The following is a 144,179-nucleotide window of genomic DNA, read 5'->3' on the forward strand; positions in this document are numbered from 1 at the left end:
AGCCAGGGTTCACAACACTGACCGACGGACAGCAGGACACCTCCCATCTCAAGGTCTCCTAGTACCTCATGCACATTCCTGAAGCGTGCTGACCCAAGGGCTACAGGAGAGTGTTCCCAGCCCCACTGATGGAAATAGAGGCTTTGGCAGGAGAAGCCGCTGCCTCAGGGTTGTACTGAGAGTCGGGGATAGAGCTGGAGATGTAGCCAGGAGTCCTTTGTCCAGGCTCCTGCACTAACCACTAGAAGAACACTCCCTTCCAGAGCTGGGAAGGGTCAGCGGGACTCTATGCCCAGTCTCCCTGGCTCCAAGTGTGACCTGTTGTAGTGACTGACAGATTTGCTACTTGTCCCCCATCCAAAGCCAACACCACATGTATGTTGGCAATCATGAGTTAGACCTTCTCAGCACCCCTCTGTCTCCCGCAGCCATTAGGTGTTCCTTGGATTACGGAGGCTTGGACAGTAACAGGAAGAAAGAAATGGGAGAAACAGGGCAGCTTGGTGTTATAATTTTGCTTTCATCAATAAAGTAAACCAATAAATAATTAGGAAATACAAAGTCAAGGTTTTAAAAAGGATTAAAAGCTTTCAACATTTTGCATGCTCATGTTAGCAAGTGTCCAAAGATGTGTTGCCCTGGTACCCTTAATTCAGTCCTCTTGTGCATTTTTATGAAGCAGACGTTAATTACATAATCCCAGGAAGAAGATCACCAGAAAGAAATGGAAGAGAAAAGAGAAGACGAGACAAGAGGGAAGGAGGAAGAGGGAAGCAAAAAGGGACAGATTTCCAACGCCCCCAGCGAGTCAGATTCATAAATTCCAAGCCCAGAAGGCACCACTCTTGTCTGACTTTGTTTAACATTGGCCATGGATTTTCCCTCAAAATAATTCCCGTAGGAATTAAAGTGGATTTTTTAGAAAACTGCCCACTCTTGACTTTTTAAAAAAAGGCAAGCTGTGGAGGATCCAGCACAACCCTCAGTGAATTGCTCCAAACCCTGACATTAGAAATGCTCACTTTATTTCTAGAGTGAATTGGTCTAGGCTTCAGCTTGCAGCCATTGTCGGCTCATACCCTATATCTGCTAAAGTGAAGAGCCCATTAGTAAATATTTGTTCCCTTAGGCTCACCGCTTAACCTTCTCTTTGATTGTGCTCCTGTAGTCGGTCAGCATAATGGATATTTTCTAATGCTTTCATTATTCATGTGGCTCTTCTGCGAACCCTGTTCAATTTTTCAGCATCTGTCTGAAACTATGGACACCAGAAGTGGATACAATTTTCCAGGAGTGGTTACACCAGTGCCCAGTACACAAATATGGAACCTCTCTTTCTACCTGAAATTCTGCTACGTACGGCTCCAAGGGTCACATTTGCCCCTTTGGCCATAGCATCCCACTGGGAGCTCATGGTCAGCTCATTATCCCCCATGACTCAAAGTATTTTTAGGGGTCACTGCTTCCCAGGATAGAGTCCCCCCATCTTCTACATGGAGCCTATATTTTCTTACCTTCTACACAGATGAATTCTTTTGACAAAATCCACACAGAAGTGAAAAAAACTCAAAGAATCTCCTCCCCACCAATCCTCTTAGTCCTCACAGAGAGACACTGAGATGGAGACTTGCTGCAGCAAGGCTACAGGGGTCTCCGAGGTTCCCTCTGCTACGCATCCCTGCCCTGCCTGGCTGTTGTCAAGGGAGCTCTGTGAGGTCACAGCCGCTTCATTGTCTTTGCCCAATAGGCTGAGTTCCTGCCAAAAGCCTTTGTAAAGTCACTGCCACACTCACCTTTCCCTTGCAGACCTGATGTCTGTCCCTGGCCAGCCCAGCTGGATGTTTGAGCTGCACCCCCAGATCTCCCCACTTGCTCATTATTGATTCTAGGGAGCAAGCAGGCTATCCAGTAAAACAGCAGAGTCTGTTCCTCACATCACACTGAGTTTTTCATAGAGGCTTCGGTTGTGAAACAATACGATTGCCTAATCTGGCCTCTATTTCACCGGCCATGAAATTTCACACACTTAGCACCATATTAAGCCCAATTGCTTGTAGTTCACTAAAAAGCACCTTCCAGAATGAAAACCAATTCTGATGTGAGGAGACCAGGAAACAGAATAAGACAGTGGTTACAATACCATGAAATGTCAGATGTTTCCGTCTGACATGGTGACATTGGTCAATTTCAAGGCCAGAGGGTTTTAAAATTAGTCAAAGTGAGCCCTGAATTTGGTAGGGACCTGGCTATTGTGGAGGCCCTAGGAGGTCTGCATTCCTAGTTCCCCTGAAAGGCCATAGAGAATTCAGGCTGCCTGAGAAACTTCCCAGAATAAGCTACCAGGATTGGGGGGTGGGGGAGCCAAAGGAAATCAAACAAAGCCTGAGCTAGGATGGAGAGCATTGATCCAAGTGGTGTTTGAACCCTTCCATTCCCAGCTGCCTGCCTGCGGTGAAATGGACAGAGGGGCACTGATTTCTATTTGTGAACTTGCTAAAGACCATGGGCTTCTGCACAAGCTGTACAGCCCATACTCTGAACTCTTGGATAAAAAGCAAAGTTGGCTTTTCAGAAAACTTTTCCCCCAGTCCTCTGCATCCACTTTGGATTGTGCCCAGCAGAGGTTTTGGAATCTATGACTAAATTATGTTTTCATTAAGGGATATCTTAAGAGATAAAACGAGTCTGCACAAGACATCAGATTTATTTGTGTGGTACCCATTGCTTCTATCCCCTTCCCTCCTCTGCCTCTTTGGCACAAAGTGCAGTGACAGGAGAAATGGCTCTAGGGAACTGCATCACAGTGACTGGCTTCACTTTCCAGGGAATAACAGACAGTTGAAAGCTGAAAAACATCCTCTTTGTATCCTTCTTTGCCATTCACTTCTGCACTCTGGTAGGGAATGTTGGGATGATTGCGCTGATTAGGGTTGACTCCCAACTCCACAGCTCCATGTACTTTTTCCTCAGCATCTTGTTACTCTTAGATGTTGTATGCTCCTCCGTGATTGCTAGGGAACTGACTATCACCTTGGGGGCAAAGAGTAAAGACGTTTCTTTCCCTGGGTGTGTAGTTCAGTTCTTCCTCTTCTCCTTATGTGCCAACAATGAGCTTTGCCTCCTGGCTGTGATGGTATACAATTGCTTCGTGGCCATCTGCAACCCATTGCTTTATTATGTCATCATGTCCAAGAGAGTCTGCTTCCAGCTGGTGGCTGGCTCTTACCTATGCATCTGTGTCAATGCCACTGCACATACATTACTGTATTCAGTCTGTCCTTCGGCCACTCAAATGTCCTTGATCATTTATTCTGCTATATTAACCCACTCCAAGGAATCTTCTGCTCTTACTGTCACATCAATAAGCTAGGGCATTTCATCTTTGCATCCATAGAAACAATAGGCACCGTTTTCACCATCCTCATTTCCTACATTTACATCATCTTTGCCATCCTGAGGATCTGCTTCACAGCAGGAAGACACAAAGCCGTTTCCACCTGCGCCTCCCACCTGACTGTCGTTTCCATCTTATGAGACCTTGATCTTTACATATTCATGATCTTCGTCTGGCAGCTCAGTGGACTAGGAGAAAATGGTGGCCGTGTTCAATACCCTTGTGATCCCCATGCTGAACCCCCTGATCTACAGCCTGAGGAACAAGGTGGTGAAGGATGCTCTGAGGACGATAATACACCAGAAAATTATTCCTCACTGTATGTAAATATGAGGACTGGTTTTTCTGATCAGTACCGAAGTGCAGATATGAACTAGTTCTCACTCATTATGTCAATGTGCAGAAATTTCTATGATGTGGATTTACAGGAGACAACAATATGGAAATGGAACTTGAGCCAGATAATGAAGGAAGGTGCCATTTCCCTTGAAAAACAGTGTCCAGTAACTGTGTTACAGCTTCTCCTTTATGCACTGATATGTGATTGCTGCAATATAGACATCTCCCCCTGCTTGTTCCACTGCCTTTTGAACTATATCGGTTAAGTTGCAGACAATATACAGAGATACTCAGACTCTCATTATTTCCATTTGCTACTGCTATTCTCAGTTCCCAAAGCCCCCACCTAAAATCACTGTACAATTAAATAAAAGGTGTACATGGAGAGGTGTTTTTATAGATAGACAGACTGTTCTGTTCGGGAAGAGACAGGTAAACGCTAGACAGACGGATGTTGTTCTATGGGGATAGACAGGGCCAGCTCCAAGCCCTAGCACGCCAAGCGCGTGCATGGGGTGGCATGCCGTGGGAGGGTGCTCTGCCGCTTGCCGGGAGGGCAGCAGGCAGCTCCGGTGGACCTCCCGCAGGCGTGCCTGCGGCGGGTCCGCTGGTCCCGTGACTCCGGTGGAGCATCCGCAGGCATGCCTGAGGGAGGTCCACCGGAGTCCGCGGGACTAGCGGACCCTCCGCAGCCATGTCTGCCAGAGACCCACTGGAGCCACGGGACCGGCGAGCGGCAGAGCACCGCACACGGTGTGCTCCCATGCTTGGGGCGGTGAAATGGCTAGAGCCGGCCCTGGGGATAGACAGACAGACATTGTTATGTCTGGGGTTAGCCGACAGAAACATCATTAGACACAGGAGAAAGGAAGGATGGTCCAGAGGTTATCGCACTCGCCTAAGACTTGAGGGGTCTGAGTTTATATTCCGCCTTCACTGCGGACTCCCTATGTGACCTTGAGCAAATCACTTATGGCCAGATTTTTTAAAGGGATTTCAGTTCCTAATTCTCATTGAAATAATGGGATTTATGTGGCCTTAATACCTTTACAAAGCCTGGGTTTAGTCTCCCTTTCCCTCTGTTTGTCATTTGTAATATGGATGTAAGAGAAGGAGTGTTCTGTAAGCAAGACAAGTAGTAATTCTTCTGCCCTACTCTGCACTAATTAGGCCTCAACTGGAGTATTGTGTCCAGTTCTGGGCACCACTTTCAGGAAAGATGTGGACAAATTGCAGAGAGTCCAGATAAGAGTGACAAAAATGTGAGTGCCATGTCTCTGTGTGGCTCCCAGAAACAGCAGCACATCCCAATCTGGCTTCTATGCCTAGGGAGACTCCACACGCTGCCTATGCCCCAAGCACTGTCCCTGCAGCTCCCATTGGCTGGGAACACAGCCATTCAGAGCTTCAGGGGCAGTGCCTGCAGACAGGGCAGTTTGCCCACGCCTGGTCTAAGGCCATAGAATGTTTGCAGTTACATGGCCCCTCCATCACTTCTTTGTTAAATCTTCAGACAAGCCCCTTCATGCTTTCTCCCATTCTGACCCCAAACTTGGGAGGAGCTCCCTGGAAACATCAGCAAAACAACCTCCTCGTCCCAGGGACTGTTTGACACTTTAATTATTCCCTGTCCAGCAGGCTTGCCATCTCCTTATGGACTTGCTGCTGTATTGTACCAGTTCTGTGGTATGCTTTGCTGGATGCAGGTTGTGATCCCACAGTGTTAATCTTTAGCAACTTTTATGAGCCTAGCCTGACCTGCTTGGTAATACCTGCCAGTGAATTTGCAGCACAGCCATGACCTCTGTCTTTTCAGTTATGGTGACCTCTTCACACACCTCAATGCTCTCGAGTGGGATATCCCTACGGCATTCAGGCCTCAGGTCAATAACAGGGGCTGTCTTACAATCCTCTGCACAGAATATCATCTTGACAACAGCTTTATGATTGTGAAGTATTTTTAACCTGTTTATATGCACAGTCCGAGGTGCATTCTGTTGAGATTAATAGAAGGAGGAGGCAAATGTCAGAGCCTTAGGGGGGCTCATGTTAGGCCCCTAGTGGGACTCTGGGTGATTGCTACTTCCAACCACCCAACAAAGATGTAATGAGGTTGAGTAGTGTCCGCAAAAGAGAAACTAAATTAATTTCTCAAGAAAGGTTTTTAATGACTTACAGGGCTGGTGCAAGGAAGTTTTGTGCCCTAGGCGAAACTTCCACCTTGCACTCCCTACTCAGCTAACCCTGCCCTCCTCAAGGCAGCTAACTCAGCCCCCCACCCGGGGAGCCCCCCCTGCAGCAGATACCCCCCACAGCGACAGCTAACTCCTCTCCCCCCACAGCAACTAACCTCGCCCAGGGAGACTCCCCCTGTCCCCCCCACGGCAGCTAACCCTGCCTTGGGAGACTTCCCCCTTCTCCCCCCACCACCACAGCAGCTAATCCTGTCTGGGGAGACCTCCCCCCGCAGAAGCTAACCCTGCCTGGGGAGACCACCCCAGCTCACCCCAGCTCTGCCTCCTCCACTGAGCACGCCGGCGCTGCTTGAATTCTCCTCCCCGCCCAGGCTTGCCGCACTGAATGGAGGAGACTTAGAGCAGGGCTGTGTGCTCAGCGGAGGAGGCAGAGTGGAGGTAAACTGGGGCAGGGAGCTGTTCCCCTGTGGGCCCCCCACATTAATGCGGGTAGCCCTCCCCACGAGCCCCCCTCCCCAGCTCACCTGCACTCCACCTCCTCACCTGAGGGGACTTTTAGGTGCCCTAATCACTAGGTGCCCTAGGCGGCCGCCTAATTTGCCTAAATGGTTGCACCGGCCCTGATGACTATAAAGGCAACACAGACAGAATGACTTTACATGTACTGTAACCATCCCCAACCAATGCAAAATTATAACACCAAGAGCAGATCACCTGCATCAAATGATCGCTCACAAGGAGAGCAGAACCCCATTTATCCCATCAAACTGGGACCAGGGCCAGATTGGTTAACCAAAACGTCAGATAAACAGATGAATGGAAAAGTGTGAGGCTGCAGCACCATCAAGTGACCGTAGGAGAGATTGCCCACTTCCGTACCTGTGTGCACTAGTTTCTGGGTTAATACAGAGAACTGGATAATAGAGGGTTAGATAAATAGGATTCTACTATATTGTGATCATCCCATTCTTTCTGAGCTGCTTGGCTTCTCATGAGGCTTTGCTTCACTATTCCAATCATGGATTTAGGGAAACCTAATTTAGGTTCCTCCCTCTGAAAGGGAAAGGAAAAGTGAAGTGCTTCAGTAAGATCAACGTTATCAGAATGAAATGGTTCCATTTTTTGTTTGAAAAGGACATTTGAAATCATAAATTTTTTGAGATTGTGCCTTTTACATTTTGTGGTACACAAAAAATCCACTCTAATTCCTACAGGAATTTTGAGGGAAATTCCATGGCCGATGTTAAACAGAAAGTCAGACCAGAGTGGTTCCTTCTGGGTTTGAAATTTATCAATCTGTGACTCGCTGGAGGCGTTGGAAATCTGTCCCTTTTTGCTTCCCTCTTGTCTTATCTCTTTCATTTCTTTCTGCTGATCTTCCTGGGATTATGTAATTAACATCTGCATCATAAAAATGCACAAGACGACTGAATTAAGGGTACCGGGGCAACACATCTTTGGACACTTGCTAACATGAGCATGCAAAGTTTTGTAAGCTTTTAATAGACTCAGACTCTAGGACTGGAAGGAACCTTGGGAGGTCATTGAGTCCAGTCCCCTGCCCTCATGGCAGGACCAAATACTGTCTAGACCATCCCTAATAGACATTTATCTAACCTACTCTTAAATATCTCCAGAGATGGAGATTCCACAACTTCCCTACGCAATCTATTCCAGTGTTTAACTATCCTGACAGTTAGGAACTTTTTCCTAATGTCCAACCTAAATCTCCCTTGCTGCAGTTTAAGCCCATTGCTTCTTGTTCTATCATTGGAGGCTAAGGTGAACAAGTTTTCTCCCTCCTCCTGATGACACCGTTTTAGATACCTGAAAACTGCTATCATGTCCCCTCTCAGTCTTCTCTTTCCCAAACTAAACAAACCCAATTCCTTCAGCCTTCCTTCATAGGTCATGTTCTCAAGACCTTTAATCATTCTCGTTGCTCTTTTCTGGACCTTCTCCAGTTTCTCCACATCTTTCTTGAAATGCAGTGCCCAGAACTGGACACAATACTCCAGTTGAGGCCTAACCAGCGCAGAGTAAAGCGGAAGAATGACTTCTCGTGTCTTGTTTACAACACATCTGTTAATGCATCCCAGAATCATATTTGCTTTTTTATGCAACAGTATCACACTGTTGACTCATATTAAGCTTGTGGTCCACTATGACCCCGAGATCTTTTTCTGCCATACTCCTTCCTAGACAGTCTCCTCCCATTCTGTATGTGTGAAACTGATTGTTCCTTCCTAAGTGGAGCACTTTGCATTTATCTTTATTGAACTTCATCCTGTTTACCTCAGACCATTTCTCCAATTTGTCCAGATCGTTTTGAATTTTGACCCTGTCCACCAAAGCAGTTGCAATCCCTCCCAGTTTGGTATCGTCCGCAAACTTAATAAGCGTACTTTCTATGCCAACATCTAAAACAGACCCCTGCGGAACCCCACTTGTTATACCTTTCCAGCAGGATTGGGAGCCATTAATAACTACTCTGAGTATGGTTATCCAGCCAGTTATGCACCCACCTTATAGTAGCCCCATCTAAATGGTACTTTCCTAGTTTATCTATAAGAATATCATGTGAGATGTATCAAATGCCTTACTAAAGTCTAGGTATATCACATCCACCGCTTCTCCCTTATCCACAAGGCTCGTTATCCTATCAAAGAATGCTATCAGATTAGTTTGACACGATTTGTTCTTTACAAATCCATGCTGGCTATTCCCTATCACCTTACCACCTTCCAAGGGTTTGCAGATGATTTCTTTAATTACCTGCTCCATTATCTTCCCTGGCACAGAAGTTAAACTAACTGGTCTGTAGTTTCCTGGGTTGTTTTTATTTCCCTTTTCATAGATGGGCACTATATTTGTCCCCTTCCAGTCTTCTGGAATCTCCCCCGTCTCCCATGATTTCCCAAAGATAATAGCTAGAGGCTCAGATACCTCCTCTATTAACTCCTTGAGTATTGTAGGATGCATTTCATCAGGCCCTGGTGACTTGCAGGCATCTAACTTTTCTAAGTGATTTTTTACTTGCTCTTTTTTTATTTTATCTTCTAAACCTACCCTCTTCCCGTAAGCATTCACTATATTAGACATTCCTTCAGACTTCTCAGTGAAGACCGAAACAAAGAAGTCATTAAGCATCTCTGCCATTTCCAAGTCTCCCGTTACTGTTTCCCCCTCCTCACTGAGCAGTGGGCCTACCCTGTCCTTGGTCTTCCTATTGCTTCTAATGTATTGATAAAAAGTCTTCTTGTTTCCCTTTATTCCCATAGCTAGTTTGAGCTCATTTTGTGCCTTTGCTTTTCTAATCTTGCCTCTGCATTCCTGTGTTATTTGCCTATATTCGTCCTTTGTAATCTGACCTAGTTTCCATTTTTTATATGACGCCTTTTTATTTGTAGGTCACGCAAGATCTCGTGATTAAACCAAGGTGGTCTTTTGCCACATTTTCTATCTTTCCCACCATCGGAATAGCTTGCTTTTGGGCCCTTAATAGCGTCCCTTTGAAAAACTGCCAACTCTCCTCAGTTGTTTTTCCCCTCAGGCTTGATTCCCATGGGACCTTACCTATCAACTCTCTGAGCTTACCAAAATCTGCCTTCCTGAAATCCATTATCTCTATTTTGCTGTACTCCCTTCTACCTTTCCTTAGAATTGCAAACTAATTTTTCATGATCACTTTCACCCAAGCTTCCTTCTACTTTCAAATTCTCAACGAGTTCTTCCCTATTTGTTAAAATCAAGTCTAGAACAGCTTCCCCCTAGTAGCGTTTTCAACTTTCTGAAATAAAAAGTTGTCTGCAATGCAGTCCAGGAACTTATTGGATAGTCTGTGCCTCGCGGTGTTATATTCCCAACATATATCTGGATAGTTGAAGTCCCCCACCACCACCAAATCTTGGGCTTTGGATGATTCTGTTAGTTGTTTGAAAAAAGCCTCATCCACCTCTTCAGTTGGCCTGTAGTAGACTCCCAGCATGACATCACCCGTGTTTTTTACCCCTTTTAGCCTAAGCCAGAGACTCAACACTCCCATCTCCTATGTCCATCTCTACCTCAGTCCAAGTGTGTACATTTTTAATATATAAGGCAACACCTCCTCCCTTTTCCCCCTGTCTATCCTTCCTGAGCAAACTATACCCATCCACACCAACATTCCAGTCGTGTGTATTATCCCACCAAGTTTCAGTAATGCCAACAATGTCATAGTTGTATTTATTTATTAGCACTTCCAGTTCTTCCTGCTTATTACCCATACTTCTTGCATTTGTATATAGGCATCTAAGATACTGGTTTGATCTTGCCTCCCAGGTTTGCCCTGACCCTCCTTTCTCTCTGCCATTATAGCCCATGCTCCCTCCTGTTTCCAACCCATCTCCCAGGTCTTGTTCCCCACTTACCTGTGGGCTTTGCTCACCTGTCCCCGTCGAACCTAGTTTAAAGCCCTCCTTACTAGATTAGCCAGTCTGTGCGCAAATAAGGCCTTTCAAGTCCTTTAAAATCTTGACTGTGTATTTCCTAATTTTATGGTTTACTTTATTGATCAAAGCAAACTTAAGTAACATTAAATGAAGTGTTTTTGTTCATTAATTTCCTTAGTTTTTTTAATATAATAGTTTTTCTTCCTATGTGCTATTTAAACAAGGAAGCTCTTACTCATCTGTTGTTTTCAGTATATATTTTATTGCCAGTCTTATCTTTGTGAAGGTCCCTTTTTCACCACTCAATGCTGTGTTTCAGAGTATTGAAAGTAAATTAAACTGTATTAAAACAAAACTCATTTTATGCCACTTCAGTTTCAGTGAAAGTTTAAGTTATAACCCTGAATATGCAAGAAGCAGATAAAAAATTGCAGCTTATGTTCTTGGATATTGTTTCTTATTTTCACCTAGTCCTTACTTACTAAGGAAAGTAGCAAACAATTGCCCTTTGAAAAGAAACACTGCACCGTACCACAATACAAATCCAAATGAGCACAGCAGGAGGCTATCCTGGTTAACCAAATCTGCCCGTTTCATTACAAACTTCCTTTCTGTGATGATGTTCTGGTAATAAGGGGGCAATCAGTTGTCAAAGGTAGTTGTTGCCATTGCAGCCAGGTTGCTAGTCTTTCTCCCCAAATATGGAAATGAACTGGAGGGAGGGAATGCTGAGTGGTGGATTATTTCTGATGTCACAATGCTACTGCTCAGCCAGCACCAGGTGGCAGCAAATGTACAGTGTGTATGAAGGGAGGCGGGGAACAGGCTTTCCCAGTGTTCCTGTTTTCACAAATTTCCTAAAGAAGCCAACAACATAACTACACAGAATATACATTAACGATGATTCCACACACCTAATAATTAGTCGCTGATTTGATTCAAGTCCTGCATGGCATGTTTAGAAACAAAGGTTCCAAAAAAGGAGAGACCTTGTAAAACAGAAATTTTTGATGCTCTGGTGTATTTGTGGTTGTGTTAAAATTGAATACTGTGACTTTACATTTTGGGCAGGGTTCCTGGACGTGCTTGCATGCTAGGGAACTCAGTAGGGCAGCACACAATCTGGGGTTAGCAGCAGTCAGCCGGCAGGTACCCAGTGAGTCTTGCCTCTGTTATAGGCAGTAGCCTACGTTCTCTCCCTCTGATTTTGTGGTTCTTACGTATTATTGTTCTGGTTTTAATAAGCAAATTAAGAGGATATTGCGAACTTCCATCAAGAGTATTTTTATGTTCTCTAACTTGTCTGCTGGTGCTGAGGTCAGATGAGGAGTTCATGATGCAGTAGGGGGCTCAGTGCTGGGGATGAGGGGGTTGGAGCATTGAAAAGGCTCAGAGCTAAGGTGGAAGGACAGGGTAAGAGTAGCCTGTCCTGCCATAAGCAGATGGGTGGCACTAGAACCCTAGGGCAGCACACAGCGGTTGCTGCCTGGAGCAGGGCTCTGCACAGGAATGTGCTACACCTGCAGCACAAGCAGGCAGAGGAGAGGCATGCACTGCTTTCTTCCAAGCAGGGATGTGGCAGGGCCGGGCCAAGACCCACAGGGGCCAGGGGAGAGATTCAGCTCCAAATATTGGTGGAGCAGAGCCCCCAGCCCTGAATATTGCTGGAGCTCAGGCACCAGCAAAGAATATAACCTGCCGCCTATGCCAGACATTTCTAAACTGACAGGAAGGCTAAATGAGAGTTTGGGAGGAAGGTCAGGTCAGTCCCCCAACCCTTAGTGTTGGCAGTTGTATTTTTAAACACATACTTATTGTGGAGAAAGCAGCTTGGTGTCTGTTTTCTGAGAACTGTCTCTTTAAGTGTAAGAAAATGCAGGAGAGGGAGGCTTCTGAGACCTTACACAGAAGGAACACAATGCCTGAGTGCTGCAGAGCTAGGTTCCACAAGAGCTTCCCCAGCATGCAGGTGAGGCAGAGGTGGCACAGGCTGAAGGAAGCCTTGTGGCAGCTGTGGGTTCTCCAGAGATTTCTCTTAGACAGGAGAAATCTCATCTGACCAGTTCTGTCAAGTTTCTGGCCTGTTTGTGCTGATGGAGCAGTGTAAAGGGGCATGTAGGCGTGTGTGGCCCTCTCTGGCGATCAGTCTCAGAGAGAGGACACACCTCTTTGCTGTCACTCCTCCTTGAAGGGCATTCTAAGACAGTGGTGGGCAACCTGAGGGCCACACACAGTCAGTCCATCAGGGTAACCAGACAGTTTGTTTACACTTGCATAGCTGCTCACAGCTCCCAGTGGCCACAGTTCACCATTCCCAGCCAATGGGAGCTGCAGGTTGCCCACCATTGGTCTAAGATAATGGGGGAGTTACCAGTCTCAGTGTTTAATCCCACCAGCAAGACAGAAGAGGTTCAGGGGCCAAAGCCCTCAGGCAGGGCAGGGCATCAAACAGTCTAAAGCCCAACCCTCAGGCAGAGCATAGACAGGACCTAGCCCCTCAGACAAGGCAGGGTACCAAACACAGTCTAGCACCACCACCCCCCAGCCAGGGATTAGGCTCCCACCAAAGAGTCTAGCCCACCAAACAGAGTTCAGCCCACCAAACAGAGTTCAGCCCACCAAACAGAGTTCAGGCACCCAGGTACAATCTCTTTTCCTGGCTCTGGTGGGAGCCAGACAAGCACAGGCCTCTTGGCCTGAAGAGGGGGAGTACTACCACCGCAATGGTGGGTCAGTAGGCAGGGGCAGCACACAAGCTTGCCCAGCTTCACTGTGTCCCAACCCAGGGCCCTAACAGGGGCAGAGACATCTGCCACTGGTCAGCAGGGAATCCCCCTGCAACACACTGACCACATTTCAGATACTCCTGCAGCCAAACTGCAGTTGGCTATTGCTGGGCTCCTTCCGCCTCTCCCCTCAGGGTGTACCTGAACCCCAGGCGCATCCTCCATCTCCTGAGGGCATATGGCCAGCAGCAATCCCAGCAGCTCTTCAGCATCAGTTAGGTCTAGCAGCTTGAGCAAGTCCTCAAAGTAACTGAAGTTTTCTGCATCAGGAGTGGGAGAACACATCCACCTCTTCTAGCAGCTGCCTCCTGACTACCCTACAGCACCCACCTTTTATACTTCCTGCTCCTGTCCCGCCCCTCTGCTTCCCTGTTCCGCCCACCAGGGGCTGTCTGGCCCTCCCTCACTGTCAGTCTCTGAAAGAGGCCATGCCTCTTTCCTACAGGGCCCCATAGAGCAGTACTGCCCAGTAGAAGAACATAATGTTCTAGCCCACCTATTTCCTGATTTACAAAACAAGTTAGAAACTTTGTGTCCCTCCACATATGAGGTTATTCCAGTTCCTCTGAGTAATAATAGCACTTCACATGTACCACATCTTCCTTCTGAAGAAGTTAAAGACCTTTTCATCCCTGGATTAATATTATCATCATCTCCATTTTACAGAAGGGAACACTAACACTTAGACCAGGTCTACACTAGAACCTTTTGCAGGTATAAAAATGTTGATAAGGGGTATGATTTTTTACAACACTTCTATACTGGCAAAAGCCCTAGTATAGACGCAGTTATACCAGTATAAAAGTCCTTATTTTGTTTGGGGAACTGGTATAATCACGTTTTTGCTTGTAGATGCTGAATGTGCACTAGAAGGGTTTAATATAGCTATACTTGTATAGCTATACCATCAAACCTTTTCTGCTGTAGAATAGACCCTGAAAAAGGTAGCCAGTGTGACAAATGGAGTGTTATTGGCGGATCCCTAGAATTTCCTGGCACAAGGTAAAGGCTGTTGAAACATATTTTGTCAGTCTCGTGATTCACGGCCCCATTTTATTTAGCCGGTTTCTTGGACCCTTCTACCCCCTTTGCAGGATGTAACTTGCTTTCTGCATGAGGATGATGATTTTATCCAGGGGAATTCTCTCAGAGTTAGCATGCTCTGTTTTAACCTAAAAAGACATACACTTCCTCAAGGTCTAATTGCTCTGGAATACTATGGTCATCATTAACAATGCTTTCTATGGTGGTAAGACAGATTCCATAGTTCAGTGTTCTTACTCCACTCAAAGTCTACCTGAAAATTAAGGCATATAAGATCATTTATATCTGTGTTGTGTATGATTAATTCCTGTTATGTCTTATTAATCTCTTCAACCAGTACGGCCATTCTTATGTTGTTATGTTCATTATAGGGCCCACAACTAAGCATTGCTTATTCCATCCAACTATGCCCTGCAGTGCACACATACACTAGACTGTCGAGTACAATGTTAGTGGTGTTTTACAATAAGGATGATTCACGTTTGCTCCCTGCACCACTTTAACCACCTTGTTGTTATAGGAATGAATACAAACCACAACATGCATATGACCATTGAATAATTTACATGGCAGTAACCACATTGCAACAGCCATTGTAAGTACGCTGGGTTCTCTCCAGGCTAGGGTGGCCATCTGTCACATTTTGGCTGGGATAGTCCCTTTTTTAAGCCCTGTCCTGGCTGTCCTGACTTTTTTTGGCAAAAGTGGGCATTTGTCCCATTTGCTCTTTTAAGTGTGGTGCAGGGGGGAGGGGCGATGGTAGCCCTGCACAGGGGGACAGGTAAGTGCTCAGGTAGGGGGCAGGCAGGGCACCAGTGAGCGGCAACAGCCTCGCACGGGGGGCAGGAAGGACTCAAGCAAGCAGCGACAGCCTCATGCAGGGGGCAGGCAGAGCTTGATTTAGCAGTGGCCCCTGTCCTTCATGGGGAGAGTGGCTTGGGCAAGCAGCTTGAGCCATCCCCTTGCATTGTCCTGTTTTCCCTTTGGGAAATATGGTCATCCTACTCCAGCCACACCCCTGTGGCACCTGAGTCCCCTGAAGCACTTCTTCCTGCTGAGACACCTTTTGCCTGTTCCTGATAGCGGGACCTCTCCCCAAATGTGATTTGTATTCAATGGCCCCCAGTTAACAGGGTCCAATAATTTGTACTATGGTCCTAGTCAAACGCCTAGAATATTAGATCCCTCACCCTGCATGGAACTTACTGTGCTTCATGGCAACACCCTTTCTGTCTCTAGGTGTTTATAGAGCACCCAGCACCATAGAAACCAGGCATTGTATTAAGAGGCCTCCTCTCATGGCCAGGGGGCTCTTCGCTATCCTCTCTCTCCAAATGTAATTAAATAATCACAATGGAACAGGTACGTCAGAAAGGTCTTCACAGGCTATTTGTGCTTTGAAGAAGAACATTTCCTCATTTGTGGTGCAGACTGATCCAGTCTCTCCAGTTTCAGTTATGCCAGGAAGAGCAATAGCTCCAGCATGACCATTGTTGATGGCAAGATGTCCTCAGGCTTTATCCCTCTCAGATCACCCCTGCGAAAGTTAAAGGATGGGAGTGACGCGAATAAACAACCCTGGGGCAGAGTGGGGTACAGACTGTTATACTCTGGACTGGGTAAAAGGAGAGGACCAGGCCAGCCAAGCAGTGTTCTGAACCATGTGGGCATTCAGTAGAGCCCACCTGGCTCAGGACACATTGCCATCCCCTTCATTCCATACAACCAGTAACCCACTTATTGAAACAATCATTATACCCAAGCTGTGTGTGGATTTCCTGTCAAACTGCTGCAGACTAGCTTAGACTTGTGTGTGTGTTTCCTTCTACTCTTCCCAGTGAAGGTCGTGGTGGAGCATGTCATCACATGGCCATTTCTGCACGATCTGGGACACCTCTTACATTTAATGCTTGTTAATAATGGAGCCTCTTTAACATTTCCTTCTTTAAAGCTTCAGGATGATCGTGTGATGATGCAGGTGGAAACCAGCAACAACTGTGTCCTCTTCTACACGGAGAACATAAATTCAAAGAGAGATTTCCCCCTGGTGTTATATATGTCTACAAGCTTTAAACCATTGCCTTGTGAAAATTTTTGGCAAGGTGGGAGCCTCATATATTTGGAACCTACCTCAATAGGTCTTTGCTTGAGAGAAATTGATATTAAAAGAAAACATCTAATTCCCTTCATGAATGGAAAATCACAGCCAAGCTTGGCTGTAAAACACTGGAAGTATTTTGTGTGAACTTTTGATCTATATGATGTGACAAGTTAAGTTTAGGCTCTAGAATGCATATTATGATATTTTATATGTACCATTTTGTTTCCAATATTTCTACTTCCTATCACTTGAATCTCTGTTCTTCATTAAATAAACTTATACATAAGAATGAACATACTAGGCCAGACCACTGGTTCATGTAACTCAGTACAGGATAGGGTACAAAGTGACCTAGACAAATTGGGGGTTGGGCCAAAAGAAATCTGATGATGTTCAACAGAACAAGTGCAGAGTCCTGCACTTGGGACAGAAGAATCCCATGCACCACTACAGGATGGAGATTGACTGGTTAAGCAGCAGTTCTGCAGAAAAGAAACTGGGGATTATAGTGGATGAGAAGCTAGATATGAGTCAACAGGGTGCCCTTATTACCAAAATGGTTAATGGCATATTGAGTTGCATTAGTAGGAGCATTGTCAGCAGATCGAGGGAAGTGATTATTCCCCTCTAATCGGCACTGGTGAGGCCACATCAGGAGTATTGTGTTCAATTTTGGTCCCTCCACTACAGAAAGGATGTGAACAAATTGGAGACAGTCCAGCAGAGTGCAACAAAAATGATTGGGAAGCTGAGGCAAATGACTTATGAGGAGAGGCTGAGGGGACTGGGTTTATTTAGTCTGCAGAAGAGAAGAGTGAGGGGGGATTTGATAGCAGCCTTTAACTACCTGAAGGGACTTCCAAAGAGGATGGAGCTTGGCTTTTCTCAATGGTAGTAGATGACATAACAAGGAGCAATGGTCTCAAGTTGCTGTGGGGGAAGTCCAGGTTAGATATAAGGAAAAACTCTTTCGCTAGGAGGGTGGTGACGCACTGGAATGGGTTACCTAGGGAGGTGGCGGAATCTCTATCCTGAGAGGTTTTTAAAGCCTGGCTTGACAAAGCCCTGGCTGGGATGATTAATTCAGGTGGGTCCTGCTTTGAGCAGGGGGTTGGACTAGATGACCTCTTGAGGTCTCTTCCAACCCTAATCTTCTATGATTCCATCCATGACCATCTTGACTAATAGCCATTGATGGACCTAACCTCCAGGAACTTATGGACCTAAACTCCAGGAATGTATCTTATTCTTTTTTGAACCCCATTATAATTTTGGCCTTCACAACACCCCCGGCAACATTTTCCACAGGTTGATTTTGAATAGGGTGAAGAAGTACTTCCTTTTGGTTTTAAACCTGCTACCTATTAATTAGTGTGTGAAATTAAAAAAATCAAATATTTGAAAATAAAAATTAAAAAGCCATCATGTTTCTTTTTGAAATTGTTTCACGAAAAGGAAATTTCTTTGAAATTTGCTGTCTTCAAAACAGCAATTATAATGATTTTTTTTATTTTAAAACTATTCAATCAGCTCTCCCTTGCTTTGCTTGCCTCTTGCAGGAGTTAGTATATTTCTTCCTAGCAGAGGAAGCTTTTGTAACAGATTCTTTGATGCATACAGGAAAGTGCACATACATGCACTTGCAAACACTCACCCTGATCGAGAAAGATTTGTCTCAGGTATGTGTTGAAAAAAAGGGTCCCAACCTGGGACAGCTCTATGTATTTTGCCGCCCCAAGCACGGCAGTCAGGCCACCTTTGGTGGGATGCCTGCAGGAGATCTGCTGGTCCCGTGCCTTCGGTGTTCCTGCCGCTGAATTGCTGCTGAAGCTGCAGAACTGGTGAACCTCCTGCAGGCATGCCACCGAGGCAGCCTGACTGCCGCCCTCACAGCGACTGGTAGGCTGCTCCCTGCGGCTTTCCGCCCCAGGCACATGCTTCCTGCACTGACACCTGGAGCCGCCCCTGGTCCCAACATTCTCTTATGTGAGATACAGAGATTAATCCTTGTAAAACTCAGACTGAACTACAGAACCTCATCTACACAAATCTCATATTCTCTCAGGGCCTGAAGGAGGAAGAAAGTGGTTTCTCTTCCACCACTCATTTCTCTTCAGGCAATGTCGCTCCTTCCTCCCCTCTGTGTAAACTCTGCTATTAGCTCCATCTCTTACATAAACATTCTTATAAGAAATGATAGCAGCTGAAAATCACACCTGTGCACTCATAAAAACATACAACTGTAAATAGAACTGTGAAACCCCAGTAATTTGGCTCTAGGGCTGTGTTCTATCTCTAACAGCTTCAAAGTGAGAAAAATTCACACCAGCACACTCTTCGGTAGTGCAGGAGATCTGAATTCAAATACTTTCTCCACATCACACATGGTGGGGGCTAGAACCTGAGCCTCATGTCTGTGAGGTGAGTTCCCGGACCTCCATCTCTGAACACTGCATGGGGCTGAGAGCTCGGTCTGTCAGCCATGGGGCAAGGAGGGGGCCCCAGCTGTGAACCCCACAAGGGATGACAACTAGAGCTGGAGGTGAAATGTGAAATAATAGCTGCCATGGAACTGACAAGAAAGTCAGTTTAACTGCTGGTAGGCTCCCTGCTGTGAAATTGAACCTTGTGCTTGGCTCACAGCTTGGGCTGTCAGCCTAATGACAGTGAGGGGGAGGGAGGACAACCTGTGAGCTCTATGTGGCTGTCAATACCCCACACTGCGGTTGTCAATGCACCACAATGCTCCACTTCACTCAGTGCAAGTGCTTCAGGTGAGGACACACATCACTGGCAAAAGGAGGGTAGCATAGACACCAACAGCCAATTTAATTACTAGAGTGGCTGTAGATCGACCTAACTTAAGTTGATCTAATTTTGTACTGTAGACAACAAAGTTGTGAATTCAGATATTATGAAAGGAGCACAGACCAACAGCCTTCTCAGCCCCAGCATGGCAGCCATGATGGGCCTAGTGAGATAGGTGGAAGAACTTAATGAAATATTTGTTGATATTGGATTTTTGAAAGGAGATCCAGTACAAATAAACTTAGAAAACAATACTGAACATGTATAAGTCTATATATACCTTGTAGGATTCATATCCACTTACTTCATAAAGTCAAAAGTGAGTTAAAGAGAATGGAATCGATTGACATAACCAAGAAGATCTCCCAGCCAACAGCATGGCATTCCCTGACGGTACCAGTTAGAAAGACAAAATGGGTAAATATGAATCTGTGTGATGTTAAAAAATATAATGAAGCAGTTGTGAGAGAATAATATATCCTCAGAGCATTTTATGACTTCCTCCTCAGAGGGAACAACAAAGCCCTCAGTGAAGTCCAAAGCCTAATCACTCAGTCTCGACTGAAGCTAAACAAAGAAAAATGCATTTTCTGCCTACCCCAAATCAAGTTTTAGGGAGAGACACTAAACAAAGATGGAATCAGTCCTAGCCCTGAGACAGTAAAAGCAATTTGAGAACTGAATGCACCAACATATGTAACCGAACTGAGATGTACTGGGGATGGTAAATTATCTTGGTGGATACCTACAAGACCTTTCTACAACGACAAAACCACTGAATTACCACTGTTGAAGTCCAACACATCTTGCTTATGGGGGCCAAACCAAGAAATTGCCTTGAAAAGGATAAAATAAATTATCTCAATGGATGCAGTTCTCAAGTACTGTGATGTGAACAGACCCATACTGGTCCAGACAGATGCAAGCAGCTCTGGCCTGGGTGGTGTATTGATGCAACAACATAGCTCTCATTGGAAGCTAGTTGCATTTTGCTCTTAAGCCCTCATAGATGCAGAAAAACAACATGCATAGATTGAAGAGGAGTGCCTGGGAAATGTATGGGCAGATGAGAACTTTTAGAGATATCAGTGTTGACTGGATACATTTACACTGATAACAGACCATAAGATACTTGTAATCCTCATCAATGGGAAAGACCTGGATCAAGTACCGCTGAGATGCTAATGTCTTTTGACAAGGCTAATGCAATTTAACCCAACTGATAAATATGCTTCTGGGAAAATCTGGTAGTAGCAGACACACTGTCACAGACCCTGGAATCACTTCAGTTACCTTTGAGCTCAAAGATGACATAAATGTGCACATGGATGCTGTGGACACATACAGACTAGTGTTAAATAAAAGACAACACCAGCTACAAACAACAATCTGGACAGACACACAACTTCAGGAAATTCTAAATTACATTGGGGCTTCAGGCCCAAGTATCTAAAGGACACTATGGAAATGGCAAGAGACTAATTCACTGACCACGGACAATATAGAGAGTCAAATGAACTCATGGTTAAAGGCAATTGTATCATAATTCCAAATGAAATGAGAGGAGAAATCCTAAACCTCATCGATGAAGGATATTAAGGATTAGCTAAATGCCGCAAACATGCCAACCGGTCAGTGTGGACAGAAAGAATAAAGACTAAATTATCTGCATGTGAACACTGCAGAACTAACAGATCAACCCAACAGAAAGATCCTTTAATAACAACATTCTACCTGAGAGACATTGGAAAACAGTAGCTGCAGTTTTATGCAAATTCAGAGGACATCACAGGCATTATGAACTATTTTTCCAGCTATATAGAAAGAATGTACAGTACTTGAAAGATATAACATGCCACAGTATTGCTGAGCAATTGAAGTGCACTTTTGCTCACTTTGGTATTTCAAAAGATCTAGTGATAGACAACAGATCACAGTTCACTGCAGCAGAATTTAAGTTGTTCTGAATGAAATATGGTTTTGATCATATTATTAGTGGCCCACATTACCCACAAGAAAAGAGAGGCTGAGAAAGTTGTACCGGTTGCCAAGAAAATCCTACAGCAGGAAGATCTATTCCTTGCTCTTCTGAGTTACAGATCAATACCAATACCAATAGCAGCCACTGGTCTAGGTCAGCACAACTCCTGATGGGAAGAGAACGCAGAACTCCTGTTCCAACTTTGAACAAGAATCTGTCTCCAAAGTGGCCAGTTATGAAGAAGGGAGCCAAACTAGATAAAAAGGCTAAGAGCTCATAAACATTTATACAGCAGATGTAATTCAGTCTGAGTACAGCCATGTCTAGAATCTGGTGACCCTGTTCATGTCAAATTGAATGGAGATAAAAGATGGACAACTCCTTGGGAAGGGATCTCTGGGGCTTAACATGAAACTAGGGTACTGCTGTGCCTCTTTAACTCTCTAGCCTGGGCTGTCTCTCACAGTGCTCTGCTAGTGACAAGCAGCAAACCCCTCAGGCACTGTTCTCACTCAGCACGACAGCAGGTAAAGCGCCCCCTCCAATCCCCAATCAAATTGCATGAATGCTCCCTGAGTTGCTCAAAATTACAAAGAGAAAGGCACAAGCAAATCTCCCAAACCCCCAGCCTTTCATCTCTGGAATATACAGTCTTGCTCTGGTCAGAAGCCTGACCACTGTAAGTTTATTACTCCCTCTGCCCCTCCCTTGATGTGGAGAGGATACACACAAGTCTTTGTAAACTGAGCTGAGATTTCCCAAGCACTTCAACAAAAACACACTGTTTTAGGTAAAAATATAAAACAGGTTTAGTAACTGCAGAAAGAGAGATTTTAAGGAATTATAAGTGCTAAGCACAAAAGGTCAGAGAAAGTTAACCAAGAAAAAAAAAAGGTAAGTGCAAAAGTCTAACTCTCAAACCTTATTAGACCAGGCAGTGTTTGGATCAAGTAGTTTTTTCACTCCACTAGATGTTGCAGGTAGGTTACCGTTTTTATTACACAGGTTTCCCCTTTAAGCTTGGGACTAGTCTCCTCAGTTCACGCCTTTTTCTTCCCAGCATTCTTGCTGCTTCCAGCATAGATGGGGGAGGAGAAAGGTAAAAGCATGATGCCATTGTCCTCTATTTTATATCCTCAGTCCATGTGCCTGCAAAACACAAGCCCAGACATGTCCTGGGGGTCTTTTCTGAGCCACAGAATTGTGCAGTCTCCAACTGTGTGATGCTCATACAGCCTCTTACAACATTGTAAATCCCTTGTTTACCACTCCCCTGCTGATTAATGGTCATTTAGCATCCTTCTGGGAGTGGATCACTTCCTTTGTTGTCACTGGTAAATAGCAGTGGAGAATCTCATAATTTCATACACATTAATTTTATATGCATGTTGACAGAACAATGGGTTTCAGCAGATCATAACGTTTCATATGATATCTTACATGCATTGTGTGAAATTATATGAAATTGCTGAGCTAGCATAGAGATCTGTAATTTATCCCTAGGGGTCTTGAACAGAACCATGTATTGTGTTTAGGTTAATCGTGCGATTTAGGTTCTGAACTATATACATAATGCTCAGGTTCCTGTGATGCACATATTTTGTAAAGGCTTTTTTGATTTCATAACTTTCACAAGCAGAGTTCATCAGATCATCTACTATAATCATATTTACTTTATTGGTATGAAACAAACAGTCATAGTCAAAAACATCGGGCAGCACCTCCACAAAATTGATGAAAGGATATTTACAGAGCAGTTTTTTATACAGCGGTTGCCAATAACTCTAACATCACACAATATTCTCAGGCATAACATAATGTTTGTTCGACATTATCCAACACATTTTTATAAAGTAACTTTTCCTGCAATTGCTCCGCCGTGAGGGAATTGCAGAAAAGGGGTGGTTCCACCTTGTCTCCATTTTCAGAAGCAGTAGAGCCAGGTCTTAAACCCTTCTCCTAGGACCCTCTCATTGTAAATGACTTTCTGCATTTTCTTAAGGGTTTTGTCTTTATTTGCCACTGATGTTTGTTCCTTAAGATAAAGGGCTGCTGTACTACTATTTTTTACTGAGGTGTTTTCTCGGAGGCCCGTGCAATAGTCCGGGACTAGATCTTTCAAACTGTCAAAGTTGATCTTTTCACTGTTTTCTATATTCAGGGTAATCTCTTTGACTTTCATACAAGCCATTCCTCATGACAGCTTATATCTTTATATTCCTCGTGACAGTTTATATGTTTTCGGGCATACCGACATAAACTCGGTGATGTGTTGAGCTGGTGGGATCTCACTCATGAGGTCCTCTAAATAATTCCCCAGAGGGGGATTCCAGTCACCCTCCCTTTTCACAGATATCACCGAGTCAGTGTCGTGGCATACACACTGCTCTTGCAGCCTGTCTAGAAGGTTGTATAGTTCTAAGCAGGTGTTAAGAGGCTATGAAGATATTGGTATTGCCAGAGACTGAATATCAGTCTTTTGTGTGCTTCCAAGCACACATGCTATTTCATTGTTGATAGTCTTGCAGGATGAAACCTCGTAATTGGGGAAAAGCAGGTACTGAAAGAGGTCACTAGGGTCTCTCATGATGCTGGTACTGGGTAAGTTTGTTCTTTGGCCGAATTTACCCCACAGAGAATTTAAAAACAGTTTAGCGATTTGGCATTTAGTGGGGTTCAACCTAGAACTTTTTGGCAGCCATCTCTTTATCCCCCAAGCGCTTTCCTCCCTTTTGTTTACACCTTAGCTGATGTGTACCCTTGAGGGTGCCCCTTTTACCCAGGCCGCTTTTCAAGAATAGTCTCGCCTGCTCAGGGCCACCCTTTGGAAAAATTGAAGTAGTTTTCAAAAAGTTACCCACAAAAGCCTTTGCATTTTTATGCAGTTTCCAGCCCTCCTTTCTTTTAGAACCTCCAAAGATACAGCATCCATCAGTATTCTGAACGAAGCGTCATATTTTCCCCAAATGTTTTTGGAATACCCTTCTTTTAGAACCCCCAAGGATACAACTGTCATAACATATTCCCAGATTTGGACCTTAGCATCCAAAATATGGGTGTTAGCATGAAAACCTCCAAGCTTAGTTACCAGCGTGGACCTGGTAAAGCTGCCACCACCCAAAAAATTAGAGTGTTTTGGGGCACTCTGGTCCCCCCAAAAACCTTCTCTGGGGACCCCGAGACCCAAATTCCTTGAGTCTCACAACAAGGGGGAATAAACTATTTCCCTTCCCCCTCCTCCTTCCCAGGTGTTCCCTCCCTGGGTTGCTGGAGAGATACACAGAAGCAAGCTCCGTGAGTCTAAACAGAGGGACTCCACCCTCTCCGTTTCCAGTCCTGGAAAACACTAGTACTGAGATATCTAATCTCTCTTCCCCCTTACCCAGAGGGCATGCAAAGTCAGGCTAGTAAATCTAACACACAGAGATTTCCCCTGACTTCTTCCTCCCACCAATTCCCTGGTGAGCTACAGGCTCAATTCCCTGGAATTCCCACTAAAGAAAACTCCAACAGGTCTTAAAAAGAAAGCTTTATATAAAAAGAAAGAAAAAATACATAAAAATGGTCTCTCTGTATTAAGGTGACAAATACAGGGTCAATTGCTTAAAAGAAATAGAATAAACAGCCTTATTCAAAAAGAATACAATTCAAAACACTCCAGCAACTACACACATGTAAATACAAAAAAAAAAAAACCAGTATAACCCACTGTCTTATCTCTTTGTACTCACAACTTGGAAACAGAAGATTAGAAAGCAGGAGACAGAAAAATCCTCTCATAGCCGAGAGAGTACAGGCACAAGACAAAGAACAAAGGACTCACACACAAACTTCCCTCCACCCAGATTTTAAAAAGTCTTGTTTCCTGATTGATCCTCTGGTCAGATGTTTCCGGTTACTCCTTTCCAGGTGAAAGAGACATTAACCCTTAGCTATCTGTTTATGACAACAGCGTCCATCAGTTTTCTGACTGAAGCGTCGTACTTTTCCCAAATAATAGAGTATTGGGAAGATGTGATGAGCTTATGGTGTTGGGAGAATGGATTCTCAGTCTTTGATTTTTCATTCACAACCCCTAGATCGCATGCTCTGGGTTTGTGCATGTGGGCGTTTTCGCTCATAGATTTCTCAGGGCTTGGTGTGGTGGTGGCTGCTGAGAAACTGGAGTTGTGTTTACGTGGTTGATTTTTACCATAGTCTTTTGTTTTATCCTTGGGTTTGATGTATGTGAGGTTTGGACTGCCTTGATGCTTCATCTGCACTCTTGTGCTATTTTGCATTGGCGTTGTTAAACGTCTCAACGCAGATTCCTGGTTCTTCAGCGGCTCTGGTGGAGGTGTCCCTGTAGCTTTGACTACAGCATTGTCAGGACAACTGCACATGCCTGATTAAGCGGAAAAAAACATTTTACAAAACTTAACTTTACCATCTTTCTCACCTACAACTAGTATTTACCTAAAATACACAACTTCATAAATCAACCAAACCAATAAGCAAAATATATTTACTGGGCTTCAATCATCCATCCATCAGTGACTGATGCCGGTGAATTTTCCTTTTCAGCTGCCTTTTTCCTTTTTCTTTTGAGCTTGTTTGCTCTCTGGTCTAAGGATCTCTCATGTTTTGACTGTACTGTGGAGCAGACAATATGTCTTGTCAACATGTGTTGCAAATTAAAAATAAAATAAAATACTAATTAGTGTATTTTTCTATTTAAAAAGTCATAGCTTTAAAACAAAACAATCCATTTCTGGCTGTACAAAAAACATAGATTTTGAATTTATTTCTACCACTTTAAAAACAAAACAAAACAACAACAGCAACAACCCACAAACATTATTAAAATCACATCTCTTTTTGCAGAATAAAACTAAACTGCTTTAAAAACCAACTTTTAAAATCCATTTTAAAACACAGTTTTGCACAGAAACCCCTATTAGTTTGAAACATACCAAACCAATAGTGTGCAGCCATATACTTTTTAAAACAAAAAAAACCACCCTATGTTTTGCACAAACACACACACACACCCCAGCAGTTTAAAACACCAAACCAACAATTTGCAACAAAATACTTTTTAAAACACCCACATTTATCTCTAGCTTAGGCCCCTGAATCACTAACAATTTAAACATTAAAGCCAACTCTTTTAAGAGGACAAACAACCCGTTTAAAAAAAATCTATTTTTTCTTGCAGAATGAAAACCAAATTGCTTTTAAAAATCATTTAAAAACCATTTTGCACAGAAAAACACTGTTAGTTTGAAACACACCATACCATCAGTTTGCAGCCATAAAACTCCAGCAGTGTAAAACCAGCAGTTTGCAACAAAATATTTTTCAATAAACCCACATTCATTTAAAAGCCAATTGCAGAAAGTTACCTGCTACCACAGAATATAGGGTTGCCGGCACATGGTTGTTCTGTTTCTCCCCATGTGTGTTTGGGCCTTTGGGTTAAAGAACAAGCAAAAAAAAAAATAGTTAGCATTATTCCCTAAATTGATCAAACCCCTGTACAATCTGTGTGATATCTGACTTTTTTCTATTTTAACAGTATTAAACACAGATATAGTTAAAAATGGGTTTTGGTTTTTACCTTGGCCTGGTGGTGAAATGCAGCTTAAAGATACTGGTTCCATGCTAAATAGAACACACTGCAAGGAAGAGAGGTACCATTATTTAGTAAAGACAGCATGGTCAAAGAGTGACATTACATAATACGTATTTTCAGAGTTAAAAACAGGGAGCATATCTTCTCCAGCAGCAATTCAATTCAAGATAGTTTCTCTTGAAAGAGGATTGTGTCCAAAAAACTGAGGTTTTTATACCATCCTAACTCTTTGTTTCAAGCAGACTTTAAAAGGCGCTGTAACTTTGGAAGTATAGATGTAACCTCAGTTTCAAACAGACTTCAAAAGTCTGTAGTTAGCAGGTTGATTCAATCACCACAACTCTGAATTAATAGATACTTAAGGACTTTAGGCACCTATCCCCTAACATCGCCTTTTGTGAGCTGGGATGGGGGAATTAAATTGTCTGCACAACTGGGCTGCTTTTGGCTAATATTTTTCTTTTAGTTAAAATACAGATTTTTGTTTCAATGAAAAAACAGTAAATACACATATACAACAATACAACAATACTTAATATTACTATACTCCTATTCCCAAGTGGGGGCCCTTGCAGATATCAGTGAATGTCTTGGGGCATGTTTGTTTGTTTGTTAAACATGTTTCTTTCATGCTTAAAGTTTGGGGATTGTTTCTGAAATAAAATGTGTGTTGTGATAGAGTAAGCACTCCACAAATACCCAGAGCTTTTAAATTTTTGATTCTCTTTGGAGCAAATGCTCTTTCTAAAGTATGGCAGAGGTTTGTAAACCCTTGAAACATTTCAGTTTTGGGTTAAACCCTTGCATATTTTTGTAAATATATTATTGTAATGACTTTGAGTTGCTAGAAAGAATGACCCATAATGTTCAACCAACTCCTGGGTTATATTTAAACTATCCAACAGCATCCAACTAACTCCTGGGTTACATTTAAATTGTCCAAGAGAGTTCTACCAACTCCTGTGGTTGTATTTGAACCGTTCAATAGCATCTGTGAACTCATAGATTCATAGATTCTAGGACTGGAAGAGACCTCGAGAGGTAATTGAGTCCCCATCCCCTGCCCTCATGGCAGGACCAAATACTGTCTAGACCATTCCTGATAGACATTTATCTAACCTATTCTTAAATATCTCCAGAGATGGAGATTACACAACCTCCCTAGGCCATTAATTCCAGTGTTTAACCACCCTGACAGTTAGTAACTTTTTCCTAATGTCCAACCTAAACCGCCCTTGCTGCAGTTTAAGCCCATTGCTTCTTGTTCTATCCTTAGAGGCTAGGGTGAACAAGTTTTCTCCCTCCTCCTGATGACACCCTCTTAGATACCTGAAAACTGCTATCATGTCCCCTCTCAGTCTTCTCTTTTCCAAACTAAACAAACCCAATTCTTTCAGCCTTCATTCATAGGTCATGTTCTCAAGACCTTTAATCATTCTTGTTGCTCTTCTCTGGACCTTTTCCTATTTCTCCACATCTTTCTTGAAATGCAGTGCCCAGAACTGGACACAATACTCCAGTTGAGGCCTAACCAAAGCATAGTAGAGAGGAAGAATGACTTATCGTGTCTTGCTCACAACACACCTGTTAATGCATCCCAGAATCACGTTTGCTTTTTTTTGCAACAGCATCACACTGTTGACTCATATTTAGCTTGTGGTCCACTATAACCCCTAGATCCCTGTCTGCTGTACTCCTTCCTAGACAGTCTCTTCCCATTTTGTATGTGTGGAACTGATTTTTCCTTCTTTAATGGAGCACTTTGCATTTGTCTTTGTTAAACTTCATCCTGTTTACCTCAGACCATTTCTCCAATTTGTCCAGATCATTTTGAATTATGAACCTGTTCTCCAAATCAGTTGCAATCCCTCCCAGTTTGGTATCATCTGCAAACATAATAAGCGTATTTTCTATGCCAACATCTAAGTCATTGATGAAGATATTGAACAGAGCTGGCCCCAAAACAGACCCCTGCGGAACCCCACTTGTTATACCTTTCCAGCAGGATTGAGAACCATTAATAACTACTCTCTGAGTATGGTTACCCAGCCAGTTATGCACCCACCTTATAGTAGCCCCATCTAAATTGTATTTGTCTAGTTTATCAATAAGATATCAAATGCCTTACTAAAGTCTAGGTATACCACATCCACCACTTCTCCCTTATCCTCAAGACTTGTTATCCGATCAAAGAAAGCTATCAGATTGGTATGACATGATTTGTTCTTTACAAATCCGTGCTGGCTATTCCTTATCACCTTACCACATTCCAAATGTTTGCAGATGATTTCCTTAATTACTTGCTCCATTATCTTTCCTGGCACAGAAGTTAAACTAACTGGTCTGTAGTTTCCTGGGTTGTTTTTATTTCCCTTTTTATAGATGGGCACTATATTTGCCCCCTTCCAGTCTTCTGGAATCTCTCCTGTCTCCCACGATTTTCCAAAGATAATAGCTAGAGGCTCAGATATCTACTCTATTAGCTCCTTGAGTATTCTAGGATGCATTTCATCAGGCCGTGGTGACTTGCAGGCATCTAGCTTTTCTAAGTGATTTTTAATTTGTTCTTTTTTTTTATTTTATCTTCTAAACTTACTCCATTCATATTAGCATTCACTATGTTAGGCATTCCTTCAGACTTCTCAGTGAAGACCGAAACAAAGAAGTTATTAAGCATCTCTGCCATTTCCAAGTTTCCAGTTACTGTTTCTCCCTCCTCACGGAGCAGTGGGCCTCCCTTGTCCTTGGTCTTCCTCTTGCTTCTAATGGAGTGATAAAAAGTCTTTTTGTTTCCCTTTATTCTCATGGCTAGTTTGAGCTCATTTTGTGCCTTTGCCTTTCTAATCTTGCCCCTGCATTTCTGTGTTGTTTGCCTATATTCATCCTTTCTAATCTGTCCTAGTTTCCACTTTTTTTTTTTACTCCTTTTTATTTTTTAGATCATGGAAGATCTTGTGGTTAAGCCAAGGTGGTCTTTTGCCACATTTTCTATCTTTCCTATCCAGTGGAATAGCTTGCTTTTGGGCCCTTAATAGTGTCCCTTTGAAAAACTGCCAACTCTCCTCAGTTGGTTTTCTTCTCAGTCTTGATTCCAAGGGACGTTATGTATCAGCTCTCTGAGGTTACCAGAATCCGTCTTCCTGAAATCTATTGTCTCTATTTGCTGTACTCCCTTCTACCCTTCCTTAGAATTGCAAACTCTATGATTTCATGATCACTTTCACCCAAGCTGCCTTCTACTTTCAAATTCTCAACGAGTTCCTCCCTATTTGTTAAAATCAAGTCTAGAACAGCTTTCCCCCAGTAGTTTTTTCAACCTTCTGAAATAAAAAGTTAACTGCAATGCAGTCCAGGAACTTATTGGATAGTCTGTGCCCCGCGGTGTTATTTTGCCAACATCACCACCAAATCTTGGGCTTTGGATGATTTTGTTAGTTGTTTTAAAAAGCCTCATCCACCTCTTCCACCTGGTTAGGTGGCCTATAGTAGACTCCTAGGATGACATCACCTTTGTTTTTTACCCCTTTTAGCCTAACCCAGAGACTCTCAACACTTTCGTCTCCTTCTCCATCTCCACCTCAGTCCAGGTGTGTACATTTTTAATATATAAGGCAACACCTCCTTTCTTTTTCCCTTGTCTATCCTTCCTGAGCAGGCTGTACCCATCCACACCAACACTCCAATCATGTGTATTATCTCACTAAGTTTCAGTGATGCCAACAACGTCGTAGTCGCATTTGTATATAGGCATTCTCTTCGATTCTTCCTGTTGAAGGTAGAGGCCCGGGCAGAGACAGATGCATTGTGGAGGTGAATGCCTGGCTGCGAAGATGGTGTCACCAGGAGGGCTTTGGCTTCCTCGACCACGGGATGCTATTCGAGGAAGGACTGCTAGGCACAGATGGCGTTCACCTTTCGAAGAGGGGAAAGGCCTTATTTGCGCACAGACTGGCTAACCTAGTAAGGAGGGCTTTAAACTAGGTTTGACGGGGACAGGTGAGCAAAGCCCACAGGTAAGTGGGGAACAAGACCTGGGAGATGGGTAGGAAACAGGAGAGAGCACGGGCTATAATGGCAGTGAGGAAGGAGGGTCAGGGAAAACCTGGGAGGCAAGATCAAACCAGTATCTTAGATGCCTATATAGAAATGCAAGAAGTATGGGTAATAAGCAGGAAGAACTGGAAGTGCTAATAAATAAATATACCTATGACATTGTTGGCATTACTGAAACTTGGTGGGATAATACACATGACTGGAATGTTGGTGTGGATGGCTATAGTTTGCTCAGGAAGGATAGACAGAGGAAAAAGGGAGGAGGTGTTGCCTTATATTTTAAAAAGGTACACACTTGGACTGAGGTGGAGATGGACAAAGGAGACGGAAGTGTTGAGAGTCTCTGGGTTAGGCTAAAAGGGGTAAAGAACACGGGTGATGTCGTGCTGGGAGTCTACTACAGGCCACCTAATCAGGTGGAAGAGGTGGATGAGGCTTTTTTCAAACAACTAACAAAATCATCCAAAGCCCAAGATTTGGTGGTGATGGGGGACTTCAACTATCCAGATATATGTTGGGAAAATAACACTGCGGGGCACAGACTCTCCAATAACTTCCTGGACTGCATTGCAGACAACTTTTTATTTCAGAAAGTTGAAAAAGCTACTGGGGGGAAGCTGTTCTAGACTTGATTTTAACAAATAGGGAGGAACTTGTTGAGAATTTGAAAGTAGAAGGAAGCTTCGGTGAAAGTGATCATGAAATCATAGAGTTTGCAATTCTAAGGAAGGGTAGAAGGGAGTCCAGCAGAATAGAGACAATGGATTTCAGGAAGGCAGATTTTGATAAGCTCAGAGTGCTGATAGGTAAGGTCCCATGGGAATCAAGACTGAGGGGAAAAACAACTGAGGAGAGTTGGCAGTTTTTCAAAGGAACACTATTAAGGGCCCAAAAGCAAGCTATTCCGATGGTTAGGAAAGATAGAAAATGTGGCAAAAGACCACCTTGGCTTAACCACGAGATCTTGCGTGACCTGCAAAATAAAAAGGCGTCATATAAAAAATGGAAACTGGGTCAGATTACAAAGGATGAATATAGGCAAATAACACAGGAATGCAGAGGCAAGATTAGAAAGGCAAAGGCACAAAATGAGTTCAAACTAGCTATGGGAATAAAGGGAAACAAGAAGACTTTTTATCAATTCATTAGAAGCAAGAGGAAGATCAAGGACAGGATAGGCCCACTGCTCAGTGAGGAGAGGGAAACAGTAACAGGAGACTTGGAAATGGCAGAGATGCTGAATGACTTCTTTGTTTCGGTCTTCACTGAGAAGTCTGAAGGCATGTCTAATATAGTGAATGCTTACGGGAAGAGGGTAGGTTTAGAAGATAAAATAAAAAAAAGAGCAAGTAAAAAATCACTTAGAAAAGTTAGATGCCTGCAAGTCACCAGGGCCTGATGAAATGCATCCTAGAATACTCAAGGAGTTAATAGAAGAGGTATCTGAGCCTCTAGCTATTATCTTTGGGAAATCATGGGAGACGGGGGAGATTCCAGAAGATTGGAAGGGGGCAAATATAGTGTCCATCTATGAAAAGGGAAATAAAAACAACCCAGGAAACTACTGACCAGTTGGTTTAACATCTGTGCCAGGGAAGATAATGGAGCAGGTAATTAAAGAAATCATCTGCAAACACTTGGAAGGTGGTAAGGTGATAGGGAATAGCCAGCATGGATTTGTAAAGAACAAATCGTGTCAAACTAATCTGATAGCGTTCTTTGATAGGATAACAAGCCTTGTGGATAAAGGAGAAGCAGTGGATGTGATATACCTAGACTTTAGCAAGGCATTTGATACGGTCTTGCATGATATTCTTATAGATAAACTAGAAAAGTACAATTTAGATGGGGCTACTATAAGGTGGGTGCATAACTGGCTGGATAACCGTACTCAGAGAGTAGTTGTTAATGGCTCCCAATCCTGCTGGAAAGGTATAACAAGTGGGGTTCCGCAGGGGTCTGTTTTGGGACCGGTTCTGTTCAATATCTTCATCAACGATTTAGATGTTGGCATAGAAAGTACGCTTATTAAGTTTGCGGATGATACCAAACTGGGAGGGATTGCAACTGCTTTGGAGGACAGGGTCAAAATTCAAAATGATCTGGACAAATTGGAGAAATGGTCTGAGGTAAACAGGATGAAGTTCAATAAAGATAAATGCAAAGTGCTCCACTTAGGGAGGAACAATCAGTTTCACACATACAGAATGGGAAAAGACTGTCTAGGAAGGAGTATGGCAGAAAGAGATCTAGGGGTCATAGTAGACCACAAGCTTAATATGAGTCAACAGTGTGATACTGTTGCAAAAAAAAAGCAAACGTGATTCTGGGATGCATTAACAGGTGTGTTGTAAACAAGACATGAGAAGTCACTCTTTCGCTTTACTCTGCACTGGTTAGGCCTCAGCTAGAGTATTGTGTCCAGTTCTGGGCACCGCATTTCAAGAAACTTGTGGAGAAATTGGAGAGGGTCCAGAGAAAAGCAACGAGAATGATTAAAGGTCTTGAGAACATGACCTATGAAGGAAGGCTGAAGGAATTGGGTTTATTTAGTTTGGAAAAGAGAAGACTGAGAGGGGACATGATAGCAGTTTTCAGGTATCTAAAAGGGTATCATCAGGAGGAGGGAGAAAACTTGTTCACCTTAGCCTCCAATGATAGAACAAGAAGCAATGGGCTTAAACTGCAGCAAGGGAGATTCAGGTTGGACATTAGGAAAAAGTTTCTAACTGTCAGTGTAGTTAAACACTGGAATAGATTGCCTAGGGAAGTTGTGGAATCTCCATCTCTGGAGATATTTAAGAGTAGGTTAGAGAAATGTCTATTAGGGATGGTCTAGACAGTATTTGGTCCTGCCATGAGGGCAGGGGACTGGACTCGATGACCTCTCGAGGTCCCTTCCAGTCCTAGAGTCTATGAATCTATGAATCTAAGATACTGGTTTGATCTTGCCTCCCAGTTTTGCCCTGATCCTCCTTTCTCTCTGCCATTATAGACCACGCTCCCTCTTCTTTCCTATCCATCTTCCAGGTCTCCATGTTCCCCACTTACCTGTGGGCTTTGCTCATCTGTTCTGAGGTTTTATTTCATTTCATATTAATCAGAGCACAACATTCTCACCCACCCACCTCTCTTACTATGGGTGTACACACGTCAAATATAATTACTAATCACGGATACGATTAACCCCAATGGCAACAAGGGTGGGTAATCTCAGTCACCCTGGCTATTCAGTGGGGGTGTGGTTAAAACTATTCAGTTCAACACGGTAGGTCAGCTCTAATGTACTCAAACACATGTCTGAACCATCCCTGTTTATTTTTTTAATTGTAAACACATTTTTAGAGTTTCCCCCCGACCCAAGATTCTACAAGATACATTTCAGCTTTTTGCTGTAAATGGGTTTTTTTTACCCAGAGACACAAGAGCGAAGTTCTCACGAACTATTTTTTTTTCATTTAAAAGACATACAGCTCCTTGAAAACACACCAAGAAGCTCCATTAAAACTTTTAGCTCATTTAAGGGACACAGAAACCTTCTAACAGAAACACAGACAGTCATAAAGTCCTTTTCAATAGTTTTTGCTTTAATTATTTACAGCTACCAAGTTTTATATCATGTTTGTCCCCTCACTATTCTCTAACTTTATCCTAATAGATTTCTTACAAATAGTCTTTTTCTTAAGCAGAGTTCTGTAACTTTTTTGTGGACCAGATGGTCAATATAATGCCGTAAGCAGCATCTTCTGGTTTGGTCATTTTCTTTAAAACACAGTCAGAATCTCCACAGCATTTATCAAGGTCATCCCTTGGGCTAAATGTTCTTGAGTTAAGCACAGAGATTGCATAGCATCACTAATGGCAATAACAGTGTTTAATAAACTTTCCAAATACAGCTCAACACACAGGCCCTGGAGCTTGCAGTTTATACCCATTGAAGTCCAGGTTACACAGCCATCATGTTACACAGTTACATGGTGCATCTATGACACAGCCCTCACAATCTTCGAAAAGCTTTCCCTAGGAGAGTGATTAAGGACAGCATAAACAGCAATAAGCCATAGTCCACAAGATTTTTTTACACTCACAACGTGGCACTGGCTCAGTTAGTTCCATGCCAAGCCTTCTCCTAAACTCCTCATAGCTGTCATCCTCATCATCAACAATTTGTACTGGCATTGAGCAAAAACAAGGTGACCCAGTTTGTCTTCGCTGTTTGATGCAACATTGTCCAGGGCTTCTGGGTCCTCTAGAAAGACATCAGCGAACTGCCGAGAGATTTTCAGAAAAGAAACAAATGTAAATTCCAACAGCTTGTTTTTAGATTTACATAACCCCAGTTCCTCACCCCCTTTTACACACACACACACACACACACACACACACACACACACACACACACACACACATCCCCTCTAACATTACTTCTAAATTGTTCTTTTACCTGAGCAACATCTTTTCTGTTCATCTTGTCCACCAGTGACTTCCCTGAGCTGCGTTTGCCTTCCTCCTCCAAGGAGCAGGCCATCACAATCATTGGGGTGTCTCACAAGCAGTTGGGTTTTGGGGTTGGGCATACCCATCAATGGCTGGGCCAAAGGACTCCCCTCGGCCGCTCCATCCTCCTCCTTAGAACTGTTGATGACGTAGCACTTTCTCCGGGGATGGTCGAAGGCCCCTCCTGATTGGTAGAGGATGGTTGGAGGAGTTCTAAGAGGGGTCACATGACTCATTTCTGGACAGGTCACGCTGCCCCAGAATTCCCCGTCATTGGTCAAATTGCCTCTCAGGGTGGTCCTAAGGGGGCAAAACCTATCCTGATTGGTACAGGGAGGTGGGAGGAGTTCTCAGAGGGGTCACATGACACACCTTGCTTCAAGTGATGTGTCTGGCTTGACCCCGGAAATAATACCCCATGGGCAGTACTTCCTGTGACAGGTGGACAGGGATCAAGGGGTGGGGTTAACGTTTGATTGACAGTAGGGCCCTTACTCTATTTTGGTGCAATTTCCTGTTTTGTCATTACTATTTGTTCAAGTAGTGGCAGGGCAGAATGAGGGGAATGGCAGGACTGGGGTGAGGAGTTTGGCAAAAATAAAGAGAGGGAAGAAAGGGGAAGAGGCACAGCCACACTAGTCACTCACTGTGAAGTGTTTTTCCGGAATCACAACAGAGCAGAGTCTCAAGGAGGGATTCAAAGGAGGATCAGGTGTTGGTTGCATAGATTTTCTCAGGGATTTTTCTCCATACAGAAAAGACAGCATGGGAGAAAATGCAAAGGTAAAGACATTCCCCTTAATCCAAGTACTTGTAACAGTTCTCTTGAGGAAGAGCAGGAGCTAGGTATGGTGCCAGCCAGACATTGTTCTGTGCTATATGCCCCATGCCTTGTGCCTGTTCCTTGAATTGTCTGTGTCCCATGAGTCAAGTAAACTTGTTTCCAAGGAGCCCTCCTCCTGCTGACAGCACTGATGGGCATAGTGTGTGCAGGACATCCTGCTACTGCAAGAGAGGGTCATGGCCTACTCAGGAAGCCCTAAGCTCTGCCTCTACCACTAAGAATCATAGTCTAGGCAGGAAACCCCAAGGCCAGGATGAAATTAACATTAAGCTCTTACTGGTATAGAGTCTGGATTCGAGCCCCAGAAGGACTGGGACCCTGAGTGGCAGGGGTAGGGCTGGAGGTCAGCCTCCCCCAGACAGGCCATCAGCACTGCCTGGCCTGTGCCGCCCGGGGCTCCTATGGTGATTTAAATTTTAAATTGCCAGCCCCGGGGCAGATGCCCCTCCCCCCCCCAATGTTGGCAGCCTGTGGGGGTAGAGGGAAAGGGGCAATGATGTTAAAGCGCTGCCGTGGCTGCATACAGTCTGGTACCAGTAGCCACTTTTTAAGAGTACGTTGTACTGGCCCACTTTCACCCGTGACCCAAATTCTATTAGTAGAAGAACTGTCAGTATTTCAGAAGCTGCTGAGTAATTCTTCTTCTATAAAGCTGATCTGAATGACAGAACCTGGTTCTAGTGAGTTGTCCTTGTCTACAGTTGGGCATGTCCAATACTGGGAGTTTGTCTTGTAACGATCACCTTTGGCACAAGGAATTTCTTTCCTAGTTTATAAAATAACCTGCCTCTAATGTCTCCCAATTCATGTTCAATATGATATAGAATCTATTGGGGCGAGAAACAGCACAAATACAGTTTGTACAGAACTTTTCTCCCAGCTCCAGAGATTGGGGGTTACCCGATGATCTGAGGCTGTGGTAAACCTGACGTCAGGAGGGGGCTCATCACTCATATATGGTGATGTTTGTTGCTTTTGAGTTTTATTGGATGTTTTAGCTGCATAAAGTCACAGATAAAACCACTGATAATAACTAAAAAGGCAGGTGGGTTTGCTATTGGTTCCTTCATGCAGCTGATGCCAGCTTCTGACTCTATATATTTCCCTTCCACTGCTTTGTTATCACTTGTCAGATATAGAGGAGCCCTGGCAGGTGCTTAGGTGCAGCCAGTGCAGTGAGAGGAGGGGACAGCAAGTCAGGCTGGCAATGAAGGGACATCTCTCCACTTTGGTGCTGTGGCTTCTTCTTCTCGCAGTTCAGGATGTAGCAGGTAAATCTCCTCTGTGTTTCACCAGGGGAGCTGGGTTAACTGGAACTAGGGAGGTAACTTTTAAAGTCAACTTTTTAATACCAGTGTCTGGCTAAGAGGTTGTGACTTTTCCTTTCGGGATTCGACCTTGCCACTGTTATTGAGGCTTTTGTTACCTGGAGATTGGACTATTCATATGACCCTAATGTGGGGCTGCACCTTAGAACCATTCAGAGTACGAAGCTGGTGCAACTGGCAGTGACTCACTGATCAGTATATCTCGCTGGGAGCATGTTACAGCCGCGCTCCAGGATTTGCACTGGCTGCCCAGCTCTGGGTTGAGATTAAGGTGTTGGTTAGGATTTATAAAGTCCTTAATGGCCTTGAACCGGCCTCCCTGAGGGATCACCTTTCTCCCCGTGTTGTACTGCCACCACTATGGTTAGCAGGGGCACCTGACCTGGTTCCCCTTCTTATAAAGAAGAGGGGTGGTTGACAGGATGTTCTCTGTGAGGCCTCCAGGACTCTGAAACTTGCTCAAATTTGGTGACCTTTTGGGCACACAGCAAAAGACACTTGTTTGGGGGTAGGAAGGACCCAGGCTGTGCGTCAAATAATGAGAAATGGGTGGAAAGGAGTTTCTATAGGTGCCTGGCTGGCTGAGTTCCTGTTGAAATGGTCACTTCATGCTGCAGGGATTTAAGTATGTTATCAGTGCCATCCGGGTGCCAACAGTCTTGGTTAGGCATCGCTTTAGTATTTTAAATCCCAATAAATACATCAATAATTTGGGATCCAACAGAAATGTCTGTTTGGCCCTGAATCCAACAGCCAAGTCTTGGCTCCTTACTCCCCTGTTCACTCACTGAAGCCAGTAAAAGTTTCATCATTTTGAAGTGAGCAGTATTTATCCAAATAAACCCAGAATGGATTCTTCCCAGATAAGGGGTGTGTGCATGTGTTGGGGTGCAGTTTGCAATGCCTTGTGCCCATAGGGGTACTGGAAGCTCTGCCAGCAAGAAGATTTACCCTGCAGGAGCCCTGCCTCCCTCCCCCAGGGTTTCTGCTGGAGCAGAGAAGCTTTGAATCCTAGATGGAGACTAGAGAAGCCTGACCAGCACAAGCTGCGTGACAGAGGTTCTGTATCAGGGCCTTTCAGGGACACATTGGTTCCATTCCCTCAAGGCCGCCCGTGCCCAGTCTCAGGGCTGCTCTCATTCCTCCAGCACAGAGGAGGCTGCAGGCCCCTTGCCATGCAGTGTCCAAGCTCAAGGCAGACTCAACAGCAATGGGGTGGGGTGGGGGAGACTGACCATTGAGTACATCAGAATGTGCTGGTGCATTTTAGGACATGAATCTGGCCCAGAGACTCCAAAACTTATTAGCAGTAGGATTAAAATCGAATGTGGGACCCAGATATGATTAAAATAATACAGTGACTGGAACCTGTTGGGCTGGTGTTAACAGCATGAGAGTGATCCATGTGACTGGCAGGGCAGTGAACTGCTGAGCTGTAACTGGCTCATGGGACCCCAATGTGCTGCTGCGCTAGCCTGATGTTGGCAATCAGAAATGTCAGTCTAAATTACTGTTTTAGAGGAAAACCTGCCCTAATGTTTATTTCACAGACAGCTCAGTAACTGTGTGGTGATTAGGGGCCTGATTCCCAAAAATCCTGAGCAAACCAAACAGTCTAGCAGGTTACTTGGAGTTTATATTTCAGATTCCCAAGTAGTTCAGATATAATGTGCTGGGATTAGAGCCCATGACACAGCTGTACATGACCGAAAAGCAGAGGATTCTATGGTGGCTTCTGGTGCTCAGACTGACATTGCAGGGGATGGACAATTATTACCATGTGAGCGATAAATTACTGCATGATTGTGGGATGATGTCATATGGTGATGTCAAGCACATGTTCAGTTCAGTGCATTTTTGTTGGATTTATGAGCAAATGTTTATATCCCCTGAATATTTCTTATTTTCTATGGGAAATTTGCCTGCTTCACATGATGCAGACCCAGTGACATGGGGGAGCATAAAATACTCTCCAGTTACTTGTGGGAGAGCGTCATATAGTTATGCCAAGCACATGCTCAGCTCAATGTATTTTTGTTGAGTTGATGAGGAAATGTGCATCATCCCTTTGATAGTTTTTTATTTTCTATGGGAAATTTGAGTTTGCTTCACATGACACAGACACAATGCCACGGGGGAGTTTACAATATAGGGGATATCACCCCATGTAGTATGATACCCCAGTATATGATAGGTGCAGTATGTAAATGTGATTGATAGCTGAAAGGTGCTGATGGCTGCTATTGGGGAGTCTTTGATCCTAAGACAATCACAGATCTCATGAAAGCCAATGGCAGGGCGAGAACTCTCTTTTAGGCTCAACAGATGGAGCAATCAAGATCCTTTATGGAGTAAAAACAGATGCAGATAGTAGGGGCTACTGCCAAAGGCACTGGGCACATGGGCAGGGCAGAGCTAAACCAGAAGTTTCCCTTGTTGCTAATGCAGGGGCCAGGATATTGGCATCGGACTGTGTCTGTTGGAGGGAGAAGCCAGTAGAAGGAGTTGTGACCAGGATCCTGGAAGCAGAAAAGAAACAAAGCCAGTTGGAGCTCGCTGGAGGGGCAGGCTGGGGGATTTCTGAGCAAGGAAACTGCCGGCTGTTCTTAGTTTCTACTGTGTGCAGGGAAACAGAACTGTGTGTGCACTTAGCTAGAGCAAAAAGAACAGGAGTACTTGTGGCACCTTAGAGACTAACAAATTTATCTGAGCATAAGCTTTCGTGGGCTACAGACCACTTCATTGGATGCATAGACTGGAACACACAGAAAGAAGATATTTATACATACAGAGAACATGAAAAGGTCGAAATACGGATACCAACTGTAAGAGGCCAGTCGAGATGAGCTATCATCAGCAGGAGAAAAAAAAACCCTTTGAAGTGATAATCGAGATGACCCGTAGAAAGTGTGAGGATACTTAACATGGGGAAATATATTCAATTAGTGTAATGACCCAACCATTCCTAGTCTCTGTTTAGACTTAAGTTAATTGTATCTAATTTGCATATTAATTCAAATTCAGCAGTCTCTCTTTGGAGTCTGTTTTTGAAGTTTTTTTGTTGCAAATTGCCACCTTCAAGTGGTTAGAGAGGTTGAAGTGCTCCCACTGGTTTTTGAATGTTAGAATTCCTGATGTCAGATTTGTGTCCATTTATCCTTTTGCATAGAGACTGTCTGGTTTGGCCAATGTATATGGCAGAGGGGCATTGCTGGCACATGATGGCATATATCACATTGTAGATGTGCAGGTGAATGAGCCTCTGATACTGTGGCTCATGTGATTAGGTCCTATGATGGTATCACTTGAATCGATTCATAGATTCATAGACTCTAGGACTGGAAGGGACCTCGAGAGGTCATCGAGTCCAGTCCCCTGCCCTCATGGCAGGACCAAATATTGTCTAGACCATCCCTAATAGACATTTATCTAACCTACTCTTAAATATCTCCAGAGATGGAGATTCCACAACTTCCCTAGGCAATCTATTCCAGTGTTTAACTACCCTGACAGTTAGAAACTTTTTCCTAATGTCCAACCTGAATCTCCCTTGCTGCAGTTTAAGCCCATTGCTTCTTGTTCTATCATTGGAGGCTAAGGTGAACAAGTTTTCTCCCTCCTCCTGATGACACCCTCTTAGATACCTGAAAACTGCTATCATGTCCCCTCTCAGTCTTCTCTTTCCCAAACTAAACAAACCCAATTCCTTCAGCCTTCCTTCATAGGTCATGTTCTCAAGATCTTTAATCATTCTTGTTGCTCTTCTCTGGACCCTCTCCAATTTCTCCACAAGTTTCTTGAAATGCGGTGCCCAGAACTGGACACAATACTCCAGCTGAGGCCTGACCAGCGCAGAGTAAAATGGAAGAATGACTTCTCATGTCTTGTTTACAACACACCTGTTAATGCATCCCAGAATCACGTTTGCTTTTTTTGCAACAATATCACACTGTTGACTCATATTAAGCTTGTGGTCTACTATGACCCCTAGATCTCTTTCTGCCATACTCCTTCCTAGACAGTCTCTTCCCATTCTGTATGTGTGAAACTGATTGTTCCTTCCTAAGTGGAGCACTTTGCATTTATCTTTATTGAACTTCATCCTGTTTACCTCAGACCATTTCTTCAATTTGTCCAGATCATTTTGAATTTTGACCCTGTCCTCCAAAGCAGTTGCAATCCCTCCCAGTTTGGTATCGTCCGCAAACTTAATAAGTGTACTTTCTATGCCAACATCTAAATCATTGATGAAGATATTGAACAGAACCGGTCCCAAAACAGACTCCTGCGGAACCCCACTTGTTATACCTTTCCAGCAGGATTGGGAACCATTAACAACTACTCTCTGAGTACGGTTATCCAGCCAGTTATGCACCCACCTTATAGTAGCCCCATCTAAATTGTACTTTCCTAGTTTATCTATAAGAATATCATGCGAGACTGTATCAAATGCCTTACTAAAGTCTAGGTATATCACATCCACTGCTTCTCCCTTATTCACAAGGCTCGTTATCCTATCAAAGAACGCTATCAGATTAGTTTGACACGATTTGTTCTTTACAAATCCATGCTGGCTATTCCCTATCACCTTACCACCTTCCAAGGGTTTGCAATGATTTCTTTAATTACCTGCTCCATTATCTTCCCTGGCACAGAAGTTAAACTAACTGGTCTGTAGTTTCCTGGGTTGTTTTTATTTCCCTTTTTATAGATGGGCACTATATTTGCCCCCTTCCAGTCTTCTGGAATCTCCCCCGTCTCAAATGATTTCCCAAAGATAATAGCTAGAGGCTCAGATACCTCTTCTATTGACTCCTTGAGTATTCTAGGATGCATTTCATCAGGCCCTGGTGACTTGCAGGCATCTAACTTTTCTAAGTGATTTTTTACTTGCTTTTTCTTTATTTTATCTTCTAAACCTATCCTCTTCCCGTAAGCATTCACTATATTAGACATGCCTTCAGACTTCTCAGTGAAGACCGAAACAAAGAAGTCATTCAGCATCTCTGCCATTTCCAAGTCTCCCATTACTGTTTCTCCCTCCTCACTGAGCAGTGGGCCTACCCTGTCCTTGGTCTTCCTCTTGCTTCTAATGTATTGATAAAAAGTCTTCTTGTTTCCCTTTATTCCCACAGCTAGTTTGAGTTCATTTTGTGCCTTTGCCTTTCTAATCTTGCCTCTGCATTCCTGTGTTATTTGCCTATATTCATCCTTTGTAATCTGACCTAGTTTCCATTTTTTATATGTTGCCTTTTTATTTTGTAGGTCACGCAAGATCTCGTGGTTAAGCCAAGGTGGTCTTTTGCCACATTTTCTATCTTTCCTGACCATCGGAATAGCTTGCTTTTGGGCCCGTAATAGTGTTCCTTTGAAAAACTCGCAACTCTCCTCAGTTGTTTTTCCCCTCAGTCTTGATTCCCATGGGACCTTACCTATCTGCTCTCTGAGCTTACCAAAATTTGCCTTCCTGAAATCCATTGTCTCTATTCTGCTGTACTCCCTTCTACCCTTCCTTAGAATTGCAAACTCTATGATTTCATGATCACTTTCACCCAAGCTTCCTTCTACTTTCAAATTCTCAACAAGTTCCTCCCTATTTGTTAAAATCAAGTCTAAAACAGCTTCCCGCCAGTAGCTTTTTCAACTTTCTGAAATAAAAAGTTGTCTGCAATGCAGTCCAGGAAGTTATTGGAGAGTCTGTGCCCCGCAGTGTTATTTTCCCAACGTATATCTGGATAGTTGAAGTCCCCCATCACCACCAAATCTTGGGCTTTGGATGATTTTGTTAGTTGTTTGAAAAAAGCCTCCTCCACCTCTTCCACCTGATTAGGTGGCCTGTAGTAGACTCCCAGCATGACATCACCCGTGTTCTTTACCCTTTTTAGCCTAACCCAGAGACTCTCAACACTTCTGTCTCCTATGTCCACCTCCACCTCAGTCCAAGTGTGTACCTTTTTAATATATAAGGCAACACCTCCTCCCTTTTTCCTCTGTCTATGCTTCCTGAGCAAACTATACCCATCCACACCAACATTCCAGTCGTGTGTATTATCCCACCAAGTTTCAGTAATGCCAACAATGTCATAGTTGTATTTATTTATTAGCACTTCCAGTTCTTCCTGCTTATTACCCATACTTCTTGCATTTCTATATAGGCATCTAAGATACTGGTTTGATCTTGCCTCCCAGGTTTTCCCTGACCCTCCTTCCTCACTGCCATTATAGCCCGTGCTCCCTCCTGTTTCCAACCCATCTCCCAGGTCTTGTTCCCCACTTACCTGTGGGGTTTGCTCAGCTGTCCCCGTCGAACCTAGTTTAAAGCCCTCCTTACTAGGTTAGCCAGTCTGTGCGCAAATAAGGCCTTTCCCCTCTTCGAAAGGTGAACGCCATCTGTGCCTAGCAGTCCTTCCTCGAATAGCATCCCGTGGTCGAGGAAGCCAAAGCCCTCCTGGTGACACCATCTTCGCAGCCAGGCATTCACCTCCACAATGCATCTGTCTCTGGCCGGGCCCCTACTTTCAACAGGAAGAATCGAAGAGAATACCACCTGCGCTCCAAACTCCTTAACCCGTACTCCTAGAGCCCTGTAGTCACTCTTGATCTGCTCAGTGTCACACCTTGCAGTGTCATTTTTGCCCACATGGATGAGCAGCATGGGGTAGTAGTCAGAAGGCCGGATAATCCTCGACAATGCCTCTGTAACATCTTGGATACAGGCCCCTGGCAGGCAGCATACCTCCCGGGATGAACGGTCAGGGCGACAGATGGGTGTCTCCGTCCCCCTCAGCAGAGAGTCTCCAACCACCACTACCCTACGTTTCTTATCAGTGGTGGCAGCAGACCTCCCAGCCTTAGGGGTACGAGGCTTCCCCTCCTTAAATGTTGGGGGTGATTCCTTCTCTCCTGTATCAAGAAGAGCATAACAGTTATCATTTACCACAGCAGGAGGGTTTGCAGCAGGGGTGTAGCACTGCCTGCTGCTAGAAGTAACCAGCTGGCTGTGTCCACCCTGAGCCTTCTCCTCCACTGGTGTGTCCGATACACTCTGAGGCATCTCCTCCACTGGTGTGTCAGTAGTCCTGTCAACTGGGACAGCTACGTCAGCTGTCTCCACATAGATACTGTCCAAGAATTGCTCATGGATATGGATGTTCCTCAGCCTAGCCACCTCCTCCTGTAGCTCTCCCACCTGCTGCCTGAGATATTCCACCAGTAGGCACCTTTCACATTGGATGCCACCCCCAGCCTGGATATCAGGAAGTGGAAATTGCATATTACAGTCTTCGCAAGCCCACACCAGAATCTGGGTAAAAGCATCCATGCTTTGGTGCTCTGTCTGGCTACAGACGCAGGTGGAGGAGACAGAAGCAGTGGTGGCACAGGTGTTGCGGGTCCTCCTCACCATTGTAAGCCTCCCTCTGTCAAATTCTCTCAAATTCCCGTCTGCAGCTCCCTGTCTGCTCTGCTGTAAGCAGAAAGGTTTTGGATGCGGCTCAGTTTCTAGGTTCAGGGAACCAATGGGTCACCAATGAGACCGAAAAGGGACCCCCGCTCCCTTCTTATTCCCCTTCCAAACTCCCTTGCAAAACTCCCTGTTAGCAGCTCCTGTTCGCTAAGCTCCCTGGTCGTTTGTGCACAGCTTTATACAGCCCTGGCCTGAGTGAATGCCCCGCCCACTGGTTAAGGCTCAGCCAATTACCAGAGGCTTCTAGCTTTCAAACCTTCCTGGTAGCTCCACCTCCAACTGCCAGCTACAGCACACGGTCCTTCAAACAACCAAACCAAACAGACTGACAAACACAAGCTCAGCACACAGCAAGTAATCCCCAAACACAAACACAAACACAAACTCTGCAGACAGTCACTTACCCCACAGATGCTGTATGTGCTCCTCCTTCACCTGGAGAACTCCCTTGCAAAACTCCCTGTTAGCAGCTCCTGTTCGCTATATGGACAGAGTTGGCATCGGGCTTTGTTACAAGGATAGGATTCTAGGTTAGTGTTTATGTTGTATGTTGTGCGGTTGCTGGCGAGCATTTTCATCAGGTTGGGGGGCTGTCTGTAAGCGAGGACTGGTCTGTCTCACAAGATTTGTGAGAGTGATGGATTGTCCTTCAGGCGAAGTTGTAGATGATGCGCTGGAGAGGTTTTACATGGGGGCTGAAGATGACGGCTAGCGGCATTCTGTTATTTTCTTTGTTGGGCCTGTCCTGTAGTAGGTGACTTCTGGGTACTCTTCTTAGTTAGAGCAGTGTTACAGCCTTGGGTGCTGCCACAAGTAAACATCACTGAGTCAACTCCATTGAAAAAAAGCCCCTTTTTTCCTTTAGTGCAGACTGGGACCTATAGGTTGCCTGTGGGACAGCACTGAACTGAGCTGTACCTGAATAAATGTCCCTGTAGATTGCAGCAAAGTGAGCATTTTGTGTTTGCTTGGCATTAAAGGAGCAGATTCACATGTACTAGTGTGAACTGCGCTGTTCTCTGACCTCCATGGGGGCTCCATAAACATGCTGTCCCTGACTCAGCCATTCACAGATGCAACCAGCCTGTTCCAGGGGTCACATTGGAATAGGATGACCAGATGTCCTGATTATATAGGGACAGTCCTGATATTTGGGGCTTTTTTGTATAAGGGCTCCTATTACCCCCCCATCCCCTGTCCCAATTTTTCACACTTGCTGTCTAGTCACCCCACAGTGGAACTCTCTATGGAGCCGTAACTCATGGGTATTCTAATGATGCCCGTACTTGCTCCCAGTCACAGGGAAAGTCCTGGCTCTTCACACCCTGTCCTGGGGGCCAGTTCTCCCAGCCAATCTCCTAGGACTGTGTGACACGCAGTGGCCCCTCCTCACATTCCCTGTGAACCGCCTCTCTCTTTGTCTCTCCACATCCCCCAGAAATGCAAAAGCACTTGAGACAACTGGGGGCAGGGAGTGGAACTCAGAGCTACTGGGAGAAAAGCCAATGGCAGGGAGTGGGGACAGAGTCTGCTGCTCGTCTGGGGAAGGAGCAGCCTGTGTATGCAAGGCAGAGAGGCCAGGTAGAAAGGGGAGAAGAGGAGGGGGCAGAGCCCAAGAGAGGAGGGTAGGAAGAGACCAGTGGAAGTGGGAAATGTGTGGAGCAGGTGGGGAGAAGAAGCTCCGGTAGGGAGCATGAGGCTTAATGCCAAGCTCCAAAGAACAAAAATTACGAGGTTATAAAAACCATCTAGTGATGTTACTCAGTCTGTCTATGGACTTGAGAAACCGCCTCTCTACTCCTCTGCTATAGTGGGGGTGAGAATCGTAGGCTGAAAAGTCACCATTTAATGCACCTAAACTGTATGATTTCCCCTGGCTGCTCAGCTGGAGACTGCACTTACCCTCCCCTCACCCCTGAGATGGGGAACTGCCGTCCATTGCCCAGCACTGCCTTCGCTCTTCCCTCCTGGGTCAGTTCCTCTGACAGACGAAGGGGTGGCGGGGAAATAGTTGACAGCCACTGAGCTAATTGATGCAGCATGGTTCCTACTCACACACAGAACTTCTGTCACTGGTCAGGGGTGAGTTACAGACAGAGACACTGGAGACCTTCACTCTGACCTGACATTAACCATTCACAGAAATTATGTCACTGTAACATGACAGGATTGGTTTAGCCTTTTGCAAACAGTAACACTTCCCTGGCTTCCTTCACCCCCCACAATGTCTCTGTCTGAGACTGGGAAGCACTGCCCCTGTTCTAGAGCCCCCTCCTTCTCCTCTCCATCTCTCCTTCACTCCTGCCCCTCCCACTCCTGATCCCATCTCCTGCCTACTTCAGACTCCATTCCCCACTCCAATACTCCCTCCTATCCCCCTGCTCCAGAACTTCCCTACCTCCTGTCCAATGGCACCAGACCACCCCCCCCCACTCCATCCTGACTTCACCATCCTCCCCAATACTCCCTCATGTACCCCTGTTCCAGGCTACTTCCCCTCCCTCCTGTCCTCTGCTCCACACCACCTCGCCTCCTCACCCTCTTGCTGCCCTGCTTCAGGCCCCCTCACTCCTCCCCTTACACATGATCACCCTTCCCCACCCCTACCTCCTCCTGCCCTTTTAGACCCCACTCTTCTCCCCATGCCTCTTTCTGCCCCCCTCTGCTCTCTCCCTTCCTTCTCACCCTTCTGCCCAATTCCTCACCCATCTCACTTCTCATTGTCCCCCACTCCAGACCCCCTCCTCTCTCCACCTCACCATGCAGACCCTCTTCTCCTCCCCTCCCTCCTGGCCACTGCTCAATAACCCCCTCCAGCCCCATGCTCCCTGCACTCCCTCCAGTCCACCCTGTGCTCTGTCTCCACTCTCCCTCCTGCCCCAATTTCAGATCCCTGTCCCCTCCCCTCCCTTCTGACCATCTCTCCTGCCTCTCTGTTACCCCAGTGCAGACCCTTTCCCTGCCATCTCGCTGGCTTCAGCCCCAGTGACAGTAACAGGAGATGGCGCCATTTGGAATAAGGAAAACTCGGTGAGTTGGTGCCTTTCATCATGTTCTCATGAGACTGATAAAAACACCCCAAACCACCAGAATGGGGATAAAATGGCGAGAGCTGGAGCACTGACAGCCCCAAGTGTGAGGCCCTGAGATAGGATCAGGTGGAGCCATGAGGCAGCTCTGGGCATGTCCCATTCTCCTGGCTCTGGGTGCAGATCCCCTGCTGCCAGGTGCCGACTCTGCTGTGATAATGCTGGGGAGGGGGCTCCCTGCTCGCTCTGACCCTGCTCTATGTCTCTTTTTGAAGGTGTGAATGATCTGAGACTGGCGGATGGAGGCAGCCCCTGTGCTGGGAGAGTGGAGGTTAAACACCAGGATCAGTGGGGGACGGTGTGTAGTGATGACTGGGACATGGCAGATGCTGGAGTTGTTTGTAAGCAGTTGGGATGTGGATCTGCTATCAGTGCCCATGACAAAGCTCATTTTGGAGCAGGATCTGGACCAATTTGGCTGGATGAAGTTGCCTGTGATGGTACCGAGTCTGTTCTCTGGCACTGCAGGAACGAGGGATGGGGTCAGAGTAACTGCAATCATGGACAGGATGCTGGAGTGACCTGTTCAGGTAAGAATCAGCCAGCTTGGTCCTGAAAGGCAAATCCCCTGAGACAAAAGGGCTTGAACCCAGAGGACATCGTGTGCCTGTGACCCTAATGAGAAACGACCAAAAACAGAGCAAATTCTGTAATATTTATTATTACTAAGCTGTAGTTATTCCTGTTCATGTCTCTGGTCACTAAGGAGCCCCCTGTGTGACTGTGAAGTGTTTTCATTATCTCATTTCCAGTTGTTTCAGTGCCATGTCTTTCCTTTCCCTTTCCCTCTGAATGGGTCTAAAAATGCAGACAGGAGAGAAAATGGAAAAGGAAAATGTCACTTAGGCTCCTAAGTCGCTGAGGCACTTTTGAAAATGTTACACTCATGCCAAAATCCAGACCCAGACACCCAACCGCAGAGATACAGAGGGTGAGGTATTTACGTGTCCCTTTTGCCACCCTCATAAAGTGACCAAGGAATGGGGGGATTCTCTCAGCTTGGCCAGAAACTCCCCTGTCTGCTCTGTTACTTCTCACATTTTGGACCAACTAGTAATAGAAAATTTCAAAACCTCTGATACACAGTGGATCCGGCATAGCATAGAGAGCTCAGCCAAAAATATACCTCATCCCTACACAGCACAGGAATATCATATTATGGAGACGTTTGTTGTGACTCAGTAGTTAACATTACAGCTACAGACTCATTATAAGTTTTTTTTTAACTTCTCTTTTCTTAACATTTAGTAGGAATAATATCTTCCTCTGAATATAGCACAAGGAAGAGAAAATATTTTACCATAGTTCCAAAAGTTTTAGCAGCTCCCCCTGGCAATGGGAGCTCAGGGCAGTGTTTCATCTCAACCCTTTCCTGGATTTTGAGTGTTTCAATGACAAACATCAATACACTCTTCACATGGGGAGGAGGGATTATATGCAATTTCTTAGTATTTTTAAAAAATAAAATATCTGGTGTGGGTGGGAACTTTACAAAGATTCATTGTCAGGACTTTGAAACACTCAAGAAAAGAGATTGATCGTCACCATTGTAAATTCCCTAACCTGATAATAACAACTGCAATGCCTTGTGCTGCACACCTAGCAAGTGCACAGCAGGGAATCCCTCTCCTCTGAGCCTCAGCAGAAGGAAGGAGCTGCTCACAAACAAAGGGGTATCAGCAAAAGTCCCTTCTGTGCACCTTTCTGTAAAACTGCGTCTGCATCTCAGCTGGAGCTGCACATTTGCAGTGGGGAAAAAAGTTCAGGTTTGTAACAGGGCGCTTAAAGGGGCAGGCGACATCCAGGTTAAGTTGCCTCAGTATTTTAGGCAGTGGGGAAGGGAAACCCAGGTCTTCCCTCTCCACCAACTCACAGGCCAGGGTCCTGCATGCATCTACCCTTGAATAGGGGAGGTCTCCCAGCAGAGATCTAAATCCCCTGCCCCAGGCTACTTCCTACCCCTGTCCCTTTTGTTTGGGGCATGACCCCTTTAGTCCCATTCGCTGGCAGCTTTTATCCCATAACTCCCTCTCGTATATCTTGGGTGGCCTCCTGCTGCGGTCCCAGGCTCCTTGATGTGAGGCAGCTGCAAGTTTGTTGAGACTGAACCCCACAATGTCTCTGAGCTTCAGGGACCCAGTTACTTCAGTTGTTGGAGGCTCCTAGGTCTCTTCCACAGTCCCCCTTGGCTCGGGAGACAGCGCTTAGTCCCTGGTGACTGCCTTGGCTGGCAGGCTAATGACTCTTCTCCTCAGGTAGTGAGGCGGATAGCTCCTGCCTCTTTCTGTGTGTTCCATTCTATGCATCCGATGAAGTGGGCTGTAGCCACGAAAGCTCATGCTCAAATAAATTTGTTAGTCTCTAAGGTGCCACAAGTACTCCTGTTCTTTATATAGGAGCTGTGATGTTTCTGCATCAAGCAATTTTTGAGAGATGCTGTCCTGACACAATAGTAGAAAACTTTCCAAAAAGTGACAGTCGTCTTCTTATATGCAGTGTTGTTGTAACTGTGTTAGTCCCAGGATATTAGAGAGACAGGGTGAGTGAAGTAATATCTTTTATTGGACCCATTTCTGTTGGAGAGAGACAAACTTTTGATCCTACAGAGACAAGCTGTATGTAAGCTCAGAAGCTCTTCTCTCTCACCAACAAGTTGCTTCAATTAAAGATATTACCTCAGCCACCTTGTCTCTCTCAACCTCTTCTCGTTCAGCTTTCAGATTTCATTTCTGATTGGATTAATACCAGACTTCACCAAAACATTCTTCTTTGCTAAGGTCCCTGTCTCAATCTGTGCACAGGCTGGATGGTGGCCAGGGAGTGAATCAGGGATGCACAGTGAAAGAGGCTGCTGTCTGTAGGCCCACAGCTTCATTGGTTGCAGCAGTATCATCGCCACCATCAGCGATCCCTCCATTCGAGGATGATCTCTAGCACAGATTTACATACGGGTCCTGAGACAACTCATGAGTCCGAGCCTGGAACCGTAGATTTTCCCGCAGTAGGTACAAACGTTTCCTGACAGGTCAGTTGCCTGCTGGGAGAAACTTCTTTTTCTTTCTTTCCTTCCCTCTCTCTTTTCAACTTTGAGGTCAAGGCACTTCTTCTTGAAGTGGGCCACTGCCTGATGGAGGATGAAGCGTTGTTGAGATTCGTTGGTTGTTTGGTCCTCCCAGCTTGGGCTGTCTACATGACTTTTCTTGAGATACACTTTCAGTGTGTCTTTGTAGGGTTTCCTCTGACTACCACAGGATCTTTGACCATGAGTGAGCTGAGAGTAGAGGGTTTGTTTTGGGCGGCAAGAGTCTGGCATCTGCACACAATGTCCAGTCCAGCAGAGTTGGTGAGTGATCATTGTGTCAATGCTGGTGACATTGGCTTCAATGAGGATATTGGTGCTAGTGTAGTGATCTTCCCACTTGATGCAAAGGATCTTCCAGCGACATCATTGGTGGTACCTCTCCAAGCTCTTGAGGTGCTGTCGATAGGTCACCCAGGTTTTGAATCTATAAAGGAGAGTAGGAATAACAATTCTCTTATAGACCTGGATCTTGGTGTCCTGCTGTAGGTCATGGTCTGTGAAAAGGTGCCAGAGCAGTTTCCCAAAGGAAGCACTTGCACAATGGATCCTGTGCTGGATCTCACTGTCAATGTTTGCATTTTGAGAAAGTTGGCTACTGAGGTAACAGAAGTTCTCAAGTCTCTCCAAAGTCTGCCCCTCGATGGTGATTTGTGGCGGCTCATGTGGAAGACCTGAAGCAGGCTGATGGAGCACATTAGTTTTTTTGATACTGAGTGAGAGTCCTAGGCTTCGGTAAACTTGTGCAAAAAATTTCAGCATGGACTGAAGGTCATTCTCAGCGTGTGCAAGGATGACTCAGTCATCAGAGTACTGGAGGTCAGTAATGGACGCTCTGAGGAGTCTAGACTTTCAGTGCAAACATCAAAAATTAATAAGCCGTCCATCCATTCTGTATTGAATGTCAACTTCAGTGGGGATGCGGTCTTTAACGAGCACCAAAATGACAGCTAAATACATGGAGAACAGGGTTGTGGCAATAACACATCCTTGCTTAACCCCAGTTTTGATGCCAAAAAGATCCATCTCCAGGCCATTACAGAGAACAGTGGTAGTCATCTCATCATGAAGAAACCTTAGGCCCTTAATAAATTTTGGAAGGCAGCCAAATCTGGCCAGTACCTTCCACAGGGCTTCACGATTGACAGTGTTGAAGGCCTTTGTCAAATTGATGAAGGCCATGTACATGTCCTGATTTTGCTCCCATGACTTTTCCTGGATTTGGTGGGCAACAAAGATTATGTCGGTTGTCTTGCAGGATGGTCTTAAACCACACTGAGATTCTGGCAATATTTCCTCAGCAAGGGGAAGTAATAGGTTTAAGAGGATACGGGTGAGAATTTTCCCTGCTGTAGATAGCAAGGCAATGCCACAATCATTTCCACTCTCCGACTTATCTTCTTTCTTAAAGATTGTAACTATGTTGGCATTTCTCAAGTCTTCCGGAATCTTCTCATTATACCAAATTTGAAGAAAAATGAAGATCCCGACAGCATAGCTCTGAGGATCGTTGGAGCACTCAAGCCCCTTCACCACAGCAAGGTGACTGTCCAGAAGAGGGTTTGCAGCAGTGGAAAGACATGTAACCTATAGAATTATGCTGAAATTATGCTCCTGTCTGCTGTGGGCCAGAGTAGTACCAGGCACTAGAACTGAGATGAAGGAGACTGTTTCCACATGCTGAGCACAGGCAGTGTGGGGAGGAAGCTACCTGAATTGAATGCAGACCAGGGTGAGAGGGGAAAGTAGATCAGGATAAGGATGCAGGAGGAATATTCTGAGCCTAGAGGCTGGTGGATGGAGAGAATCGGGACTGGGAGAGAAAGCAGGAAATGGGGACAAGCTGGACAAGAAGACTGGGACTGGGAGGAGGGGGAAAGAGACTAGGAGTATGTCTACACTACGGGATTATACCGATTTTACAGAAACTGGTTTTTTAAAACATTTTATAAAGTCGAGTACACGCGGCCACACTAAGCACATTAATTCGGCGGTGTGCGTCCACATCCCGAGGCTAGTGTCGATTTCTGGAGTGTTGCACTGGGGGTAGCTATCCCATAGCTATCCCATAGTTCCCGCAGTCTCCCCTCGCCCCTTGGAATTCTGGGTTGAGATCCCAGCACCTGATGGGGCAAAAACATTGTTGCAGGTGGTTCTGGGTACAACCTCATCTCTCCCTCCATTAAAGCAGCAGACAACTGTTTCGTACCTTTTTTCATGGGTGAACTGTGCAAACGCCATAGCACAGCAAGCATGGACCCTGCTCAGCTCAAGACAGCAATCATGGACGTTGTAAATACCTCGCTCATTATCGTGCAGTCTATGCTGAACTAGGACCTGCAAAACCAGGCGAGGAGGAGGTGGCTACGGCAGCGCGGCGACGAGAGTGATGAGGACATGGACACAGAACTCTCTCAAACCGCGGACCCCTGTGCTTTGGAGATACTGATGGTAATGGGGGAGGTTCTAGCCATTGAAAACCTATTTTGGGCCGGGGAACAAGCACAGACTCGTGGGACAGCATAGTTTTGCAGGTTTGGGACGATTCCCAGTGGTTGCGAAACTTTCGCATGCGTAAGGGAACTTTCTTGGAACTTTGTGACTTGCTTTCCCCTGCCCTGAAATGCCAGAATACCAAGATGAGAGCAGCCCTCACAGTTGAGAAGTGAGTGGCAATAGCCCTCTGGAAGCTTGAAATGCCAGACAGCTACCGGTCAGTTGGGAATCAATTCTGAGTGGGCACATCTACTGTGGGGGCTGCTGTGATGGAAGCAGCCAAAGCAATCATTAAGCTGCTGCTATGAAAGGTTGTGACTCTGGGAAATGTGCAGGTCATAGTGGATGGCTTTGCTGCAATGGGATTCCCTAACTGTGGGGGGGGGGGCGATAGATGGAACCCATATCCCTATCTTGGCACTGGAGCACCAGGGCACCCACTATATAAACCACAAGGGGTAATTGTCAATGGTGCTGCAAGCACTGGTGGATCACAAGGGACGTTTCACCAACATCCACGTGGATGGCCGGGAAGGTTCATGACGCTCGTGTCTTCAGGAACACTACTCTGTTTAAATGGCTGCAGCAAGGGAATTACTTCCCAGACCAGAATATAACAGTTGGGGATGTTGAAATGCCTGTAGTTATCCTGGGGGACCCAGCCTACCCCTTGATGCCATGGCTCATGAAGCCATACACAGACATCCTGGACAGTAGTCAGTTGTTATTCAACTACAGAGTGAGCAAGTGCAGAATGGTGGTAGAATGTGCATTTGGCCATTTAAAGGCACGCTGGTGCACATCACTGACTTGCTCAGATCTCAGCCAAACCAATGTCCCCTTTGTTATTGCTGCTTGCTGTGTACTCCACAATCTCTGTGAGAGTAAGGGGGAGACCTTTATGGCGGGGTGGGAGGCTGAGGCATATCACCTGGCCGCTGATTATGCGCAGCCAGACACCAGGGTGATTAGAAGAGCACACCAGGAAGCCGTGCGCATCAGAGAAGCTTTGAAATTGAGTTTCATCATGGACCAGGGGACGGTGTAACTGCTGCCTTTGTTTCCCCTTGATGAATGCCCCCCCCCTTGATTGACGCATTCCCTGTAAGCAATCCACCCTCCCCCTTTGATTACAGCTTCCTTAAGGAAATAAAGTCACTATCGTTTAAAAATCATGTATTCTTTATTAATTCATTATAAAAAGAGGGAGAGAACTGACAAGGTATCCCGGGTTGGTTTGGGAGGAGGATAGGAGGGAAGGAAAAGGCCACTAAGAAAATTTCAAAATAATGACAACCTTTTGGTTGGGCTGTCCACAGGGGTGGAGTGGGCAGGTTCACGGAGCCTCTCCCCATGCGTTCTTACGCATCTGGGTGAGGAGAATATGGAACATGGTGAGGGGGGAGGGTGGTTACACAGCGGCTGCAGCGGCACTCTGTGATCCTATTGCTGTTCCTGAAGCTCCACCAGATGCCGGAGCATGTCAGTTTGATCACGCAGCAGCCACAGCGTTGCATCATGCCTCCTCTGATCTTCCTGCTGCCACCTCTCATCTCGAGGGTCCCTCCTGTCCTCACGTTCACTGGCATTTTTCCTGTAAATTGATACCACGTTCTTCCACTCATTCAGATGAGCTCTTTCATTGCAGGTCACTTCCATGAGTTCCGAGAACATTTCATCTCGCGTCTTTTTTTTCCGCCTTCCTTATATGAGATAGCCTTCGGGATGGAATAGGGAGACTTGAAAAATTTGCAGCTGCATGAGGAAGGAAAAAAGGGAGAGAAGTATTTAAAAAGATACATTTTACAGAACAATGCTTATACTCTTTCATGGTGAACAACACTATTCACCTTACATAGCACATGTGATTTCAGTACAAGGTAGCATTTTGCATGTTATTATTGAGTGCCTGCGGCTCTGGTGTTAGAGATCTCACAGACGCAGGTCCAGGCAGCAGAATTTAGCTTGCATGCGGCCATAGTAAGCCATTGTCTTTTGGCTTCTGCAGCCTTCATATACACAGCGCCCTCCTTTCCCAAATACCAAGCAAAGCCCATTCAGTACTGCTCCTTTCCTGTTAACATGCAGGAGCAGAAATCATCCCCACATCCAATTCTCTGGGATGATTGCTTTACCCCTCCCCCCACCGTGACTGGTAGCAGGGAAGATCCCTGCAAGCCAAACGCGAAAAAGCTCAGCGCCAATCACCCCCTCCCCTTCCCCCTGCTTGGCTACCTGCAAGGAAGGATTTCTTTTAAGCAACAGGCAAACAGCCCAGTAGGAATGGTCATCTCTGTCCCCTTATTTAAATTCCTGAATTTCAATCAGGTTACCATGAATGATATCACTCTCTTGAGGATAACACAATGAGATAAAGAACGGATATTGTTTGAATGCCAGCAAACACTGGGACCATACGCAGTTAGGCTTTGTCATGCAATGATACCAGATTACTTGCTACATGCATGGCATGGTCAAGTGTCCTACCATGGAGGACGGAATAAGGCTGCCCTGCCCAGAAACCTTCTGCAAAGGCTTTTGAAGTATCTCCAGGAGAGCTTCATGGAGATGTCCTTGGAGGATTTTCATTCCATCTCCAGACATGTTAACAGACTTTTCCAATAACTGTACTGGCCGCAAATGCATCCCAAGTCCTCAGGGCAAATTCATCATTAAAAAACACTTGCTTTTAAACCATGTTTTTTATTTACAAAGGTACACTCACCACAGGTCCCTTCCATGGCTTCATTGTGTGGGATAGTGGCTTGGAAGGGCTAGGAGTGTAATTCCCTCAGGGTGAGAAAAAGCTCCTGGCTGTTGGGGAGAATGGAGTGCTGTGTGCTCTTTGCAAGCTCGTCCTTCTCTTCTTCCTCCTCATCTTCCCCATCTGCAGAATACTCAGCCATGTCTGAGATTACCATTCCCACCTCGGAATCCACCGACAGGGGTGGGATAGTGGTGGCAGACCCCCCTAGAATTGCATGCAGCTCAGCGTAGAAGCGGCATATTTTCGGCCCTGTCCCGGACCTTCCGTTTGCTTCTTTTGATTTTCTGGTAGGCTTGTCTGAGCTCCTTAACTTTCACATGGCACTGTCCTGAGTCCTTGGTGTGGCCTCTCTGCATCATGGCCTTGGAAATTTTTTCAAATGTTTTTTCATTTCATCTTTTGGAACGGAGTTCTGTTAGCACGGAATCCTCTCCCCATATAGTGATCAGATCCAGTACCTCCTATACAATCCATGCTGGAGCTCTTTTTTGATTCTCAGGAGACTGCATTGTTATCTGTGCTGATGAGCTCTGCATGGTCACCTGTGCTGATTAGCTCTCCACGCTGGCCAAACAGGAAATGAAATTCAAAAGTTCGTGGGGCATTTCCTGTCTACCTGGCCAGTGCATCCGAGTTCAGATTGCTTTCCAGAGCGGTCACAATGCTGCACTGTGGGATACCGCCCGGAGGCCAATACCGTCAAATTGTGGCCACACTGACCCTCATCCGACATGGCAATACTGATTTCAGCACTACTCCTCTCATTGGAGAGGAGTACAGAAATCAGTTTTAAGAGCCCTTTATATCGATATAAAGGGCTTCGTTGTGTGGATGGGTGCAGGGTTAAATTGGTGTAGACTAGGCTTAGGACTGGCTAGGCAGGGTGATTAGGACAGGAAGTGGATGGGGAGACATTATGATTTGCTGAGGAAGGAGATTAGGAGTTGGGGTGTAAATCTACCCTGCACTGTCGTGCCAGGCACCGAGTGCCCATGGGGACGGTGTAGCTTAGGCCTTGTCTACACTACTTCTTAAGTCGATGTAAGTTACGTTGCTCAGGGCTGTGAAAACATCCCCCGCAACACCGAGCAATGTAACTTATATTGACTTAAACCAGTGTCTGTATCACACTACGTCAGCGGGAGATGTTCTCCCGCCAGCAGAGCTTCTGCCTCTCAATGAGGTGGACTAATTATGTAGACAGGAGAGCTCTCTCCCATTGACGTCATGTGTTTTCGCCTGAATGGGGGTTCCAAAGAGGATGCAGCTAGGCTGTTCTCAGTGGTGGTAAATGTCAGAATAAGAAGCAATGGGCTCAAGTTGCAGTGAGGGAGTTCTAGGTTGGATATTAGGAAAGTGTTTCACTAGGAGGGTGGTGAAGCACTGGAATGGGTTACCTAGGGAGGTGGCGAAATCTCCATGCTTAGAGGTTTTTAAGGCCCAGCTTGACAAAGCCTTGACTGGGATGATTTAGTTGGTCTTGGTCCTGCTTTGAGCAGGGGATTGAACTAGATGACCTCCTGAGGTCTCTTCCAACCCTAATATTCTGTGATTATATGACTAATTATGCAAACAGGAGAGCACTCTCCCATCAACGTCTTGCATCTTCACTAGACACGTTAATTCGGCACCGCTGCATCGATAGAGTGACACTGATTTAGTGTGGTAGCAAAGAGAAGCCCTAACAGCCCTTGTGTGCTTTGATCTATCCCATTTCCAAGCACTAGAGAAATGTTAGTGTGCAGCAGCAGGTTTCACACGGACACTCAGTGTGCAGCAGGCTAGTGCGAGGTAAATTTACATCCCAGTTTGCCGCAAACTAAATGTGTGTAGAGAGAAACTCTGAAACTGGATGAGGCATCTAGGGAAGGATACTGGGGCTTGGGACAGACACGACAACTCAAGGCAAAGGTAAGTGTGAGAAACAGATCAGCTGAGGACCGCAGAGGGGAGGGACAGCACAGAGAACAGGAGGGAACTCGGACTTGCCTGAGGAAGCCAGATGTGAAGTCTAGGACTGGTTTGGCAAGGAGACTGGGACTGTGGATGAGAAGCTTGAGGAGTGGAGATGGGAACTGTGTTGACAAGGAGAATGGGAATGCAACACAGAGCAAGGGATGGGGAAGAGACAGGACTGGGACAGGGACAGCTTGGAGGGGATGAGGTGGAAGGGGTTAGGTTTGAGGGAACAGGGGAAAAAGGGTCTGTCACTACTCGAACTTACATCTCTCCAGAGCCTGGAATGGAACCCAGTATCCCTGAGTTTTGCCATTCCCCTGCTGTCAGCAAATATCTGTCAACCCCTCCCAACAAAATGTTTGGATCCCCCTTTAGTGCTGGTCCACAAAGAGGATGACAACCTACTACTACTGTCACTTACTCCATTAGCTCAAGTGGCAGTGATTTCTGCTGTGGATCTAAAGGTTCCAACCCTGCTGATGACCCATATGGGTGTCATAGTGTTGCCATCTTTCTAATGGCTGGTAATCAGATCCACGAGGCTCTACCCCCTTCCCTGCCTCTTCCTCCCAAAGCCACACCCTTCTCCACCTCTTCCACCAAGGCCCTGCTCCTGCTCCACCTCTTTCTTCGAGGCCCATCCCCTTCTCTGCATCTTCCTCTCAAGGCCCTGCCCCAGTCGCTCACTTCTCCTCTTCCCTTGTCACTTGCTGGATTGTCTCAAGGAGCCTCCCTGCAGATATGAAACCGCCCTGGCTGAGCAGAGGCTGGCACAGATTAATGACCTGGTGCCTCCCCCAACCCCGTGGAAACCAGACTTTTGGTTCAGGTGCCATTTAGGTCCCTTTTCAGACGAACTTTCCTCTAGAAAACTAGGCACCTGGCAACCCTAAATGGCACCCGGACACAGAAGCCAAAGACAGGACTGTCCAAGTAAAATCAAGATGGGTGGCATCTGGAGGGTAGCAACATGATTCTGCATCTTGAAATGTCTGTTTTTTCAGTTTGCTTTTTCAAAAACTTAGGAAATGATGCACAAAGTTTTACTTGTAGGGCACATTAGCTTTGCAAAGTTGAGCAGTAAAAAACAAGGAAATGGCAAAATTAAAGTTGTCTTTGCAACTTTATTTGACTCACTTTTATGTATTCATTAAGATATCATCTTTAATTACAAGACAACAAGGTATTTTCTCCATGGGACCCCTGTCTCATTCAGTGCACAGGATAGACAGGATGGGCATAGTTTGGGAGGATGCAGGGAGGCATTGACAGAGGCAAAGCATGAGGGGGGCATGCAAGATCGGTGCAGGGAGAAGAGGGGCGGGATGGAGTCATTTCTTCCTGGGTCCTAATGCATGACCATTTCCGGTAGAATGGTGAGTGCCTGCAGGGGTGCAGGGGACAGTGGGAGAGGGGGATGGGGCAGGAGACAGTGAGGAGAGGATGGGGGATGGGAAGGGGCATGGGGCAGGTGAAGGGGGATGGGATGGGGAAGAGAAGGAGATACAAAAATGAGAGAGGGGAGCAGAAGCCCAGCATGTGGTGTCCCCTCGGTAGCAGCAGCCCCAGCAGTGAGGCGGCTGCAACAGCCCTGGGAGGCACCAGACCAGCAACATTTCTGCAACAGCTGGTGCTGGAGTGGCTGCAGCTCCCAAACTCAGGTCATTGCAGTAGACAGCAGCAGCTGGGGCTCACCCATTAAGCCATCCTGTCCCCTCCAACGCTGGCAGCCCAGGGACCAACTCCAGGCAGAAGGAGAGACATGGGTTCAGCATGTGTGTGTGTGTGTGTGTGTGTGTGTGTACGCCCATACTCTCTATCCCTCTCTGCCCCAAACATAGCAGTCAAACTACGCCTATGCTAGACAGTGCTGCTCTGAATCAGGGTTGTGGTGTGAGGATGCTGTTCTGTGTAGGAACCCTGGCTCATTGGTTGCAGAAACTGTGAAGGGGATTGCAGAAGGAGAAAGGAGAGTCTCTTGTTAACACAGTTGAATGTTGCCCTGGGGAATTGGATTCTATCCCTGCCTATGCCATAGAGTTCCTATGTGATGCCTGGCAAGTCAATTAAACCAAAAGTTTCACAGATGATCATTAACTGTGTGTTCCTCATTCCTGGCCCATTTGTAACTGTGGGGGTCTGGTTTGCAGAACTGGTGAGCACTCACTGCTGTAAATGGAAGTCAGTAGGTGCTGTGCTTTGAATACACTAAGTGCTGTATAATGCTAAGGACTCTGAAAAATTAGAACCTGGTGTCTCAAGTTGGGCACCCAAATCAGTCAAAACTTTTGATCATTTTGCCCATAGTGTCTCTGGGCTTCAGTTCCCCTTGTGTAAAATGGAGATAACAACACTTCCCTGCCTCCCAGGGAGGCTGTGAAGAGAATTTTTTTAATGTTTGTGAAGCACTCAGCTACCATAGAAATGAGCTCCATAGAGAAGCCCATGAGGAAATTAGCAATTCTGTTTTGGGAGTTCAGTTTGCATGACGTGCAGTACATAGGGGCAGGGGCCACACACTGAACAAGGAGTGTAAAAAGAACTATTGACCATCCACCCATTCAGTCAGCACTTGTGCACTGAATGAGGCAGAGGTCCTGGGGCAAATATTTGATGATGTAATTAAAGAATGCATCACAATGCAAATACAAAAGGGACTAATTTCAGAGGACAGTAAGAGTCTGGCATTCTGAATGTTTGAGTGCTCAGCTTTACAAATTTAACTTACTTTTAGATACAGAGTTTTACAGGTTTTAAGGGATGAAGGAAGCATTAGATTATATCGTCTGGCCTCCTGGGTAACAGACTACAGAATTTAATACAGTTACTCCTGAACTGAACCCAATCATTTTTGTTTGACATTTCCCATGAAAGAGAGTCGAGTGCAATGAACTTTCTCCAGACCACAGGCAGGTTGTGGCAGAAACCTGCATGGTTAAGTGGCAGCTCGCTTGGGGAGCTCCAGCCATCCCTGCCATCCTAACTGCCTTGGGGCCAGGTACCCCAGTCTTCTCAGGTCAGCTGCTTTGGGATAGCTGCACCATGTAGACTGCCCCAGCACCAGGGACCCTGGTGTTCCATAATCTGCAGCTCCAGGGCAACCCTGCCATGGAGACAGGAGTCCCAGCTTTAATCAGGGCTCAGCTCCCAGGTCCATAGCAGAGAATTTAGAAATCCTGGGATGGAATACTGATTCCCAGGGTCTGCGGCTGTGAGACAGCCCTGAATTGCAGACTGCCTCAGACTGGGGACCCCAGAGCTTTGAGGCTCCCAGGCCAGTGGGCTATTTGGGACACGAGCTGGCCCAGGAGTCTGGAAGCCCAGAGGTCCCCAGTCCAAGGCCATCTGCATGGCAAGGCTGCCCAAGAGCCACAGACCTTGGGAGTCCCGGCAGCAGCTGAGAGAAATGGACATTTTTGTTTTTCTCTTAGCACTAGTGAAACTGACAAGAATGTCAGTGTCACTCAACATCCGCTGGTGTCTCTGGGAGCAAATTTCATGTCCGACACTCCATGTGTTGGTGTTTCCAGAACAAATTGTTGAGAGGATTTCGACTTCACAGGAAGTTTTGAAATAGCAAAATGAAATCCTGTGTTTCAGCCAGTTCTTCTCACTGCTCCCCTGTTTAACCTTCCAAGGATCACCTCAGCCTTTTCACAGCATCTCTCTAGGAGCTCTAGTTCAGTTGCTTGTCCACTATGACCCTTGCAAAGACGATGGGAAACATCTCTATGTTTATGTATATTACGTGTTACCTCTGTTTCTTTTATTGCTGTTTTGCCATTTCCTACCAGGGTTCAAAGAGTAACTCCTGCTGAAGCTCGCCACATGTCCTATCAAGGCAGACAATGGCTACAGAGAACCCAGTCACTGGTACTTAACAGACAATACAGGGGTCAAGGCCTTTCAACTTTTGCCTCAGACTAAGCCGGGCACAACCCCTCTAGCTTGGGCAAAGGGAGGGGCCCTTCAAGTGGGAAAATTAAACAAAGAGTTTGGGAACTATGAAAAGGGAGCCCAGATGAACAGAGAGGGAGAGGCAGGGTCTACAGGGAAGGAGAGTGAAACCCAGTCCCCAGAAGCAGGGGTACCTAGGATAGGTTGGGCCAGCCCAGGTTTTGAGGGAAATGCTGAGGATTAGGTAAGACATATGCCTGTTGGCCTTTAGTTGCTTTAACACTTTTCTCTCTGGTCACTGTGTTCTATAGATACATAAATAATATCACTCTCCTCGGCCTGGTAGAATTCAATATTTTCATTAATGATTTGGATGATGGAGTAGAGAATAAACTCATAAAATGTGTGGATGACACAAACCTGGGAGGAGTCACAAACTCTTTGGATGAGAGTTTTAGAATTCATAATGACCTTGATACATTGGAGAATTGGTTTGAAATCAATAATTTAAAATTCAATAAAGACAAGTACAAAATATTAGACTTAGGAAGAAAAAATCAAATGTAAAAAATCCAAAATAGGGAATAACTGACTAGGCAGCAGTACTGCAGAAAATGTTCTGGGGTTATATTGCATCACAGACTGAAATGTGTGATGCTGTTTTGAAAACAGAAAATGTCATTCTGGATTCTATTAACAGGAATGTCATATGTAAGAGAGAGGTAACTGTCCTGCTGTACACAGCACTGGTGAGGCCTCAGCTGGAGCACTGTCTCCACTTTTGGGCTCTGTGCCTATGATGGGTAGGACAAGAGGTAATCCACTTAGATTGCAGCAAGGGAGAGTCAGGTCAAACTTAACTTCCATTTTCAAAGTAACTTAGGAGGCCCAATACCATGGAGACTTCAGGGTCTCTTTGCCTAGGTTCCATTTTCATTCAGGCATTTTTCATAGACTCATAGATTTTAAAGTCAGAAGGGATCATTATGATCATCTAGTCTGACCTCCTGCACAACGCAAGCCACAGAATCTCACCCATCCACTCCTGTATCAAGCCTATGTCTGAACCATTGAAGTCCTCAAATCATGGTTTAAAGATTTCAAGGTGCAGAGAATCTTCCAGCAAGTGACCCATGCCCTCACGCTACAGACGAAGGAGAAAACTCCCCAGGGCTTCTGCCAATCTGCCCTGGAGAAAAATTCCTTCCCAACTCCAAATAAGGCAATCAGCTAAACCCTGAGCATGTGGGCAAGACTCACCAGCCAGCACCCGGGAAAGAATTCTCTGTAGTAACTCAGATCCCATCTCATCTAACATCCCATCACAGACCATTGGGCATACTTATCTGCTAATAATCAAAGATGAATTAATTGCCAAAATAGGACTATCTCATCATACCATCCCTTCCATAAATTTATCAAGCTTAGTCTTGAAGCCAGATATGTCTTTTGCCCCTACTGCTTCCTTTGTAAGTCTGTTCCAGAACTTCACTCCCCTGATGGTTAGAAACCTTCATATAATTTCAAGTCAAAACTTCCTGATAGCCAGTTTATATTGATTTATTCTTGTGTCCACATTGGTACTGAACTTAAATAATTCCTCTCCCTCCCTGGTATATATCCCTCTGATATATTTATAGAGAGCAACCATATCTCTCCTCAGCCTTCTTTTGGTTAGGCTAAACAAGCCAAGCTCTTTATGTCTCCTTTCATAAGACAGGTTTTCCATTCCTTGGATCATCCTAGTGGCCCTTCTCTGTACCTCCTCCAGTCTGAATTCATCCGTCTTAAACGTGGGAGACCAGAACTGCACACAGTATTTCAGATGAGGTCTCACCAATGCCATGTACAATGATACTAACACCTTCTTATCTTTACTGGAAATACCTTGCCTCATGCATCCTAACACCGCATTAGTTTTTATAACGGCCATATCACATTGGCGGCTCAGGTCATCCTGTGATCAACCAATACTCCCAGATCCTTCTCCTCCTCAGTTACTTCCAACTGATGTGTCCCCAATTTATAACCAAAATTCTTGTTATTACTCCCTAAATGCATGACCTTGCACTTTTCACTATTAAATTTCATCCTAGTACTATTTCTCCAGTTTACAAGGTCATCCAGATCTTTCTGTAGGATATCCTGGTCCTTTTCTGTATTGGCAATACCTCCCAGCTTTCTGTCATCCACAAACTTGATTAGCACATTTGCACTTTTTGTGCCAAGGTCAGTAATAAAAAGATTAAATAAGATTGGTCCCAAAACTGATCCCTGAGGAACACCACTAAGAACCTCCCTCCAGCCTGACAGTTCACCTTTCAGTACGACCCATTGTAGTCTCCCCTTTAACCAGTTCCTTATCCATCTTTCAATTTTCATATTGATCCCCATCTGTTCCAATTTAAGTAATAATTCCCTATGTGGGACTGTATCGAATGCCTTACAGAAATTGAGGTAAATTAGATCCACTGCATTTCCTTTGTCTAAAAAATAAGTTATCTTCTCAAAGAAGGAGGAGATCAGGTTGGTTTGGCATGATTTAGCTTTTGTAAAACCATGTTGTATTTTGTCCCAATTACCATTGATCTCAATGTCCTTAACTACTTTCTCCTTCAATTTTTTTCCCAACACCTTGCGTACTACAGATGTCAAACTAACAGGCCTGTAGTTGCCTGGATCACTTTTTTCTCCTTTCTTAAAGATAAGAACTATGTTAGCAATTCTCCAGTCATATGGTACAACCCCTGAGTTTACAGATTCATTAAAAATTCTTGCTAATGGACTTGCAGTTTCATGTGCCAGTTCCTTTAATATATTTGGATGAAGATTATTTGGTCCCCCCAATTTAGTCTCATTAAGCTGTTCAAGTTGATTTCTGCCTCAGATGTGGTCATATCTACCTCCATATCCTCATTCTCATTTGTTATCCTACCATTATCCCTAAGATCCTCATTAGCCTCATTAAAGACTGAGGCAAAATATTTGTTTAGATATTGGGCCATGCCTAGATTATCCTTAACCTCCACTCCATCCTCAGTGTTTAGCGGTCCCACTTCTTCTTTCTTTGTTTTTTCTAATTTATATGGCTGTAGAACCTTTTACTATTGGATTTAATTCCCTTTGCAAGGGAAAACTCTACATGGCCTTTGGACTTTCTCATTTTATCCCTACATGTTCTGACCTCAGTAAGGTAGCTTTCCTTACTGATCACTCCCATATTCCACTCATTGTAGGCTTTCTGCTTTTTCTTAATCACCTCTCTGAGATGCTTGCTCAGCCAGCTTGATGTACAACTCCTGCCTATGATTTTTTTTCTTCCTTCTTGGGATGCAGGCTTCTGCAACTTTGACTTCAAGTAATTCCAGGCCTCCTTCACCTTTAGATCCACAAGTTCTTCAGTTCAATCCACCTCCCTAACTAATTTCCTTATTTTTTAAAGTTAGGCCTTTTGAAATAAAAAAACCTAGTCACAGGTCCGTTTTTGTTTAACCTTCCATTTAGTTTAAACTGAATTAGCTCATGACTGCTCGAACCAAGGTTGTACCCTACAGTCATTTCTTCTATGAGGTCCTCATTACTCACCAAAATCAAATCTAAAATGGCATCCCCTCTTTTGGTGCAGCAACTACTTGGTGAAGGAATCCAACAGCTATTGCATCCAGGAAAATCTGAGCCCTATTATTATTACCAGAACTTGTCCTCCAGTCTATATCTGGGAAGTTAAAGTCTCCCATGATCACACAATTCCCATTAGTGTTTACTTCATTAAAAACATTGAAAAGGTCTCTGTCCATATCCAGATCAGATCTCGGTGGTCTATAGCACATCCCAGGCACTATCTCAGGGGAGGCTCTAGTAGCTTTCTTCCCCACTGTGATTTTTGCCCAAACAGACTCTGTCTTATCCATTCCATCCCTTTTTATTTCTTTACAGTCTACCTCATCGTTGATACACAGTGCTACTCCACCACCTTTGCCTTTATTTCTGTCTTTCCTAAACAGCACATAGCCTTCCATGCCTGTACTCCAGTCATGGCTACTATTCCACCATGTTTCTGTTATCCCTATAATATCTGGTTTCACTTCCTGCACCAGTAACTCTAATTCCTTCATTTTGTTTCCTGGGCTCCTCGCATTGGTGTATAAACACCTTAATTTTTGCCGTTTGGCTCCACTGACATTCTTTACCCGGTTAGGACAGACATTCTGCCCCCAGTATCACCTGTTAGACTGGTATCTACACTACTCTTCCTCCTTATGTCCATTCTCCTACCCATGGCTGTATCCTTTCTTACTTCGTTTTCTTCACTCTCAACATTAAAATGTGGCGTGGAGATTACCTGGACATCTCCCAACCATCTCCACCCAATTCCTAGTTTAAAGCTCTCTCAATCAGTTATGCCAGCCTCCATCCTAGAAGTCTATTTCCCTTCCTGCTCAGGTGAAGTCCATCACGAGAGAACAATCTTCTGTCCACGAATGCCTCTCAGTGGCCATACATTCCAAAGCCCTCCTTATAGCACCACTGCCTGAGCCATCTCTTGATCATCATAATCTTCTCACACCTTTGTTGCCCTTCTCTAGGAACAGGCAGAATCCCACTGAAGATCACCTGAGCCTCAATTTCCTTAAGCCTCTTCCCCAGCCTTGCATAGTCTCCCTCGATATGTTCCAGTGAGAATCTAGCCATATCATTCATATCATTTGTTCCCACATGAAGGACAGTCAGTGGATTCTTTCTCACTCCTGTTAGGATCCTCTTCAGCCTCAAGTCCACATCCTGTATCTTAGCACCCGGAAGACAGCACACCTTTCTGTTCTCCGGATCAGCTCTAGTTACAGGCCTGTCTATTCTTCTCAGTAAGGAGTCCCCAGTCACTTAGACCTGCCTTTTCCTAGTGATGGTGCTATTCTTCGCTCTATGCCGTTCCTTCTGGCTGCAAGTCCTCTGAATTCCTATTCACCCTTGAAATCCTCTGCAACCCATTTCATATCCTCCTGGGGTTCATATTTGTTGTTGTTATCTCCATTGACTCTTCCCCTCTTCCTATAGGATTAGCAAGGACTCTTCTTCCTTGCCCTCTCACCTTCATCGACCACCTGCTGTGCCCCTTCTTCTTTTCCAACTCAGCAAACCTGTTCCTGAGCACTATTTCTCCTTCACTAGCCCGTCTTTTCCTTTGCCTGGTTCTCTTAGGCCTGGTCTACACTACAAGTTTATCTCGAATTTTGCAGCATTAAATCGAATTAACCCTGCACCCGTCCACATAACGAAGCCCTTTACTTCCATATAAAGGGCTCTTAAAATTGATTTCTGTACCCCTCCCCGATGAGGAGAGTACTGCTAAAATCGACGTTGCCATTTCGAATTAGAGTTAGCATGGCTGCAATTTGATGCAATTGGCCTGCGGGAGCTATCTCACAGTGCACCATTGTGACCGCTCTGGACAGCAATCTGAACTTGGATGCACTGGCCAGGTAGACAGGAAAATCCCCGCGAACTTTTGAATTTTATTTCCTGTTTGCCCAGTGTGGAGCACTGATGATCACAGTTGACCATGAAGTCCCAGAATCAAAAAAGAGCTCCAACATGGACAGTACAGGAGATACTGAATCTGATCTCTGTAAGGGGGAATGAATCTGTTCTATCAGAACTCCGTTCCAAAAGATGAAATGCCAAAACATTTGAAAAAATCTCCAAGGCCATGATGGACAGAGGCCACAAGGGGGACTCAATACAGTGCTGTGTACAACTTAAGCTGCAGAGATAAGTCATACCAGAAAGCCAAAGAATCAAATGGATGCCCATGGTGGGAGGGGTGACTGACTACTGTAGCTATACCACAGTTCCCGCACTCTCTAAAAACCATTTGAAATCTGGGCTGAGCTCCCAAAGCCTGAAGGATCAAAAACATTGTTGTGGGTAGTTCAGGGTATATGTCGTCAGCCCCATCCCCACCTCCATGAAAGCAAAGGGAAAAAAATTGTTTCTCACCTTTTTTCAGTGTCATATGTCTACTGGATGCTCCTGGCAAACGCGTTGCTGTAGTGCTACAGAGCAGTATCCCCTTGCCTTGCGGACAGCAGACAGTACGGTAGGACTGGTATCTGTCGTCATTGTCCCATGGGTGCTTCTGGCTGGCCTCGGTGAGGTCTGCCAGAGGTTCCTGGGCAAAAATGGGAATGACTCCAGGTCATTCTCTTCTTTAAATTTTTTCTAATGGGGATTCAGTCCTGCCTGAAATATCATGCCAGCTGGAGGCTTCTGCCTCAGGCTGCCCTCCCAGTCAGCAGCATCGCGCGGTCGTGCCTCCTCTTGCTACTAGGGCTCACAATCAGATACTTAGACCTCTACGTTTTGCTGCAAATAAAAAAATTAAGCTGCCGTTTAGAACTGTCCCTCAACATACATATCTTGGGACATTTTGTATTTTACCAGTGTCAACCAAAGGCCCACACACAAATGGACATTCAGTCCCACCTGTTTTTCTATCCTACTGCTTATCACAGATTCCCATTTTCAGCTATAGGCTGAGCAAGTGCAGAATGGTGGTTCACTCTACTTCACTGTAAACCAACCGCCCTCCCCTCCACGCTGTGATCTCTGCTTTCAGACGCAATAAAGTCAGTGTTGTTTCTTATTCATGCATTCTTTATTACTTCATCACACAAATGGAGGGATAACTGCCACGGTAGCCCAAGAGTGGTGTGGGAGGAGGGAAGCAAGGGGTGGAGTTGTTGCAAGGGCACCTCCTAGAATAGCATGCAGCTCATCATTTCTGCTCCTCTGATCCGGAGCAGCCGTTTGCCTCTGTGGTTCTTTAGTAGGCTTGCCTGATATTCTAGGCAGGATTGACTCTCCATTAGACAAAACTTAAAGAAGAGAATGATCTGGGAAGTCATTCCCATTTTTGTCCAGGCGCCCCTGACTGACCTCACCAAGGCTGGCCAGGAGCACCCATGACAGCAGAAGATTGTACAGTATGACTGGTAACTGTCTTTGTCAACTTGCAAAGCAGCAGATGGTACAGTAGGGCTGCTAACCGTCTTTGCTAACTTGCAAAGGCAAGGGGATGCTGCTATGTAGCACTGCAGCACTGCATCTGTCAGCAGCATCCAGTACACCTACGGTGCCAGTGAAAAAAGGCTGAAAGGGCTCCACGGTTGCCATGCTATGGCGTCTGCCCAAGTAATCCAGTGAAAAGGGTCCAAAATGATTGTCTGCTGTTGCTTTCACGGAGGGAGGACTGACTGACGACATTTACCTATAACCACTTGTGACATTATTGATATAATCTGGGACCATATAGAACATGGTTGCAACCAAATCGTATGTAAAGGGGGTCATATAAGGTGGCTAAGACCAGGTTATGGGTTGCTGGTTATGATTATGCTGTCTGTATGCATGTGTCATTTTTTAGTTGAAGTTATGAATATTGGCTCTGTATTGTTTGTACTTCAAACTTATGCTATGCTTCTGGGTGACATCCCAGACAAGTTGGTGTTAGCTCTGCCTAGCCTGCTTGATGGCCCATTAAGGACCATCAGCTATACAACTGACCCATTGAGAGAAGGCAGATATGCCTTGAGACTCAGCAAAGTATGCAGGAACTTGCCCATGTGACTCCAGACTCCATTTTGCTGTAATTTTCCACAGTAAGGACAAAGAGGTGTTCTTACACTCAGAAAATACTATAAAAGAGTGATGTCACATTTCCATCTGGTCTTCAATCCTGCTTCTTACCTTTGGAGGGACTTTGCTACAAACTGAAGCTCTGAACAAAGGACTGATGACCCATCCCAGCAGGGGATGTACTCCAGAGACTTGATTTGAACCCGCAGTTTACTCCATCACTGCTACAAGCCTGAACTAAGAACTTTGCCATTACTGTATGTAATTGATTCTATTTAACCAATTCTAGCTCTCATCTATGTCTTTTTCCTTCTATGAATAAACCTTTAGATTTTAGATTCTAAAGGACTGGCAACAGCGTGATTTGTGGGTAAGATCTGATTTATATATTGACCTGGGTCTGGGGCTTGATTCTTTGGGATCAAGAGAACCTTTTTCTTTTATTGGGGTGTTGGTTTCCATAACCATTCATCCCCATGATGAGTGGCACTGGTGGTGATACTGGGAAACTGGAGCGTCTAAGGAAATTGCTTGTGAGACTTGTGGTTAGCCAGAGTGGTGAGACCAAAGTCCTCTTTGTCTGGCTGGTTTGATTTGCTTTAGAGGTGTAAAAAAACCCAGCCGTGGGCTGTAACTGCCCTGTTTAAGCAATTTATCCTGAATTGGCACTCTCAGTTGGGTCCGACCAGAATCGCATCATCACACCACCCGCAACAAATTTTTGGCCCCATCAGGCATTGGGATCTCAACTCAGAATTCCAATGAGCGAGGGAGACTGCGGGAACTATGAGATAGCTATGGGATAGCTGCCCACAGTGAAATGCTCCGGAAGTCGACGCTAGCCTTGGTATATGGATGCACACTGACAAATTAATTTGCTTAGTGTGCCTGCATGCACTCGACTTGATACAATCTGTTTCCAAAAATTTATTTCTGTAAAATGGAATAATCCTGTAGTATAGACATACCCTTAGTTACATGCTTCCACTGTCCACTTTCCTCATCCAGCAGTCTTCCCTAAGAGTTCTTTGGTCCTGCTTCCATTTGCAAGTCTGAGCTTTTCCCTTCAGCCTCTTTGTGTCTTTACTCCATCATCTGCTCAACTCCGCTTCTAAACTCAGTCAGAGTTTCCACCTGCATCTCCAATCCTCAGAAATTTTCCTCCATCAGCTCTATCAGGTGGCACTTCATGCAGACAAAACTCTTTTCAGGTACCCCCTCCAGGATCATGTACATGCCGCAGCTTCCACATCCAGTCATCTTCACTGTGTCTTCCACTGCTTGGGTCACTACCATGGCTGCCTTTGTATCTGTCATAGTCCATCCACCTAAATCCTTGTGAGCGTTTCTATGCAAGATCTCAACATTCTCTTAACATAGGGAAGGTGAAGGTAGGGGGTGATATGCAATTTCCTAGCATTGTTAAAAACTAAAGATGATGGGATGGACTTCATAAAAATGAGCTTTATTGCCAGGGTTTTGAAATTCTGCAGAAAACAGCCTGGCCCTCACAGATGTAAATTCTCTAGCAACAACAGAAACAGCCTAGACTCCACTAGTTGTGCATTCACCATGCCATTAGTGTTGAGTTTCCTCCACCAATAGCACTACAGTTCCCATGCATCAGTCTGTGCACAGTATCCTCTGTGTTTTTGGCCTTCACCTCAGGACTTGAGGAGAAGAAAGATTTACCTTCCCTAAGGCCTTTCTGAAACTGGGCTCAGCTAGCCCTGTTCCCCTCTCTCTTTCCCCACCAGGGGCATCCTTCTTGTGCTTCTTTATCAGATTCGGGCTGATGGGCTACTTGGTTCTTTATCCATCCAGCCTGTGAGCCTTCTTAGCTAGTGACCTCAGTCAGCTTTCTTTGGGGAACTGACCTCTAAGAGATCAGTGTTACACTGTCTGGAGTGGCTCATGACTGAGCGCGCCTACCTCAGGGCAGACTGTCAGAAAACATGGTAGACACTGCAAACTGGTGGTGTGTTCTATAATTAGATTTCACCAGGCCAGTAACAAATGTAAACTCCTGGATTTATAGGCACCGACTCTGTGCAAAAAAGTAGCGGGTGCTTAGCACCCACCAGCAGCCAAGCTCCCCCCATAGCGCCTCCTGCCTGCTAGTGGCTCCACCGATCAACTCTTCCCTCTCCCTTCCTGTGCCTGCCACCCACCGTGATCAGCTGCTCCATGGTGTCCAGGAGGCACTGAGGGAAGGGAGGGGCAGGAATGAGGTGCGCTCAGAGGAAGGGTAGAAAGAGGTGGGACAGGGCACTGGGAAAGAGGTGGAGTGGGGATGGGACTGGGGGCGGACCGGGAGTTGAGCACCCCCCGGGACAATTGGAAGTTGGCAGCTGTGCCTGGATTACTATAAATCTTATCATGAGTCACAGACAGTTCCCTTAGACCAGTGCTGGCCAACCTGCGGCCTGCAGGTCGCATGTGGCGCAGGACAGTAATCAGTTGCCGAGCCCCAGACACTTTGTTTACATTTGCATGGCCACCCGCAGCTCCCAGTGGCCGCGGTCTATAATTCAAAATTGTAGCAGAGATGTAGTCATCTGCCAGTTTCTACCCAGTTTCTACCCAGATAACTTTGGGGATCTCTATCTTTTCATTCAGTTATTCCACCCTGTTATAATTCAGAGAGTCCAGAGATGACAGCTCTTTCCCTGAATCCAGACTTACAGCTTTTTCTCACAGAAAACAAGCCGACAAGGTCACTACCCACATGAACTCTTCCTTGGTTAACAGAGAGTGAGGAATGAATTTAGAGTGTTTGCCTCTGATCATCCCACACAATGATCATTTGCTTTGAAATTAGCACTTTTCTGTGAAAGTTCTTCATTTGCATTCCACAAGGCTTCTTTCTCTTTTGATGGATTATTTAGTTACAGGGCTATACACAGTGTAAATTTTTGCTATTGAATTATAACGGGATATAGATAAGTGAAAACAATGAAAATAATATCATGTTAGTTTTCTTGAAGATTTAACACTCTCATATATTTACACATTTAATAATCACTTTGATCAATACTAATACACATGTGAATTGGCCAGGCCGTGCATTTGTAAGCATTCAATAAGACCAGAGGCTTTGGCATGGGCTGGCACCTGGTCTGCCAGCATCACAATCTGCGTGCAGTCTCATTTGTTCACCCCCGGCACTCTGTCACAGGGAGACTGTCTTCCCCTATTGAGCCCAGGCAGTGCAGAAAGGAAACCACCTGAACTGAATGTAGAAGGGACAAGAATCACAGTGGGATGAGAGGAGGAGAGTAGAGTGGGACAAGGAAACTGTGGGGTGGCCGGGGGACAGACGGACATTCTGAGACTGGATACTAGTGGGAAGTGAGAAACTGGGACACAGAGAGAAAGTGGGAGATGGGAACCGGCTGAGCAAGGAGACTGGGTCTGGGAGGACGGAGTGGGAGGAGACTATTACTGGCTTGGAAGGGTAAATAGAACAAGAGTCGGGGGACAGAGACTGTGACTTGCTGAGCAAGGAGGCTGGGAGCTGGGGGATACTGGGACTGACTGGAGAAGGAGTCTGGGACTGAGAACCAGTGGGGTGGAACTGGGGGTGGGTGAGGAGAGACTGACCAGATAAGGAACCAGAGTGTGGGGAGAGGCTAAAACTAAGTGAGCGATGAGACTAGAATAAGCAGTCAGGGTGGGGTGGGGGAGACTGAGAGCAGATCTACATGAACATTCAGTTTGTGGGAAGCTGGGCTGGAAATCTACCCAGCACTGTCCTGCCAGGCACCGAGTTTCCATGTGGACCATGTGGAGTACTGTGCTTTGATTTACTCCTGTTTCACAGCATTAGGGAAATATTAGTGCACAGCAGCAGGGTCCCCACAGACACTCAGTGTGCAGAAGATTAGTGTGAAGTAAATTTACATCCCAGTAATTTACATCCCGCTCTATCTGCTGGATATCTATGCAGAGGAGGTGTGTTCATGTAAATACAGTTTACTCCTGAAGTGTTTCCCATTCCCAGCTAGCTGTCAGGGGAGAACTCATTCAGACCATGCTTACATCTGCAATTTCTTAACATTTTTACAAAATAAAAAGGTGGGTTGGGCAGGAACTTTACAAAAATAAGCTTCATTGTCAGGACTTTGAAACTCTGCAGAAAGCAGATCGACCTCCACCACTGTAAATTCCCTAACCTGGTAATAACAATTGCAATGCCTTATGCTGCACACCTAGCAAATGCACAGCAGGTAGTCCCGCTCCTTTGAAACTCACCAAGAGGAGGGAGCTGCTCACAAACAAAGGGGTAGCAGAGCAAAATTCCCTTCTGTGCACCTTTTTGTAAAACTGCACCTGCATCTCAGCTGGAACTGCATATTTGCAGTGGGAATAAAGTTTGGGTTTGTAAGAGGGCGCTTGAAGGGCTGGGCTGCCTAGTGGTTGGTTCTCTTGACCTCTAACCCATTGTTTTCAAGGTCAATTTGCCTCAATCTTTTAGGCAGTGAGGTAGGGAAACCCAGGCCCTCGATCTCTACCAGGTCTCAGCCCAGGTCCTGCATGAATTTACCCCTGAACAGGGTAAGCCTCCCAGCAGGGAGTCTAAATCCCCTGCGCTGGGCTACTTCCTACCACTGTCCCTTTTGTTTAGAGCATGCCCCTGTAGTCCCATTCACTGTGTGGCTTGTACCTCATGGTGCCCTCTCATGGATCTTGGATCCCCTCTCGTCCCAGGCTCCTTCAGGTAGGGCAGCCATAAGTTTGGTGAGACTGAACCCCATGTCGCTGGGCTTTAGGGACCCAGTTACCTCAGTTGCTGGAGGCTCCTAGTCTCCTCCACAGTCCCCCTTGGCTGGGAAGACAGTGCTTACTCCCTGGTGGCTGCCTCGGCTGGCAGGCTAATCACCCTTCCCCTCAGATAGGGAGGTGGATATTCTTGCCTCTTCAACTAGTCAGCCCTCTTTTTCTCTCCCCTAGGCCTGGCATTGGCGGCAGGTTTAGCGGGGTGGGGCTAGCTGGGCCAAAAGGCTCCCTTTAACCCCTGACGTGCTGGCAGGGTAGTTCCACATGCCTGTGCTGAAGGTTGGAGAGGAGGATGAATCTTTTCATGGCTCTTATAATTATGTCCATTCTTGTCACTAATCCCCGTCTTCCCTGGATAGAGGTGCAGGGCCAGCTCCTAAGGCCTAACCCAGGGTTCCTTGCTCAGGCAGGCAGTTATTGACTGTCATGTGAGTTTGCTTTGTTCAGACTGAATAGACACAGAATAAAGAACTCAGGATTGAGCCAATTCAGAATTATTACAGAAATAACCACTCAGCCATCTACAAACTGCCCTGTGCACTAGATACCACTGAGAAAAAGACACATACGGGAGCTGTGATGTTTCTGCACAAAGCAATTTTTGAAAGATGCTGGCAGAATACTAGAAAATTTTCCAAAAAGTGACAGTTGTCTTATATTCAGTGTTGTTGTAGCCGTCTTAGTCCCAGGATATTAGAGATACAAGGTGGGTGAGGTAATATCTTTTACTGGATGCATTTCTGTTGGAAAGAGACAAAGTTTTGAACTTACACAGAAAAGCTGTGTATAAGCTCAGAAGTTTGTCTCTTTCACAACAGGAGTTGGTCCAATAAAAGATATTACCTCAGCCACTTTGTCTCTGTCAACTCCTTCTCGTCCAGCTTTCACTTCTCATTTCTGGTTGGATTCATACCAAATTTCACCAAAAATTTCTCCTCCGCCAAGATTCCAACTCACTCAGTGCACAGACTGGATGGTGCCCAGGGGACGAACCAGGGATGCACAGTGAAAGAGGCTTTTGTCTGTAGGCCCCAGCCTCATTGGTTGCAGCAGCAGCATCACCATCATTGGCGATCTCTCCATTTGAGGATGATCTCTACCACATATTTACATATGGGTCCCGAGACGACTCAGGAATCTGATCCTGGAACCATAGATCTGCTCGCATTAGGTACAGAAGTTTCCTGATGGGTCAGCTGCCTTATGAGAGAAAGTTCTTTTTCTTTCCTTCCTTCTCTCTCTTTTCAACTTCAAGGGCAAGGCGCTTCTCCTCAAAGCCGGCAACTGCCTGGTGGAGGATGTGGCATCATTGAGATCAGTTGGTTCCTTGTTCCTCCCAGCTTGTGATGTCCACATGAGTTTTCTTGAGATACGCTTTCAGTGTGTCTTTGTAGGATTTCCTCTGACTACCAGGGTATCTCTGACCATGGGTGAGGTAAGAGTAGAGGGCTTGCTTTGGGAGGCAAGAGTCTGGCATCCGCAAACAATGTCCAGCCCAGCAGAGTTCATGAGTGTGGAATATAAAATGCATCAATAGTTTAACTACAGCAGATGCAGTGGCCTTGGCCACCGGAAAAGCTTCTACCAACTGAGTAAAGTGATCCATGATCACCAGAACGTTTTCTTTTCCTCTGCAACCTGGCAGGAGCCCAATGACATCTTGATTCTTTGATTGTTTGTTTGAAAAGTGTGAACTGGAAGTGCTTTGTTCCAGGTGGGCCTTGAGTGGGCCTGACTGCTATAAAAAGGCAGCAGCGAACCAGCTGAGCGGTGAACAGCAGAGGCTAACAGAGATAGTTTGCCTGGGGAGAGCCCTCTGAAGCTTTCATCTCGCAGGCTTCTGTGAGTTGCTATAACAGATGAGGAAGCTCTTAGAAGGAAGAAATTATGGAAGGTGAGCATTCAGCTGTTGTAACTTGCCCTGGTTGTGCCATGTTTGCCTTTCTTCCACAGGACAGAAGCGACTTTGTCTGTACAAAGTGTAAGCTGGTCTCCATATTGGAAGAGAAGGTTCGTTGTCTGGAGCAACAAGTATCAACCCTGCGTTGCATAAGAGAAAGTGAAGATTTCCTGGTCAGACATTAGGATATGCTTCTATGGGCACAACGTCATGAAGAATTGGAACAGAGGGGAGAGAGGGACGATGAAGAAATTTGGCAGCATGTGACCTCCAGAAGAAGAAAGAGGAGCGTCCATGTATCAGTAATGGAGATATAGATGAGCAACCGTTTTCATGTTCTTTCCACTGGTACTCATGCAGAGAGTGGACTAGATGGTACATCTGAGAGAAGGGAGCAGAAGGAGACTCCACCGACTTGAGGGCATGAGATGCAGCATCTTAGGGATGGGGGTTCCACAACCACTGCTCCCAATAGAAGGAGGTTGATGGTGGTGGTTGGGGACTTCCTTCTCAGGCTGAGTGAGTCATCTATCTGCTGCCCCGATCGAGAAAACCGTGAGGTCTGCTGCTTGCCAGGAGCTAGGATTCACAATGTGATTGAGAGACTGCCGAGACTCATCAAGCCCTCGGATTGCTACCCCTTCCTGCTTCTCCATGTGGATCACTGTAGACTATGTGGATCTGGGAAGAAGGATAAAGGAGTTTGAGGCACAAGTGGTGTTCTTGTCCATCCAACCTGTGCAGGGAAAAGGCCTGGGTAGGGATCGTTGAATTGTGGAAGTCAATGAATGGCTATGCAGATGGTGTCAGAGAGAAGGCTTTGGATTCTTCGACCATGGGATGGTGTTCCAAGAAGTAGGAGTGCTAGGCAGAGATAGGCTCCACCTAACAAAGAGAGGGAAGAGCATCTTCGCAAGCAGGCTGGCTAATCTAGTGAGGAAGGCTTTAAACTTTGGGGAAGGAGACCAAAGCCCTGAGGGAAGTGGGGAAATGGGATACCAGGAGGAAGCACGAGCAGGAGAGTGCAAGAGGGGAGGACGCCTCTCTCAGACCAAGAAAGCAGGACAATCAGCGAGTTATCTTAAGTACCTATACACAAATGAAGGAAGCATGGGAAACAAGCAGGGAGAACGGGAAGTCCTGTCACAGTCAAGGAACTACGATGTGATTGGAATAACAGAGACTTGGTGGGATAGCTCATATGTCTGGAGTACGGTCATGGATGGATATAAACTGTTCAGGAAGAACAGGTAGGGTAGAAAAGGTGGTGGAGTAGCATCGCATGTAAGAGAGCAGATCAGAGACTGTTCAGAGCTCTGGTATGAAACTGCAGAAAAACCTGAGTCTCTTGATTAAGTTAAGAATTGTGAGCAACAAGGGTGATTTCGTGGTTGGAGTCCGCTATAGACCACCAGACCAGGGGGAAGAGGTGGATGAGGCTTTCTTCTGGCAACTAGCAGAAGTTACAAGATCACAGGCCCTGGTTCTCATGGGAGACTTTAATCACCCTGATATCTGCTGGGAGAGCAGCAGTACAGACAATCCAGGAAGTTTTTGGAAAGTGTAGGGGACAATTTCCTGGTCTTAGTGATGGAGGACACAACTAGGGGCAGAGCTTTTCTTGACCTCCTACTCACAAACAGAGAAGAGTTAGTAGGGGACGCAAAAGTGGATGGGAACCTGGGAGCCAGTGACCATGAGATGGTTGAGTTCAGGATCCTGACACAAGGAAGAAAGGAGAGCAGCAGAATACAGACTCTGGACTTCAGAAAAGCAGACTTTGACTCCCTCAGAGAGCTGATGGGCAGGATCCCCAGGGAGAATAACATGAGGGGAAAGGAGTCCAGGAGAGCTGGCTGTATTTTAAAGAATCCTTATTGAGGTTGCAGGAAAAAACCATCCCGATGTGTAGGAAGAATAGTAAATATGGCAGGCGACCAGCTTGGTTTAACAGTGAAATCCTTGCTGATCTTAAACGCAAAAAAGAAGCTTACAAGAAGTGGAAGATTGGACAAATGATCAGGGAGGAGTATAAAAATATTGCTCAGACATGCAGGAGTGAAATCAGGAAGGCCAAATCACACTTGGAGCTGCAGCTAGCAAGAGATGTTAAGAGTAACAAGAAGGGTTTCTTCAGGTACCTTAGCAGCAAGAAGAAAGTCAAGGAAAGTGTGGGCCCCTTACTGAATGAGGTAGGCAACATAGTGACAGAGGATGGGGAAAAAGTTAATGTATTCAGTGATTTTTTTGCCTCTGTCTTCACAAACAAGGTCAGCTCCCAGACTGCTGCACTGGGTAGCACAGAATGGGGAGGAGTTGACCAGCTCTCTGTGGAGAAAGAACTGGTTCGGGACTATTTAGAAAAACTGGATGAGCACAAGTCCATGGGGCCGGATGCGCTGCATCCAAGGGTGCTAAAGGAGTTGGTGGATGTGATTGCAGAGCCATTGGCCATTATCTTTGAAAACTCATGGTGAACGGTGGAGGTCCCGGATGACTGGAAAAAGGCTATTGTAGTGCCCATCTTTTAAAAAGGGAAGAAGGAGGATCCAAGGAACTACAGGTCAGTCAGCCTCACCTCAGTCCCTGGAAAAATCATGGAGCAAGTCCTCAAAGAATCAATTCTGAAGCACTTAGAGGAGAGGAAAGTGATCAGGAAGCATCAGCATGGATTCACCAAGGGCAAGTCATGCCTGACTAACCTAATTGCCTTCTATGAGGAGATAACTGGATCTATGAATGAGGGGAAAGCAGTGGATGTGTTATTCCTTGGCTTTAGCAAAGCTTTTGATATGGTCTCCCACAGTATTCTTGTCAGCAAGTTAAAGAAGTATGGGGTGGATGAATGGACTATAAGGTGGATAGAAAACTGGCTAGATCGTCAGGCTCAAAGGGTAGTGATCAATGGCTCCATGTCTAGTTGGCAGCCGGTTTCAAGTGCAGTGCCCCAAGAGTCGGTCCTGGGGCTTGTTTTGTTCAATATCTTCATTAACGATCTGGAGGATGGCGTGGACTGCACCCTCAGCAAATTTGCAGATGACACTAAACTTGGAGGAGTCGTACATCCGCTGGAGAGTAGAGATAGGATACAGAGGGACCTAAACAAATTAGAGGACTGGGCCAAAAGAAACCTGATGAGGTTCAACAAGGACAAGTGCAGAGTCCTGCACTTAGGACGGAAGAATTCCATTCACTGTTACAGACTAGAGACCAAATGGGTAGGAAGCAGTTCTGCAGAAAAGGACCTAGGAGTTACAGTGGACAATAAGCTGGATATGAGTCAACAGTGTGCCCTTGTTGCCAAGAAGGCTAACGGCATTTGGTCTGTATAAGTAGAAGCATGGCCAGCAGATCGAGGGACATGATCATTCCCCTCTATTCGACATTAGTGAAGCCTAATATGGAGCACTGTATCCAGTTTTGGGCCCCCCACTACAAGAAGGATGTGGAAAAATTGGAAAGAGTCCAGCGGAGGGCAACAAAAATGATTAAGGGGCTGGAGCACATGACTTACGAGGAGAAGCTGAGGGAACTGGGATTGTTTAGTCTACAGAAGAGAAGAATGAGGGGGGATTTGATATCTGCTTTCAACTACCTGAAAGGGGTTTCCAAAGAGGATGGATCTAGACTGTTCTCAGTGGTACCTGATGACAGAAGAAGAAGTAATGGTCTCAAGTTGCAGTGGGGGAGGTTTAGGTTAGATATTAGGAAAAACTTTTTCACTCAGAGAGTGGTGAAGTACTGGAATGGATTACCTAGGGAAGTGGTGGAATCTCCTTCCTTAGAGGTTTTTAAGGTCAGGCTTGACAAAGCCCTGGCTGGGATGGTTTAGTTGGGAATTGGTCCTGCTTTGAGCAAGGGGTTGGACTAGATGACCTCCTGAGGTCCCTTCCAATCCTGATATTCTATGATTCTATGATTTGTAACTGCATGAAGGGCTGTGTTGGTCTTTGCTGATGTTGCATTTTCATTTTCATTGTGGGAGCAGACTTATATTGAGCACACGTTATACACCTCCTCACATAATCATGCATATTTGCATTAAGCTTAGGATGCCACCAGGTGTCCAGCATCCGGTGGATCACATTCCGTGCTCCATCATGTGATATTCTTGTATCATAGTTCCCATTAGCACATTTGGTAACCCTAGTGTGTTCCCTGGACCTCTCCAGGTGTTATCATCACACAGTTTGCCGACATTATCCATCCATAACCACTTCTCTGTCCTTGGTGCAGCATGTTGAATATCCCGTATTCAAAAAAGTGTGGGGTTTTTATGAGAGGCTGTATTGCAGCAATCAATTGTGTCTCTTTACCTTCTGCTGCTCCCTGCTTAGCTAGACCGCCTGCTCTTCCGTTGCCCTTGCTTTGAGAGTCTGTCCCTTTTGTGTAGGCCTTCACTTTTATCACTACTACTTCAGTAGGTTTCTGCATGGCTGCATTACGTTTCTCCACTATCCCTCCATTTTGTATTGGGGATCCTTTACTTGTCAGGAATCCTCAATTTACCCACAAGTTAATATAATCATGTACAACCGCAAATGCATATCTAGAATCAGTATATATGTTTACAGCATGACCTTCTGTAGCTTCACATGCTGCAATTAACACCAGTAGTTCTGTTACTTGTGCTGATGCACCAGGTAAACCGCCATGTGCCACCAGCTGGTCATCTTGAGTACAAACGGTCCATCCTGTGTGTCACTTGCTGTCCACATAGAAGGAAGAACCATCCACGTATAGGTAAGTGGCACCAGATATTTCAGTTTCTTTTAAGAGTGGTAAGTCCATGGGATCTTCCTTAAGGCAACAATGATGCAGGTGTCCTGCATCTGGGGTAGGGATGATGGTGGCAGAGTTTAGTGATGATGCTCGTTGCAGGTGTACTGAAGGCATTAGCAAACTCGTTTCCCATCGAGTCCATCTTGCCACATGGACTGCCAAAGATTTCTTTCCTGATAAAATAGTGAGGACAGCGTGAGGCATGTAAATATTTACATCCTGCACACCAATTAGTGTTGAGGCCTGACTTAGGACCATAGAAGCTCCTTCCACTGCCTGGAGGCATGGTGGCATTGTATGAGTGACAGCATCTAGTTTAGAAGAGTAGTATGCTACTGGACGCTGTTTGTCCTCATGTTTTTGCATTAACACTGCTGCCATATGTCCCTCACTGACATGCGTGTACAATGTAAAAGACATTAATGGATTAGGAAGTCCCAACACCAGGGCAGTACTTAGCCTTTGTTTCAATGTGGTAAATGCCTGTTCACATTCAAGTGTCCATTCAATTGCATCATGTGGTCCACCAGGACCCTTCAGGAGATTATTAAGGGGCTGGACAATCCTTGAATAATTTGGGATTTGAGTTTGGCAGAAATTAAATAGCCTCAGAACTTTCCTAACTCCCCTGACCGTAATTGGCCATGAGCATGCATTAATAGCCTCAATGCAGTCAATAGTTAAATGCTTGAACCCCTTGGATATTAGAAACCCCAGATATGATAGTTCCTCCTTTGCGATCTGAGCCTTTATAGCATTACATTTTACCCCACTGTCTGCCAAGCGCTGCAGGATCACTTCTAATTCTTTCATGTGCATTTGGCAATCTAAGATCATCAACATACTGTACAACACAAGAAGTCATGTCTGGCAGCTTTACCAGCACATCAGCTAACATTCTATGAAACAAAGTAGGTGAGTCATAGAAACCCTGGTTCAGGTGAGCAAAGGTATATTGCTTCCCTTTAACAGTGAATGCAAACCAAAATTGACTGTCAGGGTGCACAGGAACAGACCAAAAGCCACTGCTAATGTCCAAGGCTGAAAACACTATGGGATCATCAAAAGTATGTAAGCCTCCCTCTACCATCCACTCCTGTACCTTTTCCCAGAAGGGTAGGTTTGGGTTATTAAGCTGCAAAGATGGCAATTCTTTTAAGATGCTGCGCAAGTCAGATGGACTTATATGAATGTGCTCTAGGCAACTAACAGTAGCAGGATCCCCTTCCCCTTGATTAGGATTAGGGACAGTGTGCACTCTCACCAGAGCCATGAAACTAAACTGAGAGCTCCAAGTTCCACATGTAGGGTCCAAAGGTGCTGAGGGACAAGATCTCTTTCCCTGTAAGTCTGCTTCTTTACACTTTTTTGCTTCTGCCTGCAGTTTTTCTACCTCTGCTTCTAACTCTCCCACCCTTCCTTTTAGCACATCACTCTTTCTAACCAGCTGTTCATAATCAATAATTAAACACATACCAGCCATTTTATTCTTCTTCATTCCACTCATGCAGCCAAAATATCTCCACAAGAAAACTAATAAACTTATTGCTACAATAGTTATAAAAGTACTAATTATACACTCCTCATATTGTGGATCACTCTATCCCTTCATCTTTCCCCTTTTTTTTAATCTAAATATTCTCCAATCTCCAAATTTTTAAATACAATTCTGTTTACAGACTATTAACAATTTTTTCAATGTCCAATCAGCAGATTAATCCTTTTTCCAATTTATTTGATTTGCACAATTACAATGTCCAATAAGGAGATCTGGGCCAGCCAACACATTAGCTAGAGGTACTTATGGCAATATCTGCCGCTACACTAACTGCTAGTCCTTATAGCCTCTTTGATTTCCCACTTCAACCACACTTAGTCAGAGAACATACAGCTTAGCCAGCTCCCACTCTAAGTACAATGTCTTAAGACTGCAACAAACCTCCTGAATTCCCCAACACCAAGACTTGCTTACTACAAACATTTGAGAGTTATCAGTCAGGTCAGAGACACACAACCAAATAAAAAATGAACAAAATTACCCTCTAATTTGATTGTAAATCGTGATCCTGAAGGATATTTCTCACCGTGCTCGCTGCACCAAGAAACGGTTGCGATTTTGTGGTTCCCAATGAGTCAGAAGCTGGGCAGAATGAAGGGACTTCGATTCGATGCGATGCAGTTCAGTGTGATTTGATTCAATTCAACAAGGCTTTATTCAATGTGCACAAAGAGAGAACCTCTGGTACAAAAATCAGGCAGAATCCCTCCAGCAAGGAGCCCTTCCCCTTACTATTTTATAGCACATGGCACTTTCATAACAAGTTACATAACACAAACCTCTAACCAGTCAGATTTAACCTTTCCATATATGGATTTGTTTATCACATGCTCATAGTTCTCCATTCCACATGCTTAGTTCACCTCCCCTCCCCCCGGCCTTCTCTAAAATGTTCCTAGGGTGGTGAGCCACAGCATGCTTCCCTATGCATAAGCACCCTGCAAACCACATTTTATCCAAAATGAACACTGTAGTTAGATGAGGCCCTGAAACATAAAGCCTTGGTATCAGAGGCCCGGTTTGAGGCCTAAGGCCTGAACTAAAGTAATGGTCAAGACTTTGCTAACAAAGCAAAGTTAAGCTGTGAGCCAGAGGCAGGCTCACAGAACTTGGCAAGGAAATGGCTGATGTTGTATAATCATATATCTATATATCTATATATATCTATATATCTATATAGTGTATTGGATACCAGAAGTATAAACACAGTAGCAAGACACACTATCATTGTGCTTCGTTTGACAATAAACCTGGCCGAAGTGCCTTCTTACTCAGGGGCGGCTCCAGGCACTAGGACGCCAAGCGCGTGCCTAGAGCGGCAAACCATGAGGGGCGCTCTGCCGGTCACCCCAAGGGCGGCAGGCAGGCTACCTTCGGCGGCATGCCTGCAGACGGTCCGCTGGTCCCGCAGCTTTGGCAGACCTCTCCCAGGTTGCCGCCAAATTCACAGGACTGTGGATCTCTCACAGGCAAGCCACCGAAGGCAGCCTGCCCGCAGTGCTTGGGGCAGCAAAATACCTAGAGGTACCCCTGTTCATACTTTACTAGAGTCTGTGGTCATTGGGGGTTCTCTTGGGGTCTGCTGTGTCAGCTATCTGCACACAGCTGGGACAGCACACAGAGGGAGCACATGCACGCAGCCAATTGATATCAACATTGAACAGAGCAAAGCACCACACCGGTAGCATGTAACAACAAACACAAGCATACTCTTCAGCAGAAACAGAAAGGAGGGTATCTTGTTAGGGCACTTGGATGCTGCCCTGGGGAATTAGAGTATATCTGTGCCTCTGCCACAGAGTTCCTATGTGATGCTTGGCAAGTCACTTAAACCAGATGTTTCACAGGTAATCACTGTTTTCAGATGCTACCAGTGTGGTGCTCTGCTCTGTTCAATGTTGATATCAATTGGCTGCATGCGTGTGTTCTCTCTGTGTGCTGTCCCAGCTCTGCGCAGATCGCTGACACAGCAGACCCCGAGAGAATGACCACAGATTCTAGTAAGGTATGAAGGCACTTTGGCCAGGTTTATTGTCAATCGAAGCACAGTGATAGTTCCAAGGCCGGCGCTTCCATTTAGGCGACCTAGGTGGTCGCCTAGGGCGCCAGGATTTGGGAGGGCGGCAGGCTGCTCCAGTGGACCTCCCACCGATGCGCCTGTGGAGGGTCCGCTGGTCCCGTGGCTCCGGTAGAGCATCCGCAGGCACACCTGCGGCAGATCCACTGGAGCCGCGGAACCAGTGGACCCTCCACAGGCACGCCTGAGGGAGGTCCACCCGAGCTAGAGCCGGCCCTGTGCCTAGGGCGCCAAAAACCCTGGCGCTGCTCCTGGATAGTTCCCTCTAGACTATACTCTACAGGACATACTACGAATATGTGACCCCTGGGAATGGACTCAGCTTAGTCAGTGTTGAGACTTTCCACTGCCCCCTAGGCTGGACAACGACACCCCTCCCCAGGGATGCATTCTTATACAGAGGTACAAACAAGTTACATATCACTCCTTACGTATTGAGATGTAATCCCTCTATGCAGCAAGGTGCCGCCTCTCACTTTGTACATGTTGGTTCGAACAAAACAACTCTATCCATCATATTCCCCTTTTGGCCCTGTCATTAGGATGGGTCAGCTTGTTCCTTGTTATCTATGTGGAGTGTACAAGTATGCGAATATTCTGACATCTGGTGTCCAGTACATTTTAGGTATGTCTCTTTTTGCAGCATCAGCCCTTTCCTTGCCAGCTTCTGTGAGCAGGGCCTGCCTCTGGCTCACAGCTTAACTTTGCTTTATGTTAGCAAAGTCTTGACCATTACTTTAGTTCAGGCCTTAGACTTCATACCGGGCCTCTGATACCAAGGTTTATATCTCAGGGCCTCCTCTTACTACAGTCACTGACTGTGTGTTCCTCATTTTATGGGTGGCCCCCTTGAGACTGTGAGTGTCTGATTTGCAGAAGTGCTGAGCACTCACAGCTCTAAACTGAGTCAGTGGGAGCTGTGCCGCACAAGCTTAAGTACTCTCATAAAACAGGATGTGCGTATTTCAAGTTGGGCACCCAAAATCAGTGGATGCTTTTGATAATTTTGGCCATAGAGTATCTCTGGGCTTTGGTTCTCCATGTCTAAAATGGAGATAACAACACTTCCCTACCTCCCAGGTATTGTCAGTTGTTGGCTGTGTGTGTTTTCTCTCTGTGTGTGGCACCAGCTCTGTGCAGATAGTGGACACAGCAGGACTCGATCAAACTGCCCAAGGAGACGATAGATTTGGTTCAGTGGTGAAAGCGCTCGTTCAGGTTTACTGCTGACAAAGCACTGTACTAGCTCCCAGGATCAATGTCCACAGTTACACTGGTACATCTATGCCCCTTACTGTGGACTTGGTTTGGTGACTGGCGAGACTTTCCACTCCCCGTCCTCACCCCGAGGCCAGAAAAAGACAACCCCTCTGTGACCTGTCTTTTATACTCTGAGAGAAACCAGAAATGTCTTGCCCCTCAGACGTGGTTAATTACCACCCTTTACCTGGTACATTTTGGTTGGATCAAAACATCTCTATCTATCACCTTGTCATCCTGACCTTACTATTAGGAGGGGTTAGTGTGTCCCTCTATCATCACTGGGAAGCATGTTTATACCATAACCCTGTACCAAGGTGCTCTGGTATTACCCTTCTGCAATGTGTTTATGCATGTGCCAGTGCCTAGCACTTCTCATGAGTGTTTGTGTTTTTTCAACACCAACCAGGCTTTTGCCAGGTTCATGTTCTGGACAATTAACCTGCACCCGTAGTCTCAAAGGGACTAACGAAGGTTTCAGAGGCAGGTACAAGTCTGGCGTTCTGAATGTTTGAATGTTTCTCTTTGAAACCTTAAATTTATTTTTGATTCATAGCTTTATAGATTGTAAGGCCAGAAGGAAGCTTTAGATCTAGTCTGGCCTCCTGGGTAACAACGACTAAAGAATTTAAACCAATTATTTCAGTACTTCACCTCAACTTGTGTTTGGCTAAAGCATATCATCCTGAAAGGCATCCAATTTTGTTCTGAATACTTCAGGAGGTGGAGAATCTTCTGCTTCCCTTGGTAGTTTGTTCCAATGTTTCATCAGTTTTACTGTGAAAAATGTCTGCCTTACATCTAATAGGAATTTATCTGGCTTTAACGTCCACTCATTGGTTCTTGTTATGACTTTCTTCACTCAATTAAGAGCCTTTAGGATGCAGTGTTTTGTCCATGGGAAGGTACTTATACACTGCAATCAAGACACGTCTAAGTCGTCTTTTTGATAAGCTAAACCGTTTGACTTCCTTAAATCTCTCATTGCAGGGCAAATTTTCAAGCCCTGGAATCATTATTGTGGATCTTCTCTACGCCCTTTCCAGTTTTTTTAACATCCTTGCAATGTGGATGCTAAAAGCAGATGCAGTGTTTGTCTCCCCAGTGTTATACACACAGGAAAAACCAACATCCTACTAGAGCTGGTTGGAAATTATTTGGCAAACCAGAGTTTAAATGGAAAATGCCAGTTTGTTGAATTCAATATTTGTCATGAAAATGAATCAAATTGGAAGAACTTTCTCGAAACCACAAGCAGGATTTGGTGGAAATGTCCATGGTTCCCTGTCAGGTTCCCTGGTGGCTCCTGTTAGTCCTGCCATTCAGATTGTCCCAGGGCTGGGTACCCCAGTCTTCTAGGATCTGCAGCTCTGGGGCAGCCCCACCATACAGATTGCCCCAGAAATGGAGAGTCTTTCTAGAGTCTGTACCTCCAGGGCAGCCCTGCCAATGCTGTCAGGCTCTCTACCATGTGATAGGGAATCTGAGAGCCCTGGGAACCCCAGTTCTAACCAAGGCTCAGCTCCAGGGTCTACATCAGGGATCCTGAAAGTCCTGGGATGGGTTCTGGTGTCCCAGGGTCGATGGCTCTGGGGCAGCCCTGCCTCACAGAATGCCCCGGACTGGGCTATTTGCCTATTTAGGCTGCCAGCTAGCCAAGGAGTCTGGGAGCCTGGGGTTCCCCAGTCCAGGATAGGCCACATTAGGAGGCTGCCCCAGAGCCCCAGCAGGGACTGTGAGAAATTGACATGATTGTTCTGATGCTAACAGTGCTGAAACTGACAAGGCTGTCAGTGTCACTCCGCATCTATTGGAGTTCCTGAGAGAAAATTTCATGTTGGATACACCATGGGCTGGAGTTTCCAAAACAAAGTTTTAGCTGGATTTCCAATTCACAGGAAATGTTAAAAGAGTGAAATTTCCTGTACACTGGAAACCCTGCATTTCAGCCAGCTGTACTCATTGCTTCTCTCTTTATTCAACCAAGGATCAACTTCACCATTTCTGTAGCAGCATCACACTGGGAGCTCACGTTGAGTTCTTTGTCTAATATGGCCCCTGCAAAGAACATGGGCTATAGCTGTATTTCTGTCAATATTATGTGCACCTCAGTTCCTTTTACTGCTATTTTCACATTCTCTACTAAGGTTCAAAGGGTAATCCCCATCTGAGCTCCCCACATGTCCCAGGACGGCAGACAGTGGTTTCATAGAACCCAGTAACTGGTACGTAACTGACAAAACAGGTGTCAAGGCTTTGAACTTTTGCATCCGGCCAAGCTGAGCACAAGCTCCCTTCTTTGGGATGGGCCCATGAGGTGGGAAATCTTAAACAGAGAGCTTGGGAATTGTTAACAGGGGATCCCTGATGAACAGAGGGGGTGAGGCAGGATCTGCAGGGAAGGAAACTGAAACACAATCCCCAGAATCAGACATTCCTGGGATAAGGTGAGTCAGCCCAGGTTTCGAGGGAAAAGCTGAACTTTAGGTAAGACATAGGCTGTAGACCTTCAGTCACTTTATTCCCTTTCTCTGTGATTGCTGTGTTCCTATGGATAAATACAAAATAACACTGTCCTGGGTCCAGTACTATTCAATATTTTCGTAAATGACTTGGGTGATGGAGTAGAGAATACACTTACACGATTGGTGGATGACACGAAGTTGAGATGGGTAACAAGTTCTTTGGAAGGCAGAGTTAAAATTCAATCAGAGATTCATAGAATATCACAGTTGGAAGGAATCTCAGGAAGTCATCTAGTCAACCCCCTGCTCAAAGCAAGACCAATCCCCAACTAAATCTAAAACTGAAATGATCTTGATAAACTGCAGAATTAGTCTGAAATCAGTAAATTGAAATTCAGTAAAGATAAGTGCAAATAATTAGACTTACAAAGGAAAAATCAAATGCAAAAACCCACAAAATAAAGAATAACTGACTAGGCAGCAGTTCTGCAGAAAATGATCTCACAGTTATAGTGGATCACAATCTGAAAAGTTGTGATGCTATTGTGGAAAAGGGAAATGTTATTCTGAATTGTATTAACAAGAAAGTCATGTGTAAGACAAGGGAGGTAATTGTCCCACTCTACCTAGCACTGATGTGACCTCAGCTGGAGTCCTGTGTCTAGTTTTGTTCATCACTGTTTAAGAAAGATAAGGACAAATTGGAGAATGTCCAGAAGAGAGCAACAAACAGAGTAAGAGGTTTAGAAAAACATGATCTATAAGGAAATGTTGAAAGAATTGGACATTTTTAGTTGAGAGAAGAGAAGACTGAGGGGTGAACTGATACCAGTCTTCAAATAATTGAAAGATTGTTTGTCAATTGTTGTCCATAGCCACCAAGGGTAGGACCGGACATAATCATCTTAGAGTGCAGCAAATGAGATTCAGGTTAGATATTAGGAAAAACTTTCTAACTATAGATAATTAAGTTCTGGAACAGGGTATGTAGGGAGGTTGTGTAATCCCCATCATTGGTGACTTTGCAGAACAAGTTAGACAAACATCTGTCGGGTGGCCTAGTTATACTTAAACCTCCCTTGGTGGGAGGAGATGGACTGGATGACTCCTTGAGGTTTCTTCCAACCCTACATTTCTATTGTTCTGTGGCTTTATCAGCTATTCAGGCCATCTGATATAAAAATTTTTTGATCCCTGATAAATGCTATTTAACATGCTCTTTAGGTACATTAGATTGGAGAGTGATTCATCCTTTTCACAGGATATGAATAGTCATCCTGCTGCTGTCCAAAACCAGAAAAGTGTATTGAAGACCTCTGCCATTTCTACCTCATTATTAACAATTTTTCCATCTCCATTTCTAATGGCCCCACAGCACTGTTAGGATTTGTTTGTTTGTTTGTTCCTAATATACTTTAAAAACTACTTATTTTTCATAGTCCTCCCAGTCACAAATTTTATCCTGATGGCTTTAGCTTCCCTTGTCAGTTTTCTTCATATCATAACATCTAATGTATATTGATTTGCTCTAATTCCCACTTTTTCCATTTTTGTATTATATTGCCTTTTTATTTCTATTGTTGCATTCACTTTGCCACTGACCCAGAATGAGATTTGAGGAAATGTTTTATACCAGTGGAGTACCCAAACTCCCAAAATCCCTTTATAATGTTCAGTCTTCATTGACTTTCTAGGACACATTAAGCCCCGGCTGGTTGGAGGAGACAGTGCCTGCTCAGGTCGTGTGGAGATAATACATGGAAACACATGGACCACAATCTGTGATGCACACTTCGATCTCAAAGTTGCCAGCGTTATCTGTAGTGAACTTGAGTGTGGAATAGCTGTATCTGTCCCAGGAGGAGGTCACTTTGGAGAAGGACAAGGCGAGATCTTGACTGAAGAATTCCAGTGTGTGGGGAATGAGTCTCTCCTGTTCTCCTGTTCCAGGATATCACAAGTGAATCAGACGTGCTCACACATAAATGATGCTGGTGTCATATGCTCACGTAAGAATGCAGCACAATGTCTTTAAAATCCCAGTGATGTGTATTCTAGATTAGGGTGAAGCAGTGTACTGATCTCACTGCGTAGGGAGCTGGGTTTAATAGGGTTCGATCAAAACCCCAAACAAGCCAAGATAATGAGAAATGGATCAAATGCCCCCTGACTTTCCTCTCTTTAACTATTTGCTATAAAATAGCTCCAAAACTCCCTCTCTAAACCCCTTCTCCCTTCTCCTCAGAGTACACAGGGTTCCGGCTGGTGAACGGCAGCACAGCATGCTCAGGGAGGGTGGAGATCCAGGTTCTTGGTGCCTGGGGAACCCTCTGTGACTCACACTGGGATTTACCAGATGCCAACGTTCTCTGCCATCAGCTCGACTGCGGATTCGCTGTATCAGCTTCAGGAGAAGAATATTTTGGGAAAGGAACTGGCTTTGTCTGGACAGACACATTTCACTGTAAAGGGACTGAAACCCATTTGGGCCATTGCTATGTTACTACTCTGGGGGCCTCTCGGTGCTCACATGACAATGATGCCAGTGTGGTTTGTTCAGGTAAGTGCAGGAGAGATGCTGGATTAATGACACCTGCCCCTCAGTGTATGACACTGCCCCCAGAGCAGGGGAACCTCAGGACACAGCAAGGAGAGGGGGAGCTAGATCCTAAACCATGTAGAATAATGGTAAATGTATTAAAGGTAAAATTAAAGTAAATAATATTATCACAAAAGTATAGTTGTGACCTGGGAAAACCCTGGATTCTCCAATAAAAACATCAGCAACTCTGTCCTTACGCAGGACAGTGGAGCAGGGGCAGCACTTTGTCCTTCGGGTTATATAAATGTCACCAATTCATTGTTCTCAGCCTTCTCCAATAGTAATTAGAGGGGGAGCTGGTAGTGACTCCCAATATAGACATTACTTCACACTTTCTAGTATAAAATATTCTTGGCACCTTCTTGAGAAGCTCTTGCACCTTCCTTGATTGCTGGAGCCTTTGTGATTTGGGAAGGGGTCAGTGCTGGGGCCAGGAAGGTGCCTTCTCCTATGCAGTGAGATTCCTTCTGGGTTTGGCTGAATTATAAACTGCTGAAAATCACTATTTCCCTTCTCTTTCATGAGTTCTTGCGAATATTTTTGGTAACACACCACAGAGAAAGTAGTGCTTTCACTCAGTTTTCTCTGATTTCTTCACATCTTTCCAACTGAAAAAACTCAAAAGATGTTTTCCGCTGCTTTCTTATATTTTTTTTAACTTTTTTCTAACTTTTGACAGTGAAAGAAAAGATGAAAAAATAGAAAGGGGGAGTGCCTAGGAGCTGACTCACCCTTGTGACACCCCCTGCTGGTGACTTCTGGGAATTAGTTCTTTCCAGCTCCAGAGCGCCCTCTGCAGGCCAGGGGTCCACCTGTCCTCTCGCCCCCTTGTCCCTCCCTGGACCCCGGTGCCCTTGTACCTGGGGTGCTTCCCCCTAACCATAACCCTTCAGTCTTAGGGTCTTCTCTCCCCAGGCAACCCCCACCCACTATTCCCACCTCACCTCAGTATAAGGCTACTGCCAGTCATCATCTAGCTCCATGCCCTGGGGCAGACTGCAGTATCAGCCTACCCATCACTGGCAAGGTTGGGTTTGGACCTGCTACCTGGGCCTACCCCTGGGCTGCCCTTCTGCTAGGCCACAGCCTGGGGCTTTCCAGGCTGGATTTCCCCAGCTCCTCTGCCTTTCCCCAGCCCTGCTCCACTCATGTACCCAGTCTCAAGCTTCCTGCAGCCAGGCCATTCTTTCTCTGAATGCAGAGAGAGACTGAGTCCTTGTTCCTAGCTTCCAGCCTTTATAGGGCCAGCTGGGCCCTGACTGGGGAGTGGAACAGCTGCGGCTGCTTCTCCAATCAGCCCAGGTTTTTCTTTCACAGACTGCCAGCCCTCTCCTAGGGCTGGTTCCAACCCTATCAGGGCTGGAGCGGATCACCACCCCGCTACAGGGAGGAAGTGGCAAACCTGTAAATCCAAAAACTGGAAAGGAAAATTAAATGTTTCATTTTCCAAAAGTTGAAATGAATCATCATTTTAGTTAGAATCTAAACAAAAATTCTCATTCCATTTCCAGTATTTCAGATCTGTTTAAAAATTGAAACATTGCATTTGAAATACTTCACGGGAAAAATGTTGGGTTGTTGACCTGCTCTAATATTTACCCTTTTTATAAAAAAAAGCCAAGAAATTAAACACCGTTAGTTAACTTAGTCAAATCCAAAGGCACAAGATTTAGCAAAGCTAAGGTTATCTGTGTAATGTTAATTCAGCCCCCTACCCTCCCTTATACATTATTATATACTCTAATTGTATGCATGCATGCTATTATTCTCACCTACTCTCAGCTTCTGCCTCCTTCAGCATACTGGGATGATGGTGCTCATGGGATGGAGGAAGGAGTTGAATATTTCTTTTTATCCTCATCATTCAACATGTGATCCAGGGTCCTATTTACTATAGAATATATGGAGATATACCTATCTCATAGATGTGGAAGAGACATTGAAAGGCCATTGAGTCCAGTCCCCTGCCTTCACTAGCAGGACAAAGTACTGTTCCTGACAGATTTTTTTTCCCCCAGGTCCCTAATTGGCCCCCTCAAGGATTGAACTCACAAGCCTGGATTTAGCAGGCCAATGTTCAAACCACTGAACTATCCCCCATACTGCACGAACACTGCACTGAATACAGAATTATTAATTTCTTCATGGGTTTTTCTATGGTGCTCATCACCGTAGTATCAGAGTGCACCACGAGTATGAATGAACTTGTCTTCATAACACCCCAGGAGATAGCAGACTTTTATGATGTCCATTTCAGAAGTGACTTAGGCACTTAGTAGTCCAAGAATAACATATTCCAAAATACCAAAGTGACTTAGAGACTTAAATCCTATCTCCTCCAGTAAAGTGGGAGCCCAAGAACAATGCAGACTTTTCCCTCTTGCTGCCTAAGTCACTTATGAAAATGGCACTTAGGCTCCTACATAATTTAGCTGCTTTTGAAAATTTTACATACAATGATTAAAGACAAAATTCCAAATTTGGGGTGATTGGGCAGCAACCTGAGACCCTCAGGGCCTGATTCTTCAGAGTACTCACCATTTCTACAGAGCTTTGTGTGTTCAAAGGACTGTACAGACATTAGTAAACCCTCACCAAACTCCAGGGAAGCAGGTGGGTAAGTAGCATTATTAGCTCCATTTTACAAATAGTGAAACTCAGAGAGAAAAGCAAAGTGACTTGCCCAAGGCCACCTAGTGTGTCAGCAGCGGAGACAGGATACAACAAAGTGTTTTGCCTCACAGCCTTGTGCTCCTTCCACCCAATGCCACTGCCTGGCTGCAGAAGAGCTGAGCAGCCACATCTTGTCTTGACCCTAATGGCAGTTGTGAGTGCTCAGTACTTCTGCAAATCAGACCCCATGAAAATTGGCTTAAGAGACCTGCCCAGCATCACCTGTGAAATCTGTGGCAGAGGCAGGCACAGAACTGAGCTCTACTGAATGAGGGTCACTGCTCTTAACAAGATCATCCTAGTTCTTCCTGCACAGACCTGCTCATTTGCTACAGGTCTTCCAGTTTCTAAAGTGAATGAGGCAGAAGCCCTGGATTTCAACCTTCTTCCTAATAATGTACACGTAGCTTCCAGGACTGACACCCACAGAGCCCAGTGTCACTGGTGCTGTTACACACCATGACTAAGCCTATAAGGCCCTGCCCAGCACTCTCAACAGACGTCTACTCTCCTCTTCACAGCGGATACCTTTGTACCTTGGGGGCAATTCACCTCATAGCTCTCTTGCTTCTCACAGAGGCTGCTACCTGCATTCCTAACTGAATTCCCTGCAGTCTTGCCCTGTCTCTGCTAACTAGCTACCTAGCCCATACCCTGGTTCTCGGAGGGAACTCCTCAGCACATGGGATGCTGATTTCTCCCTACAGTTGCTGGAAGAAGAATCCCTTCTAAGGAAAACAACCTGGTCCCTTCCATACGAGCTCCATCTGCCATAATCCCTTCTGCCCTTCCTGAGGGTCTGTGGTACCCAGTTATATCCATGAGCCTCCTCGGAAAGCCCCAAATCTACTCTCTACCCTCACACTACACTAGTGGCATAGCTAGGACAGGAAATCTGGATGGGCCCCGGCTTTCGGGGGGTGGGCAGTGATGGGAGTGGCAAAGGGAGGGGTGCAGGAGGGATCTGGTGCCCTGGGGAGAGGGCAGGAGAGACGAGGAGCTTGCATCCCTCCAGTCCTTCCAGTCAACCCCCAAAGCTGAGGCTTCCCAGGGCACACAGGCTGCGGGGCTTGCCCAGGGTAACCAGACAGCAAATGTGAAATATTGGCCAGGTGGTGGGAAGGAATAGGTGCCTATATAAGAAAAATCCCCAAATTTCAGGACTGTACCTATAGTCAGGACATCTCATCACCTAGGCGTGCCCTTTGGGTGAAGGGGGGTCCCTCTGGGGCTCTAGCTCCCACCCACCTTTCCCGACCCTGGCTCAGTGTCAATCAGCCCAGCCACGTCCCTTTCCTGCCAGCTCTGGGAGCTGCTGTCCCAGTCTCCGGCCCCGGCACTAACCCCACCCAGACCTGCTCCCACAATGCACACCCTCCACGGGGGCTAGAGCTGGTGTCAGAGACCAGGGAAGCAGCACACAGTGCCGGCAGGAGAGAGACACGTCCAGGCTGACGGACACTGAACCGAGTTTGGGAGTCCCAGCCTGTGAATTCGAGGGGCTTCTTCCCTAATTTGGGTGGGCCTGGATGCTAACTGGGTAGGCCACAGGCAACCCATGGCTACACCACTGCACTACACTTGCTGCACACAGGCATTTTCCTGCTCCAGTCTTAGGGCAAGCTCCTGGCTCCGTTGAAGTCAATGGAGGTTTTAGCATTGCCTTCAGCAGGGCCAGGATTTCACTCTTAGCCTTGAAATGTTATTTGGCTACCAAGATCCTTGAGCTGTTTGGATCCAGTGCACACACACTGCACCCATCAGGTTGCCATACTAGTACATACTGTACCTGACACAGCCAGTGGGGGCGCCCTGCACTGATTCTGCTGCTTGTCTTTTAACACTGTCACTCTCTCCTGGCTGCACCTGTGTCTGAAATCAGTGAGTAATTCCTAACTTACCACCTTACTGTATGACTCATGGATTCTGAGACACACACAAAGACTGAGATTCACATAGAATCATAGAATATCAGGGTTGGAAGGGACCTCAGGAGGTCATCTAGTCCAACCCCCTGCTCAAAGCAGGACCAATTCCCAACTAAATCATCCCAGCCAGGGCTTTGTCCAGCCTGACCCTGAAAACCTCTAAGGAAGGGGATTCCACCACCTCCCTAGGTAACCCATTCCAGTGCTTCACCACTCTCTGAGTGAAAAAGTTTTTCCTAATATCCAACTTAAACCTCCTCCACTGCAACTTTAGACCATTACTCCTTGTTCTGTCATCAGGTCCACTGAGAACAGTCTAGATCCATCCCCAGGGAGTCACAATATTCACCAACAGAGCACGTCCCCTTCCCCGCCCAACACACAACCTGCTTAGTGTGGTATGAATTGATCAGCTGGAATCTCACGTTGGGCTCAGAGATGACACCACACTTCAGGGGACAGCTCCAATCAGAACCACCAGTGCCAGGAACTATCTCACACTGGGAGCTCCTGCACTGGACCCAGGAACACTAAGAAAGTTGCAACGAACTGAGCAAAGATGAGAGGGAACTAAGGGATTTTAGGAACAATAACCTGTTCCTGACCGCCATGAGCCCTGCTCTTCCATTGGCCAAACTCCCTCAAGGAAAACTTGCCTAAATCATTCATGACCCACCTGCTAAGTACTTGTGCAGACACCATTCACTGGCTTCCAGGCATTTAAGCCTGGATAAAGTGACTACAAACCTCAGCAGCCATTCCACCACCACACACAGAGACTATTTTCACAATCAGTAACCTGCAAGAATTCCCTCGCTCATTCATCTACAGGGTCTGCTGGCAAGCCCTTCTGTCAATCTCAGAGTGTTACAATCCTTACAGCACTTTTCACTTATAGATTCAAAAGAATAAGTGTTTTCTGACAGAGGTTGTTCCTTTTAACATTGTGACACACTCTGATCACTGGCTTATACTTTCCTATTGAGAAACAGCCCAGCTGTGTGTAACAATCCTTATAACGACCTCCACACGGAGATTCAAAAAAAACAGCAACTTCTGCAGAAGTTACTCCTTTTAACCCTGTGATACACATTTATCATTGTATTGTATCCTCTGAGTTAGAAGAAGTCCATAATTTCTTACACACTGTGAATTATTTCTAGTATATAACAGGGGGTGTTATTCAGAGTGTTTTCCATCTCTCCTGAGCCCAGGTCATTCTGAATCACTCAGACTGCTGAATGGAGAGAGTCGGTGCGACGGGAGAGTTGAGATTTCCCTCCATGGTGTGTGGGGCAGAGTGCTGGATGACCGATGGGACATGAACGATGCCAGTGTGGTTTGCAGGCAGCTCCAGTGCGGAGTCGCTGAGAAAGCTTATAATCCCCCTAAGTTTGAGCAACAAACAGGTCCCGTGGGGCTGAGAAATGTCCAGTGTGCAGGAAGTGAGACTCATCTGACTCTCTGTGACAACTCCACATCTGAGACAACCCAGGCAGGAATTGCTGAGGACGTCGGTGTCATTTGTTCAGGTGATTCATTTCCAAATCTCACAAACATTTTATGTTCAGTAGAATAATATGTATTAACAGCTGGGATCTATCCCTGCAGGGAGCAGACAGATCAGACTGGTGAATGGGACAGGTCGCTGTGCCGGGAGAGTGGAGATTTATTACCATGGCAGCTGGGGGACAGTCTGTGATGATTCCTGGGATCTATCAGACTCCAATGTCATTTGCAAACAACTGGGATGTGGACATGCCATCAATGCAACTGTCTCTGCTCATTATGGGCAAGGATCCGGGCAGATCTGGCTGGATGATGTGAACTGCTCTGGGAATGAGTCCGATCTCTGGGTGTGTCCTTCCAGGGGCTGGGGCCAGCACAACTGCAGACACAAAGAGGATGCCGGAGTTCTCTGCTCAGGTCTGTTCTGTGAATGCTCTTATGAGCTGTGTTACCAGGGGATTTAATAGAAGGGGGCAGATGTTTAAGGAGTTTGCTGAGAATTATACTTTTCCTGACTGTCTCTGCCTCCCTTTGCCTTGTGTAACTACCTATAAGGGTCACCATTTCAAAGTCGTCAGCTCCCATCCAGAGATATTGGAGATATTGCAAGATTTCCCTAATGTTAGAATGCTGCATCTCAGGTGTCTGAAAGAGACTGTATCACGGAAACCAGTGACTGAAACGGATGTAGGGTCCCAGTGGAGAAATAACTGGACATGAGCTTCCAGTGCCATTTTGTGGCAAAACGGGCTAATGCGAACCTTGGAAATATAAAGAGGAGAGTAGTGAGAGGAGTAGGGACTAAATTTTATTGTTTTTTATGGCCCTGGTGAGACAGATACTGGAATACTTTGTTCAGTTCTGATGTCCAGAAAAATTGAAGAGGGAGCAGAGAAGAGCCACAAATGTGATCTGAGAGCTTGAATCAAAGCCTTATGGTGAGAGATTTAAGATGCTGAATCTGTTTAGCTTATCAAAATGATCAAGAGGCAAGATTACAGTACATAAATTCCATCACAAGGAAAAGATATCACTTACAAAAGGGCTCTCAAATCTAATGCAGAAAGGCAGAACAAGAGACAATGGCTGAAAGCTGAAACCCAGACAAATTAACATCAGAAATAAGGCCCAGGTTTTTAACAGGGAGGGTGATTAACTATCAGAACAAACTACCAGGGAAATGGTGCATTCTGCATCTCTTGAAGTCTTTGTGTCTAGACCAGATGCTGTTCTGGAAGCTCTGCTTAAATCAGACTCAAGTTATTAGACTCTTATGCAGCTGTTTTACAGAAGGTCAAACTATTTGTACTCATGATCCCTGTCACACTGTCTGGAGTGGCTCACAGCACTGAGTGCCCACCTCCAGGCGAATGATGAGAAACAAGGCAGTACCCTAAACTGATGGTGTGTTCTACAATTAGATTTCACCAAGACAGTAACAGATATGAACTCCCGGACCAACGTTCTCTCTAATTTTTTACATCTATGTGCGGAATGAATTTTGTTATGTGCATCAGTATAGAGGTGATGTGTGGTAGGTTGGGGCTGAGAGATTCGGAGTCTGGGAGGCGGCTCAGGTCTGGGGCAGAGAGTGGCAGTGCACGGGTGAGGGCTCTGGCTGGGGATGAGGGCTCTGGGGGTGGGGCCAGAGATGAGGGGCTCAGGGTATAGGAGGGGGCTCAGAGCTAGGGCACGGATTTGGAGTAAACTATACATGGGTTTATTAACTAGGAAAAAGAAATAAAAGGGTTATTTACGTGGTTAAAGCAAGCAAACATCTACACACAAATCAGTTACCATTTAAATCCTAGGAGTAAGAGAGCCATAATGATCTGTCAATTCCAAATGTCCTTCAGCACTGACCCAGGGGTAACCCCTTGGGGTCTCTGGCTTCAGTTTGGTGTCTCTAACTCTGTCACAGTTCAAACAGCCAAAAAGATGAAAAATCTTCATATCTATTATTTTGATTTCCCTCTTCCAGCCTTCAAAGTGAGGGGACGAGGCCTTCTGCATGTGCTGCTCTATTGGTGTGATAAGGCCATTAACTAATCCTGTATATTGTGATGATCTTTGATAGCCCATCTGATTTTGATAGTTCTTGGGGATGGAGATGAGGGATGATTCCTGTGCCTGAGTTCAGAAGTTCAGAGCCAACATTTTCAGTTATAAAGCAAAACTTACATATTTTCTTGTAGCATGAACCACAGACATTACAGGTGAGGTTAATTCCTGCACCAACTAACCATCATTTCATAGAGTCTAAACATTAAATACATTTTTACAAGACTAATACCTGTTTTGAGCAAAACTAACACACAGGTGACCTGGCCTGGTCTTCAGCTACGAGATTGTCAGTTCTCAGCTAATGCCTGCAGCTGGGTAAGAGCTGGCATCTGGCCTGCCAATGTCACAGTCCTTCCTGGCCTTTATCTGTTACAATCTGTATGTAGCTGCTGGTAAATGGTGGCCTTCCAGAGATGCCCACTGTATTTCTAAGGGGCCTGTGGTGTCTAAAAGAGTCCCTTGGAGTGGTTCTCTAGCAGTTGCTGCTGCAGAAGGATACACAGGATCATTAGCGATTGCTGGGATTTCACTCTTCACACCTCAGTTCATTTCAGAATCAGATTATTTAAATTCCTTTTTTGTGCATTTCCTTCTAGAATTCACAGATCTGAGGCTGGTGAGCAACAGTGACTGTGCTGGGCGGTTGGAGGTTTTCTACAATGGGACGTGGGGCAGTGTTTGCTCCAATCAGATGTCTGGAGTCACCCCAGCAATTGTCTGCAAACAGCTGAACTGTGGGGATGGAGGGCAGATTGCAAGAGACTTTGAATATGGAGCGGGTTCTGGTCCCATGTGGCTGGACCACGTTGCATGCAGTGAGCAGCACAGCTCCCTCTGGCAGTGCCCGTCAGAGCCCTGGGATCCAACGTCATGTGATAATCGAGCAGAAGAGACCCATATTTCTTGCACTGGTAATTCTGAAACTACCTGCATGTGTGCGTGCAAACACTCATATACATGATGTGTTCAATTAATTGAAGGGTTAGGATAGAATTTGTTGTTGTTCACATCTCAGTATAGGCAGATTTAAATTCTCAACACAAGATACAAATGTATTTTCATGATGTTTCATAGGTATAAGCATTTGTCTGATTTACAACAAACATGGAAGTTAATCAATTAATTATAAAAAAGACCAGTGATACATAGTGCGTTAAGGTAGTGTGAGAGTAAAGAAAAGCCTCTCCCTAGAGACCGTCATTAGGCAGCTCTGTGGTTATTAATCCTTTTGGCATGAACTATCAGAGATGGGCCCAGGCTGTGCAGTTTGGGTCAAGCCTGGAATTCCCCACAAGTCTGGGTCAAGATACAGATAAATTCTACTCCCACATCGCACACACAACGCAGTGCATTCACCTCAACATTGTCTCTGTATAGGAAAAAAAGCAAAACCACCTCAGACCCTGTTTGCTGAATGCCCACACCACTTTGGTCACAGACCAGACCCTCCCATCTCCTGTGTGCAGGAGCATCATGGATGCTGTTGAGGGGACATTTGTGGGGACAGATTGGCTCAGGCATCAGTCCACCTAGCCCCTGCATCCGTCACAGGCCCCAGTGTGCTGGTTTGTTACTAAAGTCCTCATTGCTGCGCAGAGCAGACGGGACTTGGGCCCTAAATCACTAATAAATAGGCCCTGTGCTGCTGTGACGGAGTTTGTGGAGGTGACAGCTGGAGACAACTAAGGACTCTCAGTGGCGAGGTCCCCCCTGGGAACAAACATGTCACTTCTCCCTCACTTCAGGCTCCAACTCTCCTCTCTTTCCCTTTGCAGATCTGACAGAGAGGACAGATTCTCCAAATACTCCAGGTAAAGCATCCCCCTCCTCCCATCAGGGGTGAAATTTGCCAGGGGCTGGGTCACAGAGGAGGAGCTGAAAGCTGCAACCTGAGGGAAGGAGCTCCTTTCCATGGCCTGTGACATCTGGGGCGAATGACACCAGGGTGGGAGCTGCAGGCTGTACTGGGCAACACAATTCTTGTCGTCTGGCTCCAGCTGACAGGACAGGGCTGATGATTTAAACAGCCACCTGTGACTTGCCCCCATGGCCCACAGACTGTGTCCCAGCCTGTTATTCTGTTGTCCTGGGCTGTGCAATGAGTGACTGGGGAGTTCCCCAGGGCTTCCCCGACTCTCACAGGATAATCTATCCCTGTCACATGTTCATTTCCATCCAGCTCCCCCACGACGCCCTCCGACTGACAGTGGGAGAGTCACGGTGCCCGTGGTCATCTGCATAATCCTGGGGGCCCTGCTCTGCCTGGTCTTAATCATCCTGGGGGCTCAGGTACAAAGTGCCAAGGCACAGCACAGAGGTGAGTGCTGATTGGTGTCACTGTGTGAAATGCCTCTGCAATAGCGGGGGGCTGCAGGGTGTGAGGGTGAGTGGTGATACTGGGCTGGATGGGGTGGCCAAGGGTGCCTGGTAACTCCTCTATCGTTTAATATTTCATTAACTGTCTGGCAATGGAACAGCCCAGCCATGGAATCTGGAGATGATACTGGCTGGGGAACTTTACAGTTTCAGATAAGCTGCATTTGTATCTTCCCCCCTACTCTGGTGATCCACTACAGGAGTGCCTATGTAAGCCATACACATCCTGGGTGTGGTGTTCTGTCCCATCTAGTACAAGCGAGACCACTTAGAGAGAGAGAGTTAAATGAGTCTGCTCTACAGCCTTAGCTAGCAGCCAGTTGGCTTTTATCTCATGCCATAGAGGCTCATACACTAAGCTCCAGAGGTCCCAAGTTTGATCCTGTTACACTTATTCAGGCCTCTAGTCGTCACCTGTCTCTGGGTAGAGAACCCCTTGTTCCACCTCCTTGTGGCCAGGGATTTTTAATGCTGCACAGCCCACAGCCTTCCACTGTGATACCCCCAGCAAACCAGTCTGCCCACAGGCCAGCCTCAATGCTGCGAGTTCTCCCCAAGGGCTATGAGCAGTGTATTGCCAGCAGTCACTTGTCACCACCCAGCTCTCTCTCAGCAGACTGCACCTTGTTAGTAGGATAAAAGCATCAAAGAGAAAACATTAAAAACAATAAATTCCTCCACACTTGTTGAACATGTCAGAATTCACCAGTTTTCTTCATGAGCAGCCTGGTAGACCAACATCCCTACAACTGTTCAGTGTTGGGATCCACGTGGACAGAGGGTCCTGCCCATTTGCTGAATCAAAATGAAGGCCCTGATCCTGTTTAAACTCGGCCTTTCATACCAGAAGTCTTTCCTTGTCTATTGATCTCCGGTAACTCAGTTTGAAACAAGCCTTTGTAAACCACCCTGAAGGCTGTTACCTTTCTGGAGGTATTTACAATCTCAGTGTTTCAACTTAATCACCCCCCCACTCCCCACCCCCACACACTCACACTGTTTTTTCTTCCTGAAGGAGCTGTGGTAACCGCCCCACATGCGGTATAACATAAACCATTCACAGATTTAGTACAGTGATTCCCAATGATAATGCCTGTGTTTGCAGTATCTGTCACAAGGAGGGGTTCTGAATATCACGAGGAGAGACATTTGGGGTCAAGAAGGAATTTTCCCCCAGGGAAGGGACCCTGGAGGATTTTCCTCTTCCTCTGAACCATGGAGCATGAATCACCTGTCAGGATTATCTAGGCATCTCTGACCTAATCAGTTCCCTGCCATTGCAGGGGCCTGGGACATTGGTGGTACCTTCATCACTCCTTCTTTCCACCTGTGGTGCACAAGAGCTTATTCTGCTGAGGACTGAATTGCTTTAGTCTAAGTGCATCTTTGGACTCAAACCTACTGGTATCTGGATGAAATGCAGTGGCCTGTGTTATACAGGAGGTCAGACTAGATGTTCTAATGGTCTCTTCTGGCCTTAAACTGTATGGGGGAAAAAAAGGTGTTATCATTATTTTGCAGATAAACACCAGCGTGGGGGAAGAATTATTTAAGATGCTCCAAAGGGAAATAGCCAGGAATACTGGGATGAGATTAAAAAGGGAACATTTAAGATGAAAGTGAGGAAGCTTCCTGACAGTGAACTAGCCCTGGGAACCATCATCAAAGGGCTGTTGTGGAAAGACACCCTGTCCCCTGAATCATTTCAATTCCAGCACTGGGAATGGGCTGTAGGGTTCAGGCTCGCACTGGGCCCAGGGGGAGGGGCTGGATGATCCCATAGTGTTCCCATCTCTGGTTTCAATGACCCTGAAAAAACCCTGACCTTTGTTTTCAGGCTTCAGAAGACCCTTGGATCCCTTCTCTGAGGTCGTGTATGAGGAGATTGATTATAACATGATGAGAGAGAAGCAGGAGATGTTCAGTCGCTCAGGTCTGTGTGTCTCACTCTTAACAGGGAGCAGCTATCTAATGCCCTTTCCATCTGAGGTCATGACCCAGAGTTAAATCACTGCAGCTTCAGTTTAGGTGAAAAATTCAGATTCAGAGACACTGAAAAATTTCACAGATTCATCTCAATTTCATCCAATTGCTCCAAATACACACAGAACAATTCATTTCATTTCAACACTTCTAAAGAAAACATTTCGTTTTTTCAATTTGATATTACTTTTTCATTAGAAATTTCCTTTAATTTTATCCATAAAAACAAACAAACAAAAATTAACTAAGGTACAAAAGAACATCAAATGGTTTCATTCAATGTTAACCTTTTTTTTTACTTTTCCATTTGTCAGACATTGCCAAAAAAAGTCATTTTTGGCTCATCTCATTTTTTTTCTTTTTTTCCCCAATGGCCAGAGAACCAAACTATCTGTGCTTTTTTCCCAAGCCTTAGCTGTGGGAGCTGGATTTGTGGTGAGACCAGCAGTTACTCAGATAGACTGAGGGAGATGGACTTCCTTCCCACCATACACTGAGTGTCCCAATTCTAAGGTCAGTTAATGTCACTCTGCCCATCCTGTAGCCTTGGAGTGTAACCAGAGAGGGGTCAGGAAAGACTTTCTGGGGCCAGGCTAAACTATCATTTGAAAACTGCCCTGGAGCATTGGAGCAGTGGATGTTCTGTGCGCCCTCCCACCACAGCCACCGGTCTGCTGAGTCAGCTCCCTCCTGCTCCGGAGCAGAGAGATCAGCCCAGGAGAGTCTCATGACTTTGAATCCAGGCCCTGTTATCCTTTGTTTCAATGTCTGAAAGGAACATCCTGCCCAAGGGCTGTGCTGTGGTAGGGCCCTGGGAACATGCTCAGGGCATCTCCAAGCACCACTGCCAAGATGGTTACAGTGAATCACAGACTCTGTTCTGAGTCTTTCTTGGGCTAATCTGCAAACACCATTGAGAGTTGATCGACTGATTCATGGGGGAGGCGGGTATTTCTCTTAAGAAGGAGAAGTCCCCTCTGTGGCTGAGAAGGCCAGGACTATTGTGGAACTTCCCTGGACTAGCAGCCAGAGACGTGCCCTTCACTCACTCCAGTATATTTCAGGTCAGATTATATCATCCCCTCGGTCACATTTACCACAATAACATGGAGTTTTCTCATGGGGAGTTTGTGTCAGCCTCTCATCACTCAAGAGTCATTCTGATCCAGCATCTTCTCTGGAAGGAGGAATAGACTGAGACTGGAAATCCTGCCTCAGGCCGCAGAGGTGTTCCCAGTCCCACAGTTCAGCTGTTCTCCTGTGATAGGTTTCTTGTTCTTGTCTCTCTAGTCTCCTATTCAGATGACTCAGTGACGAAGCTGCAGTATTACACTGGGGACAGTGAGGAGGAAAACAATCCTGGATCAGAAGAAGGTAAGGGGGGAGGGGCAGACTCAGGCCATGAGAGACCCAAATCTGGGTAGAGAACAGAATTTCTATGACACTTTCTGCAATCACAGCCATTTCCCCTCACATGGTTCCCATTTTACCCAGTCAGGTCTAATCCCATTGAACAGGATTTCTGTCAGAATCTCAGGATAGAAACATGTGACCATTTGCTGAGCACAGATCCCTGTGAGTGGCTCCCAGTGACCTCCCCAGATGAGGAGCTGGAGGAGACAGATCAGTCTCTTTGAGTGGAAGGCATCAGTGCCCAGCAGGACTCATCTGTCACCCCTGAGAGAGAGAGAAAGATTGTCCTGTGTTATAATTACAGGTGGGCTCAGCCCAACTCATTGATCCAAACCCACTAGAACTTTGTGGGAGGGGAGATTTTCATATTGTGATCCCAGCTCTGGATCTCGGTTTCAGGGCTGGCACCCGTCACTATAACAGGCTGATGCAAAATCCTGGATCTGAACTTCCTGGCCTAACCCCATCTCTAATTATAAATGTGGGGGCATTTCTACCCCAGCTGCTCTCAAGGAAGTCCATGAATGTGGGCTCTTTGTGAGTTTAGCCTGTGGCTGAGGGAGGAGACACTGAGCAGATGAGTCAGTTCTGCTGAGAAGCTGGAGCGCTGCCAAGCTGAGCCCTGGTCTGTCTGAGAGGCTAGTGGATATCAGGAGCTCACAAAGGACCAGAGCAGTGATCTCCCAGCAGGAGCTTTAATTCCTGCAAAGGGGAGGTTGCTTCCTACCCAGGGTAACAGGAAAATTCAAACCTATCTGCAGAGATCAGCTGGATTCACACATGTAGAGCCTGTTTTCCAACCTGTTATCTCAGCACAAGCTCAGATCCTGCTCCCACCGAAACACATACAAGGGCAGCTCCAGGCCCCAGCACGCCAAGCGCGTGCTTGGGGTGGCATGCCTTGGGGAGCGCTCTGCAGTTCGCCGGGAAGGTGGCAGGCAGGGTGCCTTTGGCGGCATGCCTGCAGAGGGTCCGCTGGTCCCAGGGCTCTGGTGGACTTCCTGAAGGCGTGTCTGCGGAAGGTCTGCTGGTCGCGCGGCTTCAGTGGAGCCGCAGGACCAGCAGACCCTCCGCAGGCAAGCCTGCGGGAGGTCCACCGGAGCTGCAGGACCGGCAACTGAAAGAGCGCCCCTCACGGCATGCCGCCGTGCTTGGTGCAGCAAAATGTCTAGAGCCGCCCCTGGACACATAAAAGAGCTGCTGTTGGATTCTGCAGGGACAGGACTGGCCCCTAGTTATTTCTGGGACTCCTGTTACACTGTAGTTCTCTGACTTGTGCCCTTCTCACTATGGGCCCCCTTTGATTTCCCCCTCGCATGCCAAGATAAACAGCTCTATTTGTAAGAGCCACTGGGGTTGAAGAGACACTGCTGGTGCCAGGGGCTGAGTGTGGTGTTTGCTGTTTCAGAGGGAGCTTCCCCAGGAGTGTCTCAGCTAGATTACGATAATGTGGAGGAACCTGCCTTGAATGACGTCCCCCAGACTCCAGATGGCCGAGGTGACCAGTGAATCTGCCTCCTGGAAGCAACATCATCCTGATGAAAAACTAACTGTATTTCCCAGTAGGGACAATAGTGGTTTGTTAAGAAATCCAAGAAGTTCACCCACCAGTATTGTCTATTGTCATAACACTGGGGGCACTGATCAGGTGTATTACAAGAGCTGTGTGGAGGTTCAGGGGTAGAGAAGCGTGTGATATTCTAGGTGATGACAGAGGCCCATTGCAGGGACTGAATGAACAGTTAGCTCAGGAGTTGCCCACATGGTACTTGGCTTAGTTCACTGACCTTTGACCCACACTGCCATGAGCACTAGAGTTAATCACTATTTGTAAAAACAACGCACTGAAGCAGAGATCTTTACATAGCAGCAATGTTCCCTGCCAGCCTTTCCTGGCATGCGGCTATTGCAGCTTATATACAACTGTGTGTGATGGGACATGGCCAGATGGCTACAGTAAAGTACTGAGAAACAGGCATGTTAGCCCCAGGATAAACAAATCCCTAGTACCCTAGTAACCATCCGTGGCCCCACGAAGTCGCGGGATCTCCTTCTCAACCTCCTCTTGGCCCTGGCCAAACTAGCCATTTACAATACCAGGGAGAGGAGGTTGGCCGACGGGATTTCCTGCGACTGTAGGGCCTATTTCCGTTCCTCCGTCTGCTCACGCATCCAGGCAGAGTTCCTCTGAGCAGCGTCCACTGGCTCCCTTGACGCCTTCGAGGAGCAGTGGGCGTTGTCCGGGGTTCTCTGCTCGGTGTCCCCATCAGGTTCCCTTCGTTTAGCCCTATGACCTCACTCCCGATCCTGTTTTTTCATTAGTTGTCCCCCGTAATTACTTGGTATCCCAGACCTGTGGGTCCTCCCCTTAGGCTGCGGGGAGGCCCTTTAGAAGTGGGCGGGCTTCACCCGCCCACCCCCGCTGGATGCCAATAGGACCCTAGTAACCAAATGGCAGTTGCTCCAGGTTAATCAAGGCACCTGGGGCCAATTAAGATCTTTCTAGAAGGAAGTAGAGATAGCTACTTTGATTAGAACACCTGCAGCCAATCAAGGCAGGCTAATCAGGGCACTTGGGTTTAAAAAGGAGCTCACTCCAGTCAGGCAGGGAGGAGCCAGAGGAGAAGGAGTGTGTGTGAGGAGCTGGGAGCAAGAAGCTGAGAGTGAGAGAGTGTACTGCTGGAGGATTGAGGAGGACAAGCGTTATCAGACCCAGGAGGAAGGTCCTGTGGTGAGGATAAAGAAGGTGTTTGGAGGAGGCCATGGGGAAGTAGCCCAGGGAGTTGTAGCTGTCATGCAGCTGTTACAGGAGGCACTATAGACAGCTGCGATCCACAGGGCCCTGGGCTGGAACCCAGAGTAGAGAGCGGGCCCCGGGTTCCCCCCAAACCTCCCAACTCCTAATCAGACCCAGGAGGAGCTGATCCAGACTGTGGGTTCCACAAGAGGGGAAGATCACTGAGGTGAACAAATCTGCCAATAAGTGCAGGACCTAGCAAGGTAGAGGAGGAACTTTGTCACATGTGTCAGACACTCTGTGACGGGGGGTGGGCAAGACATAGAGATTTTACACCTGAGGGCCCATATCCCACCCTTATTAGCTGACTCAGCTCCCAGTGGCATCAGTACATCAGAGACTGATGGCTTTTTATGGGGTAAACTTTATGAGGAGAAAGCATTGAAAAGACATTTTAAAAATAATGTCAAGTTTAGGAAGCTGGAGACAAAGTCTGGAGAATTCCAAGTCATTTACATTTGTAATTATTGTAACCAAATGCCTTGTGGAGCAATCCATCTGGACTAGACCCCAGTCACCTCTTTCTAGAACTCCCCCTTCCCCTTGTCATCTGGGAGCTCTAGGATCCACTCAACCAGCTACTGAAATGTATCAGATCAATGTGATCTGTAAAACCCCTCAATCTGAGGGTTCCGTGGGGGTCTCCTCTTACCACTCTGAGGGTGGAAGTGCTGAGAGATCCCCAGGGACCAGTGAGGCTAGTGCATCTGCAGCTTGTAATTTATTTCTATCTTCACTGTGGATATTCTCTTTATTACTTCACATCTTCATATCAGATGCCCCTGCCCTGCCTGGAGATGTCACAGGAGATGGTTATGATGATGCCAGAGAAGTGTCTGACTCTGAAAGTGACCCTGGTTTGGGGCAGAATAATGAGAAAGGCACTGGGGCGAATGACAAGGATTCACAGACAGGTGAGTGGAGATCTGTTTGCGCTTCACAGTGTCTCTGCAGAGTGGGGTAGCTAGAAATGTGAGGTATGCAGCAAGGGAACAGCCCTGGCTAATCCAGAACCTGTGAGACAAACTCTCCTTCTCTCATCTCTCCATTCCCTCAAAGCAGAGGCTTCAGTACCTGCCATGGGAAGAGGAACAGCAGGGTCCCTGCTGGATGGTACTTTGTGGTCAAACCAGCAAGATACCTGGGATCCTTCTGCCTCTAGACTCCAATCCTTGTGTGGCTGCCATGCCCTGATGCTCAATTCCACCAGTTCACTGTGCGTGTATCTTTTGGGCAGAATCCTATACACCAAAGTCCTGTTACTGCTGCACTAGTGTTAAGCCCATCACATGTCCTGTAAAATCTGGGATGGGCTTTGCCCATTGTCCTTGGCCAATATCTCCCTCTCTTCCCCTTGTGTCATGAGCAGAGAGTTCATCAGCCGCCCCAGAGTAGGTACAGTGGCGATGAAATGTGCATTGATTAGTACTTGATAAGAATCACGTGCTAATGTTCATTGCTGGGCAGACTGAAAGTTATAATGTTCTGAACTAAGTGCTCCTTGCTGGAGTGATAGGTACATGGAGTGATAGGTAGCTACAGCTGGCACTTGGCAACTTTACCTGGCCTGGAAAGCAAAGGTTTTAATTTCCAGACTATGTATAAAGATGATGGATTAAAACTTGTCATAAACCCAAGACTGAAGGGGGAATGATTCCCAATCCGTACTATGGAGTGGAGGTTCTCAAACTGGGCAGCACAGAATCTAGTCTGGGGCAGCATGAGAAGCCAGAGCAGAGAGTGGTGACTCTGTCTGGGTGCCCAGTTTTGAAGGCAACACTGCCACTGGCAGCAGCACAGAAGTAAGGGTGTCATTGTCTGGTGTTGCCACACTCACTTCTCTGCTGCTGCTGGTGGCAGTGCTGCTTTCGAAGTGGCTGGAGAGCTTTGTACTTAAATGGCTCTTTTTGATTCAATGTCCTACTGCTTTTCCTATTTAGTGAGAGTTGGATGTTGATTTTTTTTTAATCGGTACATGTACTTGTGTGGCAGGGAGGGGAGGTATCAATTACTATGGATACAAAGAAAGGGGCCACAATCAAGTAAGTTTGAGAACCACTGCTGTAAAGTGCACTCCACCTTGCTCTGCGGCCGCACATAAACACAGAATAGATCCACTGACTGTATGTCTCCCCCTTGGTGTTTTTCAGGTTGGAGTCAGCACCAGCTAAGGAGTGAAGTTGTCTCTGGGATGGAGAAGGAAACCCAGTCCCTGCCTCCTGGAGACACAGGTTATGATGATGTGGGACATGGTGACTCTGGGACATCAATATCATAACAATTTGATTGGACAAAATAACCCCGTGATGATGTAAACACTTTGCCTCTTTCTCTCAGAAATGATGCCCAGAGAAAGTCCCTTCCTGGCTGACAGAGAACGCAGGTGTTTTTTATAGGATTTGTGTGAAGTTTCAGGAAATACAGGAGTGAATAGGGAAAAAACTTTCTTTGTATAAGTTTCCATTGTTTGGAGGGGATGGAAGTGTCCTGCTTGTTTATGCCTATAATTTCTTCAGCTTGACTGTGTGCCTTTTTCATATTAAATCCTTCCTGAAAGTCTTAACCTTAGTGAAAGTTTTTCTTTCCAGATTAATTGTGCAGTTTCCAGGGCTCACCACAGGGAGAGGCTGAGATTAAACAAACCAAGAGACAAGGGAAGGCCACTTCTGGGTAACTTCCCTTTTGACAAACCCCACGCCCCTTGAATTTCATAAAAACCCGGTTCACACAGTTATTTTCAACTGACATCTTATTTTACAACAAGCCCTGTTTTGTTCCCAAAACACGCTCTAACTTTTAATGTTTTTTCTTAGCAAGATTTTGTAATTTGCTGAATGAAGAAGAAGTTCATCATTTCTCATTAAACATTTATCTGTTGGTTTGATGACTTCATCTAAAATGCTAATTGGGTCTTTGACCTCTGTCACTGTGTCCACCAATTCTGTCCCTAGAGCTAAATGTTCCTGGGTAAAACAGAAGAACTGCAGCACGTATCCCAACATGATGATGATATTTAACACACACTCCATATACAAACTACCTCTAATTTCTTTAATTTTACAGTTCACATCATCTAAAGACCAGTCGTGATGCCTCTGGCCGTGGACATCTATAATACATCCAGTTCAATCTTCATTTTGTTTCCCTCTCAGGCAGTGCTTGATGATTTTGTGCACAGCCGCTCGCACAATTGCATGCATCGTGATTTTACGGTTAAAACTCACACAGACTTAATACTGAATTTCTCCCTCAACTTTAGATAGTACAGGCCTATAGAATAAGCATGCCCCTCTGTTTCGACATTCTATTGAGCATCTTGTTTTGGGACTGGGCAAAAACAGATTGGGCCCAATCCATTTGGCCCTTTGGAGCTCTCAGTGTCCAGAACCTCTGTCATAAACATACAGCTAATGGTAGCATAAAATCCCTCTTTACCCTATAAAGGATTTTTTCCTTTTTACTTGTAAAGGATTAATAATATCAGATAACCTGAGTGGCACCTGATCAAAAGAACCAATAAGAGGAGAAGATACTTTCAGATCTGTGGGGGGAATGTGTTTTGTCTGGGTCTATCAGAGCCAGCCTGGAAACAGGGCAGGGGAAAATACATCTCCGCAGGGGTCTGTTTTGGGACCGGTTCTGTTCAATATCTTCATCAACGATTTAGATGTTGGCATAGAAAGTACGCTTATTAAGTTTGCGGACGATACCAAACTGGGAGGGATTGCAACTGCTCTGGAGGACAGGGTCAAAATTCAAAATGATCTGGACAAATTGGAGAAATGGTCTGAGGTAAACAGGATGAAGTTCAATAAAGATAAATGCAAAGTGCTCCACTTAGGAAGGAACAATCAGTTTCACACATACAGAATGGGAGGAGACTGTCTAGGAAGGAGTATGGCAGAAAGAGATCTAGGGGTCATAGTGGACCACAAGCTTAATATGAGTCAACAGTGTGATACTGTTGCAAAAAAAGCAAACATGATTCTGGGATGCATTAACAGGTGTGTTGTAAACAAGACACGAGAAGTCATTCTTCCGCTTTACTCTGCGCTGGTTAGGCCTCAACTGGAGTATTGTGTCCAGTTCTGGGCACCGCATTTCAAGAAAGATGTGGAGAAATTGGAGAGGGTCCAGAGAAGAGCAACAAGAATGATTAAAGGTCTTGAGAACATGACCTATGAAGGAAGGCTGAAGGAATTGGGTTTGTTTAGTTTGGAAAAGAGAAGACTGAGAGGGGACCTGATAGCAGTTTTCAGGTATCTAAAAGGGTGTCATCAGGAGGAGGGAGAAAACTTGTTCACCTTGGCCTCCAATGGTAGAACAAGAAGCAATAGACTTAAACTGCAAGGGAGATTTAGGTTGGACATTAGGAAAAAGTTCCTAACTGTCAGGGTAGTTAAACACTGGAATAGATTGCCTAGGGAAGTTGTGGAATCTCCATCGCTGGAGATATTTAAGAGTAGGTTAGATAAATGTCTATCAGGGATGGTCTAGACAGTATTTGGTCCTGCCATGAGGGCAGGGGACTGGACTCGATGACCTCTCGAGGTCCCTTCCAGTCCTAGAGTCTATGAGTCTATGAGTCTAAGCTATAGCTGAACTAAGCATCTAGTCTTGCAGAAATAGTAAATCATAGCAGAAAAGAAATGTGTTAGATAATCTTTTGTTTTAGCTTGTGAATTTTCCCTGTGCTAAGAGGGAGGTTTATCCCTGTTTTTGTAACTTTAAAGTTTTGCCTACAGGTGAAATCCTCTGTGTTTTTTGAGTCTTCTGTTATTCTGTAAAGTACATGCCATCCTGTTTTTACAGAGGTGATTCTTTTACCTTTTCTTTAATTAAAATTCTTCTTTTGGTTTTTCAAAAGATTTCTTTGATTTTTCATTGTTCTTAAGATCCAAGGGTTTGGGTCTGTGTTCACCTGTACCATTTGATGAGGATATTATTCTCAATCCTCCCCAGGAAAGAGGGTGTACGGGCTTGGGGGGATATGTGGGGAAGGTAGGGCTCCAAGGGTAAAATCTCTCTAACTCAACCATATATTGTCTATCTTTGCCCTTTGCAAAGGGGTTTTCTTTTCTCTTTTTTTGCCCTGTTCTTTCTTTTAATCTATCTTTGTTTATCTCTTATTTAACTCTTTTTAAATGCTCTTTTCTTAAACTACTATTATATTTAATATTTTAAAGGTTTTTTTTATGAACTAACCTTATATTTTTACCATGTGCTTACTAAACAGGCTCTGCTTTTGTAAATTCCCTTTTTTGCCATGTGTGTTCTTTTAAAACTATTTTTCAATATTATTTAATGTTTTTAAATGCTCTCTTCTTAACCTACCCTTATATTTAATATGCCTTTTACATGTATCTAACAAATTTTATTCTTTAATAACATGCCAGATTAGGCCTTTAAAATCATCTCTCCTTACTAAACCTAACCAAAGAATTTTTCTTCTCTTTAATAACCTTTCTTTCCTCTTTATTCCCTCTAAACCTTACCAAAGCTTTCTTTTTTAATCTTTAAGCTCTCTCACTCTATTCTTTCAACATTTTTCTCTAAACAAGAATCCAAACATATCAAAGCACAAGCGTGCAACATTTCCCACATTCAAACATAAAAAAATAATAATAAAAAATGGACACACAAGGCACCCTTTCTTTCTTTTGCTTTCCTGGATTAAGCCCCAGTGATGATAAGGGCGCAGATTGATTGCTAGTAGACTGGGCAGGTGAATCAACTGGAAGCTCCAAGCTCAGACAAGGAAGAGCTTTTGGGAGTCGAAAGCAAAAGAACTCAGCTAGCTCACAGCCCCTAGAAGGAGGGCCATGAAACTTTGATCTAAAGGGGATAAAATTACAGGCCGGAGAGGATATAAACCCCACAGCCCCAGAAAGCAGACTGTGGAAACCCTGACATGAGGGCCTCACTTTGGGGAGCTGAATTAGGTTGAATATATGAGACCCCAAGAGAGAAGGAATATTGCTTTGAAGACCTCTTGCTGTGAGTGGATTATTTTTGGGAACCTAATAGGAAACTGAAGGGCCACCCCAGACCATGAAGGGTTGCCCTGGGACAGCGCCTGTCTACAGTCCCAAATTTGGATAAGATCTACATTTGATATTTTGAAAATTTGCAGGATAGGAAAACCACTTGTCCCCCAGTACTACTATTTAGATTTGCTTGTTTCCTGTGTCCCTGTAACAGGGTCACTGCTTCTGGTCACACTTTCATGGCTCGGGATCGCTCTGTGTGAGACTCTGCCTCAGATTCTCCTCACTTGGGTTTTGTGTCTCTCCCAAGAATTCATGTTGCTCAGACCTCTGGCCAGGTCACTCTCAGATTTCAGCCCCATTTGGGGTACTCAAAGTTCAAAATAAACACCACCTTTGACAATAGTCTCAAGTTAACATGAATTAAAGCCTTTCCGTCTCTCCTGAGCTCAGCTTGCAGTTCTTCTCATTCTCATGGGAACACAGACTCTCTGGGTTTTACCCACTGGGAGTCCAAGTACAACACAAACAGAAAAAGTCTCATGCATCCTCCTCAGCTTCACACTATACTTAAACAAAGTTTATTTTAATCCTTACCAGAGCCCTGACTCCCAGAGCTTCTCCTGGAGCCTGGCCTCCCATCCCTACCTACCTGGAGACCTTTTCTCCCCTGCAGCCTCAGGGTCTCCTACAGGAGCCTTCTTACTTTCTGCAGTTTTCGTAGCCATCTACTACAGCCACGGGCACCTTTTTGCCCATGCAGCTGAGCTAAATAAGGGCAGATTGTATCATGTGACCCACTGTCATTCTCCCAACATGGAGAATGTCTCATGTGGGACTGGGCCCATTCCCCTTAAAGGGGCCAGTCACTCTGTGATATATCCCTTTTCCTTGCCACCTGTTGGTTTCAGGGAGAGGAGGTAGGAAATATGACATGCAGCTTCATCCCTGGAACTTTGCTGATTATAGACATTGGTCTCCTGGGAGGCAAAAGTGGAGCAAAATTCCATTAATAATGTGGGATAATGGCTGACCCACAGCACATAGACTCATGGATTGTATGGTCAGAAAAGACCATTGTGATCATCTATCCTCACTAATCTAACACAGGCCGCAGTTCTCTCCTGAAGTAATTCCTGTTTGAATAGAGCATAACATTTAGAAAAACATCCAATCTTGATTTTAAAATGGCTTATGATGGAGAATTCATCACAGACCTTTGAAGGTTGTTCCAATGGTTAATTATCCTCACTATTAAAAAATAGTGCCTTATTTCTAGACTGAATTTACCTACCTTCAATTTCCAGCCATTGGATCCTTTTTTACCTTTGTCTGTAAGATTTAAGAACCCCTTATCAAAGTTTTATTCTTCATGTAAGGTCTCATAGATTGTGATCAAGTCATCCCCCAACCTTCACTTTGATAATCCTTTTTAAAAATTGGGCACCAGAATTAGATGCAGTTTCTTCAGTCCTAGTAGAACCAGTGCCAACTACCGAAGTAATATTACCACTCTGCTCCTACTAAATACTCCCCTCTTTATACTTCCAAGGATTGCATTAATTCTTTTGGCCACCGCATCACACTGGGTGATCATATTCAGCTGATTATTCACCATGAGCCCCAAATCTTTCTCAGAGTCACTGCTGGCCAGGATAAGCTCCCCCTTCCTATAAACATGATTTACATTCTTTGTTCCTAGATTTGGCAGTATTAAAACACACATTCTTTTCTTGTGTACAGCTTACCAAGTGATCCAGTTCATTCTGTATCAATTACTCCTCCTTTTCATTGTTTACTACTCCCCCAGTCTTCTGTCATCCTCAAACTTTATCAGTGATGACTTTGTATTTTCCCAGGTGGCTGATAAAAAAAGTTAAATAACATAAGCCAAGAACTGATCCCTGAGGGACCCCACTGGAAACACACCCACTTGATGATAAATCCCTATTTTCAGTTAAATTTTGAAACATCTATTGACCTGTTATCCCAACCTAATCTGAATGTGCAAGATTAGATTATATATCACATATTAAGGCATATTAAAATGCTTGAATATAGTAAAAAAAAAAGTTGTTAGAGCTGTAATGCAAGACATGCCAGTAGGTTTACATAAGAATCTGTGTAACGACTAATGAAGGCTTGACAATAAACTGAGGCCTAGTGGGTGTGTTAGTAGTTATGATAGCCTATGTACAAAAGAAGTTAGCATGACAGCTTAACGAAAGGTTAAAGGATTTAACAGTAGTTTGTAATATGTAGTTTGGACTATACGAGAACACCACAAAAGCTGGAAACAATGGATTTCTAGAGGATTTGTAACATGGAGAAACCACATTTATGTATTGAAACCATTGGAAAAGAATAACACAAAAAGAGCTAATGCTAGCAACCAGAACCTAAATTATGGGCCCCGGAATGACAAATATGGGCAGGGGGCCGAGACCTAAATCAAAAATGGTCTCAGATGTGTGGGGGATGTAAGGAAAAAGGGTAGAAAAAGATGCTTACACTGAAACTTATTACCTCACCTAACTCGTCCAAGAAAAATGGGCACCCTCATGCTGTAGCAGGAGTGCTAGGTGGGTGGAGCAGGGTGGGGCAAGCTCCCATGCCCTGACCTCGCTTCCCAGAAGAAGTGCCAGCAGGGGAAGCCCCAGCACCCAGACTCCAGCTGCACATCTTGGAACTGGAAGAGGTCTAGCTTCCTGCCACGGCCTCAGGGCTGGGGAGGTCTCAGTCTGTGCTGTGTCTTCAAGGCAGAGCTTCTCCGGTCTTGGAACCGCAGGGGGTGGAGGGGAGAGAAAGGAGCAAATGTCTTATGGGGCTGCTGGAGCGGGGAGGTGGAATAGGCGGAATGGGGGTGGAATGGGCATTTTCCATAAATCCACATTGATTGGAATTAATTATATTACACTCATTTAATTCTATATTAAATGAGTCCCATATCAGAAGTTATATTATTTTGACTGGAATCAATGTCAGTCTCACAGGCCTATAATTACCTAGGTCATGCTGTTTAACCCTTTTTATATATTGACAGCACATTAGCTTTCTTCTAGTCTTTTGGGTTTTCCCAGTATTCCCATAGTTACTGAAAACTAATATCCAGACCTGCTGATTTTAAAATGTCTAACAGTAGCTGCTGTTTAACATTCTCTTGAGTTTCTTTATCATCCTTATCCTCATGTGATATGACTACATCATCTGACTTTGTCCCAAAAATAAAATAAAAATATATCACGAATACTTCTGTTTTCTCTGCATTGCTAATGATAAGTATAGCATTTCCATCTAGTAATGGACTGATACCATTTTTAAGATTATTTTTGTTAGTAGTATACTTCACATATTCCATCTAATTGTCCTTAATTATGCTGGTTATGGAGTTCTCTTTGAAAGCCTTTGCTTCCCTTATCAATTTTCTACAATTCTTGGCTGCTCATGCTCCTTACATAACCTGTTTTCCTCTCTCTCTCTCTCTCTCTCTCTCTCTCTCTCTCTCTCTCTCTCTCTCTCTCTCTCTCTCTCTCTCTCTGTTTATAGCAGCCTTCACTTCCCCTCCAAGCCAGGATGGTTTATTTTTAACTAGTGCAGCCTGCTTCTTTCTTCTTTAACCACCCTGCTAAAAAAACAGGATATGGATTAATTTTTGTTATTAAAAATCAAATTGTTATTGTTGTCAGAGGTGTTGTTGTCAGAGGTTACCGATGTGGTGCTCTGCTCTCTCTCTGTTGGTATCACTCGGCTGCGTGCGTGTGTTCCCTCTGTGTGCTGCCCCAGCTCTGCGCAGATAGCTGACACAGCAGACCCGAAGAGAACCCTCAATGACCACAGAGTCTAGTAAGGTACGAAGGCACGTCGGCCAGGTTTATTGCGCTCGGACACAATTGCAGTTCCCTCTAGATTATTACTCTACAGGGCATACTACGAGAAAGTGCCTCTTGGCAATGGACTCGGCTCAGTAAGTGGCGGGACTTTCCACTGCCCCCTAGGCCGGACAAAGACATCGCCCCAGGGATACATTTTTATACACAGGTACAAACAAGTTACACATCACTCCTGACGTATTGAGGTGCAACCCCTCTACGCAGTAAGGTACAACCCCTCTACGTAGTAAAGTGCCACCTCTCACCTTGTACATGTTGGTTTGATCATCCATCATATTACCCTTTTGCCCCTGTCATTGGGATGGGTCGGCCTGTTCCTTGTTATCTGTCAAATGTTCCAGTATAAGGTGTTCTGGTACCATGTTTATACTTTGGTATGCTAGGTGAATATATGTTTATGCAATATCAGCCCTTTCCTTGCCAGCATCTGTGAACTGAGCCGGCCTTCAGCTCACAGCTTGACTTTGCTTTCTAGCTAAGTCTTGACATTACTTTAATTCAGGCCTCAGGCCTCATACTGGGCCTTCATCAGGGCCTTTACTTACTACAGTTATTACATTTATATTAGTGTAGCATACAAAGGCCTATTCAGGTCACAGATACAGACTCACTCCCAGCTCCATAAAGCTGACAATCTAAAAGGCTCAAGAACAGATGCAGGATTGAATACGGGAGAAATAACATAGAAACAAATTCACATGGTGATGACTGGTGCAATTTCCTGTTTTGTCATTAATGTTTGTTTAGGTAGGGGGATGGCCGAGTGAGGGGAAATAGCAGGATTGGGGTGTGGAGGTTGGTAAAAATAAGGAGAGGGAAGGAAGGGGAAGAGGCACAGCTACGCCTCCTCACCTGCCAAGCTAGTCACTGTCAAGTGTTTTTCTGGAATCACTACAGAGCGGAGTCTCAAGGAGGGATTTGGAGGAGGATCAGGTGTTGGCTGCACAGATTTTTGGGGGGAGTTTTCCCTATGCAGAAAAGGTAGCATGAGAGAAAATGCAAAGGTAAAGAGTTAAAGACATTTCCCTTAAACCAATTATTTGTAACAGTTCTCTTTAGGAAGAGCCTGCAGTAAGTGTCATGTCAGCCAGTCATTGTTCTGTGCTATATGCCCCTTGCGTTGTGCCTGTTCCTTTAATTGTCTTTGTCCCATGACTCAAGTAAACTTGTTTCCAAGGAGCCCTCCCCCTACTGATAGTACTGATGGGCATGATGTGTGCAGGACATCCTGCTATTGCAAGAGAGGGTCATGGCCTACTCAGCAAGCCCTGAGCTCCGCCTCTACCACTAAGGATTATGGTCTAGTCAGGAAACCCCAAAGTTTATTACTAGAACTATCAACATTACAAGTGATGCTGGGTAATTCCTCTTGACAATAGCTGATCTGAGTGGCACAACCTGGAACAGGCCTTTTGAGGTTGCGCAAGCCGGTAGCCAATCAACAGAGGCCTGTTGGGCGCCAATCAGGTCAGGGCTAGAGTAGGCCAGAGTGGCTGTGCAGGCCGGCAACCAATTAGAGAAGGGCCTACTAAGAGCCAATCAGGGCTAGGTTAGGTCCTATATAAAGGCTGCCTAGGAGAGAAGCAGGTGGTCTGTCTCAGACCTTCATGGGAGAAGGTCTGTCTCTGGAGCAGGAGACCAGCACCTTGGACAGAGCAGTGCCGGGGAAGGGCAGAAGGAGCTGGGGAGCTCCAGCCAAGGAAAACCCCAGGCTGCAGGCCTTGCTACAAAGGGCCAAGTGGGTGCACAGGGCTGAAGGGGAAGTGGTCCAGGGACAAAAGGATGACAAGAGGAAAGAAGGAGGGCAAGGAGGCTGCCGCTAGAGGGTCCTTGGATTGGGACCCAGAATAGCGGATGGGCCTGAGTCCCCACCTTCCCCCTTGTACTACACCTGGCTGAGGAGGAGTGTGGCTGGATACAGGCTGTGGCTGGCCCCTGTGACAAAGGGGCTAGACTTTGAGGCTGCAGCTGGCCACTAGAACAGGTGCAACAGAGGACTGCTAATAACACCAGACCCTCTGGAAGGGGATCAGACCAGAGCAGTGGGCACTGCCAGAGGGCAGTGTGCTGAAGAGGACGCCGCCGAGCGGGGAGCAATGCGGGTCCAGACACCAACAGGGAAGCAGACGATGGACAGAACACCACTGGCAGAGGGTGCCCCTCAGAGGACAGAGCTAATTCCCAGAGCAACCAATGGGAGGCGCTGCGGTTGTGAGTCCCAACCCCATCACGGGGATCTTCGCTCATATATGGTGATGTTTGTGCTTTCATGTTTTATTGGATGTTTTAGCTGCAGAAAGTCACAGATAAAACCACTGAGAATAACTAAAAAGACAGATGGGTTTGCTATTGGTCCTTCCCACAGCTGATGCCAGCCTCTGAATCTATATATTTCCCTTCCACTGCTTTGTTATCACTTGTCAGACACAGAGGAGCCCTGGCAGGTGCTTAGGTGCAGCCAGTGCAGTGAGAGGAGGGGACAGCAAGTCAGGCTGGCAATGAAGGGACATCTCTCCACTCTGGTGCTGTGGCTTCTTCTCCTCACAGTTCAGGACATTGCAGGTAAGTCTCCTCAGTGCTTCACCAGGGGAGCTGGATTAACTGGAACTAGGGCAGTAACTTTTACAGTCTGCTTTTTATAATCCATGTCTGGCTTGGAGGCTGTGACTTTTCCTTTTGGGATTGGACCTTACCCCTGTTATCGAGGCTTTTATTACCTTGAGATTGGACCATTTCAGTGACCTGTACATGCGGCCACATCTTAAAACCTTTCAGAGACAGAAGCTGGTACAAATGGCTCCGACTCGCTCACTGAGCAGAGCATCTCGCTGGGAGCATGTTACCGCCGTGCTGCAAGATCTACACTGGCTGCCCAGTTCTGGGTGAAGCTTAAGGTGTTGGTGATCATTTATAAAGTCCTAAGTAGCCTGGGAACAGCCTGCTTGAGGGATCACCTCTCTCCCCATGCTTTATTGCCACAGCTATGGTTAGCAGGATTGCCTGTGCTAGCTCCTCGTTTTATAAAGGAGAGGAGTAGTGCATGCTCTTTGTGAGGGCTCCAGGATGATGGAACTTGCTCTCCCCTCTGGGTCAAAATAGCTGAAATTAGGCGACCTTCTGGGCACACTGCAAAATACACTTGTTTGAGGGGTGGGGGTTGGGATGGCCCCAGGCTGTGTGTCACGTAGTGAGAAATGGGTGGGAAGGAGTTTCTGTAGGTGTCTGGCTGGCTGAGATCCTGTTGAAATGGTCACTTAATGCTGCAGGGATTTGAGTGTGTTATCAGTGGGTCCGGGTGCCTAGAGCCTCGGCTGGGCATCACTTTAATATTTTAAATTTAAAAAAATCAATGATTTGGGATCCAGCATAAATGTCTGTTTGGTCCAGAATCCAACAGCTCCAAGGGCCAAGTCCTGGCTCCTCACTCCCCCATTCACTCACTAAAGCCAGTAGAAGTTTTGCAAGTTTAAGGTGAGCAGGATTTATCCAAATAAACCAAGAGCTGATTCCTTCCATACAGGTGTGTGTGTTTGTGTGTGTTTGGGTGCAGAGTGCAATGCCCTGTGCCCACAGGGGTAATGGAAGCTCTGCCAGCAGGAAGATTTATCCTGCGGGAGCCCTGCTGCCCTCCCCCAGGGTTTTTGCTGGAGCAGAGAAGCTTTGAATCCTAGCTGGAGTCTAGAGAAGTCCGACCAGCACAAGCTGCATGGCAGAGGTGCTGTATCAGTGCCTCATACGACCACATTGGTTTCATTCTCTCAAGATCACCGCTGCCTAATTTCAGGGCTGCTCTCATTCCTCCAGTACAGAGGGGGCTGCAGGCTCTTTGCCAAGCTGTGTCCCAGCTGCAGGCAGACTTAACACCAGTGTGTGTGTGTGTAGGGGGCAGACTATTGGTTACAGCAGCATATGCTGGGGCAATTCAGGGAGTGAATCTGGCCCAAAGACTCCAAAACTGATAAAAAATAAGGTTCCAATCTAAGGTGGGCCCAGATACAGTTCAAATGATACAGTGATTGGAACCTGTTGGGCTGTGGTTAACAGAATGAGAATGATCCATGTGACTGTCAGGGCAATGAGCTGCTCAGCTGTAGCTGGTTCATGGAACCCAGCTGTGCTTCTGCGCCAGCCTGAGAAACTGACTCCAAAGCTGATAATCATAAATGTCAGTCTAAATTATTGTATTAGAGAAAAACCTGCCCTAATGTATATTTCACAGACATCTCAGTAACGGTGTGGTGATTGGGGGGCTGGAACCCAGAAAATCCTGAGCAAACTGACTGTCCATCAGGTTCCTTGGAATTTATATTTCTGATTCCAAGAAGTTCATATCTAACGTGTGGGGATTAGAACCCATGGCAGAGCTTCATGAAGGAACATAAATCCACACCTCTGAATAAGACACAATTATTTAGTTCTCAGCTCCAACACCTGGCAGTTTGCTGACTCTGCTTATTTTGGCAAAGCAAGGTTATCTTTTGTTTATTCTGCTTCTCTTAGCTAATCACTATTTGCTAGGCCTCTGGTCTCTTGACCAAACTCTGGACTTCTGGTCTGGAAAAGAGCTGGCACAAACCATATGCCAGGTTGTTATATAAAATGCACATGGATTTTAACCCTTTGCTGTACATGACCAAAAAGCAGAGAATTCTATAATGACACCTGTTGAGGGATAAATGACTGCACAGTTATTTGTGGAGAGTGTCCTATAATGATGCTAAGCACATGTTCAGCTCAGTGTATTTTTGTTGGACTGATATGCATCATCCTCTAGAAAGTTTTTATTTTCTATGGGAAATTTGAGTGTGTTTCACATGATGCAGACAGAGTGACACTGAGGAGTATACAATACAAGGGATATCACCATGTAGCTACTTTTTCCTTTCCCTCAGTGCCCCAGTTCTCCTCCCTGAGCCCTGAGTAGAGGCCGTGTCAGTCTTTACCAAAAGAGCGTGTTTCACAATTATTGGCCTATTTAAATTGTGTGGAAAAACAAATTTGTACAATTATTTGGGGTCCAGGCAAACAAGTGATAAAATATCAGAGACGGACCAAAGCTGCGAGTTTCACTCTCAGCCCCAGATCTGAACTTCCCAGGGTTCAGAGTGCTGCGTTTGGGTCATTATTCCAAGGTGGGTCACAGAATTATTAGAAATATAAGACAGGTTCAGTATGCAAAAGTGATTTTTAGCCCCAGGGCCGGATTTTAACTTTATGAGCCCTTAGGCACATTATCTTCAGCGTCCCTTCCTCGCCCCATATAGCCCTGCCTGGAGCCCCCTTCCAGTATCCCCATGTCACTTTGTGACCCCCAGAAGACCTGTGTGGCCCACTTTGCCTCCTAACTGGGCTCCAAGAAGGCTGCTGTGACTTTTCACTTGAGGAAAAAATGAACCCATCTCCCCACTGCTAGGTGTTTGCTGCTGCCCAACAGACCAGTCAGCCTCAGCCAGCTCAGGCTGTTCTGGCGCCACAGCGGCCTCTGGTGGTAGAATGGCAGAACTGCAGCATATTTTCCGTAGGGGAGAAAAAAAATCTGCTTCCCTCAGACAAGAATTCTGCACATGCTGCAAATGTCATCTAAGGGGAGGGGGCATGATGTGAGACAAGGGGCTTGTGGGGCATCTCGGCAGGGATCGGGGTAGATCAGGAGGCTCCTTCCCTCCCAAGAACTCTTGAGCAGTGGGGGCAGCAGCAGCCCAAAATACCACAAATTGCAATTACTAAAAAAACCCTGGCAACTGACAGCTAGAAAATCTCATACTTGGCAACCTTTGATGCCCCTACACAGCTGGTGCCCCACGGCAGGTGCCTACTGTGCCTAATTGGAAATCCAGCCCTGGTTATCCAGAGGGGGGCTGATGGCTGCCATCAGTGAGTCTTCAATCCAAAGACAATCACAGACCTCATGAAAGCCAATGGCTGAACCAAGACCTCTCTTTTAGGCTCAACAGATGGCACAATAAAGATCCTTTATGTAGTTAAAACAGCTACAGACAGTGGGGGCTACTGAAAAAGGCACTGGGCACATGGGAGGGCAGAGCTAAGCCAGGGGTTTCCCTTGTTGCCAATGCAGGGGCCAGGATACTGGCATCAGACTACGTCTGTTGGAGGGAGAAGCCAGGAGAAGGATTTGTGACCAGGATCCTGGAAGGGAGCAAATAAACAAAGTCTGTTGGCACTCTCTGGAGGGGCAGGCTGGGGATTTCTGAGCAAAGACACTGCTGTCTGTTAGTTTCTACTGTGTGCAGGGAAACAGAACTGTGTGTGCACTTAGCTAGAGCAGTGTTACAACCTTGAGTCCTGCCACAAGTGAATGTCGCCGAATTAACTCTACTGAAAAAAAAAAGCCCCTTTTTTCCTAGTGCAGACCAGGCCCAAGTGGTTTCCTTTGGGACTGGACTGAACAGAGCAGTGTTGCAGATACAGCAGTGCCAGAGGCAAGCAACAGTGGTTCGTTGCCTAGAGTGCTTAAGTGCCAATAAACACACTAGGGTGGAGAAGCAAACAACCAAATTTATTTGAGCTCAAATAAGGTGCCAGGGAGAAATAACAATCTCAGATCCTGCACCCTTAAAACAAGCAGTTTCTTCCTTTTATACCCCGGTTGTTTACTACAAAACTTTCTTGCTGACTAGCTGATTTCTTACTCCCCCCTCCTTTCCCATCCAGCTGCAGTATCTTCTCTCATTCAGTCTTTTGACTTCCCCCTTCCTCCCCCCTCTCCGCTGCTGAGACATGTACACAGTATCTTAAAACGGCCTTGAGCGGGCTTTAGCCGAGCTTCAATGTATTACAGCAGAGAACTGGCTGTTACAACCAAAACTCACTGCTAACACTACATTTTACAGCTCTTAACATATTAGGTTACACTAGGTTACACAAAGTGTTTAACATGGAGGAACACTGGTTCATTGAGGCCTACAACAGGAGGGCTTCACTGACACTTGTGGTCTATCACTTTTCCGAGTTATCTAGGGTTATGCCAGAGTGACACCCACAGCAGCACCAGAATAACCTGCTCTGTGAATTGCAGCAAAAGAAGCGTTTTGTATTTGCTCGGCATTGAAGGAGCAGGATGGTCTGGCCACATACTGGTGTGAACTGCACTGTTCTCTAAGCTCCATGAAGGCTCCATAAATGTGGTATCCCCAGTTCAGCCATCCACTGCTGCAACCAGCCTGTTCCAGGGGTCACAGTGACACTTGATATGTAGCTGTAACTCATGGGCAATATAATGATGCCCGTACTTGCTCCCAGTCACAGGGACAGTCCTGCCTCTTCAAACCCTGTCCTGGGGACCAATTCTCTCAGCCAATCTCCCAGTGACCTCTCCTCTCATTCCCTGTTAATTGCCTGTCTCCCAGCAGCCAGCTTTGCCTCTCCACAACCCCCAGAGAAGCAAACAGCACTAAAGACAACTGGGGGCACGGAGTGGAACTCAGAGCTACTGGGGAAAAGTCAGTGGCAGGGAGTGGGGGCAGAGTCTGCTGCTCATCTGGAGAAGGAGCAGCCTGTACTTGCAGGGCAGAGAGGCCAGGTAGAAAGGAGTGAAGAGAAGAAACGAAGAGCCCCGGGGAGGTGAGTGGGAAAAGTCTAGTGGGGGGGCTGGAACAATTTGTATATTGGGGGCGCTGAAAGCATATAGCCAAACTGTAAACCCTGTATATGATGGAAACCACCTCAAGCCAAGGAGTGCGGCAGCACCCCCAGCACCACTAGTTCCATCTCCTATGGAGACCAGTGGAAGAGAGAAATGTGTAGGGAGTGTTGGTGCCTGTGGCGCTAGTGTCCATGTGGTTGCACCGATTTCAATTCAAGAGAGGTCATTGTGGTTTAGCTCAATGCTGTGTCCAGTTCATTTATCTGAATCCTCATGAGATTCTCTTGGCCTGAAATTGCAGGGCCCACACAGGGAATGCACCTGTCTCGCTGGGGCAGGTGGGGAGAGGAAGCTCCAGTGGGGAGCAGTATTGCCAAGCGCCACAGATCTAAAAAGATGAGACTATAAAAACCACCCAGTCATGTTTATTAGTCTGTCTTTGGACTGTAGAACCCCTCTCTACTCCTCTGTCAGAGTGGGGGTGAGAATCGCAGACTGCAAAGTCACCATTTAATGCACCCAAACTGCACTATTCCCTCTGGCAGCTCAGCTGGAGAATGTGCTTCCCTTCTCACAACCCTGAGATGGGGGACTGCTGTCCATTGCCCAGCACTGCCTTCACTCTCCCCTCCTGGTTCAGTTTCTCTGACAGAAGAAGGGCTTGCTGGGAAATAGCTTGACAGACACTGAGCTAATTCATGTGGCGCGGTTCCCATTCACACACAGAACTTCTGATACTGTTGAGGGGTGAGTTACAGGCAGAGATTCTCTGCAGCTTGAGGTCTTCAACCCACAATTTGAGGACTTCAATAACTCAGACATAGGTTAAGGGTTTGTTACAGGAGTGGGTGGGTGAGTTTCTGTGGCCTGCATTGTGCAGGAGGTCAGACTAGATGATCATAATGGTCCCTACTGACCTTAAAATCTATGAGTCTATGAGAGATGCTGGAGACCTTCACATTGACATCAACCATTCTCATCAACTATAATGTCACCGTACACAACAGGATTGGTTTACCCTTTTGCAGATAGCAACACTTCCCTGACTTCCTCCACCCCACCTCCTGCAACTTCTCTGTCGGAGGCTGTGAAGCACTCTCCCCACTATAGAAGTCCCTCCTCTTCCCTTGCCTCTCTCCAGCCTCCTGTTCCAGGCCCCCTCTTCCCCTTTCCACCCTCCCTCCTGCCTCCTATCCCAGTCCCCTTCCTCACCCTACTACTCCATCATGCCCCTTTGCTCCAGACCCCCAACATTCCTGCCCCTCCATTCCCCTCACCTCCCTCCTTCCTGCTTCCTTCTCCAGCCCCCTCAGCCTCCTCTCCAACACTCTCTCCTCCTCCACTCTAGACCCCCTCGTCTCCCTTCCTCCTGACCAAACTTTCCAGACCCCTCCTTTCCCGATCTCTTCCCCTGGTCCCTGCTCCAGACCCCCCCACCCTACACTTTCCACTCCTTTCTGCACACACAGCACCTGCACCCATTCCCTAACAACCCCTGAATCTGCATCCTGCTCCCAAGTGCCCTGCTCCCCTCACTCTCCCCCTCATCCTTGCACAGGGTGCCTGCTGCCCATCACAGTCCCTGGGTCTTGTGCCATTCAGGGGAAACCATGTTCCCTGTGGGCTTCAGTCTCATTGAAAACAGAGAGAGATGGAAGCCAGCTTTATTCAGGTGGCCTCACTCCCACATGCCGACAGACTTTACGGAGATGATGGCATCTTGCTTGCTTCAGCCCCAGTGACAGTGACAGGAGATGGCAACATTTGGAATAAGGAAACTCTGTGAGTTGGTGCCTTTCATTGTGTTCTCATGAGACAGGTAAAAACACCCCAAATTGCCAGAGTGGGGATAAAATGATGAGAGCTGCAGCACTGACAGCCTCGAGTGTGAGGCCCTGAGATGTGAGAAAGTGGCACCATGAGGCAGCTCTGAGCATGTCCCATTCTCCTGGCTCTGGGTGTGGATCCTCCGCTGCTGGGCGCGGACTCTGCTGTGATAATGATGGGGAGGGGGCTCCCTGCTCACTCTGACCCTGCTCTATGTCTCTCTTTGAAGGTGCTGATGAGCTGAGGCTGGCGGATGGAGGCAGCCCCTGTGCTGGGAGAGTGGAGGTTAAACACCAGGATCAATGGGGGACAGTGTGTGATTTTGACTGGAACATGGAAGATGCTGAGGTGGTTTGTAAGCAGCTGGGATGTGGATCTGCTGTCAGTGCCCCAGCTGGGCTCATTTTGGAGAAGCATCTGGACTGACTTGGCTGTATCAAGTTGATTGTGGTGGTGACGAGCCAGCTCTCTGGGACTGCAGACATAGAGGATGGGGTGCAGTACAGTGCCCTCATTCTGTTGATACTGGAGTGATCTGTTCAGGTAAGAACTCAGCCAACCTGCCCCCGTAGGAAACTCCCCATGAGGGACAAGGGACTGAACCCATGTGTGACATTCCTGGTGACTCAGAGCTGGATTGTGCCCTGCACTGGGGTCAGGGTGGAACTGACAAGTCTCTCCCTGAGCTCCCTTGGGCAGACTGGGGATGAGCAGGCTGTGCCATCCCCTGGGCCACTAGCAGGGGGCAGCTGGGGCAGCTGTTGTGGGTTCAGGGTGGGGTGACCCCACTAGCAGGTCTGTGCTGGTAGGTGCCTGTGTGCAGCAGCCCAGTGTCTTCCCAGGGCAATGGCAGTAGCTGTGACCCTGCCTGTGGCTGCTGGAGCTGGAGCCGGGGGGCAGGGGGCGAGTGCTATGGAGCTTTCCCCAGAGTTCCCCGAGGCAGCTGGGGAGGAGCCCTGAGCCTGACCATGGCAAGGGGGAGGGGACCAAAACAGCTGAGGGTAGTTGGAGGGAGCCAAAACTGCTACACAGCTCCTTCCTTCCCAGAATCCCCCTGCAGGGTCAGGCAGGAAAGTGCCACATGATGAGTAGCTCTTTGCTCCACAGCCAACCTGGCTGGCTTCCCATGCAGGGCTGTTAGATTTACCCCCCAGCACAATGTCATGGAGATACACCTGGATCCCTCTGCTCTCTGGATTTGGGAAATAAATGTGTATTTATAACCTGGCTTCATCAAAGCTTGTGCAAGAAAAATGCCTAGGCACAGGGGCTTGCACAGAGTGACTAATGTACTGACAGAAACAGCCCCTGACAGGTAATACTTAGGGTAGGACCATGGATATCTACAGCTGGCTGAACAGTGGTAACACCTATTTGTTCTGATTAGCTCAGTTTGCACCTCTCTGCTAGTCACTGATCACCCCCATTGGTGAGGTCACAACTGAGCACAGGGGTCAGTGCTCTGTGTGTCTCCCCCTCACACCCTGCCACTCACTATCTCCATTGCAGAATCTTTAGAAACTGTGTGGGGGAGTTCACCCATCCCCTGTGCCCTCTCAGCCCCGGCTGTATCAGTACAAAGGGGCCACAGTCACCCTAACTCCCTGCTCCCCCTTCCATCAGAAATATGCCTGGCACAGTGGGGGCCTCCTTAACCGGCCCTAAACAGGAATAACCTCCAGTACATGGAGGTGCATTTGTAACACTGACAGTCCCCAATCGTCAGTGGGCAGGATCAAACCTGGTACCTCTAAAGCTTAGTGCTATGGGCCTTTACTGCATGAGCTAAAAAAGTACCGGCCTATTAACCAAGGCTGTAGCAGACTCATCAATATCTAGGTGCCACTAGAGGGAGACAGAGCACCACACCCAGCAGGCATGGATTACACATTGACTCCACTTTCAGTTCCTGTGCAAGGTTCAGCAGTGGTGCAAGAATCTACCAGGGCCAAGGGTCTCTTTCTGGGCTTGATTCTGGGTTTCCCACTTAAAGTGAGTCCTGCAGCAGCAGTCTCTCAGCTGATCCTGGTGTAACTGCACCTTACGTCTACTGTTTCTATACCAGAAATGTACAAGTGCAGAGAAGAGCTAATTGGCATAATGGGAGGAGCCAAAAGTCAGATCTGTGTTCCCTGCTGGGCCTGTTCTTGTCTCTTCAGCAGCTCTGGTGTGTGTGCGTGCGTGTGTGTGTGTGTTGGAGGTGGGTGGGCACACGACCCAGATTTCTGCCATGGTTTCCCATCCCTGCTCGGTAATATGATGTGGCCAGACCCCTCTCCCTGTGTGGTGGCTGCCGGAGCCTGTGAGCTGCAAGTTGTTCCCCATGGGGAGAGGCAGGAGCAACATACGGGAGCTGCAGGGAAGGGGCTGCTGCTTTCCAGGAGGGGATACTGAGGGTAACGAGGGGCTGCCTGGAGGATGGGTCATGACTCGAGCTGTCCTGGGTGTGGCCAAAAATTTAAATTGTGCCCCCCCACTATCAGCAGCTATGGGTCATCTCTGCCTGGGATTGTAAACCCTGAACTTCTGGGCTGTTCCCTGCTGCTTGGGGGATTTGGGGACTATCCAGAGGGTGCAAAGGAACTCGACCGGCTGCCTGGGAGCTACATACAAGCAGTTCCCAAGGCAAATGCTGAAAAAATACAAAGTAGAAATTTACTTGTCTGAGAAACCCTCACTCCGACCATCCCACTCCAGTTACCTGCTTTCGAAGATGTAACTCATCTTGGTACCAAAGTGACCAATGAGCCACATAAATTAAGTGTCTCTTTATGTTTAATATTGAAAATTATTTGCCTCAGAAATAAAGAATTGTTGCCCTGAGGTTACAGAGCCATTAATGCTAAAGGAAAAGATTCCTCAGCGCATTAAATTTCATGCATGAATGCTCAGTATGTGGGTTTCATTTTGAGTCTTTATCACATATTGGCACCACACCTGGGCCTTGGCAGGTGTCACAGATCTACAGGATTTGTGCTATGCCCCAGCTTTGAAACAGTCCCTTGGAGGAACGCCTTCAGTGTGCCAGACCCCAATCAGTCACTCTCTTCCTTAAGGTAGGTCACGTGGCCTCAATGCCTCCAAGACAGAGCCCCTGGGCTCCAGCACTCCTGTTTCACACCACGAGCTCTGCCCAGTGAGTCCGAGACAGACCCCTGCTCAGAGACTTTTACACTCATCAGGGATCAGTGCACCTCAGCAAGTATCTGCAGTGACTCCAGGCAGCCTTTTCAAACCACAGCAGGGTTTATTAGTCAACTGGAACATAGCATCAGGACGTCCTATTTTTAGGATTGTCGTACACCTGGGTTTTCCCAGACCTGACCTCTTTTTTGGTTTCCTGATCTCTGTCCGGGCTGATTTTCCAAATAAGAGAAAATGTCCAGGATTTTTCCAGATGTTGCAACTCAGAAAGAGCCATCTTCATGCCCTGGCTGGTCCCTCCCCTGGGCATCGGCACTTGCCAGATCCTGCCGGCCCTGGCCCAGCCTGGCCCACCAAATAAGCGGAGCCACCAAGCACCTCTCGGCTTCGCTGCCTGCCCCACCACAGGGCCTCAGAACCCTGGCCAGGAGTGGTGAAAGGGCCAATCCCCAGGTCCTAGCCCAGGGAAGGGGGAGAAGCCCTAGGGTGATTAGACAGCAAGTGTGAAAAATCGGGATGAAGGTGGGGGAAATAGGAGCTGATATAAGAAAAAGACCCCAAAATCGAGACTGTCCCTATAAAATCGGGACATCTGGTCACCCTAAGACGCTCACAGGGAGATCTTGACTGATGGGCTGGCTCTGCATCCCAGGCATGCACCAGCTGGCCTGCCACCATGACAGCAAGCGCAACACTGACCCCCTCTTTGAGAGTGAGGCTGCAGGTATCCCCTCAAGCATCTCCAAATACTCCCTCCCAGTACACACACATCCCTCCAGCATCCCCCAAATACTCCCTCCCTGTGTCCCGTGGGGGATCCCATATACCTCATTTCAGTGCTGTGTTCTGTAGGGTGTCACTGGCGGAGCACAGGCATCTTCTTGCCATGGGGATTGCAGCAGTGAGGTGGGAGACAGAATCAGTCTGTGTGTTTAATGATGGGTTGGTGAAAGGACAGTGTTAGCTGGAACCCTGTGAGTGCAGATGAAGGGGTTGTGAGAAGGGGCAAAGGGGTTGTAAAATGTAACAAGTGTGGGGTTGTTTCTGACTGCGGAGTAGGGTCAGTGTTTGTCGGGCACTAGCCACTGAGGACCTCCCTCTGTGACTAGGAAGTATTTTCATTTTCTTGTTTGCAGATGCTCCAGTGCCAGGCCTTTCTCTTCCCTTGGAATGGCTCCCATTTTCCAGTTTATTTTCTGAATGTGGGTCAGTGTCATGGAGGGTCTCAGCCCAGCTGTGGGACCCAGGGGCAGGGGTGGAAGCTTATGTGGGAGGAATCTCTGATCCTGCCAGGAGTTTGCCTGCTGTGCAGGGTGAAAGGTTTCTTGTTGATGCAGTTGTTCATCAGGGCAGTTGTGATGCTGGTGCTATCTGCCCCACAGGGCCCTGGGACTGAGGCTGCCAGTTGCCACTTTTGGGGGAAAACATTTGGGTAACTTAGTCATGGTCTGTCAAGGCTAATCTCAACTCTGTTACTCTGAGTGCAGAAGTGAGGTCCGCAAGGATGCTAAAAAATAGTACTGGCCACTCCAGGCTTGTATTAAACCTTACAGGTCTGACCTTGGCTTGATAAACGCTGCCACCACCAAATGCAAAAAAAACCAAAAAAACCTTTGAACCCAGGATGGAGCATATGGGAACTCCTCCCTGTGGGGGTACCCTCAAGCCCTTTCTCCCCCTCTCCAGGGAAGAGCTGAGAAAGAAAACAAAGGAAATTAGCTATGGCTATCAGATAATCAAACAACATGCACCAAAAATCCAATCCTGTTCTTAAAAAAGGTAAATTTTATTAAAAACAAAAAGAAGAAAATACACCTGGAACTTAGGTTTTTTCTAGATTTGAAAAGAGCAATTCCAAAAGCCAAGCACTCAAAATAGCTTTCTTGAGGGTTCAGCTTAAAGGATACAAGCAAACAAAAGCACCTGGGGTTAGCACAGGGGAGTCCACAAGCCAATAAGAAATAAAAGAAATAACCCTAATCGTGTCTTTTTAGACATTCCTTAATTTTACTTACATATCTGAGGTTCCAGATAAGTAGGTTCGAGGTATGAATTGACAATCTATAATCATACTTGGCTTAAAGCTGGTTAAAGTGTTACTGCCCGTGTCCCTGCAGCCCAGAGAACAACAGACAAAGGGAAAATTTATTTCCCAATTTTAAAAAGTTCTACGTTCCCACTGGCTCTCTTGGTCAGGTGCCCATTTTTTTTCTTTTACCTGGGGGATTTTTTAACTCTTTACAGGTAAAGCAAGTAAACAACAGCTACCAAGAGGGATTTTACAGCTAACTGGCTGGCTGGGTGTCCATCAAAGGGAGGTATCCCCCCTTTATTTATCACATGGTCATAGAAACATTTAATTAAATCATTGAATTAGTGAATTTGCCCGTTTGCAAATAATGTGTCTGGATGTTTATAGCTATTAACTTCTGTTCAAAAAATTGTATATGAATTTACACTGGGCTTGTCAAAGAGGCTGATGGGAGTTCGGTGCTAAATTTGCTTTGACTTTCAATGAGATTTTGGCTCCTAAGTGCCCAAGGGCCAGGTTTTAAAAGATATTTAAAGATAGGTGCTCAGTGGGATTTTCAAATGTTCCTGGTGCCGAACTTCCAGGAGATTTGGAAACTCCCACTGGTGCCTGTCTGCACACCTAGATGCCTGAATGTCCTTTAAAATCTGGCCCTGAATCACTTTTGAAAGTGACATGTGGCTCTGAAGTCACTGAGGCATGTCTGAAATTTTTACCCTTAGGCTAAAATCCAGACCCAGGCACCCTGCCAAAGTAGCCTGGGGGATGCACAGGGAGCAAGGTGTTTATGGAGCCCCTTTCCCACCCTCATAGGGTGACCAAGCAATGGGTTGATCGTCCCGACTCTCTGATACACTGTAGATCTGGTGTAGCATAAAGGGTTCAGCCAAAACCATATCTCAGCCTTTCATAGCACAAGAATATCATATTTTGGAGGAATTTCCTGTGACTCCATAGTTAATGATCAAGGGATCTCTCTCCTGCCATCCATCTCCACCCTCTGACAAATAGAGGCTGTGGACACCATTCCTTACCCATTCTGGATAATAGCCATTAATGGACTTAACCTCCATGAATATATCTAGTTCTCTTTTAAACCCGGTTATAGTCCTAGCCTCCTCATGCAAGGAGTTCCACAGGTTGACTGTGCGCTGTGTGAAGAAGAACTTCCTTTTATTTGTTTTAAACCTGCTGACCATTAATTTCATTTGGTGACCCCTAGTTCTTACATTATGGGAACAAGTAAATAACTTTTCCTTATTCACTTTCTCCATACCACGCATGATTTTATATACCTCTATCATATCCCCCCTTAGTCTCCTCTTTTCCAAGCTGAAAAGTCCTAACCTCTTTAATCTCTCCTCATATGGGACCCGTTCCAAACGCCTAATCATTTTATTTGCCTCTCTGAATTTTTTCTAATGCCAGTATATCTTTTTCGAGATGAGGATACCACATCTGTACGCAGCATTCAAGATGTGGGCGTACCATGGATTTATATAAGGGCAATAAGATATTCTCTGTCTTATTCTCTATCCCCTTTTTAACGATTCCTAACATCCTGTTTGCTTTTTTTGACTGCCGCTGCTTACTGCGTGGATATCTTCAAAGAACTATTCACAGTGACTCCAAGATCTCTTTCCTGATTAGTTGTACCTAAATTAGCTCCCATCATATTGTGTGTATAGATGGGGTTATTTTTTCCAGTGTGCATTACTTTACATTTATCTCCACGTTAAACTTCATTTGCCATTTGTTGTCCAATCACTTAGTTTTGTGAGATCTTTTTGAAGTTCTTCACAGTCTATTTTGGTCTTAACTGTCTTGAGCAGTGTAGTATCATCTGCAAACTTTGCCACCTCACTGTATACCCCTTTCTCCAGATCATTTATGAATAAGTTGAATAGGATTGGTGCTAGGACTGACCCTTGGGGAACACCACTAGTTCCCCTCTCCCTTCTGAAAATTTACCATTTAGTCCTACTCTTTGTCATAAACAGATAGTTAAGGGTTAATTCCCCTTTTACCTGTAAAGAGTTAAGAAGTTCACATAGCCTACCTGACACCTGACCAAAAAAACCAATGAGAGGACAAGATGTTTTCAAAGAGGGAGGAGGGAAATCAGTCTTTGGACTGTTCAGAAAAGTTTGTGCCAGAGTGAAAGATCCAGGAATCAGCCATCTAACATTTCTTAAAAGTTGTAAGTGTTTAGAAAAGGAATGTATTAGATTATGTTTATTTACTTTTGTAGCTTTGTTTTGTATAAAGGAAAATTCAAATTGGGTTTCTTTGTGTAACTAAGGTTTTTGCCCAGAGACATCCTCTGTGTTTTAAATCTGTTGTCTGTGAGAGTAGTTTGCATGCTAATCTCACAGAGATATTCCTTTCACCCTTTTTCTTTAATTAAAAGTCATCTTTTAAAAACCTGATTATATTTTCCTTGTTTTAGGATCCATGAGTTTTTTGGATCTCGACTCACCAGGAATTGATGGGAGGTGAATCATTCTCAATCCGGTTAGGAAAAGGGGGATAAAGACTGAGGAAATATTTGGGGGGAAAACAAAGTTTCCAAATAACTCTCCCATAAATGTTTGTTTAAATTATTTGGTAGTGGCAGCTACTAAATCTAAGCTGGTAAATAAGTTTAGGGGTTATCCAGGCAGGTCCCTACATCTGTACCCTAAAGTTCAGAGTGGGGGGGCACCTTGACACCCTTTGTTCCCTATCTTTTAACTAGTTCTCAATCCATGAAAGGATCTTCCCTCTTATCTCATGACAAGTTAATTTACGTAACAACCTTTGATGAGGGACCTTGTTAAAAGCTTTCTAGAAATCTAAGTACACTTTGTCTTCTGAATCTCCCTCTCCACATTTTTGTTGACCCCTTCAAAGAACTCTAATAGATTAGTAAGACATGATTTCCCTTTACAGAAACCATGTTGACTTTTGCCCAACAATTTATGTTCTTCTATGTGTCTGACATTTATATTCTTTATTGTTGTTTCAACTAATTTGCCCGGTACTGATGTTAGACTTACCAGTCTATAATTGTCAGGATCACCTCTAGAGCCCTTTTAAAATATTGGCATTACATTAGCTATCTTCCAGTCATTGGGTACAGAAGCCGATTTAATGGACAGGTTGCAAACCATAGTTAATAGTTTCGCATTTTCACATTTGAATTCTTTCAGAACTCTTGAATGAATGCCATCTGGTCCTGATGACTTGTTACTGTTAAGTTTATCAATTAATTCCAAAACCTCCTCTAGTGACACTTCAATCTGTGACAATTCCTCAGATGTGTCACCTACAAAGGATGGCACAGTATTGGGAATCTCCCTAGCATTCTCAGCTGTGAAGACTGAAGCAAATAATTCATTAGTTTCTCTGCAATTACTTTATCATCTTCAAGTGCTCCTTTTGTATCTCGATCGTCCAGGGGCCCCACTGGTTGTTTAGCAGGCTTCCTGCTTCTGATGTACTTAAAAAACCATTTTGTTATTACCTTTTGAGGTTTTGGCTAGCTGTTCAAACTCCTTTTTGGTTTTTCTTATTACATTTTTACACTTAATTTGGCAGTGTTTGTGCTCCTTTCTATTTACCTCTTTAATAGACTTTAATAGACTTTAAGGTCAGAAGGGACCATTATGATCATCTAGTCTTATCTCCTGCACAACACAGGCCACAGAATCATATCCACTCACTCATGTATCAAATCTGTGTCTGAGCCATTGAAGTCCTCAAATCATGGTTTAAAGATTTCAAGGTGCAGAGGATCTTCCAGCAAGTGACCCATGCCCCACACTGCAGAGGAAGGCAAAAAAAAACCTCAGGGCTTCTGCCAATGGGCCCTGGAGGAAAATTCCTTCCTGATCCCAAATATGGTGATCAGTTAAACCCTGAACATGTGGGCAAAACTCACCAGCCAGACACCCAGGAAAGATTTCTCTGTAGTAACTCAGATCCCACCCCATCTAACATCCCATCACATTTACTGCTAATAGTCAAAGACCAATTAATTGCCAAAAGTAGGCTATCCCATTATACCATCCGCTCCATACACTTATCAAGCTTAGTCTTGAAGCCAGATATGTCTTTTGCCCCCACTGCTCATCTTCGAAGTGTCAAAGTTAGAATCAGGACTCACAATTTGTCAGACCACTTTGTTTTATTAGCACAGCGCTCCGCCAATAACACCCAGATAATGTGAGTGGCCATGCAAGACCCAAACAGTCTTATTTATACAGATAAAAGAGCGGGAATTAGACAAAGGGACAAAGAAAGCAAAACAGTAAAATTCACCTGGGGCACAGCATGCATATCCTATTTCCTTACTAACTCTTATCAATCTAAGGCTAATACTTCACCAATTGCCCTTAAACGGTGCAATTGTTCTATGTTAATGTCTGTATTCCTGACACCTGGATTGCAGCATTCCAACAGTTTTGCTTAAAGGTACAGACAGCATTTCTTTAATCCTTTCTATTTTCACAATATAATTCATTCTACTTTCACAACCCCTCGTTTTGGTCAAGCGCACACCATGACCAACAATTACTGGGTTCCACAAATTAACTGTTCCTTATCTCTTTGTTCATCAGTGATATTCAAAATCATCATATTAGCACTCTGTTTTGGGGCAGTCACCTGGGTGACACAATTCTGGATACAACAGGAGATTAACTGAAAGCATACAAAAATCACTAAGGCCATGGCTACACTTACAGTTTTGCAGCGCTGGTAGTTACAGCTGTGTTCGTACAGCTGTGTAGGGCCAGCGCTGCAGTGTGGCCACACTGACAGCTACCAGTGCTACAGTGTGGCCACATTTGCAGCACTTGCAGCGCTGTTGGGAGTGGTGCATTGTGGGCAGCTATCCTACAGAGCACCTCGTCCCATTTTGGTGCTGTGGCTTGTGGGAAGGGGAAGGAAGTGTGCGGGTCTTTCCGCTTCCTGTTCCAACGCCCCGTGGTGGTTTGCTACACATTCCGAGCAGTTTGGCGGCATTGTGAGTCTGCAGCACGATTTCTGAGATTTCTGTTACAAATGGAGCCTGAGCTGCTGAGGACGTTGCTGATGAATGTTGCCAGCACATCACGCATGGCAGTGGAGCTATTCCTTCAGCTGCAAAGTGACAGTGAGGAGTCAGACGATGATATTGAAACGCCTGACGCTCAAGACACTCAATTGCTTGTGGCAGTAACAGAAGTGCTCAGCACCGTGGAACGGCGCCTTTGGGCTCAGGAAACCAGCACTGAGTGGTGGGATCACATCGTCCTGCAAGCCTGGGATGACAAGCAGTGGCTTTCGGATGAGAAAAGCCACTTTCATGGGACTGTGTGCTGAGCTCGCCCCTACCCTGCGGCGCAGGGACACGAGATTGAGAGCTGCCCTGCCAGTGGAGAAGCGGGTGGCTATTGCAATCTGGAAGCTGGCAACTCCAGACAGCTACCGATCGGTGACGAACCAGTTTGGAGTGGGAAAGTCCACCATTGGAATGGTGCTGATGCAAGTTTGCACAGCCATTAATCGCACCCTGCTAAGAAGAACTGTGACTCTGGGGAACGTGCAGGACATTGTGGATGGCTTTGCACAAATGGGTTTCCCTAACTGTGGAGGGGCAATAGATGGGACACATATTCCTATTCTGTCACCACCCCACCTGGCATCAGAGTACGTTAATCGCAAGGGGTATTTCTCCGTGGTTCTGCAAGCGCTTGTGGATCACCATGGGCGTTTCACTGACATTTACTCAGGATGGCCTGGAAAGGTGCATGATGCACGCATCTTTCGGAACAGTGCCCTGTTCAGGAGGCTGAGGGCCGGGACTTTTTTCCCAGACCGCAAGATCACAGTAGGGGACGTGGAAATGCCCACTGTGATCCTTGGAGACCCCGCTTACCCCTTAATGCCATGGCTCATGAAACCATATACAGGGAAGCTTGACAGGAGCAAGGACCGGTTCAACTACAGGGTGAGCCGGTGCAGAATGACTGTGGAGTGTGCTTTTGGCCGTTTGAAAGCCCGCTGGAGGTGTCTTTATGGGAAGCTAGATTTGGGGGAAAGCAGCATCTCCGCTATTATATCCGCGTGCTGTACCCTCCATAATATTTGTGAAGGGAAGGGTGAAAGATTCAGTGAGGAATGGACCTCTGAGGTTCGATGCCTAGAGGATGAATTTGCACAGCCAGAGAGCAGGGCTACTAGAGAGGCCCAGGAAAGGGCTTCAAGGATTAGGGATGCCTTAAGGGAGCAATTTGATGCTGAGAGCCAACAGTAATGTTTGGTGCCTTTGCTGTGCTCCTTTCTACCTTGGGGTACAATATTTACTACTTCCTGCAATAATAAAACGTATTCTAAAAGCCATAAAATCCTTTATTCAAAGTACAGTACATAAAAGGCCAGGGGGGTTAGGGTGGTGGACTGTACATTCAGAGGTTTGAATATGTCCTGTTTGGATTACTGTTCAATGTCTGCTGCACTTCAGGATTACTGTGCTGCAGGGTAATGGGGGTGGAGTGCACAGGGTAAGAATTGTAATTATCAGGGCTGGTAGGTGATCGTACAGGTGTTGGGGGCAGCTGGAGGTAATACGAAACTGGCTGCTGGAGAAAGGTGTTTTGTGCAAATACTGGGGAACAAGAAAGAGAGCTTTGGGAGGGGTGTGGGTTACCACGGTACAGATCTGCCTGCATGGCTACGAGAGACTCGAAAGACTCAGTTTGGCGAGCCAGGAGGCTTATCATCTGCTTTGAGGTTTTTTTGGTAGCCAATTCCTTTCTCCTGCTTTCTGTTTGCCTCCACTCATACATTTTCTCTCTCCATTCGTGCGTCTTCCTACTTTCTCTGTTGTAGTGAATCATAACGGCTTTGATCAATTCTTCTTTTGATTTTCGCGGATTTTTTCTCAAGTTCTGCAAGCGACGTGAGGCCGGTGATCCGGCTGCATTAGTCAAGGTCACTAAAAAAAACATAGATAGAAACATGTAATGCACAGAGGCTACATTGTTTATTATCACACAGTGAAGGAGTTTTTAGACTTCTTGTAGCATCCTTCCCACATACCTAACATAACACAGACAGGCCAGGGAAGCGAAGGCATGGCGAGCAATGGGGTGAGTGTTTCTGCCCCGACTGCGCCTGGGAGGGGGAATTGACCGATGGGTCACTGGGGTTTATCTGCACTGGGTATAGGAGGTAGCTGGTGTCCTGCACAGGGGACAGTAGTGAACAGGAAGGTGGCGAGCTGCTGGTAAGGAGGGGGGCGGTCCGCGTAACTGCCGGCCTGCTGGTAGGGGGGGGAACGCACAGCTGTGCTAGCTGCCTGCTGGGAAGGGGGGGAGAGACCGGAGAGCACTGTGGGGCTGGCTGCCTGCTGGGAAGGGTGGGGAGAGACCGGAGAGCACCACGGGGCTGGCTGCCTGCTGGGAAGCGGGGGGGAGACCGGAGCCCACTGTGGGGCTGGCTGCCTGCTGGGAAGGGAGGGGAGAGACCGGAGCGCACCGTGGGGCTGGCTGCCTGCTGGAAAGGGGGGGGGAGAGACCGGAGGGCACTGCGGGGCTGGCTACGTGCTGGAAGGGGATGGGGAGACCGGAACGCACCGCGGGGCTGGGGGGGGGGACCGCGAACCTGGCGGCCTGCACTCAAGTATCCCTAAATTCTCAACAGGGTTTCCTACTGCCAGATATATCACTGCTGCGTGTTATCTGGGAAGAGAGGGAGGGTCTTCTACAGCAATGTGGATTCCACCCTGGCCCCTATGCAGCTTGCCTGTGTGCAGCCATGGTCCCCCCACCCCTCACTGCACAGTGGATCAGACGAGTTAGCCTGACCGGACAAGGACCACGGTGGCTCTCCCGATAAACTTGAGAAAGCACATTGCGCACGCTCTGGCTGCAACTTTTCAAGAGATTACCGAGGCCAATTACAGAGACGTGATAGAGCAAATCAATGGGCTATTCCACGTTTAGGCATGCATGCAGGCAGCCATAACCCAAACCCTCCTCTCCCAAAACATAAAAATCTGCTTACCCCGAGCACGCTCCGCAGCTTCTTCCTCACCAGCAACTTCCCGCTGCTGCGACTGGCTAGCCTCCTCCTGGCTTGAGAAGAGCTCCTAGCTGCATGCCTCTTGGGACTCCGGGGTGTCTCCCTCCATGCCAGTAGCCTCACTGTCGGCTTCCTCTACACCCTCCCCCACTTCTCCCTGCTCTGAACTCTCCATCGTGCTCCTAGGATTGGCAGTGGGGTCACACCCAAGTATGGCATCCAGCTCCTTGTAAAAACGGCAGGTTGTGGGGGCAGCTCCTGAGCAGCGATTTCCCTCACGGGCTTTGCAGTAAGCACTCCTCAGCTCTTTTATTTTGACCCTGCACTGCAACGCGTCCCGTTCATGGTCCCTTCTCAGCAAGGACTGTGATATCTGCCCATAGGTATCATAATTTCTCCTTCTGGAGCGCAGCTGTGCTTGCACAGCTTCCTCACCCTAAACACTGATGAGGTCCTGGAGCTCGGAATTGTTCCATGCTGGGGCTCGTTTGGGGTGTGAAGGCATGGTCGCTGAATGATTGATTGCACTCCACACCTGGCTGAGCAAACAGGAAGGGGATTTTTAAAATTCCCGGGGCATTTAAAGGTGGGGTCAGCTGAGCCCAGGGCAGCAGAGTGTGCACGATTACCAGAGAGGCTTCTAAGGTATGCTGAGATACCTCCTTATACCCTGGAGGTCAATAAAAGCGCTGGTGGACGTCCACACTTGCTGACCAGTGCTGGATCACCAGCGCTGGAATCCCTACACCCTAGGCTCTACCGGGTGTACAGCCAGCGCTGCAACCAGGGAGTTGCAGCGCTGGCCGTGCTTTGCAAGTGTGGCCACATCCTAACTCACCAGCGCTGCAACTCTCTAGTGTAGCCATGGCCTAAGATTCCAAACAGGATAGTTAGGGCTCCCTGAAACAACCAGTTTCCTATGCCAGAGAAATTGAACAGGTTACGTAGCCACTTCCATAAAGAACTCAGCTCTACTTGGGGAAGATATGCGATTTGTTCTAAGTGGCTAGCGTGATCTATTACCTCATTGGTATCGTCAGGTATAAACAGACAGCATTGTTTTCTAATGAGAGCACAGGTCCCTCCTTTGGCCACCAGCACTATGTCCAATGCCTGACGGTTCTGGAGGGCCACCTGTCAGATCGCCCCTGTTTCTTTGGCCAGGGCTCTTAAACTTTCTCCAGTTTTATTTGCCATTATTTTAACTACTGCTTGTAACCTCAGGAGCCTTTTTGCCTGGTGTATTACTCCCCCAAGTGGGATAAAGGAACTGCCAATAGCCTCTTCCCAGGTGTCACATATTGTGTTAAATAGACAAGGTCCTCCAGTGAGGTCTGGGGAATTGAGTGAGATAGCCAGGACAGGAACACCAGTTTGAGAGTGGGCTGGGATGTGGTTGCAGACCCAGCATTTAGAAATAATAAGGGTCTGAGCTATGCACACTTGCTGCTGGATAAAAGTATTGTCATTGTGGACTCCTCAGACCTTAAGACACGAGCAGTCGAGGAACAGGCACCACCAGAGGCGCATGTTGGAGGCAGGGCCCTTCTGGTTCTGACAACCTCAACTGAGGAAACCACAGTCACAGTTTTATGTCCACCAGGCAGCAGGTGCTAGGCTCACTACTGCTTCTTCTTGGGCCTTACTTTAGATTGTCGTCTGCTTCTGGCAACCCTTATGAGAACGTAGATTGTAAGGTATTGCAGGCTGTTCCTCTATGTCTTCTTCTGGAGTCACAATTGGCTATGCGTGGTCCTGAGGTGATGATTGGTTCACTGTGGGTGATGCATTTTTACACGGCGAAGCATGTATCCACTCTGAGATGCCAGACAGTTTAACAGCCGTCGAGGTAGTAAGCAGTGCCTGGTGATTCTTTGATGTTCTTTACGTCTCTTTACTACTTTTTCTTTGACTCTGGCTGTAACAATGGCCTTCACACCTTTATCTTTTCCTGATGCATACATTCCTCATTCACACAAATAGATTGAGAATACAAACAGTAGTATTTTATATCAAGCAAAAAAGCATTGCAAATTAAACCTTGCTAAGTTTTACAATTAATAACTAAGACAATTTACATTGAGACCCAGGCCTTCAAAGTTTCTCTAATTTACTTAACATAGATACAATAGAGAATCCTGTCTCTTACTACCTAAATCTTAAAACAAAGAGTTAGAGAGGGCCCAATTTGTAATGCATATTGGAAAACAGAATCTTATCGTCCCAGGGGGTCATTTCTTTCTGCTATTTAAAAAAGGTGGCTAGCAGGATGAAATCAAATTATACTTTAATTCTTATGGGATATTATAAAATCCTGCTCTCACATATCCCCCTTTTGACACTAAGATTATTAATCACCAACAGATTCGGTGGCGTAGACCTTACTGTGGCTGTGCGCCTTTCCGCTCTAGTGGAGGACCGCTTGGGCCAAATGCCCAGGTGCCGGCTGCCACGGTCATCCTACAAAAATGGTCAGGAATCACACAGCCCCAGTGAGGATGGTTGCCATCTCGGTGGAACCTCCAAATTGTCAAAGTTAGAATCAGGACTCACAATTTGTCAGACCACTCTGTTTTATTAGTGCAGCGCTCCGCCAATAACACCCAGATAATGTGAGTGGCCATTCAAGACCCAAACAGTCTTATTTATACAGATAAAAGAGCGGGAATTAGACAAAGGGACAAAGAAAGCAAAACAGTAAAATTCACCTGGGGCACAGCATGCATATCCTACTTCCTTACTAACTCTTATCAATCTAAGGCTAATACTTCACCAATTGCCCTTAAACGGTGCAATTGTTCTATGTTAAAGTTTTATTCCTGACACCTGGATTGCAGCATTCCAACAGTTTTGCTTAAAGGTACAGACAGCATTTCTTTAATCCTTTCTATTTTCACAATATAATTCATTCTACTTTCACAGAAGGCTGTTCCAGAACTTCACTCCTCTGATGGTTAGAAGCCTTCATCTAATTTCAAGTCTAAACTTCCTGATGGTCAGTTTATATCCATTTGTTCTTGTGTTCACTAGGATTTGACTTCCACTTTTTGAAAGATGCTTTTTTATCTCTCACTGCTTCTTTTACATGGTTGTTAAGCCACAGTGGCTCTTTTTTAGTTCTTTTCCTGTGTTTCTTAATTTGGGGTATACATTTAAGTTGGTCCTCTATTATGGTGTCTTTGAAAAGTGTCCATGCAGCTTGCAGAGATTTCACTCTAGTCACTGTACCTTTTAATTTCTGTTTAACTAACCTCCTCATTTTTTGCATAGTTCCCATTCTGAAATAAAATGCCACAGTGTTGGGCTGCTGAGGTGTTCTTCCCACCACAGGAATGTTAAATGTTATTATATTGTTGTCACTATTTTCAAGTGATCCTGTTATAGTTACTTCTTGGACCAGCTCCTGCACTCCACTGAGGACTAAATCAAGAATTTTGTCTCCCCCTGTGGGTTCCTGTACCAGCTGCTCCAAGAAGTAGTCATTTAAAGTATCGAGAAATTTTGTCTCTGCATTTCGCCCTGAGGTGGCATGTACTCAGTCAATATGGGGATAATTGAAATCCCCCACTATTATTGAGTTCTTTATTTTGATAACCTCTCTAATGTTCCTTAACATTTCATCGTCACTATCACTGTTCTGGTCAGGTGGTTGATAATAGATCCTTACTGTAATATTCTTA

At 45.9% G+C, this 144,179-nt stretch overlaps 1 protein-coding gene across 1 annotated transcript; it reads left to right on the plus strand.

Moving 5' to 3' along the window:
• The first annotated feature begins 37,235 nt into the window (after nucleotides 1-37,235).
• Nucleotides 37,236-110,623, plus strand: LOC115636989 (scavenger receptor cysteine-rich type 1 protein M130-like). Its single transcript, XM_030537780.1, has 14 exons — nucleotides 37,236-37,357; nucleotides 48,184-48,498; nucleotides 90,317-90,631; nucleotides 90,868-91,182; nucleotides 97,040-97,357; nucleotides 97,437-97,751; nucleotides 99,995-100,309; nucleotides 101,174-101,209; nucleotides 101,578-101,715; nucleotides 103,612-103,707; nucleotides 105,048-105,131; nucleotides 106,579-106,668; nucleotides 108,744-108,881; nucleotides 110,118-110,623. Exons 1-14 carry the CDS (start codon nucleotides 37,294-37,296, stop codon nucleotides 110,243-110,245), a joined length of 2,667 nt encoding a protein of 888 aa, XP_030393640.1. The 5' UTR covers nucleotides 37,236-37,293; the 3' UTR covers nucleotides 110,246-110,623.
• The last annotated feature ends 33,556 nt before the right edge of the window (nucleotides 110,624-144,179 follow it).

This window comes from Gopherus evgoodei, chromosome 1 (assembly GCF_007399415.2).
Source record: "Gopherus evgoodei ecotype Sinaloan lineage chromosome 1, rGopEvg1_v1.p, whole genome shotgun sequence".
Taxonomy (NCBI): Eukaryota; Metazoa; Chordata; order Testudines; family Testudinidae; genus Gopherus; species Gopherus evgoodei.

Bases quoted from the DNA above. Each gene is read 5' to 3' on its own strand.
- LOC115636989 (XM_030537780.1), top strand. From the start codon at position 37,294: ATGAAGGGACATCTCTCCACTTTGGTGCTGTGGCTTCTTCTTCTCGCA. The intron at 37,358-48,183 runs GTAAATCTCCTC...CTCTTTTTGAAG, and splicing joins CGCAGTTCAGGATGTAGCAG to GTGTGAATGATCTGAGACTG. The intron at 97,358-97,436 runs GTGATTCATTTC...CTATCCCTGCAG, and splicing joins CGTCGGTGTCATTTGTTCAG to GGAGCAGACAGATCAGACTG.